We start from the raw sequence: 144179 nt of genomic DNA, 5'->3' as shown, positions 1-144179 counted from the left end.
AAATGCTTGTATTTTATTTAAAAGTCCTCTTTCAAAGGAAAGCAGAAACTAGAAGGGTTTCCAAACCCCTTGTAATTGTTATCTACATTGTAAACTAAGTATGTTATAAAGAAATGCTTTATTCTATTGATTTACCTTTGCAAAGAGAATGTGTATTATTTTTATCAAGTTCCTATAGTTACTAAAATGATATTTGTTGTAATCTTGTCATATAGAAAAATATAAGTTCATTTATTTCCTCATGTAAGTAAACTTATGGAAAATGGGAAAGCATGCACATAGGCCTTTGATGTTAAATACAACTATAAATTTAGTGAAAAAGGTTTTAATATATTTTATTTTAAGTTGTTCATTTAAATGTTTCCTAGACTAATATAGTTGCTGTTATAGTTTATTACCTTCTATCATTTAATTAATTGCAGGAAAATGAAACTAATTAGTGATACATTTCTAAAGTTAGCATCTTAGTTTTGCAAAAGAAAAAAAATATATAAAATAAAGCTTGTTGTTGGTGTGTATTTTAAACATTAGTTTACAGAGTGCTTCTAACACACACAAAAAAGAAAGCAGAATATAAAACTCATAAATTCAGCCTATTAGAAATGAATATTTCACCATTATCATGTTGTAAATGATATTAATAATTTGCTGCATGTACAAAAGATTTATTAAAAAGGGAACTCATAGTTTTTGCTTAAAGGGTGTTATTGTAAAAATATATACCTATATATATATATATATATATATATATATATATATATATATATATATATATATATATATATATATATATATATATATATATATAATCCATAAAATATTTCATCCTGGAAACCTACATGAGAAAAGAAAGAAAACAGATGTACAAATGCTTGGTTATATATATATATTATTTTTATTTAAAAAAAAAAAATATACAAAAAATTAAATAAACAAAAAAAAAAAAATGCTAGAGCAGTTGTGCTTACCCCCCCCCCTTGGCCTTGTAGAATTGCACACAGGCGAGGAGAGGGGAAGCGCCCCCCCCGCGTTGTGGGCGGCGACCCCCAGCGGCGGCCGCAGCCACCTCTGTGGGCCGCAACCCATAGTCGGGGAAGCTTCGGCTCCCCCTATGGGCGGCACCCTGCAGCTGCGACGCAGCCAGGTCTGCAGACCATGTACCATAGCGATAGCCTTGGCTGCCTCTGCGGGCCATGACCCACAGGCACGACTACAGCCATCCCTGCAAGGAGCCCCCACAGGTAGTCGTCGCCTCTTCTCCCCGCTCCCCTCTCCCCTTCCCCTACTGTCTGCTCAACCCTCCACCCTACGTGAAACTCCCTCTGCCCTGTGATGGAATCCGTCACCTCCTCTACCTGCACTTCACACACACACACACAACACATTCAAAAAAAATGTAATAAGATGTAAAAAAAAAAAGAGATAAGAGATTAGGGTTGTTACACCCCAAAAGTATACATGCAACCCTAACCCATTTTGGGTTAGGGTTTGCATAGAGGCTCTTAGATTTAAAAAAAATAAAAAATAGAAATGAAAAGGGGGGAATACCCATTCAAATTTTGAATAGGGTTTTCCCCGTCCAACTTAATAATATATGTTAGTTTTTTTTGTTTTAATATAGAACTTTTCATCTTTCATATATATATATATATATATATGGACAATTAATATCTAATTCTAGATTAATAGATTTACGTTTATATTTATATTTGATGCATTAAATTTAAATTCTTTGGAGATAGACCTTTCGGGAGTTATAGTGATTTTTTTGTAAATCAAGATGGCCCCTTTAATTTGAATTTATTAGGCACATTTTAATTAATGGTAATTTTGCTTAATAGGTTTATTTAATCTAAGAGCTAGGGCAAATTAATTTAGACCCTAGGCAATTAAAGGACTATGTAAGATTTATAATATCTCTTATCAATTAATTAGGCAAATTATTTATTTATTGGAGATATAATAATAATTCTTTTGGAGAATTATTATCCCGCTTTTAACTTAGATTATTTTCACCTAATTGATTTATTTGTTAGACTTACTCAAAACATAGTAAGACTAAACTTGTTTTGCGTTATTTTAGTAAGTTAGTTGTACTGGGTTAAGTATTTTTAAAAAAAATTTATTTCGTTTGTGCCCAAAAGTTTGGGCATGACACCAAACTTCTCTGTACTTGAATCTTTTGGCATCATCAAAAGCTTCTCTGCTAGCTTCATGCATTCATCCTTAGAAACCTCACAAGGTAACATAGTGACCCAAGATACTCTCAGAATCATAGCTTCTAAAAATTAGTTATGTTTATCAACTAGAAACACAAAGTCATTCTAAAACCTTAGGAGGAATTTAATTCCTCAAAATAAAAACACTTCTAAGCTTTTCAAATAAATTTCTACACATCTTAGAACTATCATCCAAACCATCTAAGTAACCTTTGATCTGAGACCCAATGGTCATATCATTTATCCATGCAATATTCTCAATTCTAGGAAAAGTCTTTACAAAATAGGAAACTAAATAGATGATCAAAGAAACAAACCAAAATGGATATGTATCTTTTCATCATCTTTATGTTGTCAAATAATTTCCATCACACAATTTCACTAAAATCATATTTAACATTTTCTCTAACTATTTTTTATACCACATGAACTTTGATAGACACACAAGAAGCTTCTTTGTTCTTGTAATAAATTTTTTAAGATACCCTCATTGTTACATACTTGACGTCTATATCTCTAATAATTTCAATTCTCAACACTTTCATATGATATTACACTAATCAAATTATTCACTTCAATATTCTTAACGGATTTTACCATTAACACTTGTTCTATCACACATAACCCTGACATAATTTGCAACACCTCTTTCAAAATTAAGTATGGTTTATCAAGACATAAGTACTCACCATGAATCCTACTAAGAACAATTATGATAATTTCTTCATCTTCGATCATTGGAAAGCTAGTCCAAGTACTCAAACCCTTGTGCCCTAGCTTACCAAAATCACTTTTCAACCTCTGTGAACTATCGACCAAATTACTCTACCTGAAAGCTCTAATATTTCCATAATCATATTTCTCCAAAACAACATGAACATACTGACAAGAATCTTCCTTATAAATAACTCAATCATCAACTCAACAAAATTCTTCAACAAGATCTTTTTTTGAGAGAATGAAAGGTTTCAACTCATACATAGATCTACGCGCATTATTGATACTTACAATTTTGGCCATTTTGCCAAATCAATGCTCTACAATCTCTATTCCCACACTTTTATTTGAATTCACTCCTCCACTCTCCCTCACTTCTCAAATTTCAAGTGCACATATGACCATAATGGTGGAAATAAATACTTGTACAAATTAGGTCTTCAAAAAGATAATACACTATTTTTTGAACCTCTAAAAATTACATCCAAACTATCAGATGAGCTCAAAAACTTTGTAAAATCATCACACATCACCATTTCATATATCTCACATATACAACTTACTTACATCTCATTCATATGTACATCTTTATCACACACATACATATTTTGTTCAACAAATTACACACACACACACATAGACATATACATATATATATATATATATATATATATATATATATATATAACAAACTAGAATAAAAAAATTCTTATGAAGTGGGCCAAAAGAAGATTGTAATGTGTACAGACATTTCTGACACAAGATATACAATCAAACCAAAATATAAAACATAAAACATAAGTTGGGCCTAAACCAACATCCACCGTGCAACACTGGACCCAAAAAATACTCCTAGAGAAGAATCAATGAACCAAATATACATCACAACCAATTCCAATATTATGTCCTATTGCTTGCAAGAGTTACATTTCAGTAGAAGAGAAAGAGTCCGGACCAGAAACAAGCAATACTTAGTCCATTGAGAACCTGCCTCTAACAGACTTCATCATTAAGAACATGTTGATATCATCCAAATGCAACCTACCTATAACCAAACCTCAAAACCAATAATCAATCAATCTCCAATCCAAAACCATAACAATGTATACTTCACCAACTTCTTATCACTATAGCCAATACAATAGATGTTCGAACAAGAACATATATCGACCTCACTATTTGACATCAATGACAACAAAGTAGATATCTTAAATAAGTATTTATATCTTTGTCCATACCTACTATACTAATAATTTCATTGTTTAATGTTGATATTATTTATGTGCAATGTGGTACAATTGTATAGGGATATAATATTGTTACTAGTTGTCATAATAGTTACTAACAGTTACTATATTGGGACAAATATATTGTTACTAACAACGTAATATAATATTTACATTAACATATAAATGAACTTGAATAGAAATTAGATAAAATAAAATAAATAAAAAGTAATGTTTGATTTTAAATATTAATAACAATAAATAGACTTATTCTCATGGTTGACTAAATTCTTTTATCATTGATTTGATATTTGGCACGTTAAGGTCGAGAAATTGTAAAGAAATGTCACGTGTCAGTCATATTTGCACTCAAAACAATGATAATTGTAACAAGTTGTGTGCTAGATGTGTTGACCTATTTAATTTGGCACTAAAAAAAGCATCTACTTTACACAAATTTTTATATTAATGTTGATCATTGCGACACTAATCTTGTTGGCTTTATTGTATGTTGGTTATATCATTCCAACATTCCTTTTGTATAGATTACATACTTTCAGTATCATTTCAACATTTTTTCTTTGGTCTGTATTTTGTCAACTCTCTTGTATCGAGGTTAGATCAATTAATTTATTGATGCAAGTGATATGGTTTCATATTAATTAGATTATCAAGCGAAGGAGTTATGGTATCATGATAGTTATTAATATACATATATTCTCATTGTCTATAATTTCTACAACTTTATGATTGAGAACAGGATGATAGTTACATCAAGTAAATATATAATCCATTTATTAAATAAGAGGTTATTCAATAACAGATAACATATGATAGAACATTACTAAGTCCTTATTATCCTTCAACTTAAAAAAATACTAGAATAATCTCTCCCAGAGATTTTTTTTACTTTTATCCCTCTGAAATATCTTCCCCAAAGTAATTTTTACGAGTATGTGGGTATTTTATTCTTTCTTTCATGCTACATTGCCATTTGGGCTACAATTTTCAATGTTAAAGGAGAGGATTGAATGCCTTCTTAATGGGATGGATGTCCCCTAGCATACCCACAACATTGCACTATGAAATAAGGCTATTTTCTAGCAATGTTAAAGATGAGCAATTCCCCATCAATGCTATCATTCTCTTCTCTTTTATGTGTTTGTAAAAATGCCAAAAACTTAATTTTTTAATTCTATTTTAAAGTTATTTATAAATACCCATTCTTATGCAGTAGGAGACGTTTAGTGTTTTGACAATTACATTATTTTGTATATTTTTTGAATTATTCACACCTTACTAATTGATCAAGACAAAGCTATCAAATTCTACAACATGTTTATCAACACTTGGTCAATAGAGTTGGGGAATCTACCAGCTCATGTTGCTAATAACTCTTATATACCATCTAACAATAGGTGAGAGGTTTGACCAATTATCATTCTAGATTGAAGTGACTAGCTAGGGTTCAAGGTCATAACTTGCACCTACAATGAAATTTACATTTGGATGATTTATTTAGTTGTGATTTGATCCTAAGAATTTCATGAGATTGTGCTTTATACCAGGGAAAAAATAAACATTTTTTATCTTTCTCTCGTCACCCTGCTTGGTGCAAATTATAATAAATCCTTTTCCCACAATTAAAAATTTTCCATTTTTCCCCATCTTAATCTCAGAATTTACATTTTAATCAATGAAAGAAAATACACTTTCATTACCACTCATGTGGTTATGATAGTTGTTATCCACGAATACCAAACCTTAGGGCCTCCTTATTCACCAATATTGCACAAGATGAACACTATCGACTGATTACTTTCAGCCACATTTGCACTTTGCTTAGACTGATTATTGTGCGTTTTCTAGCACTCACTAGCATAATGAACAAATTTATGACAATAATAGCACACAACATTCCTCTTGTCATGCCTCTAATTTGAACTACTATTCTTCTTGCCTTGTCTAGAGCTAGTTTGAGAGCTACTTTCTCTCTCATGGCTTTGAGATTGTCTTGAGCTATCTCCTCCAACACTTCCTTTCTTAGAGTTACCATGATCTCTACCTCTTCATAATCTGATAACATTGTTTCTTTTCTTGTACCTCTTGCATTGACCTGGGCTTTGAATGCTTTTTGTTGGGAAAATATAAAATATCGATTTAGGTGTTGCTCATGGGTTTAGATAGAATCCATTAATTCATCCATTATCAAATTAGAGAGATCCTTGGCCTCTTTGATGGCAATCATGATTGCATCAAGCTTAGAGGACAAACTGTAGAGGATTTTCTCCATAATTTTTTATTCCTCGATAGTTTCTCCATTTGTCCTCAACTAGTTCAATAAACTAGAGACTCTTGTGTGAAATTTTGAAAGAGACTCACTATCCTTCATTTCTCAAAATATCTTCAAAGCATTAGGAGCTTCACCAATATAACTTTATTAGTCCATTTGTAGCTTGTTTGGAGGCTTTCCCAAGATTCTTTGGCATAGTTAGCTACTACTATTCTGGGAAAAATGGCCTCTATTAAGGTTGCTTCAATCAGACTTAAGGCCTTTGCATCTTTCCCCCTTGTCTCTCTCAACTAGGTCTTTTGGTTGTTTGTGAGGGCGGAAAATTAATTTGGGTTAGTTGTATCAAAAACACATTGACTAGGAGCTCCAACAAATCATTTGCAACCATCACGGTTTTCATTTTCATTTCCCAAACATCACAACTTTGTTCATTAAAAGACAATGGTTGTTGCCATAGCTTTCAATCATTTCCATCCATGTGTCCTACAATAAAACTCAATACCAAGAATAAAAAACGCCCAAACACACAAAGTTTTAAGGCCAAATGACTCTGATACCAATTTGAAAATATGAAATTCCCTAAATGAGCAAACACATATAGAGACTACAGCTCTGATCTCTCAGTTAGCCAGGAATACAAATTTGGAATAAAATTTAAACAAACACTAGAAACATGGAATGATTTTCTTCTTTCATTAAAATCTACAAAATGAAACTACAAAAACAATTACAAACTCAGAAAATAAACTAACTTCTTATGACATTGTAACATTGTGAAGCTACACTGAAACACTTAGCAATCTGGAGTTCTCTTATAAACTACAAAGCTTCTCAAAGCTCTCTCTAACTCGCACATATTTCCCACTTATAACTAGTGATGCCTAGAACAATCATGACTTATCAGCAACCACAAAATGCCTAGAGCAATTACTGCTCTTAGCACAAAGAAACACACAACTGCTATAGCACACTGTGAATCACCTAGAGAACAAAAGAACATTCCTCTCTATTGCTACACAAACTTTTTCACTTGCTGATACTGAGAAGCATTCTTTCCATTTGTCTACGTGGAGGCACTCAACATCCTTGGGAAAACTAGTTAGGTGCTTAATCTCTTTCACAATTCTTTGCAAGCGACTTCTTATAACCTCTTTCACCTCTCTCATTCTTCCACTAATTGAATCCATTTTTCCAATGCCAATAGACTTTTAATTCAAAGTTACTTTGATTAATAATCTTGGTGATGTTTAAGAAGAGTCTGTTATAAATGAAATATTCTACTGGATGTAATGATATTTAATTATGGTAAGTGGTTCTAATTGCATTGTTACAATTATAAATATTTTATTATAGTTTCAAAAATACTGTGACTGATGTACAAGATTTTAGTTTAAATTGTGTATGTTTTTCTACTCGACAATTCAAAAAAGAAATTTGTGATACTCTATATTATGATTATTATTTTTGTTAATGCATATGATGATTTTATAAATATTATTAAAATTGATAATTAGTTTTATGAGCTTCTTTATATAACTGTAAAAATATCAATAATTCTTGTAAATGTTAATTAAATTCTCATGTAAATGTAATCAGAAGATGGAGATTGAAAAATATGTTTTAAAGTAATAGTAAATGTTAGAATACTATTTACATGGTCTCAAGAAACTGAAATTACCATAGTATATGGAAAAAGTTTAGATTATGTCTTACACCTCCCAAGCTTTTTAACATTTTATCTTTCTTTCCAAGGTTAAGTAAAGTTATTTTTAATTGTGCATATATAATTATTTTTATTTACAAATATTAGAAAGAAGTAATATTGAATTATTATTTTTTTTAATTAAAATTATTTATCATTGTGAATTAGGGATGGGATGGCATATTTATGGTAATCGAAAATCATATTATTATTTGAGAATTCTATGCAATCATTTCATTATGTAATTTTTTTATTGTGTGATAATTTTATATATTAATTTAGTATAATAAAATATGCTATAAGAAAAGAAGTTGTATATATATATATAAACAAGAAAGGAAACTTTGAAGGAATATTTTTTTTTTTGAAACGAATGTTATTGTATCCCTAAATCCATAATCCATAGTAAATAATTGTAAATAATTGATAGATTATAAAATCTCATAAAAGTTCTCATTTAATCTTAGAACTTTGCATGGATGTTCTGATAGGTATGTGAGGCACGAACACTTAGGAGAAATAAGTCTTTCCAACATAAACAATGAGGGCAACACCAACATAAGCGATGATGCTTATTTTCTTCATACTAGGGGAATACCTTTTCAACAAGTTTCTTGATTTTATCTTGCGTGCTCACCCAATGCCTCACTATTGCCAATGACTACTAACCTTTCCAACTTAGCCGACTCTTGATATGATCTATCTCTACGTGGAGGCACTCGACTATTAGGATTCCCACAGATACTGAGAGGGGGGGGGTGAATCAGTATCTGACCGGTTAGAGAAATTTCTTAACTTAAAACATGCAGAACATATTAATACTATATACCAGTAAACAGAAAGTAATGCAATAAATAGAGATAACAACAACCACATGAAAAGCACACCATAACACAATATTTTAATGAGGAAACCTGGTGTGGGAAAAACCTTGGTGGGATTTGTAACCCACAATATTCACTTATTGGCCAATAAGAGAATATTACTGCTACAATAGGGGCCTGCACATGCAGGAAGGCCAAGTGCCTAGAGCTCACTGCTCAAATACAAAATAGGAAGGCTCACTGACTTACAAAATGGATTATATAAATCGAGTGTCTTATACTGCTTCAAAATAGCATCTATAATGCCAGATCCAGTACAGGTTTCTACTCTGCTTCTTACATAAACCCTTAACCTATAATTTGCATAATAGGTCTACCTTATTACCTTTTTTCATTCTTTCATAAAATGTTCTACAATGATCTCTTATATATATGAGTCATTTTACAATGTTGCCAGGTTGGCTTAAAATTATTTTACAATAATAAACAAAATATAGTAACAACAAAATTCCTATCGGCTTCTGTGCTGGTATGCTTCCTTTCACTGCCAGTGCCGGTGTAGAATCTAACTTTGCTAGTGCCGATGGATTGCCTTGCCGGTGTCATAGGATTATAAGGTTGCCATCAATGACAAAACCTTCAATCACCTACAATATCTCATTGGAGTGTGCATTTGCCAACATCGACATCCTTGAACAAACTAGTTAGGTCCTTAATCTCTTTCACAATTCTTTGCAAGCGACTTCTTATAACCTCTTTCACCTCTCTCATTCTTCCACTAATTGAATCCATTTTTCCAATGCCAATAGACTCTTCTTCACAAAAGCACTGTTTTATAAGTGTAGATTATAACCAAGCATGTCCTCCTGTGCCTGTCTGAAGATCAGCCATGGATCTTTCTTTTTACATATTTTCTATAGAACCCGACGTTCTCGAATTTCTTGCTTTATGGCATCTCTACTATTGACAATTTCCCCTTCTTTTCTTTTGCAGTCCCGTAACATTCTATGGTTATCGCACATTTTGGTTTAAGTAATCTCTCTTTTCTAGAATTTGTAGAGATACAATCCAAGCATATTTGCTATATTAGTTGTATAGTTTCAGTCTTGCGTTTATCATTATCACGTATTTGTAAAGATGAATTTCACTAGTTGGGTCGTTTAAGAATAGCCTGAAAAGAGGTTATTCTGTGTCACTAGATTTCTTCGAGTAAATTTGGGTTTCTTTGCCTTGAAAAGGATCGTGAAAAGTACATTATTATTCACATATCGAGGTTATTTATATTAGAAGTTTTAATTCAAAGTTAAAAGTGATAAATAATTATTTTATTTTTGTAATTTAAAATTTATCTTTGATTTGATTAATAATCTTGGTGATGTTTAAGAATAGTCAGTTTGAAATGAAATATACTACTGGATATAATGATATTTAATTATGGTAAGTGGTTCTAATTGCATTGTTACAATTATAAATATTTTAGTATAGTTTTGAAAATATTGTGACTGATGTACAAGATTTTAGTTTAAATTATGTATGTTCTTCTATTGGACAATTCAAAAAAGAAATTTTTGATACTCTATATTATGATTATTTTTTTGTTAATGCATATGATGATTTTATTCATATTATTAAAATTGATAATTATGTGTATTTTACGTCAATAATTTGAATCAAGTTTTATGAGCTTGTTTATATAACCATAAAAATATCAATAATTCTTGTAAGTGTTGATTAAATTCTCATGTAAATGTAATCAAAACATTTAGATTGAAAAATAAGTTTTAAAGTAATTAGAATACTATTTACACAGTCTGAAATAGATAGTGAAATTATCATAGTATATGGAAAATGTTTAGATAATGTCTTACACCTCCCAAGCTCTTTTACATTTTATCTTTCTTTGCAAGGTTAAGGAAAGTTATTTTTAATTGTACATATACAATTATTTCTATTTACAAATATCAGAATTAATTAATATTGAATTATCATTTTTAATTAAAATTATTTTATCATTGTGAATTAGGGATGGAATATTTATGGTAATCAAAAATCATATTATTATTAGAGAATGCTATGCAATCATTTTATTATGTAATTTTTTTATTGGGTGATAATTTTATATATTAATTTAATATAATAAAATATGCTATAAGAAAAGAAGTTGTATATATATAAACAAGAAACGAAACTTTGAAGGAAAATTTAACTCTTTTGAAAAGAATGCTATTGTATCCCTAAATCCATTATCCATAGTAAATAATTGATAGATTCTAAAAAACTCGTAAAAGTTCTCATCTAATCTTAGAAATTTGCATGGATGTTCTCAGAGAAAACAAAAACTTTAAAGAGTGTACCCATGCTAAGAAAACATCCCCAATTCAAATATCATTAAAGCGGAGGCCATGATAGATTTCCATCTCAATTATATATATTGTGATGCTTTATATTGGTTATCCTAGTTCAATAGATATTTTAGTTTGTATCAAATTAATAAACAATATAAACTTTATTTCACAATGTTTAAAAAAGTTACTAATCCATTAATTAGGTTTGACAAACATATGTTTTTTCATTGGCCATGAAATAACCTTGTAGATGAGAATACCATATTACTCTCAATGGAAATAATCCTAAGATCAAATTTTACTATATTATCTATGAAGTTAGGAGGTCAATTTTTTTTAAAAGTTAATGAAAAAAAAATACAAAAGATGAAAATAAAAATTTATATTTTTAAACTATGTAAATGACAAAATATTTGCAATAACATAAGATCTTAATGAAGTAAATTTATACTGTTCTAAATTATATATTTTTAAAAAGTTAAATATTAATTTATTGTAACCAAAAATTATATGAAATATTTATAGTCATTGAAATGAAAAAAAATATAAATTATACTCAAAGTTAAATATTTATAAGAAAAAAAACTTACTTGATGTGAATTAGGGAAATATGTTCACTCCTATATAAAGATAAGTATGACCTAACAATCAAGATAAGAATACTTTTTAGAGAAAGGAAAAATAAATAAATGTAAGGAGTATTTATTTTAGTTTTATCTTTGGAAATGAATTCTCTATTTATTGTTCATACCAATTATATTTACCACATTAACCATTCTATCCATTTATTATAAATTAATTAGTATTTAATGTCAATTCCTCGAAAAATAAGAATTTAAGGGAGTTACATTTAAGAAACTAGCAAATATAATATTTATTTTAATACCTAGATAGAAATTTGGTAATTTATATATTACAAAAAATTAATCTTGGTTGCTCACCCTATTAAATTTAAAGGTTAAATAATAATAAATAAATAAACTTAGACGATATTATTATTGTAAGAATAATCATTTTTTGATTACGAAAAAAACTAGTTTCGAACAAACAAAACCCCAAAGAGCTGAGAGATGGAAGATAAAAACATAAAAGACCACCTAGCCCACCTAGGTAGCAAACTACCAACATAGATACAACAGTAGTCGGAGAAAATCAACCCACATTTTTTACAGTCTAAGAAATGTTACCTTCCAGCTGATGCATCTTCTTGGCTGCATTCTTTAGATCCAGAATGTCCTAGGGCACTTTCATAAGTGAGAATAATAAGTTAGCAAAAAAGAAATTAGGTCAAATTTTCATAGAAATTTTTTTAGGCATTACACTTTCATGTTAGCCAGTCTTCAAACCAGATCCCAGGTCTTGTTCCTCTCAATTTGTTCCAATTTTTCTTCGATAGCTTTCATCCAATGTTGATCACTACAAGTATACTTCACTTTTTTTAATTCTATTTCTTCTATAACACCTTTGTTCTTGTTTGCAATATTTTGTTTCTCTAAATGATTCTTCTACACATCTTTTAGATGAACTTAGGAGAAATTTTTGGAGTGTCTTCCCTATCATTTTGTCCCTCTGTTTCTTCAACATTTTTTTCTTCTATTTTTTTGGTAGAGTCATTATATTCATATCCCATTTCTACAACTATATTCTTTGAAGTACCTTCATCAACATTCACATTTGTGCAATTCAAGAGATGTAATGACTAGGAACCAGAGTGGGCGAGCAGGTGGGAGTGGTCAAAATAGGCTTTTAGTGAAGGATGATGATGCAGGTGATGGGGAGGATGGTGGTTATGATGATGGTGTGGAGGTCGATGCTCGATGCCTTGTCTTTCTTGTAGTCTATGCACTATTATAAGCTATTGGGGTCATGTTTGCAGGTGGTGGAAGGGCTCTGTCTCTTTCCCCCAAGGAGTTGTCCATAGCATTCGCTTTCCCGTCTTGTTGGTACCTTCTTAACTATGGGAGCCGCACAAGAGACCGATATGTGGTCCCTTCTATCATCAACATGGATATGAATGTTCTTGGATTGATATTTGGTAGTCTATGGTGGCCTTCCCTATCTTTTTCGTGCACTGATTTACTGGCAGTTGGTGTTTGTGGTTCGAGTTCTCCTTTGTTCATTGTTCATTGCTTCTTTGTCTCATTTCCTTTGGTGTTTTTTGGAGGCCTTTTTAGCATTTCTTTTGGTGGGCTTTAGCTTCCTTTCTCTCTAGGAGTTGTTGGGCCTTTCTTTTTTTTCTATCCTAGGCATCCTTTCTATCTTCCTTTTCAATGGTTTTACATAGCTTAGTCTATTGAGGTGACTCCATATCCTATTGAGGTGGAGATACATTTTGTTATTTTTTCTTTGACTAGGTGCAAGGGGTTGTTGCAGGTAGTTTTTTTGTTTTGGGGATTTTTCTCTTTTCCCTTGGTTCCTGGGGAGTTGATGAGGGTTAAGGCATTTACGTTTGTCTTCTTCTCTCTAGTGTTTGGCATGAGGCTTTATTGTTCTATGTTTGTTATGGTTATGGGAGCCATTCTAAAACCCAGTTCTTGTGGTTTGAGGAACCTCTTCAAACCCCATGTGGTGGTTTATTCTAAGTTTGGTTTCTTTACCTACACCCCTATTTTCTTCTTTCATAGGAAGTATAAGGGAGCCTTTTTAAAACACTTATTTTTTCTATCAATGGGGTCTGGTATTCCTTGTCCATATATTCTGACTCCTGTGCCTCTTTCTCTCTTATTTTTGTCTCAGCACCTTTGGTTTTCCTTGGCTTGGTCTATTGAGGTGGCACCTTCTTCTATCAAGGTGGAGATGGTTTTTTCCAGGGATGATCTCTCTCTTGTTGAGGTGGAGATGCGTGTTGTGTTTGTTCATAGGAGCCCCGGATAGTGGTTGGTGGACTCGCTGTCAGGTTGTGGGAGCCTTGTAATACCTATTATCTTCAAGGTTGAGGGAGCCAGAAAAATTTCTCTATTTTTTTCTCTTCTCAAGACAAGTTGGATACTTGTAGTTTTCTAGGGCCTAGTTTGGCAAGTTTTTGGTTTTGGTTACGACCATGATCTTTTTGTGGCCTGGATTTTATGTTACAAGTTATAGGAGCCTAGAAAACCCTTCTTGTGTTGGTTTTGGGAGCCCTTTGAAAACCCAAAATTTGGTTGGTTGTGGGAGCCAATTCAAAACCCAATTTCGATTGTGGGAGCCATTTAAAACCCATTAATTAGGTTATGGATGTCTGGAAAAATCCTTGGTTTCTATTGAAGGTTAAGGGATCCTTGATAAAATCCTTGAGCTAGTGATAGGCTTTGGCCTCCTCCTCTTTCATCTAGGTTTCGTTGATTTCTCTTTGCTGCTAGGCTAGATTTAGGTTGTTCGTTGTCTTTGATGTATCATTAGTAGCTATATGTTTTGGGTTTCAGATCTTGGTAAGATCTGAGGGTTTCAAGTCCATTCAAAACTTATTGTAAGGGGTTTAGGTTCCCCTCAAAACCTTTTTATCCTAATAAAAATTATTCGCATTTGTGCTTTCAACAATTATTCTTTATCTTTTGTTATAACATCTATACGCTTTTTTTTTCGTACAGTAGCCAAGAAAATACTTTTGTCAACTCTTGTGTCAAACTTTCCCAAATTTTGTTCATCTCTCCTAATATATCATTTGCTTGCAAATACTCTAAAATATATAGAAAGAGTCCTTCCATACCAAAGTTCATAAGATGTCTTCCCATAATTCCTTCTAATTTGTACTCAGTTAACAGTGTAATTGTAATGTGTATTGGTTCATTTCAATATATTTCCAATAAAGGTGATTCATTCATCTTTTTTTTAGTGCCATCTTGAAGTTTTATATTCATCCTTTCAACTAAATCATTTTGTTGTGGCATTTTAAGAGAAAACATGTGTCTTGTTATCCCATGATTCTTAGAAAAGGTACTAGATTCATCAAAAGTAAAGTATCCACCTTTGTTAGACCTCAAGCATTTAATTATTCTATCTATCTCATTTTCATCCATAACCTTGAATTTATCAATATTTAATAGAGCTTTAGACTTTTCTCTTAAGAAGGTAACCCAAGTCGTTCTAGAGTAATCATCAATTAAGAGCATGAAATACTTCTCACCTTTTTGACTTCTAGTTTTGGTTGGACCATAAAGATTAGTGTGCACTAACTCCAATATTTTAGTTAAAGATTGTTCCTTAACTTTTAAAGTTGTCCCTATTTGCTTTCTAAGTTGACAAATTTGTTTGCAAATAGCATTAGCAATTTTTGTGATCTTCAACAAATCTCTCACAACTTGAGTTGAACTAATCCTTACCAAATTTTCAAAATTAATGTGACACATGCTTTGATGCCATAGCCAACTCTTAGTAATATATGGCATTAGGCATTACCTTCCAGCAGTATTTGTTTGATATACATTTACATCTATCCTATTTCATATTGCAATCATAGCTTTGGACTTTTTTCTGATGTCACATTGATCATCCTAAAAAATAAGATTATATCCATTTCAATTCATTTGACCAACACTCAAAAGATTGTGATTAAAGCATTTAACATAGAAAATAACTATTATTGAATATCCTAACGCACAAAATAACTTAGATAATAAGCATTTCAATGCATTTGACCAACTCTAATACTAATTATTGAATATTGTAATGCACAAAATAACTTATAGGGGGGTGAATGAGTTCAATACAATCTTAAATCTATTTCTTAAATCAGATCTACAACAACTTAACTTTAACACATAATACACATAAATATATGAGTATAAAAAACTAGAACATAGAATATACACTATTAGACACCATATTTAATATGGAAAACCATACTAGGAGAGAAACCATAGAGAAGTTATTCTTAATATATGAACACCTATTAACGTGACACCGGTTAAGGTGGATTCTACAAAGAAAATCTCACTTCCCAAGAGAAAGAAATGAGGAGCATTGTCATAGGGCTCACTACTCAAGAGAAATTCAATGCCTCATTATTGAAGGGCTCACTATCAAAATGAAAAATAATAAAAGAGAAAGAATCCACCCCTTATGCACTTCTTCAACTATAAGATCTGTAGATTCCTTTGGCTCACTACTTCTGGTATAGAGCACATGAAAGATCACACTACTCGACACTTTTCACCAACTCAATGCTAGACATCAAAAACTCAGGATGATAGAACCTCTTTCATACACCTTCATTAAATTTAACTTTCTTTCACATACATTACATACAACACCCACAAATCACAAAGACTATATTCACATACTTCTATATATCATCCTCACATATGCCAAGTCTCCCAAGATTGTCTAAGCAACTTAACCGAACACAATTCAAATTAGGATAGTACTAAACATTATTATGGTTAAAAAGAATGTAAATTGGACCACAACACATATTAAATAGGATCAAAATAACCATCAGACACCTTATACATCAATCCATCATTGTGTTGAACACATAGCACCACTGAGAGGGGGGTGAATCAGTGGTTCCTAAACTTTTTGACTTTTAAACCAACTTCACAATACCACCTATAATCTCAAGCACTAAACAATCAAACTGGTAAAGAAAAAAGGAAACCAAAGAGAAAAATATCACAAATGCAACCAACATCGGATATAAGAAGAAAACCCAATATGGGAAAAACCTCGATGAGAAATGTTGTTGGAGAGTACTTCTCAAATCCAGCCTCACAAGTAAAACACTAGATTACACAGATTTAGGGCACCAACCCAAGGAGCACCGACCCCTTTTGATTTAGGGAGCAAACCCAAGGAGCACCAACCCCTACACCAGGCTCCAACTTGGTGATGTATATATTGAAATACAATTTAGATACTGTTAAGGCTTCTTGTTGAAAATGAACTCTACAACTCTTGATCAAATAGCTTATCGTCGATTGACAATCCTTTCTTCTTCTCTAGATCTCACACTATTGGTTATGAGATTAGACTCTCTGATTCTTGGCCTCTATTCTCTCTCTCTCTCTCTATCTCACAACTTACTGTGTCACACTTGGATGTTGTCTCTCTCTACCACACCTTACCAATTTTCTTAACCTGTTGGACCTCCTACAGTTATATCGGTTCTCAATCATAGTCGGTTAAACCCTCTCACTAATTTTCTTTCTTACTCACTCTACAACTTTCTTCGAATAAATCCTAAGGCAAGATGATCCTTCTCTGCACTTAAGCTCTCTTTTCTCCTTTTACTTTCCTATGCCACCCTCCATTAATGGATTTGTTGATTCCTTCACCTAACAGGTATGAAGATCAAATCTTCTTGCAAGATCAGTGTGATTTCTTTTAAAGCTTCCCTTCCTCAAGGCACAATCTTCTAGCATCCTCTGTGACTTGTGAGTTCCTCATAAAAACCGATCTGCCTACAAATTTGTTACCTTGATGCACACTCCACCAACTTGTGCAGTACCTCCACCTGGCATCCAGTTGTCATGCTTGCCGCATCCACCTTTTCTTGAATTCTTATGTCGGTTTGACATACTTTGTCGACCCAAGTTGATTTCTGGTTTTGTTATGATATCGGTATGACCATCAACCTTTTATTTATTTTGTTCACCACTTGTTGTGCCTTCATAATACATAAACAACCTTCATCCCCATTTATGCCTTACTGGTAACCCTTCTTTATCAGTACATGACCTAAGGCATGTGTACCAATAAACTTCATTTTATCTGCTCACTCTCATGTGTATTGCTATCATATTGGTCGCCACTTCTTACTTACTGGTGATCTTTCCAAACCAGTTGACATCAATGGTAACTTAATGCCAAATGCCAACCATCTCCCCCCTTCACACAATCACAAAGGGTATTGTACACTTCCCCTTTGATCCATACCAAGCTCCCCCTTAGATCCATATAAAATCATTTGTTCTTAAGTGCATAAAGTAGATGACACAATTGCCAACTTGTGTCAGAGGTAATCAAAGGTGCTTACCGGTAATGGTTTGGTGAAGATGTCTTCTACTTGTTCTCTAGTAGGGACATAGTCCATCCTTACCTATTGTCCTTCAACCTTCTCTCTGAGAAAATGATACTTGATAGCAATGTGCTTTGTTCTAGAACGCATCACTGGATTCTTTTCTACGTTGATTGCACTCGAATTATCACACCAGTTAAGAATAGAATCAGTCATGTCCACATGTATGTCTTTGAGGGTCGACTTCATCCAAAGCACCTAAGAGCAGCATGTAGCAACAACAATGTATTTTACTTCAGTAGTTGATAGAGAGATTGAGTCCTGCTTCTTGCTATGCCATGAAACCAATCAGTCACCTAAGAAAAATGGACCACCACTTGTGTTTTTTCATTCATCAAAGCAACCTGCCCAATCAACATCAATGTATGCTTCCAAGATGAATTCTGCCTATTTAGGGTACCACAAACCATAACTTAGTGTTCCTTGTAGGTACCGAAAGATTCTACAGATAGAATTCACATGTGACTGCTTAGGTGCAAGTTGAAATCTAGCCACCATGCACACTACTTGTAGAATATTCAGCCTTGAATTAGTTATATACAATAGACTACCTGTCATGGATCTATACAAAGTTTGATCCACCAATGATGATATATCATTCTTGCTTAATTTCCTTTTGGTCAACATGGAGGTACTTATTGGTTTGCAATCCTCTAGTTGAATTTTCTTCAATATATCCTTTGCATTCTTGGTTTGTGAGATCAATATTCCCTTATCTTGCTATAATATCTGCAAACCAAGGAAGTATCTCAATTCACCAAACATTGACATCTCAAATTTTGACTGCATCTGATCAGAAAATTCTTTGCAGAGGGTGTCTTTATTGCCTCCAAAGATAATGTCATCAACATACACAACCACAATGATTATGTGGTTTCTGTCTTTCTTTATGTACATATTGTTGTTAGCACTCCCCTTTTTAAATACTTTCTCCTTCAGGTACTGATATAATCTTGAATACCATGCTCCAAGAGCTTGCTTTAAGCCATACAAGGCCTTCTTCAACGGATGCACAGATGTTTCATCATCATGTAGTAGAAACCCTTCCGGTTGCTCCATGTACACTTCTTCTTCCAAATTTTCATTTAGGAAGGTGGATTTTATATCCATTTCATATACTTTATAACCCTTGTAGGAAGAGAAGGCTAGAAACATTCTAATTGCTTCTAATCTAGCTATCGGTGCAAATGTTTCTTCAAAGTCAGTTCCTTCTACCTTTGAGTATCCTTTGCACACTATTCTAGCCTTATGCCTAACAATTTTACCCTCTTCATTCATCTTCTTCCGATAGACCCATTTAGTGCCAATGATGTTCTTATTTTTTGGTCTAGGGTCTAATTCCAAAGTCTTGTTCTTCTCAATTTGTTGCAATTCTCCTTCTATGACATCCATCCATTTTTTGTCTTTTGCTGGCCTCATTGAATGTGTTAGGTTCCAATTCAGCCATGAGGCAGGAATTGACTTGTTCATCATTTTGGGCAAGTCTTCTTGTAGTTTTTACACCATCACTCTTATTTCCTAGAATATGCTCTTCCGGATGATTCAACTGCACATACCAGTTGGGAGCCTTCTTGGATACTTCTTCTGGTTCATTGTCTAACTGAGATTCCTCACATTCCTCACTGGAATCATCATACGAGGTAACCCATGGTTGACTTCTCTTTTACATGTCTTCATCAAATTTTACCTGCACACTCTCAATGACTCTTTTTAGTCTTTTGTTGTAGCATTTGTAGGCCTTTCTATTAGATGAGTAACCAAGGAAGATTCATTCATGGCTCTTGGTGTCAAAGATACCTAGACCATCCATATCTCTTTTGATAAAACACTTACCTCCAAATACTTTGAAGTATTTGACTGATGGCTTCTAGTCATACCACAACTCATAGGCAATCATTCTGCTATTTGTTCTTAATTGAACCCGATTTAAAGTATATATAGCAGTATGAAAAACTTCCTTCCAGTATGTGTTTGGCAGACTGGCCTCATTTAACATGGTTTTGGCCATCTCCTTAACTATCCTGTTCTTTCTTTCTACCACAACATTTTGCTATGGTGTCCTAGGTGCTGAATATTGCCTTCTAATTCCATATTTTTCACAATAATCTATAAACTCATTTGATGTGAACTCTCCACCCTAGTCTAATCTTAGACATTTTAACTTGCACCCACTTTCTTTCTCCACCATTTTCCTAAAGATCTTGAATCTGTCAAATGCTTGTGACGTATCTTGCAGGAAAGTGACCCGAGTCATTCTTGAGTAGTCATCAATAAAGAGAATAAAATATCTTTCAAGGGCAAGAGATTTTGTCATAGTTGGACCACACAGATTTGTATGCACAATTTCAAGTGGTCTTAGGGTGTTGTGCTTTTTTGTCCTGAAGCTCAGTTTACTCTCCTTTCCTTTCACACAGTCAATACAAAATGTGCTTCTTGGTTTGATGATGAGTGGAATGTTCCTCACACACCCCTTTCTACTCATTGCAACTAAGTTATCAAAGTGTATGTGGCCTAATATTCGGTGCCACAACTAGCTTTCATTAACCTGTCCTATCATACATTGGGACTCATAGAATTCCTTCAGATTATAAACATTTCCATATATTCTCTTTTCTTCTACCACAACTTGACTGATATTGTCTTTCTTTATTTGGCAACTAGTTGAGTCAAAGGTGAATTTATAACCTTTGTCACACATCTGACTTGCAATTAGCAGATTTTGCTTGAGGCCCTCCATATAATATATATCATGTACCTTCAATTTTCCATCGATGCTTAGAGTACCATTTTCCTTTATTTTGATGGATGACTTGTCTCCAAATATTACTGAACCACCATTCCAATCTTCAAGTTTGATAAAACTCTTTTTATCACTAGTCAAGTGATTGGAACAACCACTATCTACAACCCACAAATTTTTCCTTTCAGCATGTAAGGTAGTCTGCACTATTAGACTTGATTCTGCCTTTTCCTTTTATTTCTCAACACATATCTGTTTGGTTTCCTTCTTCTTGTTAGCTTCTATATTGTGTTCAGGTTCAGCTACCGGTTCTTGATCAGGATTTGTCTTCTTTTGCTTGATCTTCCTATTTTTACACAACCTTGCTATGTGTCCAAACTCTTGATAGTTATAGCATTTCAAATTTTCATTTAAAGATAAATCCTTAAAATTATTGTATGGAACCGGAATATTCTTCCTACATTCAAAACTCTTATGACCATATCCATTGCATTGATAACAGACAACATTCATATCCCAGAGTGCATTAAATGGATTTCTACTTTCATATCTCATAGAGGGCTTATTGGTTAATCTACAGTCAGCTATTCTGTGCCCAAATTTGTTACACCGATAACAGTAGCCATGAAAGTTTGAAATGTACTGGTTAGGTTGCCTTGGTCATACAAAGGACTGCCTCACCGGGGGTCTTCCCTTCATGTTGTTGACTCTGGTGAATTCTTCATGGACAACGCTTTCATTTCTCCTTGGATCTGCATGTTGATACAATGAGTGTGGCCTCTGGTTCATTGCTTATATGTACCGGTTTGTGTGGTGATTTCCAACAACATCTACATATGTCTTTTTACTGGTATCCTTGCCTATAGTGAATGTCTTCTTTTCTTCACCTTCATTTGAAGAGGTGAACTTTATTTCTTTATCAGATGTGTTTTTTCTATTTGAACTTTGACCTTATTCAATGCCTGAGCCACCGATATTTTTGGATTGCTTGTATTTGCTCAACATCTTGTCTAAGACTTTGGTGTTGCTTTCATATTTACTTCTTATTTGTATTTCTTCCTTTCTTCAAGCTCCTTTCTGAGCTTCACTATTTCTACTTCAAGATCTTGATGCTCCTTTTATTTCTTCATTAGATCAGAGGATGTAACTTCACATATCCTCTTGGCTTCTTCTAACTGTAGTTTCACGTCAAATATAACTTGATTGGACTCATCCAGGGATTTCTTCAAAAGCCCTTCTTCATCCATTGTTGCATGCTTGACCTTCTTGAGTTCTCTTCTTGTTTTACTCAGTTCCTCAAGAGCACTTATAAGCTCTCCTTTTAAATCCACTTCAGCCTCAATATCCTCTTCTTCCTCATCTTCACCAACTGATTCATCGAGTGCCATAAAGAGTTTAAATTTTATGTCATTCTCATGGTAGTCATATTCTGATGCACTTTGTTCATCTATGGCATCATCTTCAATAGTATAGAGGTTGTTCTAATTTCGGTAGCCCCTCCTTCCTTGCCAATAGACATTTCTTTCTCTATCTTTTCCAGAAGATTTACTAAACACTCTTGAATCATCTCCACTAGTTTCATTCTAGGGACATTTTGCAGTAAAGTGTCGAACCTTAACACAATTGAAACATTTGAGTGGTAGCTTTAATTTATAGTTGTTGTTTCCTCATTTGATCTTTCTGACAAAGTTTGCTACCTCTGCATCAGAGTCTTCACTGGATTCTTTATGAGTAGCTACGTCTTTGCCCTTTTTGGTGGTGTTGAATGTTGCTTCTTTCCTTAAGGAAGTATCACTAGTTGTTCTCATTTCATAGGTTGTCAGTAAGCCAAATAGCTCATCCATTGTGAATGTCTTCAAATCCTTGGCTTCTTCTATGGAAGACACCTTAGTATCATACTTGGGTGTGAGAGATCTAGGGACCTTCTTAATAAGAATCTCATCTGCTATTTCTTCTCCAAGTCCTCTCATGGTGTTCTTGGTTTCATCAAATCTCTAAAGGTAGTCTACAATATTTTCTTCATCCTTCATCTTTATGCCTTCAAATTGGCCCCTTATTTCTTGCAACTTGGCCTCTTTTCCTTTTGAATCTCCTTCAAATAACCTTTGCAATTTATCCCAAGTTTCCTTGGTTGATGCACAATGCATGACTTTGACAAACTCATTATCAGATAACTTGCTTAAGATAGCATGTTTGGCCTTTGCATTGTTCTCATACTCCTCCTTGGCATCTAGGTCAGTGGGAGGAACACTAGGGACAACATACCCATTGTTGACAAAAATCCACACATCAGAACCAAGGGAGGAAATATAGGTGTCCATTGTTCTACTCCAGAAGGCATAGTTGGATCTGTCAAACATGGGAGCTTTTGAGGAAGAAGACTTATATCTTGCCATTGTGTTCTATGTCCGGAATCTACCCAAGGTTTAAAAATAACTAGGAAGCTGTACTCTGATACTAATTTTTGAACACAGAGTACCACTGAGAGGGGGGTGAATCAGTGGTTCCTAAACTTTTTTACTTTTAAACCAACTTCAGATACCAGTTATAGTCTCAACCACTAAACAATCAAATCAGTAAAGAAAAAAGGAAACCAAAGAGAACAATCTCACAAATGCAACCCACAACACAAAATAAATGAGGAAACCCCAATATGGGAAAAACCTCAGTGAGAAATGCTACTGGAGACTGCTGCTCCAATCCAGCCTCACAAGTAAAAAGTTAGATTACACAAATCTAGGGCATCAACGCGAGCACAAACCCCTTATGTTTTAGGGCACCAACCCAAAGAGCACCAACCCTTGCACCAAGATCCAACTTGGTGATGTATATATTGAAATACAATTTAGATGCTATTAAGGCTTCTTGTTGCAAATAAATTTTGCAACTCTTAATCAAATAGCTTACTGTCGGTTCACGGTCCTTTTTTCTCCACTCAATCTCACACTATTGGTTATGAGATCACTCTCTCTGATTCTTGGCCTCTCTTCTCTCTCTCTCTCTCTCAGTCTCACAACTTACTATGCCACACTTGGATTCTCTCTTTCTCTACCACACCTCACTGATTTGCTTAACATGTTGGACTTGCTATAGTTATACCGGTTCTCAATGACTACCAGTTAAACCCTCTCGCCGGTTGCTTGCTTACTAACTCTGCAACTTTCTTCGAATAAATCCTAAGGAAAGATGATCCCTCTCTGCACTTAAGATCTCTTTTCTCCTTTTTCTTTCACTACAAGAATCATCCTGCTTTGTTTCGAGCTCATGTATTTATCTTCATGGTTTCCCGCTAAGAATGCAGTCAAACACTGTCGTGTTAGGTTTTCCTTTACCAACTCAATCCAAATTTTGTTTGATACGATCTTCTTTTCAGGGATATGATCTTTAGGACAACATTAAGTCACCAACTGAACTTCGCATTCTAATGTGCATTTTCTAAATTTGGAGTTTTGCACCCTACTTTTTTTCTTTCCTCTATAACTCGCCATTAATGAATTTGGTTTTTTCTTCACCTAACAGGTACAAAGATCTAATCTTCTTGCGAGATCAGTGTGATTCCTTTTCCAACTTTCCTTCCTCAAGCCACGATCTTCTGGCATCCTTCCTGACTTGTGGGTTCCTCATAAAAGATGACCTACCTATAGATTTGTTACCTCAATGGACACTCTAACAACCTGTGCAGTACCTCCATCATCCAGCTGTCTTACTTGTCGACATCCACCTTTTCTTGAATTCCTATGTCATTTTGACATACTTTTTCAAACTAGGTTGGTTTATGATATCGGTATGACCATCAACCTCTTCTTTGTTCTGTTCACCCGTTGTTGTGCCTTCATAATACACAAATAACCTTCATCCTGGTGAATGCCTTACTGGTAACCCTTCTTTACTGGTACATGACCTAAGGCATGTGTACTAGTAGCCTTGATTCTCTCTATTCACTCTCATGTGTATTGCTATCATATCGGTCAACACTTCTTACTTACCAGTAAACTTGCCAAACCGGTTGACATCCATGACAACTCAATGCCAAATCCCAACACATTAGAGCAACAATATAAAGTGTAACCACCTGAGGCCAGCCAAACCAAGAATTAGAACCATAGAACTTGAAACCATGCTTATGGAATCCAAGAACATGTGCCAACTGAATAGAATGAAGCTAAGGACATTATCAACTTAATTTCTTTTGGTTCCCAAATCAATAGATTGTAAGAATCTAATAGCATACCAAGCTATATTATCAGGCTTCACAACTGATTTGTCAAATGAAAAAGAATCAACTTGAAGGTTGATGTATTCTATTCTTTACGCTCTACTATGCCTTGACAGGTATACCTTTATTACCAAAAATCCTCCACTTCTTTGAATTATAAGAAAGAAAATTAAAAATCTTACAAAATTTATGAGAGTGAATATCTTTAATCATTCAATTACCTCTTTTATTTATTTCATTCTAGCATCAAGATATTGAAATAGGAAACTAAAAAAACAAAATCTCTTCTAGTCCTACTATTGAAATCAAAAGAAAGCAACTCAAAACTCAGTTGAAAGAAATTCTGAGAACATTTAAGATTGGTGTCTTTCCTACAATGCAAAATATTCTAAATTGTATGCATCTATATTCTAACCATAACTCAATTTTTTTGGGCATCTTAAGTGTTCATGCATTGCATAAACATACATAAAGTTAATGTTATTAGGTTCTTTTCAATTCAAGTGATTCTCTCAAATTACTCTGACTTATTAGACCAGTTTTAATTCTGATTTGCAAAAACCAATTGAATAAATAACATAGAGAAAGAAAATTGCTTTGATAAATCAAGAATACCCTCGATATTCGGATTTAAATAATAAGAAAGAAATCAAAATGGAGAAAACCATAGAACATATATCAAATGTAACCATATAAAAAATTGATAAAAGAACAATATCTTATATTAATATTATCACCCTTGTGAAAAAGGAACAAAATTTTTACGAATGTGTTCTTTTATATTAATTCCCTCCAACCCTTTTTTTGGTCATAGTTTCTCCCTTACATACAAAATGGGAGAAGAAACAAGCTTCAAACTATTACAAATTGACTATTCAGTTTCCCCATCCAGAAATGAATGGACATGCCTTTCATTTGTGATAACAAAGAATAATTAAACTAGTTTTAAAATATTTGTAATTTAAAACAATTTTTTTGAAAAAAGTGACAAATAAAATATGAGAAAATCTAGTGAACGCAAATGCAACTCCTTATATTCATAGTCTAAATAGAAACCCACGACTAATGGGTCTGGAAATGTTCTATTTTTAGTTGGAGTGGAATTCATGTCCATTCGCTAACAACAAACTACATCACTCTTCTAAAGGCTTCAAGTACCGGCTTTCCCATTGATAGACAAAATTATCATTAGGCCACTTATAGCTCTATATTTTAGCAGCATTGAGAAAGTGATCTCTCCACCTCTTATCTATAATAGAACACACTTAAAAAATGAACCTTGCGTATCCACTATCTAGTTTAATCCTATCTAGAAAGAGATTAAGACTCTAAATAGTAATCTCTTTTTCTTCTTGCACGTGGCAAATAATCCACTACACCATCTAACTAAATTCACTTTTACAATCACTAAAATCTCTGATATTTTTATCCTTATCCACAATTGAAGTTATTGTCCAATGTGTGTGGAAACAATCAATCCTAGCCTTTACCCTAGGTTCTTCTATACAAACATATTTAAGTTCTTCAATTATAATTTTCACCATTTTTTTAGGGGCTTTGATGGAAGGGGGTGTCCTTGGGTCTCCTTGCAATAATTTACATAGGCTAATTAGAGTGTGGTGCATTGGTTTCCATCTCTTTGAAAATGTCTCCAATATCTAGACCTATTTTATTTCAAATCTTTTAATTCTCCCAATAGTGATTCATACCCTTTTTACACATTCTCTATCTTGTCAATTATATATTTTATCTTATGTGTCAATATATTTTGAAACATACAGAGAGTTTGTTGTAACATCATTTTTTTTCACTCCTCATTTAGTTTCATTAGTTTTCCTATTTCCTTTTCATACCTTATTTTTTCTTCAACTAATTTTTTCAATATCCATACTTTTATCAGATGGCTTTGGTAGTGTATTCTTATGAAGGATAACTTCCTTCCTTTCGCTTGCCTCTCCACCTTTCAATTGGTCTTTCAACCTAAATTTTCAATGTAAAATTTGTTTATCTCCTCGTTCATATAAATTTGAATTTTTTCATACACAACCAACTTTTATTGCATACCTTTGATAGTATCTCTTGTGAACATTGCATAAGGCATAATCATGGCACTAACCAACTCCAAAGAGGAGGTATCTTTGAGATTTTTCAATATAGAAGTTCCTTTGATCTGTTGGACCATGTTAACTAACTTTGGTTTATCTATACTCTTAAATCTTACCAATATTGATAGAGTTTATATTTTGGTGTTATACCCCATTCTACTTGCTCCTTGCTTTGAGTCAAACTCTGTTACTAGCATTAGGTCTTCCTGATGCCTAACCCAATCTAAAAGAAACATCTATTTCATAGTCATCCACTAAATAATAAACATATTGCTTCTTAGCACCATTTCTCTGGCTTCTTCTAGGGTGACATCTATTTCATCAAATCACGATTCTCTTAAAGTCCTCATTGCAATCTCATCTTGCCGAGATTCATCAGCACCAATCATATTCATTTGTTTATTTTATTCAAACTCCTTCATTTTCATCTTTATCCAAAAATCTTTGAATTTCACGGTTTTAATTAATCATCTTCAATAGAACTTAAAGAAATAACCACTCTTTTGTCTTCTTGGTCTTCTATCACTGCGTTCTCATCAACCCTAGCCACATACCCATGTGCTTCTTCTTCATTCCTAAGGGTTGATCCTTGAGGTTGATCTACTCCCTCATCATCCTTCAAATCTCTCAAAGCACTAACAACTTCATCAGTATCTCCTACCTCTTTAGTACCATAATATCGCACTAATGTCACATGATCATCTCTTCTCTATGTCTTTAGTGGAGGGGGGATAGGTAAGTATTCTTGAATGGAAATGACATCTAAAGAATCAAAGATTGCCAACCCTTTGGGTTTATTCATAGGAATTTTTTCCTTCCTGGGTGAGGGATCATCATCAACTAATTTTCCATTTAATTCTTCAAAAAAATTTAAGTACAAGTCAATCATTTTAAGGATGTTTGATTCCTCAGAGTAAAAGTCGGGGAAGCTTCGGTCCTTCTTTCTTTTCTCCTTTTCCAAATCCACCGAAATATTCCTTCCTTTTTTTGAAAAATTTCATCAAAAGTTTCACAACTTCTAGATAATAATATCCCCATCCAATAACACCTCATGGGTGACACCTAGGTTCGTAAGCACTTTTCACTTGACATGATTGATATGAAGCTCAAGATCACACAACCTCTACTTGTCTATTTTTAAAGAGTAATTTGTTTTTGTGTAACCCTACAAATCTTCCAGAACATTAGACCCTATGGAGTGTACTACAGATAAAGCCACATGGGGTAAAAAGGTTTCCTTTTTCTACCTCTACATGATCTCCTTTTCCATCCACATTATTAGCCACATAAACTCCAAGAAAGTAATTGTGTTGGACACAAACACTAGCAGTTGATGGGGGGCCTGTGGGCATCCATATACTTTGATCAAAGTATGACAAAGCATGTAAATCCAATCACAAAAGTTATGGGTGTGTCCTACTCTGGGATTCTTAGCCAAGGGTCTTATAATTTCTATTATATGTGGTGACAATCTATCAAGTTTGTGATTAAATTAATGCAGAATTGGCATAACAAAAATATCATTAAAAAATTTGTAATCACTATTAACACACTTCTTATCCCATATGTGGCACCATAGCTGCAATAGCATCTTGTTCCCTCTATTATCAACAATGCCCAACTTTAGCCTATTTTCTAATACCTATCTATTTTGACATAACATCAAATAACACAATAATCAATAATCGTAAAAGTCACAAGATCCTTTCTTTTCCTTTAAAGCCATAAATTGTATTTGAATACTTCTCTTAAGCTCTAAAGAAAAATTAAACTTCAAGTTTATTTTTGAATTTTGGACTCTCGTAGCCATGTACATCATACTGATTGATATCTTGTTTCTTACATATAAACCTAATACCTAACAAGTATGAAAAAGATTTTTAAAAGATCAAAGAATATTTGATGTTGTTAGATAGTTCAGATAACTGGAAGACAACTAAGAGGGGGGGAGTGAATCGGTTGTCACAGATTACCAAAACATTTAGCAATTAAAACTTTAATACCATAACCCAAAACATTAATACCAGAACGCTTAAACCAAATACTAGAATAACAGTTAAACTAATTTATCATATGCAATAATCACAGAATAAATACCATCCACATGACATCAAGATTTATACGTGAAAAACCCATTAAAGGGAAAAACCACGGTGGGAACCCTACCCATAGTCAGATAATACTTCTGCAGTAAGTATGTGAATTACAATTAAGGGGCCTGCACTTGCAGGAAGGCCAACAACCTAGAGCGCATTGCTCATCATAAAATGAGTCTCATTGACTACATAGAAATCCAGACTACAATCTGGAGAAGTTTTTGAACTACAAAGATAGCATGTCCAATGCTTGAGTATAGTTTCGCTTAAGCTCTATACCAAAGGAATAAATCCTCTTACATAAACCAAATTTGATCTCCAATGATCGATCAAATCCTATGCCTAAATGATATTACATTATTTGCTCATTACATTTCCATATCCCTATCATCATGATCTACAATGAGATCTTACATCATATCTATACAAACCCTGACCATAAACAATCAAGTCGACCAGTAGACAATAAACCAATTACATAATTACATAACATGTCGGCCTTAGACCAAACAAATAATATCCAACACATAAGACATCCAAAAGACACATCGAGAGGTCTAATCCACATGTTACATTAACCCGGTCCATAACCTAGATCAACCGAGGCCCAATATAGGTCCACACGTTCAAGCGATGATCTCCATCTACCAAGTCTCTAACTTGATCAACAACAACATCCTAAATTTCCACCAAAAGCTGTACCAACACCACTTATGCATTTCATCAAAGATCTTCAACAAAAATGTATGTTAGTGAAACCCTCACCGGAATTGCAAGCCAAGCCTCCAAGCAAACAGGATAGCATACAATCACTAGACCAAAACCAAATGACTGAATATGATAATGAGTATCATGAATAAGCCAATTCCATAAGAAAATCATACCGGAGCCTAGTGGATCATGCCAGATCCAAACCAACGAGAAACTGCTGAACCTACTGAGACTAGAAGGGTGCCGATAAAGAATCCAAACAATTAGTGTTGACATCAATGACAAAAAATCAATGCAACACATAATCAACTTGTCCAAATGATCAACAATGTCCCCCTTTGGCATTGATGGCAACACTAGATGTGAAAAACATCTAGGTACCAAGAAATGCCAAACAAGTCTCCCCCAATAGAAGACAATCAACAATCACAGCCAACAATCTCCCACAAAAAGATATAGAAAAAAGACAAAACTCCCCATGTGAATGATATCTCTGTATTACTCTGAATTATACATATATCTCTCCCCCTTATGTATTCAGCTCTAGTTTTCTTTTTTCACATCATTTTCTCTGCCCCTTTGAAATCAATGTCAGAAATATGACATAAATATCAAATCAAAAACATAAACCACTGAATCACAAAGCTGACTACTCCTTAGAGTAGTAGCATCCCCACATCAATGCCAGAATGGAAAATATCTTTGATGATTTATATCGGACTGATGCCAAACCGCATCAATCAAGTCTATATTAGAGGGGCATAAACCCCCAATCTGTCTCTCACGTACTCAAGTGATTCTATAGGCAAAGGTTTAGTGAAAATATTTGCAATCTGTGTTTTAGTTTTCACATAAACCAACCTGACTTCATTTCCTTCCATCTTTTCCTTCAAAAAGTTATACTTGATATATATGTGCTTTGTCTTAGAATGAAATACTGGTTTCTTTTATTTATCAATAGCAACAGAGTTATCACAATGAATACTTATTAGTGCATCACAATCCACCTTTATATCCTTCAACATTTGCTTCATCCATAAAACTTATGTACAATTACTAGCAACAACAACATACTCAACTTCAACTGTAGATAAATTAGTACATAACTATTTCTTACTGATCCATGAAACCAATTTCTTTCCAAGAAAGGAAGCTCCACCAGAAGTACTTTTGTGGTCATCAACATCTCTAGCCTTATCAACATCTGTATATGCACATAAAGTAAAGTCATCATCCTTAGGGTACCACAAACCATATTTTGTTGTACCTTGTAAGTATCTAAAAATCCTTTTCATCGCACTCTTGTGATTTTCTCTAGGATCACTCAGAAATCTTGATACAATAAAAGCAACATTCATTATGTCAGGCCTAGTCTAAATCAAATAAAGTAGACATCCAATCATATATTTCTATCTAGTAGGATTTATCGATGCAGAAACATCTTTTCTTGTTAATTTCTCACTTGTAACCATTCATGGTATGATGAAAGAATACGTATCTGGTAGAATAAAAAGAGAGGGGCTGAATCAGTATATTGAAAAACTGAAACAAAGTTCCCAAACTCAAACTTAGTCAAACAAAGTAAACATACCTTAGTCAAGATCAATATTCACAAGACTGCTTGACATCAATCAGTTTAATTGTTATGACAACTTTAATAGTAAATAACTTAAATCTTGTAAACATCAACAATGCTTAATCATAACTCAACATATTCATCTCTCAATGCTTCTACTTAACATGCCTTATAAAAAAATTAACAAAATCAACAAATAAGATCACAGCCACAAAAGAATTCATCACTTGACATAAATGTTTATACGTGGAAAACCCAAATATGTAAAAACCATGGTGAGATGAGACTTACGAGGATAGCTATCTGAACTCTTTCGAAGTTCACCCTATTAGGAGCCAAGCCTGTTAAAGCTTTACAGTAACTGTTGTTAAGAACAAATTCTGGTTAGGAATCACCCGGTTAAGGGATTTAAAAATATGTCTTGATTAAAAGCACAACACCCTGTTAGGAGTAACCTCGCTGGAGGATTTAATAATCCAAGCTAATGGACCACCTTGTTATAGGATTTAATTAGTAACCAAGCTTGTTAGAGGTTACTCAGTTAAGGGATTTTACTTCTGCTCTAATTGTTAGAAAACAACAAATTTTCTTGATCTGTCTGAGTAACACTACATTTTCCTGATCAAATCCTTTTGTGCTTCAATCTACCTTCACTCAAAGAGCAGATCCATTCACCGCTTAGGCAACTATACACTCAACAGGTTTTCTACCAATATTGCCAACAACCTTTACTACAACTTCATCGACCTTAAATAGAAATCAATTAGGTTGGTAACACAACAAAAACCTAATTCTCATCATCGAGATTACAAACAAGTTGGTACAATCTTTACCATTAGAAATCATGACAATCTCTTCGCATTCTTCAATAAAATTCTAACCACTCCATGATCACTGCCTTATAGGACTTTGTAACTCATCACACATTGTGCATTAAATGCAATCCACTTTGCTCCTTTCCTAGATAAAAACAAACATGCCAAAACAATTTGAACATATCCTCATTCAATGATCACATGTGTCTTCATCATTACCACCCATCATATAATAAACCAACAAACTTGATCGGTCAGGGTTTAACAGCTGATAGGGTTTGCCAGTTACAATGCATATAGGGTTTACTAGTTACAATGCATCAACTCACAAACTTAACATACAAGTTTACACCATCTTCCACAAAGCTCTCTTTACCGGTTACTAGGCAATATAAAAAAAATCAATATCAGCAATAACATAAATACCATTACCAGTTCAATTGACTTCAATGACAACATATCATTAGTGCAATCTCTATGCAAAATACCAACAAATTCAAAATACCAACAATATCCCCGTTGGGCATTGATGGCAATACAAATATCAACGCATCTGATTGCTATTGAGATTGGTGAATAGGAATCCTAGTTTACATTACCAAGTATTCACCTTGCTCTGTTTGTCTTCAGCCTGCCACTGGTTCACCTAATCAGACACTTAATTCTTCTCCTCAATCACATAATTCTTCTCCCCCTTTAACAACAATGCCAAAGTGAGAGTAAAACATGTAATTCTACTCTCAGTGTGATGTTGATGATCTCCCTATGGAATATATCCACTTCTTCATCAATCCATGTAAAATTATGCAAGTAATTCAAGGACTGATGCAATCAACATCATGCTCAAATAAATCCATGAAGAGGGATAGCCCCCAATTGACTTCTAAGATTCTCGAAAGTGGTCTTAGGTAGAGGTTTTGTAAAGATATCTACAAGCTGCTCCTTGGTAGAAACATGCTCCAAGATAACATCTTTACTTTGAACTTTTTCCCTCAAGAAGTGATATTTTAATTCAATGTGCTTAGTCCTTGCATGCAAAAAAGATTTTTAAAAATGTTTATTGCACTTGTATTATCACACAAAATCTTTATTGCGTCTGAGATTTCCATCTTCAAACCTTCCAAAATGTGCCTCATCCACGTAGCTTGTGTGCAATTCATATAAGCTACTACATACTTAGCTTCAGCAGTAGATGGTGAAGTGCAACTCTACTTTTTACTACTCCATAAGACTAGCCTTCCTCCTCAAAAGAATGCTCCACTAGTAGTACTCTTCTGATCATCAATGTTTCCAGCCCAATCAGCATCTGTGTATGCTTTCAAATCAAAATTTCCACCATATAGATACCATAACCCATAGTCAATGGTACCTTTCAGATATCTAAAAACTCTCTTGGTTGCCATTAGATGTGCCTCCTTTGGATTTTTCTAAAATCTAGAAGGAATAAAAACTACATGCGCAATATCCAGTCAACTGTGAACAGCATAGTATAATTTTCCAATCATTGACCTGTATTCCTTTTCATCTACAGAGTTAGATGCATCTTCCTTGGACAATTTACAACCTATAACTATTGGGGTTCCAATTGGTTTACAGTCACTCATATCGAAAGTCTTCAAAACCTCTTTCACATACTTGGATTGAGAAATGAAAATACCATTCTTCATCTTTTGTATCTGTAAGCCTATGAAATTTTTTATTTCCCCTAGTAATGGTATCTGAAATTCATTCTTCATTTTATTTGCAAAATAATTACTCATGTCATCATTACCTCCAAATATAATGACATCTACAAATACTTCACTGACCAGTATATCATCTCCTCCAGACTTGAGATAAATGTTTCTATCATCACTGGTTCTAGTAAAGCTTATCTTCATCAAATGAGTATGAAGCCATTCATACCATTCTCTGGGTGCCTACTTTAATCCATACAAGGCTTTATGCATTTTGCATACCATGTCTTCGTTATTTGTCAATTCATAACCATCAAGTTGCTCTATATAAACCTCTTCTTCCAGTATCCCATTCAAGAATACAAACTTGACATCCATCTGGTATACCTTAAACTTCTTATGAGATTCAAATGCAAGGAGTGTTCTAACACCTTCCAGACTTGCTACTGGTGCAAAAGTTTCTCCATAGTCTTCTCCTTCTTCTTGTGCATATCCTTTGCATACTAATCTTTCCTTATTGTGAATTACAACACCATCTTCATTTAATTTGTTTCTGAACACCCATTTAGTACGTATAACATTCTTGTTTATCGGTTGAGCTACCAGGGTCCAAGTGTTATTCTTCTCAATTTGATTTAACTCCTCCTCTATAGCTTTCACCCAATGATCATCACCAAATGCCTCCTTAGCACTTCTAGGTTCAAAGGTGGAGATCATGCAAGAGTTCTCTCTTATTCTCCTTCTAGTTAGTACTCCAGTATCCTTATCCCCAATTATCTATTCAGGATTGTGATTCAGTCTCACATACCTAGGAGTAACATGATCATTCTCTTCAGGTTCAACTTCTTCATTATCATCTTCCTCTGAATTTATTTGTTCCAATTGAACAAGTACATCAAGATTTTCTTTCCTGGTTTCTGATTTATCAGTTTTAGGTTCCATAAGAAAAATGCAAGGATCTTCATCCTTCTTCTTAGAACTGGTTCCTTCTAAAATTTCAGGACATTCATCTACACGAACATCAGGACTCTCAACAATTTGTTGTGTCTGGTTGTTGAAGCATTTATAGGCCTTACTCTTGGTGGAATAGCCAAGAAATATACCTTCATCAATCTTAGCTTCAAACTTGCTTATGTAATCACCTCTTTTAATAAAACATTTACTTCCAAATATCTTAATATAGCTAACATCAGGTGATCTCCCATACCAGTACTCATATGGGGTCTTGTCCTTACCTCTTTTAACCAGAACTCAGTTCATTTCATACAAAGTTGTACTTACAACTTCTTTACAAAATGTTTTTGATACACCTCCTTGTATCAACATAGTTCTGGCTGCTTCAACAACTGAACGGTTGTTCCTCTCTACTATACCATTTTGTTGTGGTTTCCTTGGTGTAGAAATTTGTTGCTTGATACCATTATCATCACAATATTTAGTGAACTCTGTAGAAGTGAATTCACCACCTTGATATGTTCTTAGGCATTTTATCTTTTTGTCACTCTCTTTCTCAACTAAGGCTCTGAATGCCTTGAATTTGCCAATAGATTCATTCTTATCCTTCAAGAATGTGAACCGTATCATCCTTGAACAATCATCCGTGAAGATCATGAAGTATCTGTCACCTTGAATGCTTCTTGTTCTTATTGGTCCACATAGATTTGTATAAACCAAATCTAACAAGTTCTTTGCTGAGAAGGAATTGCTCTTAAAAGTTGAAGAAGTCATCCTTCCTAGATGACATTCTTTACAAAGAGCATTAACCAATTTGTCTAGTTGAGGTGGACGTCTTACTATCTTAGACTTGCTTACTTTAATAATATTGTCAAAATTTATATGACAAAATCTCATGTGCCAAAGCCAGCTATCATCTTTTTTTGTAATCAAACAATTGCTAACTTTAGGATTGAGATGAAATAGATTACCTCTGGTCTGTTTCCCGGTTGCAATCAATTCACCTTTGTTGTCAAAGATTTTGCACATTCCATTTTTGCTACAGTGGGTATCCTCTATCATTAAGTTATTCCACACTTAATTGATTGTGCTTTAGCCCTTAAACCCAATAGACATCGTCAACACTGCTCTTCCCACTAAGAGAAATAACTCTTTTACCTTTAACCATACAGGGTGAGTCATTGCCAAAACTAACAACATCGCCATCAAATTATTTCAAGGAAAGAAATTTTCTCTAGTCACCGGTCATGTGATGTTAACAACCATTATAAATGATCCAATAATTAGAGTTATCCATTTTGGATACTACTGCCTTCTGATCTAATATTTCTTCATTAATAGCTACAAACACAAAATCTTCACTACCATCATCATCAGATTCTTCATCAGTAATACCACTGTCAATAACTACAAGACAATATCTCTTGCCTTTACCCTTATATTTCTTAAATTTGTCTCTCTTGTATTCATTTTCACTATTAGGGCAATTTTTTGCTATATGACCAATCTTGTGGCATGCAAAACATTTTCAAGGTAGCTTACCTCTATATTTACCAGTGCCTCTAGGCAGTCGTTTTGCCAACAATACTTCAAGTTCCACTAACTTGTCTTCATCTTCAACATCTCTGTTGGATCCATATTCATAGTTATGGTCAGTATCTCTACTTCTTCTCACAAATGGGTTAGAGACAGAAGCTCTAAATGCAAATTTTGATTTTTGTACACTACCATCATAGCCATTTAGTTCAAAAGCAGTAAGTTTGCCAATAATAGAGTCAAGAGTTAGCTTTGTCTTGTCAATGGATTTTAGCTCCTGAATAGCTGCAACTTGGATAGCATAGACCAGTAGCAGGGTTCTCAATACCTTACTGATCACTGTGGCATCTTCCACTTTCCCTCCTGCACTCTTTATCTCACCAACTATCTCTTTAATCCTTTGACTATACTGCTAGATATTCTCACCTTCACACATTCTCAAGTCGTCAAACTTTCCTCTTAAACTCTCCTCTTTGGAAATCTTAACGTGTTCATCACCGCTATAAATCTCTTCTAATTTCTTTCATACTTCATATTAAGTTTCAAGATCATGAACATCTACATATTCAGCATCAGACAGGGAATTGATAATAGCTTCTAATGTCTAGTGATTTTCTTATTGTTCTTTCTTCTTATCATCAGTCAGGGGTCTAGTAGTTGTAGTATACTTATTTTCTATATGATCCCAATACTGACTACCAATACTCTTAATGTAAATCTTCATTCTATCACTCCATATTCTATAATTATCTTTGTTGAACTTCAAACCTTCTTTCTTCATCACGATCTACAAGATCTTTTCCTAGAGTTGTTAGGCTTTTAGATTAAGAGGACTTGAGTCACTCTGATACCAATTGATGGTATGATGAAAGAATAAGTATCTGGTAGAATACTGAGAGGGGGGGTGAATCAGTATATTGAAAAACTTGTACAAAGTTCCCAAACTCAAAAGTAAACATATCTCAGTCAAGATCAATATTCACAAGAATGCTTGATATCAACAGGTTTAACTATTATGACAACTTTAACAGTAAATAAATTTAATCTTATAAACATCAACAATGCTTAATCATAACTCAACATATTAATCTCTCAATGCTTCTACTTAACATGCCTTATCTGAAATTAACTAAATCAACAAATAAGATCACAGCCACAAAAGAACTCATCACTTGACACAAATGTTTATACGTGGAAAACCCAAATAGGTAAAAACCATGGTGATATGTGACTCACAAGGATAGCTATCTACACTCTTTCGAATTTCGCCCTATTAGGAGCAAATCCTGTTAAAGCTTTACAATAAGTCCTATTAAGAACTAATTCCGGTTAGGAATCACCTGGTTAAGGGATTTACAAATATGCCTTGATTAAAAGGTCATTTCCTTGTTAGGAGTAATCTGGCTAGAGGATTTAAGAATCCAAGCTAATGGACCACCTTGTTAGAGGATTTAATGAGTAACCAAGCTTGTTAGAGCTTACTCGGTTAAGTGATTTTACTTCTGTTGTAATTGTTAGAAAACAACAGGTTTTCTTGATCTATCTGAGTAGCACTACATTTGCTTGATCAGGTTCTTGTATGCTTCAATCTGCCTTCACTCAAAGTGCAGATCCATTCACTGGTTAGGCAACTACACACTCAACAGGTTTTATACCAATCTTGCCAACAACCTTTATAACAACTTCATCGACCTTAAATAGAAATCAATTAGGTCAATAACACAACAAATACCTAATTCTCACAATCGAGATTATAAACAAGTCGGTACAATCTTGACTATTAGAAATCACGATAATCTCTTCACATTCTTAAAGAAAATTCCAACCGCTCCATGATTACCACTTCATAGGACTTTGCAACTCATCACACATTGTGCATTAAATGCAATCCACTTTACTCCTTTCCTAGATAAAAACAAATGCGCAAAAACAATTTGAACATATCCTCATTCAATTATCGCACATGTCTTCATCATTACCGCTCATCAGATAATAAACCAACAAACCTGATCGGTTAGAGTTTAATAGCTGATAGGGTTTGTTGGTTACAATGCATGGAAATGTTTAACCCTTTACACTGTTCAACTCACAAACTTAACATATAGGTTTACAACATCTTTGACAAATCTCTCTTTACTGGTTACTAGCCAATATCAAAAACAACAATATTAACAATAACATGAATACCATCACCGATTCAATTGACATCAATGACAACATATTATTAATGCAATCTCTATGCAAAATACCAACAATCTATAGGTGTATGTTGATGTCTTTTTTTGGTGCAGGGTTCTGATTGGTTGATATGTTTTTTGGCAAGCTTGGGAAGCCTTGAGGCTGTGTGCCTCCTCTACAGATTACTCCTCATAATTTTTTTGGGTCATATGGATAATGATATGTATATATTCGAAAAGCCATATAATGGGAGGGTTATCAAAATCAAATATGTAATTGGGTATATGGGGTTTTTTAATGGATAATGATATGTATATCTTTCAAAGCCATGTAATGGGAGGGTGATCAAAATCAGATATGTAATTAGGTATATGGGGTTTTAAATTTTATTTACTTTTTTTGGGCCATAACCAGAGGTTTTCTTGTGGGTTCTTTCCAATTGGTATGCCCTTTGAACCCGTTTGTATTTTCAAAATTCAAAATTAATAAAATATAAGTCTAGTGGCTTGCCCACTTTTATCAAAAAAAAAAAAAAATCCATAGGAGTACTTACCAGTTTAAAATATCTGATACCAAAATTCTTAAAAAATTCCCTATCATACTTAGTTTGATAAATGAAAATACCTTTTTTAGTCTGAGTAATCTGCAAACCTAAGAAAAATTTCATTTCCTCAATCATAGACATTTCAAACTCTTTCTTCATATTGTTAGCAAATTCCTTACACAACTTATCTTCACCTCCAAAAATGATGTCATCAACAAAGACTTTAATAATTAGTATATCATCATCAGTGATCTTATAATATAAATTACTATCAACATTACCCTTAGTAAAACCAAGTTTCAAAAGATATTTATCCAACCTTCCATACCAAGGTTTGGGTGCCTATTTCAATCCATATACAGCTTTCCATAACCAACAAACCATTTTTGTATCATCTGGTAGTGAAAAACCATCATCTTTCTCAATATAAACTTCCTCATAAAGATCCATTCAAAAATGCACACTTAACATCCATTTGATAAACCTTGTAGTTTTAATGGGCAGCATAGGCAAGAAATAATCTTCCAGCTTCAATCCTAGCTATAGGTACAAAAGTCTCTCCATAATCAATTCCTTCCTTCTGAGAATATCCTTTACAAACCAATCTAGCCTTATTCCTAATAACTTGACCATCCTCATTTAATTTATTCCTAAAAACCCATTTAGTTCCAATAACATTCTTATTTTTTAGGTCGGGGAACTAAAGTCAACGCATTATTTTTCTCAGTCTAATCTAATTCTTCTTCCATAGCTTTCAACCAATATTCATCTTTACATGCCTCAATTACTAATACCGGTTCAACTTGTGAAATTAAACATACCTCATTAGTTGTTAGTCTTCTTATTATCACTACTCCATTTTTTTATCCGTTATGATCTAATCTTCTAAATGATTCAAACTCACATACTAAAGAGTTTTCTGACTCTCCGTTCCTCTTCTCGATTCTTCAACTACTATAGAATTTTCTAATACTACTGGAGTAACTGGTTCAACACTTTGTTCCAATAAAGGTGCTACTAGTTCAAATATAATCATTTCCACTGTCGGTTCCTTCTCATAAACTCTGATTTGACTTCTATTCAGCTCATCCACTTTGACATTAACACTCTCCACAATTCTCTGCAATCTCTTGTTATAACATATATATGCCTTTAATTCATTAGAATAACCAAGAAATATGCCTTCATCACATCTAGTCTCAAATGTTCCAATGATATTATCTCTCCTGATATAACATTTATTACCAAAGATTCTGAAATACTTAACTGTAGGTGTATTGCCAAACCATATTTCATAACATGTCTTATTAGTTTCTCCTTTGATATGTACTTTGTTGAATGTATAAACCACTATGATAACTGCTTCTCTCTAGTAGATATAAGTTATAATAGCTTCCATCATCATTGTTCTAGCACCATCCAAGATAGCTTTGTTCTTCCTTTCCACAACTCCATTCTACAGAGGTGTCCTAGGAGCAGAGAATTGTCTTCTTATACCATGCTTCTCACAAAAGTTATTAAACTTACTAGATGTGAATTCTCCACCATGATCTAACCTAAAACATTTAATCTTCAATCATGTCTTAGTTTCCACTTTAGCCTTAAAAGATTTTGAACTTTTTAAATGCTTTAGATTTTTCCCTTAGAAAAGTAACCCACATCATTCTAGAATAATCATGAATGACTAGCATGAAATATCTATCATCTTGAAACCTTTTAACTCTAGCAGGGCCACAAAAATCAATATGAATAAGATCAAGAACATCATTAGATTTATCTTGTATACTCCTAAAAGATGTTATAACTTGTTTACCCATTTGACATTCTTTACGTATCGGATTATAGGGTTTCACAATCTTAGGTATATCTCTAACTGCCTTAGTTGAACTGATCTTCACAATGCAATCAAAATTCACATGACATAGCCTTTTATGCCATAGCCAACTCTCATCAATCTATGTAATCAAATATATCTTCTCTCTGGAATTCAAATGAAATATATTACCTTTTGTCCGTGTACCGATTGCAATCTCCAAACCAAATCTATTAATGATTTTGTAATTTCCATCCTTGAACTGTAATTGAAATCCCTTATCTACCAATTATCCTACATTGAAAAGATTATGCCTTAAACCATCAACATAATAAACATTGTCAGTATTGATCTTACTATCCAATGATATAGTTCCTTTTCCTTTGATCATACATGCTCTGTCATCTCCAAATCTAACCAGACAACCATCAAATTCTTGCAAAGATAGAAACTTCCCTTTATTTCCAGTCATTTAATGTGAACGGGTATGTGCAAGCTAATGAGTCACAAATTCGCGGAAGTCTGTGCATTGGAAAACGTGCTCCACAAAACGGGCCCCCATTTTCAAAAAATGGGGGCTCGTTAATGGTTCAGCCTCCCGAGACGAAATTTCATGGGGTGCCGAAGCTAAATAAAACGGGCCCCTGTTTTATTACAAAATGGGCCCCCATTTATAAACAAAACGAGCCCCCATTTATAAACAAAACGGGGGCCTATTTTTAAAAAACGGGCCCCCGTTTTGAAATTCTATTTTTACCCTTTTTTTGGGCAAATTTTTCATTTTCACCGTGATAGTGAATTGACAAGAAGAGATCAAAAACAGGCCCCCGTGCTGTGGTTTCCACTTCAAGCCTCCACCACTATCCCATGTACACATTCAGTCATCTATTTTCACATTTCATAATTTTCTTGTATATTTTTCTTGTTTTTTTGTGTATTATTTAGTTATTTTTTTATTATTTTAGTTTTTTTTTATAGTAGCATATAAATAAATTATTTTTTATATTTGTAAATTCTTGATTTTGATCTAAAATATTTTTGAACAGTTAACCCTAAACCGTAATCAACAAATTTAGAAATCAAAACCAAACCTAGATAATTAACAAAATGAAATCGACACAAACAAAAAAATGAAAATGAAATTGAAACAAAAACAAAAACGTTCGAAAATGAAATTGAAATAAAACCGAACATATGTACCTAAATTGTTCTTAATCCTCATTAGGCAATACAAAAGTTACAACTAAATTAGTATAACCTTAAAAGTAATTAACATTACTCTTCAAATTTTAGATATCAAAGTTTAGGCTTAGGTTTATGCCATGTCATGGCATAAAGGTCCTATTATGGTCCTATTATGTCATGTGATGGTATAAAAGTATCAATTATGGACACAATTTTAGAGCAAAGCTAGATAAGTTACTAAAATTGGAGTTTGGTTTACATAGGTTCGTAAAGGAAGCTAATATGCCAAATATATAATTCATTAATACAAAATAAAAAATATTCTTGATTTATAATGTTGATCGATAATGAGTTTTCTAAATGGGGTGCTAATTATATAGACATCCGAAAGATTTGAAAAATATAATTCCCAAGAAGTATTTTGAATATCTTTAGAAGTATATTGGTATATCTAGAATGTAATTTATATTATAAAAGATTTGATATATGATTTGAAGTTGGTAGATATTTTGAGGAAGATTTATTAGATTATGTTATGATTAAGCTAATATTAGAAGAATGGTTTTAACAACATCTTTTGGTTTTAAAAGGTGCACAAGGTTTGAAGTTGTAATCATATTCGATTGTATATAATATTAAATTGTTTAGGAGCTTTTTTTTTTAAAATAGTTAATTTAAGATATTAGTTGAAGCTATCTGAGAACGTGAGATAGTCCTAATGAACACACGAATTAAATTAATGAACCTAGGACAATAACAATGAACATATGATAGTCCCAATGAGCCTCAAATGATCCTAATGAATGTAGGGCAGTCTTAATGAACCTAAGAAAGTCCTAATGAGCCTAAGAAAGCCATAATGAACTTGGGACAATCCTAATGAACCTAGGATAGTCCTAATGATTATAGGACAATCCTAATGAACCTAGGATAGTGTAAACGAGCCTAGGCTAGTGTAAGAAAAAATCACTACAAAAAAGACCTCAAACGCGTTAAATGAATTTCCTAATAATGCACTTGTGTTTATCTTTTTTTGGTCATTTGGCTACCTTTTTTTACAACATCTTGGTGTATACGCCCCTAAGAAGACCTTTTCCTCAAAAATTTCTTGGATCATGAACTCCTCATGTGCACCAAACATAAGTTGCCACTTGGAAGCTTCTAATGCACACAATCCTTTCAATCAATCTACTCCATTGATCTCTCAAAACAATCTTAGTCTTTAATCCTCTATCCTTCATGACTATAAATAAATCATTATATGAGCTATTTTCAAGAACTCTTGTAATGCAATGTTATGTTGCCAATTTAAGCACCTTACATCCTATCTTGGTCACAAATCCATCTTGAAGCCATCAACCTTTAGCTACAACAAGAGTTTTCTTTCTGAGATACTATTGTCTTTCATCTTTTATACATTATCCTTTAACTCGATCTAAAGGTGGTACTTATGCATAGCATAATGGTTTGAAATTCATAGTTTAAGTCCTTTATTGATTTTTTATGCTTGCTTGCATACACATATATTGCTAGAATTTACCAATTCTTTATAGCTTCTATTTTAGTTTATTTATGAAAGAGTATAAATGAAGCTATATTTAAAGTCAAAATTGTAAGATCCCCTCAATCATTGAGGTAGAATTCAAAATTGATTTCACCTCTAATTATATGAAAAATTTAATTTGTCTGTACATATCAAAATCTTTCAAAATTTTGCATATTAAACAATAAAATATTGTGATGAACAAGTCTCTAGAGTCTTAAAAACCTTTATTTTCATAAAGTGCCAACACTGCATTTTTTCCCTAAAATATTCTCTTTGATTAATACAAAATTTTAAAATGGTTGCCACTAAAAGTATTGGGTCAACGAAAGGAATTGGGATATTTAAAAATAGGCTTGCATCACTTTTTTAGCTTCATTGAGTTGTAGTTTGTTCATTGACTTGATAATTAAGTGCTTGCAAGTATGATAGTGGACCCCTTTGTGCATGAGAGCATCCCTAAAGCTTTCAATTATTAAAATAAAAAGAATTACGATGTGATGATTTGAAGGAGATGTATCCGTTAAAGAAATATTATGGATGGGTATTAATGAGGATCATATAGTATGTTAGGAATTTTATTTGGAATGTTAGTCAAAATAATATTCTAGTTGATAATTATAAATGCATGTGTAAAATATTGTTGAAATTGATTATTTTAAAAGTAAATATTGCAAGGTCAATTTTGTTGTTAATTGTTGGCATGTTGTGTTGATTTTTATGTAAGAGTTTCATATTATTCAACTTTGTAAGAGAATTTGTGTATGAATTGATATCTTAAATTTTATAGAAAGATTATATATGAAAACAAATGATTGCGGAGTTTTATAATAAATGATTTATAGGAAATAATATTTTTTGAAGGTTTTGTAAATTATAATCTTGTGTAGATTTGATTATGGGAGAAATTTAATGGTGAAATATGCTTAACTCTTCAAAAGTTTTGATGTTTTGTCTTTACATGACAACCACTTAGAATATAATATGTTTTAAGTAGGTCATTTATAGTCATGGGAGATTAGTTTTTTTTTAAGATTGTCTGAAGACTAATCAATGTAATATGAATTGATGGCAATTATCTCAAAACTATGTAATTGGATTCTAATAAATTATCATGTACACTAAAACACTAGAAATATGGAGCATCCAAACACACACATGCATTTTTCTAGATTTATTAATATTATTGTGTTGTATCTCATTATAATTTAGTTTCAAAATAACTTTAAGTTAAAGTTAACAAAATATTATGTTGTCTTAGTAAAATTGTTTCCATGCTATATATTCTTACACTAGAAGGAGGATCATCTTATTTCTCACTTCTTTATTGATCTTATGTATGAAATATTTTATATTGATTTTAATAGTTGATGCATTTTACAAGAAATGAATTTATTAAATTGAATATATAATAGATTTATGATGTTTCATTGAAAGTTTTTATTAAGTTTTGTGCACAAATTTTATATTTCAAGATTCAATAGTATGTACATGTATATTTTTTTAAGTTCAATATTATATTATATATTTCATGTGTATCTCATTCAACAACATAGAAATGTTACTATTTATAATTTTTTTTTTTTTAATTTAGTAAAATAGATTCTTCTTTGACATAGAGTTGTATATAACTCATGTATATCTTTATATATGTAGGAGTTCTTTGTTATCATGGATGTCTTTGACATAGATGAACTATTAGGTGAAAATCCCCCACCACAACCCCCTCCTCCTCGTCCTCCTCCACCTCCACCACCACCACCACCACCACAACAACCCCCTAGATTGGATGAAATTCATTTAAGAGAATGAATTAATGAAAACCTACAAGTGATTGAACAAAACATTGCTGCTATCCAAAAGGAGCAAATCATGCCACCCCATCTTATAGAGTTTGCAAAATCAATGCAAACTATTGTCGAGTCAGTTAGATCTGTTGATTCTCAATTAGATCAATTTCATAGACGACGACAAGAGTTGCATGATTTTTATGCCAATGGTTTAACTTATAGCAAATCACTGATTTGAAAATAACCAAAGCTCATTTATGTCCATATTTTACCAACCCAAAAACAAGAGAACCAATGCAACCTAACCAGAAAAGAATTTCAATTAGGTGGTGTGTGCATCTAGAAATGGCTAGATACTTTTGGGATAGATGGTGGATGGTTTTTGATTATCCACCACATCATAATTATGAGGTCCCTTTTTATTTTTTGAAGAAATTATACTGTGAGTTTGTAATGAACCAAAAACCAAATTATTTTGACATTAAGTCATTCTAGGGTGTTGGTTGTGGAATGCCACAACATAGATTAGGGGCACAGAGTAATAATCCCCTACTAGATCCACCCATAGTTCCACTTGTTGCTCCATTCATTCCTGCAGATGTCCAAAATACATCATTCATTTCGACATTAGATGCTTTGACTTCCCTCATAGGTAACCTGAGTGAGCAAGCTTCTCACATGGCATCTGCTCCTCGATGGATGCCACATATGTGTTCAAGTTGTCATGAGATGTGTGTAGGTCCTACTGCTATTGTAGGATCTACTTTAGTTCCAGCTGAGCATGATGTAGCAGATGATAGTATGATGACATCTTATATGGATTTTCTTTGCTTGGATGTTCATCTTGACCAGGTATAGATATATATACATGTACATGTCAATCTTTTTATACTTCATTAAATATAGGTATAAACTAAGTGCACCTCTTTTTTTATACAATCTAATACTTCATTAAATAAATTTTGTTTATGTAGACAAGGACTACACCTAATATTAGAGAAAATATTGCATCTACTGGAACACAACTCGGCACACCTTATGGGGTATAGTATAAATTTCTATCTAGACATTGTACTATCTTTTTAAGTTAATATGTTATCATCGTATACTATATAAATTTTCATGTTGATACATTGAATGCTTCTTTCTCCAGGATTCAGGTCATGAAGGACCCTCTACATCACATCGAGAAAGAGGGTTTGACTATTGTGACACCATCTATGGTATGTATCTTATAATTCTTAAATTAAATATGAACTCTTACAATATTGTAACTTAACTTGAAATTATTTAGTACACATATATATGTTCACTAAATATGATTTCATTAAATGCATGTATGCAGGTGGACACTACCATTAGGATAGGTTATCCTCATAATTTTTGATCAGAGCCAATTTGAATGCACATCAACATCCTTTGAGGTATTAATATGTAGTACTTAATTTGATCTTATTTTGACTCTTAATTTAAGATTTAATTGGACACTTTGAATTTGACCTTGTACAAGAGTTAGCTAGCACTACATTTGGTGTTGATTCTGCACAAGATACTGCTAGAGCATCTGATGAGCATATGGTAAGTTTGTAACATAATTTATGAATTCTACTATATTTGATAAATGATTCTTTTAATAGTTAATTTCAAGTAATATTTTAATATTATTTTTTTATTGTACAACATGAGACAGGTGGATCTGGACCACATCCCGGGGACAAGAGAGATACTGCTAGAGGATCGGATGAGCATATGGTAAGTTTGTAACTTAATTTACGAATTCTACTATATTTGATAAATGATTCTTTTAATAGTTAATTTTCAAGTAATATTTTAATATTATTTTTTTATCGTACAGCATGAGACAGGTGGATCTAGACCACGTCCTGGGGGCAAGAGAGATACTACTAGAGGATCTGATGAGCATATGGTAAGTTTGTAACTTAATTTACGAATTCTACTATATTTGATAAATGATTCTTTAAATAGTTAATTTCAAGTAATATTTTAATATTATTTTTTTATTGTATAGCATGAGACAGGTGGATCTGGACCACGTCCCGGGGACAAGAGACCACGAGATGTTATTGATGATAGCACTTAGATTTTACTGTTTATTTGGCTTTGATATGTACTTTTTTATGGACTTTACACATTTTTTTACACGTGCACATACTTTATATATATGGATAGTTGCATAATAGGATTAGATCATATATATTTTGTGCATACTTTATATATTTTGTGCACATTAGATATTATGTGGAGTGAACATCATGTTACCATCTAGACATATATATGGATTATGTGGACTTGAAATTTTATTGTTTATTTGGCTCTGATATGTACTATTTTATGGGCTTTACATATTTGTTTACACGTGCACACACATACTTTATATATATGGATAGTTTCATAATAGGATTAGATCATATATATTATGTGCATACTTTATGTGTATTGTGCCCATTAGATATTATGTGGACTTGAAATTATGTGCACATTAGATCATATATATTGACTTGAAATTATGTGGACTTGAAATTTTGTGCATACTTTATATATTATGTGGACTTGAAATTTTATTTATGGAAGTTGTGCTTAAACAAATTTATAGGCATTATGTGGACTTGTAATTTAATTTTTGGAATTTCATTTAAATAGTTCTTGTGATTAGATAAACTAAAGGTGCATACATCATGAACTAAGTATCGAAAAATATCTTATAATTATAACATATTCTAAATTAAAAAGTATCATTTAACAAATATAATGAATAGAACTTGATTAAAACATAATTATCTCATTCATAAATTTGACCAATAGTCTCTCATTTATGTATATTGTACACAAAATGTAATCAAGAAGACATATCTAAAATACAATAAACAGTCTATTTAAATAACTTTGTTTTCATTGATGCCTTCTACTTGTGGTAGACCTAAAACAAAATTTTACTAGATTCATTCCATTATACCATCTGCATCCTCTCTCTTTTTCAAAGCATCTATAATTGTCTTGTGCTCTTCCATAGAGAGAGTCCATAATAGTTTATTAGTAGGTCTGCCACAATATCTATCCAATTTTATATTAGTTGCCACTACCAAATGCGAGTAATGTATAATCTTCTTCTCTAATTCATAATCTTCAAATGCGAGCAATCCATTCTTTCTCGTTAGATATATGCGTAGCCAAGTGCCAACAACAACCACAGATCCTGTTGGATAGTCATAACCATCATCATCTACTCGAGGAGTAGTTAGCTTATGTTTTGGCTCTACACATCGAACCAACCAATACTCTGTCCCCTCTTCATTGTCCTCTGGTGCAACAACAGCATAGACATGTCCTGTGCACAAAACAATTTTATTTTAATATTTAATGAGAAATAAAAATAAAAATATACACAGTAAGATTTCATAAATTTATGTACTATTTAATAAATGAAAACAAATTTCAAAAATAATTTTACCTTGTTGTATAAGATCTGAAATGCGATCATAGTCATTTGATGCAAACATTTGATCCATATCTTCATCAAATCTTTCATGCAGATCATTTGCATCTATGGGTGTCAATGATCTTTGTTGCCATTCTTCAACCCATTCTTTATTCTCACAAAATTTCCAATCTCCAGAAACACAAAACTAACAAAAGCAAGCAAGTTGCCTTGTGAATATAGTCCATGTGTTTGCATTAGAACTCTTAAACGAATGCCATTTAGTTGATCCAATGATGGTATTACAATCATGCCGAATAGGAATACTATCTTCCTCTATCAACCAGAAGAAACGTCGAATTACAGATTTTTCAGTTGATACTTTTGACAACTTTGAATTGCACCAATCTACAACTACATGATCATCTCTGAATTTCACTGCATCCTCGAATTTAAATTGTTCTCTAGCAAGAGCTCTTTTTATACAGGCACCGGCTCCATCGTGTTCCCCCTTACCATGTCCCGCTTCAAAAAAAATCCATAAATGTTGGACATTGGCTATCTTGTGAACTTTGCATAGCCAATAAAACATTCTTGCATTTTTGAATTGTCCAGTGCAGTTATTTGACCATATCATATGTTTTTTCATGTCAATTTCTCTTTCCTTAAGATTATCATAAAATACCCCAAAGCAATGTTGAACAAACTCTGAAGAGTGTAATCGATTATCGCTAACATATTAATGATACTCCCTCAAAAAATTTCTATTATCTTTTGTACTGTCATGGTCATGTCTATATATAATGTGCACAAATATGGCCACTTGCACTGAGTTGTAGTATTGTGATTGAGTTTCCTCTTGTGGTTTTAGAGTATAATTTTCTACAAAATCCACAATTGATACTATTGTTCCAAATGGAAATGTGTTCTTGCATATGCGAAACTGTCCATCAAGCCATCGGGCATGTTGGGAATGTTTCACATATTTTGGAACAATATGAGTTTTAAACTCACTAATAAATGCATTCACACTATTCTATTCTGTAATCAATTCTAAACGTTTCCCCATCTTTCCAACCTTTAGAGGGTATTCTATATTTTTAAATCTCCTAACATCAACCATTTTTTCTCCAAACTCAGATGAAACATGTTCATGCAAACATTCACCTATCGAAGACTAGTTCCCACATAAATTGCAAAGGCCATAAATGCATGAACTAGAAAGAAATAATTGTTCATTAGGTGGTTTACAAAATAAACTTCCAATAAAATCTTTTATAGTTTCAGGTGGAACATAAACACCACAATCCTACACAAGATCATTACCATGAACCATACAACGTATATATCGAAAAACATCATAATAGTAATGAAACTAGACATGAGTTTTACAACAACAAGATATTCTTTGTTTATTGATTTTAACATACCAGGGTTTGCATTTTTCAAATGATCTTTGACTAATTCGTAAATTCATTAACACAGATTCATCACTAAATTTTTTAAAGAATTCAGTTTGAGTCATGTCAAGAAGATGTTTTGGATGAGGATCACGAATTTTTGATCCCACCCTTAACTTTAAAACATCTCTAGCATTTGATGAAACTCTAGTGTTATCATGCCAAAATTTTGCAATTAATTGTTTAGTTTCATCATTTAATTTCATGTCTGACCTTTGAAGTCTACCACTAAAACTCCAACAATGGTTTAGTGGATCAATTTCAATTGTGTCTCTTCTTTTGGCCACTCTTGACAAGGTTCTATGATGTAAGTTCAAATAGCCACTTATATCACTTAACATTCTTTTACTAACAATCATTTTGTCAACTATAGCAGTCATTATAACTCTACGTGTTGCATTCTTATCTTTAGATCGACTTGTTTTTCCTATAGAATCGATGGCACTAGCAACAGTAGATACAACTTGCTTATATGATTCATCTTTTCTTTTCGGTTTTGCATAAATACCTATTTTTTTCATGACTTTACACATTTTTAACATTTTTATTAATTGTAGCATTAATTGACATTGGAATCCTAACTTTTTATTATAGAAAAATTGTTTATATAATCTGTTCGCATGTGTTCTGATTTGTCTCCAAGAAACTAACCCATTAAGATTATCTAGCACATTGCTATCAATAGTAAACAAACTACATTCATTTTCTTTCAGAGAGGGTGGTGTAATATTTTCAATTTTTATTTCTTTTCGTATTGGTGTATGAAATTTATATCCAGCTTCATTTAAATCAGCAATTTGATTGGCATCATAGTCATCAGGATTTAAAAACATACCAGGATTCACATCCACATGAACATTTGCATCAACAGTCATACCCATGTGTGGTTCTACATTTCTTGCATCCATCATGATGTCTTCAATGGTCTCATTTACAATGGGCACTGAACTAGATGCTTCAGAAGTGTTATTCAATTGTCGTTGTTGTGATATTCGATCTCTTTGGCTTTTTGCCTCCTCTCTTTGTGCTTGAATTTCATCCACTGTCATTGTCCTCTTTTTTTTCTTTTGACGTTGCTTAGAACCCATTTTTACAAACTCATCTTCAAAAAATAATATCTTTTTATTGAGTTCTTCAAAAAATCGTGTAAAAAATATTTAAAAGTACTGCCAAATGATGTAAAAAATCTTTGTCAGTACGGATTTCAATGATAGTGTGGTAAATTGATGCAATCTATCTTTTTTTTTATAGTAACGGTTATTTAGAAACGGGGGCCCGTTATTAAATCCAATGGGCAAAAAATGAAATGGGCCCCCGTTATGTAAAATTTGAATTCACAACCCGCCACTTGCCTCGGGATTAGGCCTGAGATAGGCCTTGGATGGCCGCACCTGAGACATGAACCTGCAAATTCAAAGCTCCATGAATGAAAGCACAAATATGATGAAATGAAATAGTTTATGTGCCTCTAATCAGAGAATTTTTATACGAAATTGAAACCCATTTCAGATTATATTGTCTAGATTCTAAATATGTAAATTAATTTAAAAATTCATTATTTTAACTATTTTTCATTTAATTTATACGAAATTAGGTCCATCAATTTGAAATATTAACTAATTTTCTTAATTTAATAACTTTTTTATTTTAATGAATTTTGAAAAAAAAATTATATGTCATCAATCTACACAAAATTCTTCTCAATTTAAAAAACAAAATTCAAAAAATGCTAAGTTTACGTCAAATTATGTGGGTCGTACACGTCAAATTTTTAATAAGATAATTATGGCCATTAAAAAATTAATTTAAAAAAAAATATTTGAAAAACAAATACAAAAAAATATGCTCATCAATCTTCAGTGTGTTACAAACCATTTCCCAAAACGGTTTGAGAAAATAATTTTAATTGTGTCAAAAAGTGTGGGTCATACACATGCATGGTATGGTCCTGAAACATGCATTTTTAAAACATAGTTTTTAGAACTGCATTCAAAAAGTTATTTTTTATTATGTGGGTATTAAAATAAATTGCATATTTGAAAAGTACACTCAAAGAGCTATCTTTTATATACCTGACTTTTTCCAAGATTCAATCTCTAAGTGTTTCAAAATTTAAGCTCAAGTGAGACAAAATCTGAAAAACAGGGAAAATACTTCCACTTTTTGGCCAAAAAGTGGACTCGTCTTCTTGCACTGACCCGAACAACCACTATCAATTACCCATTCATCCTTGTCTTCAATTTTAGTAGCAAGTGCTTTCTCTTGAGGCACATTCACTTCCAATGCTAGAACATCTTCCTTGATAGCCAAGAACACCCATTCCTTCCCATTGCCAGAACCACTAACAGAGTCTTTTGTCGGTTCATCATCAAAATCAGTAATGCCTTCTTCATCTGCTATGTGGCATGACTTGTCTCTATTTTTCTTGTACTTATACTTGTTCTGATATCTAGTGTTAGGCTTAAAAGATCTTCTAACTCTTTCTTCAAATCTTGAATTCCTTTCAGAACATCTAGATGCAAAATGACCAATCTTATTACATACAAAATATTTAAAAGGTACTTTTCCTTCATACTTACTTCCTACTGGTCCTTTAGGTACTCTTCTAGAAAATAGTTCTTCAAGTTGCTCAAACTCATCATCTTCTCTCTTCATATCATCCAATCGCTTTGCATATAAAGATTTCCAATCTTGCTTACTGGTTGCTGATGTCGATGCATGAAAAGAAGGTTCATTCTTCATAGCTCCATAAGGTTCAAATTCTTCAAGCTCAAAAGAAGATAATTTCCCAACCAAGGTATCTCTGTTGACAGATGTATTAGCCATTGTTCTCAGCTCATTAATAGTAGTAGCCTTCATCTTGTAAGCTGGTGTTAGGGCTCTCAAAACTTTAGAAACAATTTCATCTTCACTAAGAGTTCTACTACAACATTGAATTCCCATAACAATCTCATTTACTATTTCCATGAATGTAGCAATCCTTTCATATTCTTCCATCTTTAGGTTTTCATATCCCACCCGGTAACCATCAAGTTTAGCAATCTTTACTATACGGGCACCTTCATTAAGAGTCTCCAACTTATCCCATATAACCTTTCCAGATGATTTGTTAGTTAATCCCATTATTTGTTGATCAGAAAGTGCAAACAAGAGGGCTTCTCTTTCTCTACAATCATTCTCAAGCTCCTTATCGAGGTTTGCTAGAGGAGGATTTCTAGATGTTGGAATATGAGTTGTAACACCATTATATGTGATCTCCCAAATCTCCTTGCCAAGAAATCTCAGATGAGGCTCCATCTGAATCTTCCATTCTATGTAATTTCTTCCATCAAACCTAGAAATGTCTCTCTAAAAGATAGCTCCACATGAGCAGGATGAACTAGAACTATTATTCACCATAGGATCTTCCTCGAGAAGTTAAGCTTTCTGCAGTGAGGCCCAAAGATCTAATACCAATTGTTAGACAATTGAAATAATCGGAAGACAACTAAGAGGTGGGGGGGTGAATTAGTTGTCACAGATTATGAGAACATCTAGCAATTAAAACATTAATAATGGAACCCAAAATATTAGTACCATAATGATTAAACTAAATGTTGGAATAGCAATTAAACCAATTAAGCATAAGAAATAATCACATAATAAATACCATCCACATGATACCAATATTTATACATGGAAAACCCGGTAAAGGTTAAAACCATGGTGAGAAGCCTACCCATAGTCAGATAATACTTCTGCAGTAAGTATGTGAATTACAATTGAGGGGCCTACACTTGCAGGAAGGAAAATAGTCTAGATCATACTGCTCATCACAAAATGAGTCTCATTGACTACAAAGAAATCTAGACTACAATCCGAAGAAGTGTTTGAACTGCAAAGATAGCATCTCCTATGCTTGAGAACAGTTTCGGTTAAGCTGTATACTAAAGGACTAAATCCTCTTACATAAACCCAATTCGATCTCCAATGATCAACCAAAACTTATTCCTAAATGATATTACATTATTCGCTCATTACATATCCATATCGAATAACCTTATCCGTATCATCATGATCTACAATGAGATCTTACATCATATATATTAAACCCTTACCCATAAACAATCAGGTCGACCACCAGACAATAAACCAATTACACATTTACAAAACATGTCAGCCTTAGACCAAACAAATAATATCTAACACATAAGACATCCTGAAAACATATCGAGAGGTCTAATCCATATGTTACATTAACTTGATCCATAACCTACATTAGTTGGGACCCAATATAGGTCCATGCACTGAAGCAGTGATCTCCATCCACCAAGTCTCAAACCTAATCACCAACAACATCCTACATTTCCACCAGAAGTTGTACCAACACCACTTATGAAATTCATAAAATATCTTCAACAAAAGCTCTGTCAGTGAAACCCTCGCCGGAACCGCAAGCCAATCCTCCAAGAAAATTGGATGGCATCTGATCACTAGACCAAAACCAAATGACTGAATATGATCATGAGTATCATGAATAAGACAATTCCATAACCAAATCATACCAGAGCCTACCGGATCATGTCGGATCCAAACCAACCAGAAATTCCTCAACCTACTGGGACCAGAAGGTTGTCGGTAAAGTATCCAAATAGCTAGTGTTTTTTAATATGGGAAAACGGGTTTTGGAGGCCCCCTAAAACCTAGTACATTCAGAAAATCAAAAGATAAACATTACAACACAACAAAAAGACAACAATCAAAGGAAAGACAATTGGGAAACCACACGCCAGCAAACAAGAGAACACAGATTACAGACCAAAAAAGACCGACAAAAGTCTAGGATTACATTAATCTTTGAAGCATCTCCACCACTTCAATCTCCAACTATTCCATATTGTCTGCAACCCGCTTAATCTCCTCAATTTCCTTATTGTAGCTTTACATCCTTTTAGTGTTTTCTCTCATTCTTCTCCCTAGCCTTGTGTCCCTATCATCTAGGTTGTTATCTTTAACATTAATAATGCCTACCGCGACCTTATCCCCTTGGTAGTTCTCCAGCTTGTAGATAAGGGCTTTCATGTTGGTCGATGAAGCCTTCAGAAGCTTGTGGCTTTGCTCCCCTATTTTTTTTAGCATTTTCTCAATACCATCAAGTTTGTTATCCATTTCTCCTGCTCTATTGTCCAAGCCAAGAAAGCTATTGTGGTTAGCATTGATAATCTCCTCAGCATTACCAATCACCTTGGTGAGCTCACTGAGACATTTCGAAAGGGAAATGAACTTTTTGGAGCCTAAGGCTTGTAATGTCTCGATTTTCCCTGCTTCATGAGCTTGCTTGGTTTTGAAGCCTTTGCACCTGTTTGAGGCTTTCCATTCCATTATTGATGTAGAAATCAATATTCAAGTTATGCTCTTCCTGGTTCTTATCACCAGTAGTATTAAGATTAACCTCCATGCCAACCTCCCCATCCTCAGCGCTCTGGGCTTCTTTCATTGCCATGTCCTCCCCCATTAATCCATTTTCCTTTAAGTCAGTCCTGAGAGGCGACTAGTCCTTGGTACCCACCTCCTTTCTTTTAGAAGTTTTCTTTTTCTAATTTAGGCTCAAAAGGGTTTGGACCCCCTCACTTCCAGTGTCCATGTCATTGTCAGTCCTATACTGCTTCTCACAACAGCTATCGTCCTCCCCTCTTTGCTTCTTTTTGGCAAACCATTTGTTATGTTTCCCCTACTCTGTTTTATTATTTCTTCTTCTTGATCCATAAATTTGATGGTCGTCATCTATCTCCTCTTTCGTGTCATAACCATTGCCTTCCTCCTCTTCAGAATCATCAAAATCCTCATCCTATTAAAAAATATCAGCTATATTCAAGTGGACAGTCATGTTCTTGATGTGATTATACAGAATCACCATCAAACCTTCGTGCATTGCATGGTTAATATTGGGGTTGGAAATTGCATCCTTGATCGCCGCATTAAGGGCACAGAAAAGATAATAGGAAAAAGAAATTTTATCTTTATACCTATAATGATTAAGTAAAACAAAGTGGTAGCTCTAAACCCTAGTGTATCTACCATCAAGCGTGTAAACTCCATAAGCAGAACCCTTATCCAAATTAATTTAATTAACTTTGGCAAAAAATAGGTATGGCTGCCCTTCACTAGTGTAGCCCTTTCTGTCACAACCCTCCTTTATCACCTTATGATTTAAATACAAAACTCTATTATATTTGGATAAACTATTGAATGGATATTGTAAGGGAATAAAAATAATAAACCACACACACACATGGAAAATACATATATATTTTTAATTGGTTATTTAATTTCCCCTCACCCAAATGAAGGCACATGTTGTAGGAGGAATAAGAAGCTTCTAGAGGCTTCTCCACCACCTTGCATGTAACTCCTCTCACTAAGCCTAATCAATTTGCATGGAGGCCAAATTGGGAGAGAATCTCTTTTTTTCAATTAATAATTAGGTAATGGGAATTTGAAATTTCTTTTATAAAAGAGGTACAAGTTTCAAAATGAGTGTTGGCTATTCCATAACAAATTCTGCAAGTTAAATTTTCCTTTGTAGTCCATTTTCATTTTCAGCTAAGATTTTGTTGGGAGGACTTCTCTTCAATTTGGAGGATCAAGGAAGACTCTACACCATTTTCAAGCACCCAGGTTCCTTCAAACTTAGTTTGTGCATCTTATTCTTGTGGTAGATTAGATTTGATTAAATTATTTCATGAGAATGAAATTCATTTGTGTTTTGTTAAGAATTAGTTTCAGATTTTGATAAGAAATAGATTAAAATGTTTGATAAAAAGTAGATTAAATTGTTTGATTCATTGTTTCAGATTCTTGATAAAAATTAGTTTTAGATTTTGATAAGAAATAGATTAAAATGTTTGATAAAAAGTAGATTAAATTGTTTGATTCATTGTTTCAGATTCTTGATAAAAATTAGTTTCAGATTTTGACAAGAAGTGGATTAAAAATGTTTGATAAAAAGTAGATTAAATCGTTCGATTCATTGTTTCAGATTTTTGATAAAAAAAAGAATTAGTTTCAGATTCTTGATTAAAAAAAAAAGGGGGGGGTAGATTAAATTTGCTTGATAAGAATTAGATTCACTGTTTAAAAAAAAAATTAGATCCTGATTAAATTGTTTTTCTTCTCTTACTAAATTTTAGATTCATTCTTGCTAAAGTAGAACCATCTTTATCATTTCTCTAGTTATTGTTATCTGAATCTCATCCTCTAAAGAGATTTCGTTGTGATTATCTCCTCTGTATCTGGTTATATAAATTCTCTGGAGAAAAGAAAAGAAATTATTTGAAAGCAAGGATAAATTCCACTATGATTTTTCTCTCTGTAATTATTTAATGATTATTCTTTTTATCTCTGTGAATATTTTTTCTATGACCATTCTAAACTCCCTCCTTGTGATTATTTTTTTTTGAAAACTCTCTGTGGATTGAACAAAGAGCTCACTGTAAATATCAGTTGAATAAATCCTCCTAAACTCTGGGAATAAATCCTGGAAATAAACAATTTTCCTGAGAAGTCTGCGAAATAACTCCCTCCCTGTGATGGCTGGATAAATCTCTCTCCCTCTCTCTCTGTGAATGATAAAAACCTGTTATCTACCCTGCTCTGAGTAATCTTCAATAATTGTAAAAATACAATACTCCTGTATAAAAAAAATAATAATAACAATATTATAAATAAGAACATATATATTAACATGCATACATATATATATATATATATAAATAACCAAAAAAAAAAAGAAATCGTTTCATACTTTAGAAATCTCTTAAACCCCCCCCCCCCGTAACGCATGGTGTTTCCCACAAGATAGTCGTCGGCATGCAAGGACGGTTACGTAGTAACCGTTGTAGGGTACGGAGGGGCCCGTAGGGTCCCCTCATCTCTGCGGACCTGCGCATGCAGGGCCGCAGGGGTGATGGGACCCGTGGTCCCCACCCCGCACCCTAATTACTACCAATCAACAATAAGTTATTTAATAAAAAAAAAGAAAGTTCTTTTCCTTTTTAATTTGTGAGTTGGAATTTTAAAATTGGATTCTTTTTCTTATATGTAAATTAATACACTATGACAGTTACTATTTGTTATATAATTAAATTCTTTTTATTGATAGAAATGGCATTTAAGAAATAAGGAACTTTTTTTTTTGTGTAAGCTTTATGATATCGTATTTCGACTTAGGAAAAAAAAATTTGGGCTAATATGTAGCAAGTTCATAATTAAATTGCCCTTAGTAAGTTTTGAAATTGTAGACTATATCCTTTTAAAAATTAAGTTACTCAACCCATTAAGAATCATTGGGACACTTGATTGGTCCTTAGGGATTAACTTACAATACAAATGCTTAAATTTAATCGTTATTTTGGACTCGTTAAGTCTTCTTACATCATAGATTAATTGCTCTCATTAATGGTTCATAACATGCGAATTATTTGTGGAATAATTATGTCTTTCATGCAATTACTATTATGCAAGTTTCGTGATGGTCATTATTATGCAAATTACACTTCAAGTAGTTATTTCAATTATTACGCTTTCATTTTTTTTTCGTAGTTAGAAAACTAAACAAAGGAAGTTGGAAAACCAAAACTAGCAGCGTTCGGTATATACGGTGCCTCTGGGTCACGCTTACGGGTAATGTTGTCGTGTTGAACTACTGCACTTAACACCTAATAAAGCTGCATTAACGACGTCTGTGGCATCGTCCCTATAAATTGTCGGGGAGTAATAAGGGACATTTGGAAGTTAAAATCCGAGGGGCGGGTAATCCCCCTTGGATCGATAATTTAATAAGATAACTTTTGAATGAATTTCACATCCGTTGAGATAAACCATAGTAAACCCCTCTTAGGGATGGTCAAGTTAAAAGCTCTCATGAAATTTACCTTCTTTATTATTTATTCATCTCGAAGGGATTGGTGATTTGCAATTGGGTGACGCTCGTGATAAGTATTAGGATCTAGATTTCTTGTTTAGGCCACAAGCAATAGGCCATCTTGAGCCTTCGCTTAAGTGCTACCATCGTGGGTAGCAACCGCAGAGAATTTGTCTGGGATACTGACCCTAGAAAGGGTTGCGTACCCACAAATCAGTTTACATCAAACCATAGATTAGATAATAGAACTACATACTTTACGCCTTGATCCCGTGCCGAAGCGGGTATGTAGGCAGTCTTGGGACGGAGTTGTCCCTCGTACTCAGGCATTCATGGGTGGGGTCTAGGCTTGGTTGAGTAAGAATCCTAATTGAAAGATAAGATAATCAAACTTAATTCAATGCATACTCGGAAGGAATCCCGTATGGATTCGCTTGACTTCCCGAGGCTTTAAGCCAAATTCCGAGGCGGAATTCAAGCTTGTATTATTTTTTTAATTACTCCTAAGGACGGAGACCTCGGTGCATTCTTGTTAGAAGAGTGTAGTACTTAGTGAGTGACTCAGGACCCGAATGGTCCCGATGAGTCTAAGTCTCTGGCCAGAGCATCTCCTATCCCGTTTGGATGGATGCCTACCCCGTATGGGTAGATGCCTATCCCGTATTGGATAGATGGAATTTTACGTCCCGTATGGACAATTGCCTAACCCGCATGGTTAGAAGCTCATCCCGAATGGATGAATGCCTAATCCTAATTGGATGGATGCCCAGAGTATGCAATTGAATAAAGCATAATGAAAAAGAAATAATACTCAATTTTTGTTGAATCAATTTTGGTGGGTTATTACATGTGGTATCAGAGCAAAGGTTCAAATCTAGGCCTTGTGCTCACTTCAATTTATTCAACTAGGGAATGTTTTACAATAATAGAAATTAAATTTTATTCTACACAAAAAAAAAAACTAACTACATAATTTAAATTTCAGGTAAAACCTAGAATGGCAAGAGGAAGAGGAAGAGGAAGAGGAAGAGGAAGAGGAAGAGGAAGAGGAAGGGGTAATGGAAGACGTACTAGGAGTCAAAGGGAGGTAAACCATGAGGAAAACCATGAGGAAAACCATAAAGGAAACCATGAGGAAGATCATGAAGAGGTTCGACACAACCCAAGGAATAACGGAGATGGGGTTCAAGCTATAATCGACCTTCTAACCGAACAAAGAGATAAAATCAACTTCCTGGAACAATCACTGCAGGACCTTAGGGAAAGGCAGAATGACTATGAGAATAGAAGTGGTACCGAGAATGGAAACCCTCGTAGCAATCAAGGAAATGTGATGGGTAATGGGAAGGAAAATAACATATTGGAACTCTCCAAGGATTTGAAGAAAATCACCCCTCCTAAGTTCGATGGGAGGCAGATTGGTGAAGGGGCTGAGAATTGGCTAAATGAAATGGAAAAATATTTTGAGCTAAGAGATTTTAGCGAAACAACCAAGGCTTTATGGGGCTCCTATCAACTCACAGGGGAGGCGGCTAGTTGGTGGACCAACACCAAGGAACAAAATGGGTATAACAGGGATACGATCACATGGGATCAATTTGTTCACCATTTTTGAGATAGGTGGCTCCCTCAATTGTTCTTTGATGAGAAAGTGACAGAATTCCATAATCTACGTCAAGGGTCCCTATCCGTTCAACAATATTGGGATAAGTTCGCCAAGTTGCTTAAATATGTGCCTATGTACCAAAAGGATGAAGAAGGCCAAGCAAGGAAATTCATTTTGGGGCTGAATACCAACATAGGGGCAGAGGTTGATATGCATGGACCCAGAAATATGAATGAAGTACTTGAAAAGTCCCTAAGGCAAGAGAGGAAGATTCGAACACTAGCAGGACGGAACTATAATGGGAACCACTCATTTAAAAGGAAGCAAGAATTCAATGGAAACACTAATTTCAACAAGGGTCAAAGGAATAATTCTTCCGAAAGGAGACCACCGCCTAACCAATATCAGAGGAATGGAAATAATGACAACAGGGGCAATAATAACAGGGGCAATGATAACAAGGGCAACTATAACAGGAATGACCAGCAGAACAGGATAACTTATCCACCCAGGGGAAATGAAACAAGGAACGATCCCCCTAAAAATCAAGGTAGGAGAGGTCCTCCAGGCAGATGCTTTATGTGCGGGGAAAATCATTTTTCTAGAGATTGCCCCAGGATGCAAGGACAAATTAGAGCCAATCAACCCCAACAAGGGCCCCAACAGAGGATTCATGCAGCAGTTAGGAACCAAAGAAGAAGATACCAGAATGTTCCCGTGGAAACTACAGGTACACTATTTGAACAACCAATATCAATTCTAATTGACACTGGATCATCTAAATGTTTCATCTCACCTGAATTAGTGAACAAATATGCATTAAAAGTTAATCAAATGGAGTCATCATGGACGGTTCAATATGGGGATAAGGCAACTAGGGAAGTAACTAAGTGTTTACCGAGGGCAAGGGTACAATTCCCTGAGTTTGAAACAAGGGTAGATCTCTATGTGGCACCCTTAGGATTATATGATGTAATTATGGGAATGAGTTGATTAGCAGACCATCAAGCTAATGTAGATTGTTATAGCAAAGTTGTTGAATGTTTGGATGATGGGGGGAAAAGGGTCAAAATCCAAGGAAAGTTTAAACCCATTAATATAGAATCTATCTCAGCAATGCAATTAAAGAAGGAAAGGAGAAGAGGAGGACAAATCTTTATGGTTGAAATTGATGAAGGAAAGGAGGAAAATACACCAACATTTGAAAATACCCCTTTCTTAAAGGAGTTTAAGGATGTTTTTCCAGAAGAATTACCCGGTTTACCCCCTAAGAGAAAGTTTGACTTTTCTATCGAAGTACTCCCAGGAGCTGAACCAGTATCAAAGGCACCTTACCGGATGAACACAACCGAATTACAAGAGCTCAAAATGCAATTAGAGGAACTCTTAGCTAAGGGATTAATAAGGCCAAGTGTATCACCATGGGGAGCGCTAGTTTTATTTGTTAAGAAGAAGGATGGAACCTTAAGGCTATGCATCGACTATAGGATGTTGAACAAAGTCACCATAAAGAATAGGTATCCCTTACCTCACATAGAGGACCTTTTTGACCAAATGAAAGGAGCGACAGTTTTCTCAAAGATAGATCTTCGGTCAGGGTATCATCAACTCAGAACTAAGAAGACATTCTGAAGACAGCTTTCAGGATGAGGTATGGACATTATGAATTCACAGTAGTTCCTTTTGGAGTAACTAATGCCCCAGCTGCATTCATGAACCTAATGAATAGTGTATTCCATGACTACTTGGATAAGTTTGTTTTGGTATTTTTGGATGACATATTGATTTACTCTAGAAATGAAGAGGAACATTTAGTGCACCTACAAATTGTTTTGCAAAGATTGAGAGAACATAAGTTATATGGAAAATTGTCCAAATGTGCCTTCTTTGAGGAAAAGATTCACTATCTTGGGCATATAATATCAAAGGAAGGAATAGCAGTCGACCCAGATAAAATAAAGGCGATAGTAGAATGGCCAATCCCTAAGAATGTTTCAGAGGTAAGAAGCTTTATGGGGCTAGCAGGTTACTATAGGAGGTTTGTGGAAGGATTCTCTAAGATAGCAAACCCCATCACCTCGTTGCAAAGGAAGGGCAAAAGGTTTGTATGGACCGAGCAAAGTGATAAGGTATTTCAAATCTTGAAAGGAAAACTAACTTCAGCACCCATTCTAAAGGTAGCAGATCCAAATGGACACTTCACAGTCATAATAGATGCTTCTATTGAAGGGTTAGGAGGAGTACTTGTCCAAGATGAAGGAGTAGTGGCTTACGAATCTAGGAAGCTAAAGACTCATGAAGTCAATTATGCACCCCACGACTTAGAGTTGGTAGCAATTGTGCATGCCCTGCAAAAGTGGAGACACTTCTTACTAGGGAAGCCCTTTGAGCTTAAGTCGGACAACCAAGGACTAAAATACATCTTTACCCAACCTCACTTAAATGCCAGACAAAGAAGGTGGTTAGAGTTTCTAAGTGAATATGATTTTGAAATTGAATATATTAAGGGAAAAGAAAATAGGGTGGCAGATGCCTTAAGTAGGAGGAGACACTTGATGACTATAGCAACCTTCAAAACCTCTTTCAAAAGGCAAGTAATGGATGAACAAGGACATGACCCATGGTATGAGCAAGTCAAATTAACTATAAGACACAACCCGAACGATCCTAAGATCGAAGGGTATACATTAGATGAAGATGGGTTGCTCAGATACAATAATAGAATCTATATTCCTAATTCAGGGAATTTAAGGGAAGTAGTCTTGTCGGAGGCTCACAATGCCCCTTATTCAGGCCACCCAGGAGTTAACAAACTTTATGCAGATCTAAAGAAATTATACTTTTGGCAAGGGTTGAAGAGCAATATTGTCAAGTACGTAGCTAAATGTTTGGAGTGTCAAAGAGTAAAGGCAGAACATAGACACCCAGCTGGATTGTTACAATTGCACGATGTACCTCAACATAAGTGGCAAGTTATTAGCATGGATTTTGTACAAGGGTTACCCATGTCACCTTCTAGGCATGATGCAATAATGGTGGTAATTGACAAACTCACTAAGGTGGCACACTTTATACCAGGAAATCTGACGGATGATGCGCCCACCTTGGCTAGACGCTTTGTTAAGGAGATAGTTAGGTTGCATGGAATACCAGAGAAAATCATATCAGACAGAGATGCAAGATTCACTTCCAGGTTTTGGACCACTCTTCAATCAGCTCTAGGAACTCAACTAAATTTTAGCACCGCATACCATCCGGAAACCGACGGTCAGACAGAAAGGACAAATTAGATTATGGAAGACCTGCTTCGCATGTACTGCATGGACCAACAGAGGAAATGGGAAGAGTACCTACCTTTGGTAGAGTTTGCCTACAATAATACATATCAAACATCTTTGGGAATGGCACCTTTTGAAGCTTTGTATGGTAGACCATGTCGAACACCTTTGAGTTGGGATAGTCTTGAAGATAGGGTGATTATTGGACCAGATATGCTGAAAGAAATGGAAAGGAAAACTAAGGAAATTAGGCAAAGATTGAAGGAAGCCTCAGATAGGCAGAAAAGTTATGCAGACAAAAACAGAACACCAAGGGAGTTTGAAGTAGGAGAGAAAGTCTTCCTAAGGGTTAGGCCACACAAGAGTTCCATAAGATTTGGGAAAAAGACTAAGCTTGCACCTCGATATGTCGGACCTTTTGAAATATTGGGAAGAATTAATCGAGTTGCTTATCGGTTGGCCTTACCTCCCCAATTGAGCCGAATCCATGATGTCTTCCATGTATCTCTTCTTAAAAAGTATGTACCTGATGAGAAACACATTTTGAATTGGGATGCTTTACAGGTCCAAGAAATGGGGGGAATAATGATAGAGCCATTCAGAATCTTGGAGAGGCGCCAGTGCCAGTTGTGCAACAGAGAGGTTGATCAGTGCAAAGTGCAATGGGACCAGTATGATGAAAAGAATGCCATGTGGGAGGATACTAAGGAGATGCAGCAGCTATTTCCTTTTTTGTTTTGAGCATGAACTATAAACTCTTTTGAATGCGTTTAATAAGTGCATCGGGACGATGCACAGATTAAGGGGGGGAGGATGTCACAACCCTCCTTTATCACCTTATGATTTAAATACAAAACTCTATTATATTTGGATAAACTATTGAATGGATATTGTAAGGGAATAAAAATAATAAACCACAAACACACATGGAAAATACATATATATTTTTAATTGGTTATTTAATTTCCCCTCACCCAAAATAAGGCACATGTTGTAGGAGGAATAAGAAGCTTCTAGAGGCTTCTCCACCACCTTGCATGTAACTCCTCCCACTAAGCCTAATCAATTTGCATGGAGGCCAAATTGGGAGAGAATCTCTTTTTTTCAATTAATAATTAGGTAGTGGGAATTTGAAATTTCTTTTATAAAAGAGGTACAAGTTTCAAAATGAGTGTTGGCTATTCCATAAGAAATTCTGCAAGTTAAATTCTCCTTTGTAGTCCATTTTCATTTTCAGCTAAGATTTTGTTGGGAGGACTTCTCTTCAATTTGGAGGATCAAGGAAGACTCTACACCATTTTCAAGCACCCAGGTTCCTTCAAACTTAGTTTGTGCATCTTATTCTTGTGGTAGATTAGATTTGATTAAATTATTTCATGAGAATGAAATTCATTTGTGTTTTGTTAAGAATTAGTTTCAGATTTTGATAAGAAATAGATTAAAATGTTTGATAAAAAGTAGATTAAATTGTTTGATTCATTGTTTCAGATTCTTGATAAAAATTAGTTTCAGATTTTGATAAGAAATAGATTAAAATGTTTGATAAAAAGTAGATTAAATTGTTTGATTCATTGTTTCAGATTCTTGATAAAAATTAGTTTCAGATTTTGACAAGAAGTGGATTAAAAATGTTTGATAAAAAGTAGATTAAATCGTTCGATTCATTGTTTCAGATTTTTGATAAAAAAAAAAATTAGTTTCAGATTCTTGATTAAAAAAAAAAGGGGGGGGTAGATTAAATTTGTTTGATAAGAATTAGATTCACTGTTTAAAAAAAAAATTAGATCCAGATTAAATTGTTTTTCTTCTCTTACTAAATTTTAGATTGATTCTTGCTAAAGTAGAACCATCTTTATCATTTCTCTGGTTATTGTTATCTGAATCTCATCCTCTAAAGAGATTTCGTTGTGATTATCTCCTCTGTATCTGGTTATATAAATTCTCTGGAGAAAAGAAAAGAAATTATTTGAAAGCAAGGATAAATTCCACTACCATTTTTCTCTCTGTAATTATTTAATGATTATTCTTTTTATCTCTGTGAATATTTTCTCTATGACCATTCTAAACTCCCTCCTTGTGATTATTTTTTTTTGAAAACTCTCTGTGGATTGAACAAAGAGCTCACTGTAAATATCAGTTGAATAAATCCTCCTGAACTCTGGGAATAAATCCTGGAAATAAACAATTTTCCTGAGAAGTCTGGGAAATAACTCCCTCCCTGTGATGGCTGGATAAATCTCTCTCCCTCTCTCTCTATGAATGATAAAAACCTGTTATCTACCCTGCTCTGAGTAATCTTCAATAATTGTAAAAATACAATACTCCTGTATAAAAAAAATAATAATAACAATATTATAAATAAGAACATATATATTAACATGCATACATATATATATATATATATATATATATAAATAACCAAAAAAAAAAGAAATCGTTTCATACTTTAGAAATCTCTTAAAACCCCCCTCGTAACGCATGGCGTTTCCCATAAGATAGTCGTCGGCATGCAAGGACGGTTACGTAGTAACCGTTGCAGGGTACGGAGGGGCCCACAGGGTCCCCTCATCTCTGCGGACTTGCGCATGCAGGGCCGCAGGGGTGATGGGACCCATGGTCCCCACCCCGCACCCTAATTACTACCAATCAACAATAAGTTATTTAACAAAAAAAAAAGAAAGTTCTTTTCCTTTTTAATTTGTGAGTTGGAATTTTAAAATTGGATTCTTTTTCTTATATGTAAATTAATACACTATGACAGTTACTATTTGTTATATAATTAAATTCTTTTTATTGATAGAAATGGCATTTAAGAAATAAGGAACTTTTTTTTTGTGTAAGCTTTATGATATCGTATTTCGACTTAGGAAAAAAAAATTTGGGCTAATATGTAGCAAGTTCATAATTAAATTGCCCTTAGTAAGTTTTGAAATTGTAGACTATATCCTTTTAAAAATTAAGTTACTCAACCCATTAAGAATCATTGGGACACTTGATTGGTCCTTAGGGATTAACTTACAATACAAATGCTTAAATTTAATCGTTATTTTGGACTCGTTAAGTCTTCTTACATCATAGATTAATTGCTCTCATTAATGGTTCATAACATGCGAATTATTTATGGAATAATTATGTCTTTCATGCAATTACTATTATGCAAGTTTCGTGATGGTCATTATTATGCAAATTACACTTCAAGTAGTTATTTCAATTATTACGCTTTCATTTTTGTTTTCGTAGTTAGAAAACTAAACAAAGGAAGTTGGAAAACCAAAACTAGCAGCATTCGGTATATACGGTGCCTCTGGGTCACGCTTACGGGTAATGCCATCGTGTTGAACTACTGCACTTAACGCCTAATAAAGCTGCATTAACGACATCTGTGGCATCGTCCCTATAAATCGTCGGGGAGTAATAAGGGACATTTGGAAGTTAAAATCTGAGGGGCAGGTAAGCCCCCTTGGATCGATAAATTAAGAAGATAACTTTTGAATGAATTTCACATCCATTGAGATAAACCATAGTAAACCCCTCTTAGGGATAGTCAAGTTAAAATCTCTCATGAAATTTACCTTCTTTATTATTTATTCATCTCGAAGGGATATTGGTGATTTGCAATTGGGTGACGCTCGTGATAAGTATTAGGATCTAGATATCTTGTTTAGGCCACAAGCAATAGGCCATCTTGAGCCTTTGCTTAAGTGCTACCATCATGGGTAGCAACCGCAGAGAAAATGTCTGGGATACTGACCCTAGAAAGGGTTGCGTACCCACAAATCAGTTTACATCAAACCATAGATTAGAAAATATAACTACATACTTTACACCTTGATCCCATGCCGAAGCGGGTATGTAGGCAGTCTTGGGACGGAGTTGTCCCTCGTACTCAGGCATTCGTGGGTGGGGTCTAGGCTTGGTTGAGTAAGAATCCTAATTGAAAGATAAGATAATCAAACTTAATTCAATTCATACTCGGAAGGAATCCCGTATGGATTCGCTTGACTTCCCGAGGCTTTAAGCCAAATTCTGAGGCGGAATTCAAGCTTGTATTATTTTTTTAATTACTCCTAAGGACGGTGACCTCGGTGCATTCTTGTTAGAAGAGTGTAGTACTTAGTGAGTGACTCAGGACCCGAATGGTCCCGATGAGTCTAAGTCTCTGGCCAGAGCATCTCCTATCCCGTTTGGATGGATGCCTACCCCGTATGGGTAGATGCCTATCCCGTATTGGATAGATGGAATTTTATGTCCCGTATGGACAATTGCCTAACCCGCATGGTTAGAAGCTCATCCCGAATGGATGAATGCCTAATCCTAATTGGATGGATGCCCAGAGTATGCAATTGAATAAAACATAATGAAAAAAAAATAATACTCAATTTTTGTTGAATCAATTTTGGTGGGTTATTACACTTTCCTCCTCATTCTTCAGAAATTTCTTAATGGTAGTGTTCGAGATCTTTCTGCCCCAGTAAAACTTGATGCCCTCCATTAGAAAACCAGTTGCCTTCGTAATCATGGTTTCAGTCACCTTGACCTTCCTATTTCCAATGGTTAACATCCCTTTGTTCCAACAATTCTTGAATATTCTTGTGATTTCAGGTCGTTTCTCTTGTATATTTTCTATTAAATCTATCATCTTGGCAGCTTGAAGGATAGCCTAGACTTGTCGATGACTCTTTCATTTCAAAATGGTGGTAGCCTCCGTTCTCTTTCATTTACCCCCCATAATCCTGTTGTTACCAATAATCTGCAGCTCCCACTTGATACCTTTCTTCATAACAAACTCTCTGTGATAACCAATTCGTATTCTATAGTAGCTTCTAATGTTATTGTTGAAGAGGGATAAAAATTCCCATAAAGAATGCAAAGTTAACCTATAATGATTGTTGTACTTCCTTCTCAGTAGCCTAGAGAACCAGTGCTTGCTGCCACGACACCTACTTACACTTCAGGAAATGATATCAAATATGTCACTGCTTACCATGCAATCTTTGATAAATTAAGATGGAATGTGCCACACTCAGTATCTCCCCTTCGCCTTTCCTAGTAATAATTATCTTGCTCCGTACTGCCACATTGGTAGCCCAGTTAGCACTCCGGTTAGCCTCTTTGTAGACATTATGATGTGGCATTTTTGAAATCCATGAATCAGCTCTCTGGCTGACTCAATGATGTTCTTGATAGTCCACAAAGTTTAGGTCCAACCAGGAAAGCTAATGTACTGAGAGGGGAGGGGTGAATCAGTACTTCAAAACTTTTCTTTAATAACAACTTTACTGATAAACATAAATTGAATATTGTAGATCTCATAATATATAATGCTGAAACATAATAACATTCATACACATTTCACTCCATAACACAATTATTTTGGTTACGTAGAAACTCTTGGTTAGAGAGAAAAACTGCGATGGGGATGGCACCCACAACTTCACTACTACAATAATAAAGGTTGCTCAGTTAGAGCTACATGTTTAGCTATTTCTGATAGCTTACCCTGTTAGGAGTATCAAGATCTTTAGATCTACCTTGCTAAAGGGTCTCACAACACTTATACAAAATGTTGCAATTGATTAAAGGCTTTACAATTTATAGACTTTGTTAGAGTATTTTACCCTATTAAAGGTTTCTATTACAACTCAAATGATTCAATAAAATCATTACAAAATATCTGCAACTTTACATCTGAAATGTTATAGCAGACTCTATGTGCTCAATATGACATTACCTTGCTCATAGCATACCTCAGTAATTGATAATTCAACTCGATAAACCCTTTGGTTTACTCTATCCCATTAAATATTCTTTGAATACTTTCTCGATGACCATTGAATATCTCTATCATTCGTAGTAGTCATAACTCAATGTGTCGTCTTATGATTTTCCCTTTTTAACTTCTTCTATCACACATGTCTGTCTCTCTTTGATTCTCAAATCACTCTGTATAAATAGATCTCTAGGATGGTGATCTTGTTCATGCTTAGATCTTACAAACAAGATTCATCAAATGAATAATCATAGAAATTATTTCATTGGATAAACTTCCTCAAAATCATACAAAATCTTGAAGTGCAATTCCCTATGTGATAACAGTTCCCTATTCGTCGATTCTTATAACACGTTTCGACACATGTGTCTAGGTTCATTGAATCTAGTAACATGTTTCTACTTGATTCAGATTACTCGGTATACCTTCTTTGTTGCTCGATCGACATAGAATGTTACTCGGTAGACAGCTCGGTGTATACTTAACTCTGTGACTCCTTTCTTCTGTAACCGACTGCATTAGTGCTTACCGACTAAATATTTCAGTAGTGTTAACCGACTAGAGTATATAGGATGACTTTGGACATAAAACTAATGACAACTTAATGAGTAATAACAATCACCCCTTTTGACATTAGTTTGGTATGTTTTACAAAACTCTTTTCAAAGTCATAACTCAAAATCTATATACCTAGAAAATTTGACTCGGATGACAATATATACAATTGTCAATGAATAGTAACATATTCAAATATATACTCCCCTTATCAATAATGCTATAATGCTCGGTATTCCTTGCTCTGTGTTCTATTCCCCTGCTATCAAATTCAACTGTACATTTGGATACTCTATTTTGCTCGATACAGTCCCTCTTATACTCGGTACACTCCCCCTTTTTGACAAACGTCAAAACTAGTTACCATTCGGTGGGGGAAACTGATCAAAAATAGATTTATACTTAGTTCGAGCATCGGTGAGAGCATTGGTAAGTGCACCCTTGGCACTTTCCATTAATGAATTCTAAGCTATAATATCAGCTAACAGTGAAATCAGACCATCTAATGTGCTTCCCTCGTCTTGAGTGGACAACTGTGTAGCTTGGTTAATCTACTCTTGGACTGATGAAAGATGGGGAATAAATAATGTCTGAAGAGTCATGATCTCCATCCTGATTTTGTGCTCTTCATTTCGAAGTTCCAACTATTGAGCCATAAGAGTTTGCAACTTGGTATAGAAATTTTGAATAGAATTTGGCTCGGTGGTCAATTTATTTGAGAGATTTTAAATCTCTTGTTCAATGACTTCGGTCTTATGTTTGATATCCTTCATAAATAGGCTTCTTATCCATAGTAGTTGCAAATAGGATTCTTATCATTTATCTTGTCATTTTTTCCAGCTTTCTTTGATGATCCTCCTCTCTCGGTGGTGTTGATACCTTTCTCGGTGGAGTTGTTTCCTTTGTAACCGAGTCCTGCATCTTTGTTAGGTCTTCTTGTAGTTAGTTGCTCATCCAACATCCTTGATGCTTCACAACTTTTCTTTAGTGTTTTTTTTGACTTCTTTTCTGCTTCAAGTTCATCGATCAATCTTGATAGTTCAAATTTCAATGCTTGATTCTCATTTTCCTTTAGATTTGCTTCATGATGTGCAAAACCCAATTAATCAGACAGATTACTTTGAATTCTAGTCATCCTTGTGATTTGATCATTCTTTTTAGAGACCAATGCTTCTAGCTATTGTTTTTCCCTTTCCATATCTCTTATGTTATCCTCAGTTGTTCTCAATGCATCAAGATTTTTAGTCATCTGTGTGCTGAAATGTTCATGTTCACTTTTCATTTCTTTTAGTTGTTCATTCAGTGTTTTGTTCTTTTCTTTTAGTTCTCCAATTATTTCTTCAGTCTCTTCTGATATACTATTCTAAGATGATGTCTGAATTTGTTCCACCAACTCTTGTGAGTCTTGTAAATCATCAGACAACCTTCTTCTGACTTTCAGTGATCTTTGCATTTGTCTTTGCATGTCTGCAATCACTTCATTAGAATGATCTAGCTTTTCTTGAAGATTCACAATTCTTTGAGATTGTTTGTAGCCTTCCATTGATAAGATCTCTGTCTTTATGTTGTTAAACCCTTTTCCAAGAGAATAGCTTTGATACCAATTGTTAGGTCCAACTAGGAAAGCTAATGTACTGAGAGGGGAGGGGTGAATCAGTACTTCAAAACTTTTCTTTAATAACAACTTTACTGATAAACATAAACTAAATACTGTAGATCTCATAATATATAATGCTGAAAAATAATTACATTCATACATAATTCACTCCATAACACAATTATTTTGGTTATGCAGAAACTCTTGGTTAGAGAGAAAAATTGCGGTGGAGATGACACCCACAACTTCACTAGTGCAATAATAAAGATTGATTGGTTAGAGGTACATGTTTAGCTATTTCTAATAGCTTACCCTGTTAGGAGTATCAAGATCTTTAGATCTACCTTGCTAAAGGGTTTCATAACACTTATACAAAATGTTTCACCTTATTAAAGGCTTTAGAATTTATAGACTTTCTTAGAGTCTTTTACCCCATTACAGGTTTCTATTACAACTCAAATGATTCCATAAAGTCATTACAAAATGTCTACAACTTTACATCTGAAATGTTATAGCAGACTCTATGTTCTCAATATGACATTACCTTGCTCATAGCATACATCGGTAATTGATAAATCAACTCAGTAAACCCTTCTATTTACTCTGTCCCATTAAATATTCTTTGAATACTTTCTCGGTGACCGTTGAATATCTCTGTCAGTCGTAGCAGTCACAACTCAATGTGTCCTCTTATGATTTTCCCTTTTTAATTTCTTCTATCACACATGTTTGTCTCTCTTTGATTCTCAAATCACTCTATATAAATAGATCTTTGGGACAGTGATCTTGTTCATGCTTAGATCTTACAAATAAGATTCATTGAATGAATAATCATAGAAATTATTTCATTAGATAAACTTCCTCAAAATCATATAAAATCTTGAAGTGCAATTCCTCTATGTGATAATGGTTCCTTGTTCCTTGATTCTTGTAACATGTTTCCACGAATATGTCCAGGTTCATTGAATCTAGTAAGACGTTTCTACTTTGTTCAGATTACTCGGTATACCTTCTTTGCTACTCGGTAGACATATAACGTTACTTGGTAGACAGCTCGGTGTATCTTTAACTCTGTGACTCCTTTCTTCTGTAACCGACTGCATTAGTTCTTACTGACTGAATATTTCGGTACTGTTAACCGACTAGAGTATATAGGATGAGTTTGGACATAAAACTAATGACAACTTAATAAGTAATAGCAATCTCCCCTTTTTACATTAGTTTGGTATGTTTGACAAAAATCTTTTCAAAGTCATAACTCAAAATCTACATACTTACAAAATTTGACTCGAATGATAGTATATACAATTGTCAATGAAAAGTAACATATTCAAATATATACCCCCCTTATCAATAATGTTGTAATGCTTGGTGTTTCCTGCAATGTGCTCTGTGCTTGCCCTATCAAATTCAATTGTACATTTGGATACTATGTTCTGCTTGATACACTACCTCTTATACATGGTACACTCCCCCTTTTTGAAAAACATCAAAACTAGTTACCATTCGGCGGGGAAAACTGATCAAAAATAGATTTGTACTTAGTTCGAGCATCGGTGAGAGAATTGGTAAGTGCACCCTTGACACTTTCCATTAAAGAATTATGAGCCATAATATCAACTAATAGTGAAATCAGACCATCTAATGTGCTTCCCTCGTCTTGAGTGGACAACTGTGTAGCTTGGTTAATCTGCTCTTGGACTGATGAAAGATGGGGAATAAATAATGTCTGAAGAGTCATCATCTCCATCCTGATTTTGTGCTCTTCATTCCAAAGTTCCAACTGTTGAGCCATAAGAGTTTGCAGCTTGGTATAGAAATTTTGAATAGAATTTGGTTTGGTGGTCAATTTCTTTGAGGGATTTCAAATCTCCCGTTCAATGACTTTAGTCTTATGTTTGATATCCTTTATAAATAGGCTTTTTATCCTTTATCTTGTCTTTGTTTCTAGCTTGCTTTGATGATCCTCCTCTCTTGGTGGTGTTGATCCCTTTCTCGGTGGAGTTCTTTCCTTTGTAACTAAGTCCTGCATCTTTGTTGGGTCTTCTTGTAGTTATTTGCTCATCCAACATCGTTGATGCTTCATAATTTTTCTTTAGTGCTTCTTTTGACATCTTTTCGGCTTCAAGTTCATCGGTTAATCTTAATAGTTCAAGTTTCAATGCTTGATTCTCATTTCCCTTTAGATTTGCTTCATGATGTACATAATCCAATTGATCAGACAGATTACTTTGAATTCCAATCATCCTTGTGACTTCATCATTCTTTTTAGACACCAATGCTTCTAGCTGTTGTTTTTCCCTTTCCATATCTCTTATGTTATCCTCAGTTGTTCTCAATGCATCAAGATTTTCAGTCATCTATGTGTTGAAATGTTCATGTTCTCTTTTTATTGCTTTTAGCTGTTCATTCAGTGTTTTGTTCTTTTCTTTCAGTTCTCCAATCATTTCTTCAGTCTCTTCTGATATACTGTTCTCAGATGATGTCTCAATTTGTTCCACCAACTCTTGTGAGTCTTGTAAATCATCAGACAACCTTCTTTCGACTTTCAGTGATCTTTACATTTGTCTCTGCATGTCTGCAATCACTTGATTAGAATGATCCAACTCTTCTTGAAGATTCACAATTCTCCGAGATTGTTTGTAGCCTTCCATTGATAAGATCTTCGTCTTTAGGCTGTTAAACCCTTTTCCAAGAGAATAGCTCTAATACCAATTATTAGGTCCAACCAGGAAAGCTAATGTACTAAGAGGGGAGGGGTGAATCAGTACTTCAAAACTTTTCTTTAATAACAATTTTACTGATAAACATAAATTCAATAGTGTAGATCTCATAATATATAATGTTGAAACATAATAACATTCATACACATTTCACTCCATAACACAATTATTTTGGTTATGCATAAACTCTTGGTTAGAGAGAAAAACTACTATGGGGATGACACCCACAACTTCACTACTGCAATAACAAAGGTTGCTCGGTTTGAGCTACATGTTTAGCTATTTCTTATAGCTTACCCTATTAGGAGTATCAAGATCTTTAGATCTACCTTTCTAAAGGGTTTCACAACACTTATACAAAATGTTGCACCTAATTAAAAGCTTTACAATTTATAGAATTTGTTAGAGTCTTTTACCTTGTTAAAGGTTTCTATTACAACTCAAATGATTCAATAAAATCTTTACAAAATATCTACAACTTTACATCTGAAATGTTATAGCAGACTCTATGTGCTCAATATGACATTACCTTGCTTAGAGCATACCTCGGTAATTGATAAATCAACTCAGTAAACCCTTTTGTTTATTGTGTCCCATTAAATGTTCTTTGAATACTTTCTTGGTGACTGTTGAATATCTCTGTGAGTCGTAGGAGTCACAACTCAATGTGTCCTCTTATGATTTTCCCTTTTAAACTTCTTCTATCACACATGTCTTTCTCTCTTTGATTCTCAAATCACTCTGTATAAATAGATCTCTGGGACAGTGATCTTGTTCATGCTTGGATCTTACAAACAAGATTCATCGAATGAATAATCATAGAAATTATTTCATTAGATAAACTTCCTCAAAATCATACAAAATCTTGGAGTGCAATTCCCTATGTGATAATGGTTCCCTGTTCCTCAATTCTTGTAACACATTTCCACACATGTGTCTAGGTTCATTGAATCTGGTAACACATTTCTACTTGGTTTAGATTACTCGGTATACCTTCTTTGCTGCTCGGTAGACATAGAATGTTACTCGGTAGACAACTTGGTGTATACTTAACTCTGTGACTCCTTTCTTCTATAACCGACTGCATTAGTGCGTATCGACTGAATATTTCGGCAGTGTTAACTGACTAGAGTATATAGGATGACTTTGGACATAAAACTAATGACAACTTAATAAGTAATAACAATCTCCCCTTTTGACATTAGTTTGGTATGTTGGACAAAACTCTTTTCAATGTCATAACTCAAAATCTATATACTTACAAAATTTGACTTGAATGACAGTATATACAATTGTCAATGAATAGTAACATATTCAAATATATACTCCCCTTATCAATAATGTTGTAATGCTCGGTGTTCCCTACTCTGTGTTCTATGCTCCCCCTATCAAATTGAACTGTACATTTGGATACTCTGTTCTACTCAATACACTCCCTCTTATACTCGGTACACTCCCCCTTTGTGACAAACATCAAATTTATTTACCATTCGGTGGGGGAAACTGATCAAAAATAGATTTGTACTTAGTTCGAGCATCAACGAAAGTATTGGTAAGTGCACCCTTGACACTTTCCATTAAAGAATTCTGAGCTATAATATCAGCTAACAGTGAAATCAAACCATCTAATGTGCTTCCCTCATCTTGAGTGGACAACTGTGTAGCTTGGTTAATCTGCTCTTGGACTGATGAAAGATGGGGAATAAATAATGTCTGAAGAGTCATGATCTCCATCCTAGTTTTGTGCTCTTCATTCTAAAGTTCCAACTATTGAGCAATAAGAGTTTTCAGCTTGGTATAGAAATTTTGAACAGAATTTGGCTCGGTGGTCAATTTATTTGAGAGATTTTAAATCTCTTGTTCATTGACTTCGGTCTTATGTTTGATATCCTTGATAAATAGGCTTCAAATATACATAATTTCTGGAATAAATAAAGAATGTGCTTGAGTTGAGGTGACAACTCAGCAATGAATCCAACAAGCTTGACTTTATCGATAGCAATGGCTTTTTGCATTTCTTCAATCATTTTGGCAATTAGGTCTTTGGCCTTTAATTTGTTATGGTATTCTGATGCGTCTACTCTCGATGCTTCTAATTTAGTGAGGAGTTCATTCAATTGTATATGGATGGTAGCATCTTTATTCATGGTAGCTTTCGGGAGCATGTTTGTTAATAATGCTTTAACCTTTTGAAGTACTCGGTTCTTCTTTTGAATAGCCATTTATCTTTCTTGCTCTACTTTGGCTTTACATAGTTCTCCAAATTCAATAAGTGCTTGCCCTTTTAGTTTGGAAATGTCAACATTGGGAAACATAATAGGTTTAGACAGATCTACCTTGAAACTATGCTTTTTCATTTTCTTTTCCTTGGATGATGAGGCTTTCACTAGTTGAATGAGTACAATGGCTTTGCAGGCTTGTTCATCCTTTGTAGGTTGCTTGATAGAGATAACACTTTTATCGGTTCCTTTAGCCTCTGATGATTCCTTCGGTGATTCGGTGCTTGGGATCTCAATAGCAATAGTTTCAATGCATGCAAATGCTTGAGAAGTCTATTCCTTGGTGGCCTGAGAAGTAGATTCTCCTTTTGTAGACAGTTGACCCTCTTTGCCTTGATCACTGTCCTGAGGTTGCTCGGTGATCACTTGGTGGGTTACCAGAGCATAGGACTTAACTTGTTCCAAAACTAATTCACTTGATACTAGTTTGGCATAAGCATTTGCTTCTATCATTTCTTGTTTCGCTGCCTTAGTATCCATGACATCCTCATCTTGTTGAATAGTTGAAGCAGGATCTTGCTTTGTAGTGTCAACTATTTCAACTTCACCTTGAGTTTCTTTAGTCTGAATTCGGAAGATTTCTTGCCATTTTTCTTTTGTCTCCTATTCAACTTCAAGATAGAGTCCATTCATCATTTTTCAGGGCTCTTTGCTTCACTTGAAAGTTTGTCTGGTAGTTTTATAAATGTTTTCTTATAACTTCTACCGACACGTCTGGAAAGAGATGTACCAAAACTCTTTCTCTTATTTGCTTCTCTGAGTCCATAGCATATTTCCATCTGTTGTCAATATGAGAATATAATGCATTTGGAAGAAAATTACTTACTTCCAATGGAACTACTCAGAATTTAAGAAGTGTACATACAACTGACTCTTTTATTTGCCTCTTTTCTTCTTATGTCTGAGAGTCATATTTGACATACCTAAATGACCCAAATCCACCATATTGTTTCAAATTGGCAAAGAAGTTGTCAACACTGTGTACATCTTCCTTTGTGCTTTTGACAATCTGAAATTTATTTTTGTCTTCAGATTCTGTGTCACTTGACTCCTTATTCAAAATGAGTCTCCTGGTTGACTTTCTATAAGTCTTAGTAGCCTTAGGCAATTCAACAGTTTTATGCCTCTTACTTGGTGACATAGCAGATGATCTAGTGTTGGGTCTTTTTACTTGTGGAGTCGGTGATACCTTAGGTGTATCATGTTTCTTTCTTTTCAATACTTTGCCCTTTGGCAACTCGGTGCTCAGAGTAATTGCTGCTTCTTGGGCTTCAGATTCTTCCTCTATTGAAAGTAGCTCATCTGTTGACTTAGTAGGTGTGGAGGTAGAACCTTCTCCAAATTTCTTAGTTAAGTCTTTTATCATTTTAGTGGCTTTTCTTGTAGCCTTCGGTACTACTATGCTCATTTTTACCTTCTATTTTACCTCTTCATAAGTACCATATCTGAACTCGGTAGAGTGCCTTGGAAGTGCCAAAAAGGCATCTATCTATTGTTGAGAAATTTCAGAGTAAATCTCATAACCCATAGGTGATAAGGATTGAGTTCTGGGTTCTACTGCATTGACATAGCAGTAGTCGGTGTCTACTTCAAAACATATATCATCCTTATATTTCTCCACTAACTCAGGTGGGATTCTATACCTGTTATGCATCTTTTCTTGAAATTTGCTAGAATAATCATCCATTATATCTTTGAAATTATCACCTAGATTTTTCATAAAATCTTTTATCTGATGGGCAATTGGTTGGTGTAACTCCCAGACACACTAAGAGTGATCCAAACTTTAGTGTGTTAGCCGAGTTATTCTTCTTGGGTTTCCTTATAGTGTTGAGATTTTCAAATAGGTTTTTCAATAACACTTCACATAGATCAATCTTCATGCCTTTCTTCACAATCTTGTAGGCCAAATTTACAGCTACACATCGTACATTGTTCTCTCTTGCTGATTGAAAGAAACAATAACCTACGACTCTAATTGCAAATTTTAGCTCTACATCTGTAACATTATTCAACTGAAGACCTCTGCAATCAGACTCAACTTCAGTTAAAGTTATCAATTCCTTTTGTGAAATCATCTTCTGTGCTCATGCATGATCAAATATAAGATACTCGGTTATTATGTGAATAATCTCCTTGGTGATTTTGAACGGTTGCTCCTCTAACCACATGAAGTCATCATAAAGTCTACTCAAAACAAATTTAACCCATTGGGGTTTGAAAACTCGATGGTAGGTTAGGGCTTTGGTCTATCACTTTACTTTGATATGATCATACTTACTATCTAGGTTTCCATTAGTGCATAGCTCATCAGACATAGCCTTGATTTTGGTATGACCTAGTTCTTCAACACGGCACTTAGTATAGATTATGACATCCTCAACCAATAGAACCCTATCTGAAATGATTGAGAATGCAGCTTTATCGTCGGGTTCAGATGCTACCTGAGGAGGTAAGGAATACTTTACTGACGGCTTCTCAATGGTCTTAACTACAATAGGATTCTGCAACTTAGGAGGCATTTCTAACTTGGATTTATACTAACAAAAGAGCTTAGGGTTTTATCTTGACAGAAAACACTCTTTGACTTAGTAAATATAATGCAGATGTTCACAACTGATATTGCCCGATTAACTGGCTTTGAAAAAGCATTTGAGATTGCTATATAAATACCTTAAAATTCACTCGGGAGGTGTTTGATCACCTTTGAATCGCTTAGCTCTGCTCTTTGATAACTGGTGAGTGTAAAATGACCATGCAAAGGACTTTAAGTACACATTTTACCTTATCAGGCTTTGTGCAATTAGGTAAGAAAGTATTAACTGCACTCGGTTTCACTAAACTGATTACCTTCCTTTTCTGCTATTACCAACTAGACAGGCTTCCTACATTTACCGACTTCTCTCATACTCCAAAAGTCTAGATAGAATTTCAAACTTGCTAATGCATCTTAGCTATGTAGATTTTGAAATTAAGTACATGATTTAAAGAAGAACTTGTTAAGATATAATCTTTGAATGAATGTAGTCCCTTTATACCTTTACTGATTAATTCAAGGTAGATGCACCTAACTCGATAGGTAGGGTGCTTTCTTCATTAGTTGACACATTTTCTTTCTTTTTCCAAAATTTCTGAAATTCGCTTCTTATCTCCTCAGTGTCTCCTCTAGATTGATCTCTGCAATCTTTAACCAAGTGTCCAACTTTGTGACAATGAAAGCATGCCATTCCAGGATTTCTCCATGATCTTCGGTTGTTCATTCCAAACCTTATCATGCAGTTGGCACTTATATGTCCATATCTTCCACAACATTCACACCATATCCTTGTATTGTAATCCCATGGTACTACAGTATACTGTCGGTTGATATCTATGTGAGTTCAGTAACTTCTAGCATTTGCTCAGTGTGAAGACAACATATAGTTTTTCTGCTTAAACCAACACTTCTCGGTACTGTGACCATATCTATTGCAGTTTTTGCAAAACCCCTTGAATTTTGCCTTCTGATAATTGTTAACTGACTTATTCCTACATTGATTAGATGTGTGACCATACTTATTGCAATTGTAACAATAACTATCAGACCTAGTCACATTCGGTTGCTTACCTTTTTTGATCTAGCAAATGTTGGTAGCATGAGCTTGTTTTCCATAGTAGTTGCAAATAGGCTTCTTATCCTTTATCTTGTCTTTATTTCTAGCTTGCTTTGATGATCCTCCTCTCTCGGTGGTTTTGATCCCTTTCTCGGTGGAGTTCTTTCCTTTGTAATCGAGTCCTGCATCTTTGTTGGGTCTTCTTGTAGTTAGTTGCTCATCCAACATCCTTGATGCTACATAACTTTTCTTTACTGTTTCTTTTGACTTCTTTTCTGCTTCAAGTTCATCGGTCAATCTTGATAGTTCAAGTTTCAATGCTTGATTCTCATTTTCCTTTAGATTTGCTTCATGATGTACATAACCTAATTAATCAGACAGATTACTTTGAATTCCAATCATCCTCGTGATTTCATCATTATTTTCATACAACAATGCTTCTAGCTGTTGTTTTTCCCTTTCCATATCTCTTATGTTATCCTTAGCTATTCTCAATGCATCAAGATTTTTAGTCATCTGTGTGCTGAAATGTTCATGTTCTCTTTTCATTGCTTTTAGCTGTTCATTCAGTGTTTTGTTCTTTTCTTTTAGTTCTCCAATCATTTCTTCAGTCTCTTCTAATATACTATTCTCAAATGATGTCTCAATTTGTTCCACCAACTCTTGTGAGTCTTGCAAATCATCAGACAACCTTCTTTTGACTTTCAGTGATCTTTGCATTTGTCTCTGCATGTCTGCAATCACTTGATTAGAATGATCCAGCTCTTCTGGAAGATTCACAATTCTTCGAGATTGTTTGTAGCCTTTCCATTGAAAAGATCTTTGTCTTTATGTTGTTAAACCCTTTTCAAAGAGAATAGCTCTGATACCAATTGTTAGGTCCAACCAAGAAAGCTAATGTACTGAGAGGGGAGCGGTGAATCAGTACTTCAAAAATTTTCTTTAATAGCAACTTTACTGATAAACATAAACTGAATACTATAGATCTCATAATATATAATGCTGAAACATAATAACATTCATACACATTTCAATCCATAACACAATTATTTTGGTTACACAGAAACTCTTGGTTAGAGAGAAAAACTGCGGTGAGGATGACACCCACAACTTCACTACTGCAATAATAAAGGTTGCTCGGTTAGAGCTACATGTTTAGCTATTTCTGATAGCTTACCCTATTAGGAGTATCAAAATCTTTAGATCTACCTTGCTAAAGGGTTTCACAACACTTATACAAAATGTTGCACCTGATTAAAGGCTTTAGAATTTATAGACTTTGTTAGAGTCTTTTACCTTGTTAAAGGTTTCTATTACAACTCAAATGATTCAATAAAATCTTTACAAAATATCTGCAACTTTACATCTGAAATGTTATTGCAGACTCTATGTGATCAATATGACATTACCTTGCTCATAGCATACCTCGGTAATTGATAAATCAACTCGGTAAACCCTTCTGTTTACTCTGTCCCATAAACTGTTCTTTGAATACTTTCTCGGTGACCTCTGAATATCTCTGTCAGTCATAGCAGTCACAACTCAATGTGTCCTCTTAAGATTTTCCATTTTTAACTTCCTCTATCACACATGTCTGTCTCTCTTTGATTCTCAAATTACTTTGTATAAAAAATTCTCTGGGATGGTGATCTTGTTCATGCTTAGATCTTACAAACAAGATTCATCGAATGAATAATCATAGAAATTATTTCATTGGATAAACTTCCTCAAAATCATACAAAATCTTGAAGTGCAATTCCCTATCTGATAAAGGTTCCCTATTTATTGATTCTTGTAACACGTTTCCACACATGTGTCCAGGTTCATTGAATCTAGTAACACGTTTCCACTCGGTTCAGATTACTTGATATACCTTCTTTGCTGCTCGGTAGACATAAAACGTTACTCGGTAGACAGCTCAGTGTATACCTAACTCTGTGACTCCTTTCTTATGTAACTGACTGCATTAGTGCTTACCAACTAAATATTTCGGTAGTGTTAATCGACTAGAGTATATAGGATGACTTTGGACATAAAACTAATGACAACTTAATAAGTAATAAAAATCAGATATGTCACTGCTTACCATGCAATCTTTGATAAATTAAGATGGAACGTGCCACACTTAGTATGTTCTCTTTGCCTTTCTTGGTAATAATTATCTTGCTCTGTACTGCCACATTGGCAGCCCAGTTAGCACTCTCGTTAGCCTCTCTGTAGACATTGTGATGTGGCATTTTTGAAATCCATGAATCGGCTCTCTAGCTGACTCAATGATGTTCTTGATAGTCCACAAAGTTTGATGTTTTTAGAGTCGCCTTCTAACCAAGGCATCAATGGAAAAATATCAATGCAACACATAATCAATTCCTCCAAATGGCCAACAGATGTCACCACTAGTGTAAGTACCTCATACAAATGATAAGCCCTTATTCCTTTATATATAAATATTTACCACAACATTGGTGGCACATTTAGCACAACATGGTTCTAAAGGAAATAAATGTGTCATTCATTATTTTAGTAATACTCTAGTAGGATTTCATCTCAACTACACTCTTATTAAAGAGTGTGGGTCTTGTGGTAGTTTTTTCCTCACATGATTTGTGACATTGCATGCTTACACATCAAACAAATCTCAGTGAAAAGATTGATCCTCTTAAGTACCTTCTAAATAAATCAGATATTATATTATGATTGGCTAAATGGGTCATGATTTCTAGTGAGTTTTACATTAAATATGTGAAAAAAAAAGCAATAAAAGAAATAAGTGGGAAGAAAAGCAATGGAAGATAAATTTGGTGATGCTCCTATGGAAGCCGATCATCCCCTTATCATGGAGTTACCTAATGAATCAATATTTGACATGGAATCTACACACCTTTGGATTTTATTTTTTTGATGACTCTTACACACAACCTGGTTCTAACACTAGAATTCTCTTTGTCACACCCCAATGGGATAATATATCAAAATATTATAAGATAAATTTTCATATACCAAAAACATTGTTGAATATGAAGCATTAATTTCTAGACTCTGTATGACTGTGTAGCACCAAAAAACCTAGAGTTATGTATTATTGTCGACTTTCAACTAGTGACTAGATAGGTTAATTATGATTACAAAATAAATGATGAAAAGATAATTTTGTATTAAAGAAATGGTAAATAAATTTAAAGAATATTTCGCATCAATTACTTTTTTTTAAAATGTAGGGATAATAATAGAGCAGTTGATGCAATGGCTACAATAGTGTCACTTGTATAAATGCTAAGTACTACCATATACTGTGAGTTCTTGGTGGAACTTCTCTTGGAGCCCAAATACAATTTGCCTCAATTTGAGATGATATTTATTAGAGTTGTTGTTGATTCCCAATGGTATGGAGACATCTATGACTATTTACATGACAATACCCTACCATTTGACTTATTTAATAAATTATGTAAAACCAATATACACCAAGATTCCCACTATGTCGTTTTAGTTGATATTATATTGTCAAGTACTTGATGGTACCTTACTTATATGTCTTGAGAAAGACGAGGACAACACTACCTCATGATAAGTGCACACAAGTATATGTGGGGCAGATTCTAGTGGTCTTACCCTACCAAAGAATTTTTTTTGCACTAGTTACTATTGGCCTACTATGGAAAAATATGTCTATTAGTTTGTCAATAAATATGAGCTTCCAAATACATGGAGGATTGATAATTGCACTTGCATGGGAATTACAATCTAGTGTTACTTCCTAGCCCTACTATTAGTGGGGACTCGACTCTATGGACAAAATCCATTCACCTTCATCCAATGATCATAAATTTATCTTCATTGCTACATAGTATTTCACAAAATGGATTGAAGTCAATCATCTAAGCCACAAAACCTATAAATAAATTGCTACATCCATCACCAATTAAATCATATGTCGATATAGTGTTCCCCTTTCTATAATCGTAGATAACAATTATCACTTCAAAAATTAGGTTGTTTTTTAGCTTTCTGATAAGTTACACATTCAACATTGTTTCACCACACCATACTATTCTCAAGGTAATGCCTGATCTAAGGCTTCTAATAAAACTATCCTAAGAATTCTCAAAAGAAAGCCAACAATGTTGGTCATGACTAGTATATTTAGTTGAATCTCATCTTGTTGGCCTATCACACAAGTGTCTGCACTCCCACATGTATCACTGCATATGGATATGTGTAGGATCATGGTTGGCCAAACATGCCCTTAAGTGGCAATGAAAATTAAAAAATAGAGTTTGACAAACTTGATGTAAATATTTGAATAAGTTACCAATATTATTTTAAAAATAGTTTAGAATAGAATCTATAGAAAATTGAATTTAGCTTCTAAGCTACAATTTTTTTCTTAAAAAAATAAATCTATTTGATGAAAATTTGAAATTTCAATGCAGTAGTACAAAAATTTCAAGAAAAAGATAAGAAGCAAGTGTCTTTCTAACCACCCTAACCACAATCAAATCATATTATTTTTTAATAATATTTTAGATATAAGTAGAAGACTCATGTTTGAATGTGACATATATTTTTTTGTATTTCTTTTTTAAATTATAATTAATTATAATTTTTTTATTATATCTTTTTAAAATATAAAAAAATCATATGTTTGACCACCATAATCTGATAAAAACTTTATAAAATTCAATTTTTTTTTTAACCCTATAGTATATGAAGCATAAAATGGGACACATATTTTAGATTCATGAAATGTGATACCATTTGAAAGTTATAGATATTTTTTAATAAATCTATCAATCAGGACTTTACTCAAAATATCACCACTTTTTGGCCGCTCAAGATCCTGCAAATACCCATCTGCCCTTGTCTATGGTCTCAAATCCATCCAAAACATTAAGGTTGAGATACCTTCCTTACGGGTCTCTTTGTAGAATCTGACGAGTGATGAAGACTACAGAGTATCCTGCTTGCAAGAATTAGAAATATTGGATGAAAGAAGATAGACTGCCTATAATCATCTTAGAAAATATCAGCAACACATGCATAGAAGCTACAATCACAAAGCTAAGTTATGCATATTTCAAATTTGCGATCTTGTTCTTAAAAATAATCCTAAGAATTAGAAACATAGGGAGAAAAATGGCATGTTTAAACCTAACTAGCTCGATCGATAAATTATTATTGTTGCATATGGATTGGGAGTGTATCAACAAGCTATGATAAAGGCTAAACCACTTGAAGGTTCAACCAATAGAATTCACCTTGGTAGGTTTCACACTTGAGTATTTAAAGAAATTTCCTTAAAAAGCAATGAAAAGTACAAAAACAATTCATAAAAAAAGGCTTGAAAAAATACAAAAAAATGATTAAAAGTCCTTAAAAATAAATAAAAATAAATAAAAGCCTTGAAATAATACAAAAAATAATTAGAAAAATATAAAAGTAAAAGTAAAAAAATAAAAAAAGTAGGGAGAAATAAATTCTTCCATGTATGAAAACCACTTCGGTGGTGACTTGGACAAGTACTATGGTGAAAACTAGGCAACATGCACCATGTGTAGGGACTATTCTCTTCTCTTTCAACATTCTACTTGGTCATTCCTATACATATTCTTCTTATTGAACCATCATATCCTTTTCACCCTCACCATAGCTTGTGGATTATTTTGCATAACTTACCCACATGCTTCTCCATGCACAATAAGCTAGTATTATCCCTCACTAGGGAATCTCCTCATCTTTTTTTATCACAAATCATAATAAAATTTTACTTGCACCATCAACCATATTGCTTCACCTTTTCTCCACAGTAAAGATATCTAGTTCATGGATGGACTACATTGTTGACAAACATGCAACTCCAAAATTCAACAAAATCATGATACGATGAGACCAAGATTGAGAAAACATAGCAACATCCTATCAAACTATCAATTTAAACACATCAACTATGACATGAATTATTTCATCATGAAGCATAATTTTCTCTTGTTTGGTAGGTTCTTGATTGTTTTTTATTTTATCTTTGATGACATATCTTTTATCTTTTCGAGATGTCTCTCACTAGAGATTTTATCTCCAAGATGTCTTTGACTAGAAAGGTGAGGATGGGGCATGTTCAATTTTTTTTTTCATATGGATTGTAATTTAGTAGTATGATGACTTATCTTAAAACATAATTGTCTAGGATCATTGAGGACACATGGCTCTCATAGGAACTGCATTCTTTAACTTTTGGATGTATCTCCCTACATGGAATTTGTATGTTTATTCATTTGGGTCTAATCCATATCTAGATAAGTTTATCCTTTTGCCACAATATGCTCAATGATAATATAGACACTTAAAAAGAAGAAAAGTTTTCATCATCTTCATACCCTTTTGTCATAATTTATTTATGTCATCTCTTTCAACTCCTTTTCATCATTTTCAATCTTTAACCTTTATCTCTCTAAGATTTTTTTATCCAACTAATACATGTCTCTTAAGTCATATATCAAATCAATCAACCCACTTCTAAGCATTCGATCCCATTCTCCTTGGTTGATCAATCAATCCTTGTGCCAACATATCCTACACTAGCATTAATCTTAATCAACAAATCAATCTAAAACATTATCCTAATCAACTTAATCAATTTATAAACCTAGCTATACTAATCATTTACATCAAATGTTCAATTACGATTATCAGTTGTGTATTGTTATCAAATGTGCATCTCAGCTTAATCATTCACACAATATCAATCATCAAATCTCTTTTCCATGATCTATTAAGAGACTAATATTATCACAATCTTTTTCATCGATCTCTCGAGTGGGCATATCATTTCAATCATCTTCCTTACTAGGATATCTTAGTTAATCAATTTTTCTTTGAAACAATGTGAGAGGCTACATTTTCTCAAAGAGGGGAAAAATGTAGACACATAAAGTTATCCTCATTTAACTAAATAAATATTTTATTTATTTATTTATTTTATTTCCTCTATTAATTAAATAGATATTCTTTTTTTTGATCGATAAAAGGCCGAAGCCAAAATTTTATTATTATTTTATAAAAAGTTTTACATCTCCATTCAGTGTGGGCACCGGTAGGAAAGAATGGAGATAAGAAAACCTCCGGTCTAGCCCAGATCCCTTCTGGGATCAGATAATATAACCAACTGTACAATTTTACAAATCCTCATCAGAGGTAGGAGGCTGACATAATAAGACATTTTAGATTCTTTCTGTACATTAAATCTTTCAGCACTTTCCGGTTGAATCCATCATCCACTCATTGATAAATCCACAAAAGCATCGAGTAATGACTTCTGACCTATTTCCCAAATCTGCAAGACCTTATAGCAACATACTTTGCCAGACTGTTAGAAGCATAGTAAACATAATAAATTGCAGTAACCATATAATGAATAGTTACGTCTTTCTGTTAAGTAAGAGGATTATAGCCTGGATATCCCTTAGCTTGAAACCACTTTAACCTTTTGGGTTTCAATTTAAGAGATTATCCAGGCTACAATTCTACCTACTAATGGAAAGGATCAATTTCTTTCAGATTCATAATTACTTTTAACTCTGCAGATATCAGATTCTCCCAAACATAAGCATTTTCATATGTATCTGTATGTGTATTTAAATGCCAAAATGCAAAAAAACTATCAATGAATCTGCTAGAATCATTAGAATATACAGATGAACCCAGAAATCAATATGCCATGAGAAAGGAGTGAAACAACATAAGGGCAGAGGGTCTGTTCAGATGATTACTTCAATAGAGCTTACTAATTAACTAAAACCATGAAAATTCAGAGTTAACTACTACCCCCCACCACATAACTTCAACAAAAGACCTGCTGACCGTTCATCTATCAATAGAAAGGAACCGAATGGACCCAACATTATATATACCGGGTGTCTCAAACCGAGACCAATCGAATGTTAGGCTGTTCTTAAGGATCCCCTACTTTCCAGCAATCCATGACACAGAGATCAGAAATTACTGTCCCAGTTTAACCACAAGGCATGAATCCAAAAATAGGATAATTATCAACTATAACCGATATGCATAATCTTAAAAAATCGAATCTCAAAAAATCATAAACCAAAGCTCAATGACACAAAGACAGGCAGACCCAGTTCGCCATTGCCATAAGAAAGGAGTGAAACAACATAAGGACAGAGGGTCAATCCTGAAGTTTACATCAATAGAGCTTACAAATTAGCTGAGACCATGAAAATTCAGAGTTAACTACTACCACCCACCACATAACTTCAACAGAAGACCTGTTAACCATACATCTATTGATTGAAAGAAACCGAATGGACCCTACATTATTTATACAGGGTATCTCAAAACGAGATAGATCGAATGTTAAGCTGTTCTTGAAGATCCTCTAATGTCCAGCAAACATGACAATGAAACCAGAAATTACTGTCCCAGTTTGACCACAAGGCATGAATCCAAAATTAGGGTTATTATCAACAATAACCGAAATGCATAATCATAAAAGCTGAATATCTACAAATCATAAACCAAAGCTCAAAGACACAAGACCTATCAGACCTTGAATGCCAATGAAAGAAATGATATACACCTTAATAGAGACTGTACCTTCGCAGCCCAGAATCCACATAATTCATATATCATTCATAGGAGGGATGACCTGCACGAGCCGGTACAGAGAGACCAGACTACTACCAAACACCCTCCTACACTACTAAAACACCCCTTGCACTCACTCATAGTCTTGGTAGTCAAGGGAAAAATTAGATACAAGAATCATATGTGAAGGTTCAAATATGTATATATATAAATATATATATTTATGTATATATATGTACTCATAAATATATAAATTCTGTAATTATATATGTATATATGTGTGTATGCAAATGTGTAATATTCTATTTATTCCCATGCATACCCGCACATATACATATATGTATGAGAATATGGATATATGTATATATATATGATTGTATATATATACACATATCTATATATATGAATATATATATATATGCATATATTTATATATGTGAATACATCATGTAACATAAATCAATCCGATGAATATGGGATTGACTATAAATATATACATATCTATATATGTGAGTACATATATATATATGTATCTATATATATATATATATATCCGAACCTTAGAATGCCAATGTACTGATAAAAGGTGGCTGTGGCCTCCCACCTAGAGCATCTAAATGTGAATAATGGAGAGGACTAGGAGAGGAGTGATTTGAAGGGGGGGCACGGCCAAAACTTAATCCGTGAGACTATCCTTCCTAAAAACATACGAATTACCGTCTGCCCCTAAATTGGCTAACTTGTCAGCTACAGAATTGCCTTCCCTATAAATATGATTAACCGAAGTTTCCTCAAAGTATTTGATCAAATCCAGAATGCTTTTTAATTCCGCCTTCAATTTCCAGTTTGATACATCCCTGGTCCTGACTGCATTTATGGTTAACGACGAATCCCCCTCTATTTCTAAATATTTAATCTGGAGTGACTTGGCTAAAATCAATCCCTCCTACAGAGCAGAAAACTCAGCCACGTTATTCGAAGCCAAGCCAATAGGCTTATTTAAGCTAGCAATCAGAACACCGTTATCTTGATGAAGAGCGCACCCTATACCAGCTAAACCAGGATTCCCACGAGAGGCACCATCGAAGTTTAGCTTGGCCCAGCCCTTTCGGGGGAGAACCCATTTTGTTAGCTTTCTATCTATCTCAGCCTGCTTACCTCCTCTCCCAATAAACGGGGGGATTATCAGACCCCTCCACTTGGCACGAAGAACCTCATCCCATCTGGTTAAATTAATAGACTTTTCCTGTACATGTCTAAGTCTATTATTGATTTTCTCCACAATTGTTGCCTCGATCTTATTTAGAAGGGATTCTACCCTCAATCTTGATTCTTTAAAGATCCTCCTGTTTCTCTCCTTCCAAATTTCCCAAATGAGAATTGCCGGCGCTATTTGCCACACTAAGTGATAAATATCCTTTGAATGGGGAGGTTGCCAACTAATCAGCCATTCTGAAATGTCCCTAGGCCTCGGAGTCGGCCATCCGAGGCTTGAACAAAGCCAATCCCAACATATCTGACTGAAACTACAATTTAGAAGCAAGTGATCCACATTTTCTTCCTCGGATTCGTAAAGAGGGCATCTCGATGGACCCATGAAACCAAATTTTAAGAACCAATCTAATGTAAGAATCCTCTTTTGGGAAGCGGCCCATGAGAAGATACCAGCTTTGGGGAGACCCACGTTATTCCAGCAAAGGCTAATCGGAATAATAGGATTGGTTGCAGCTCTTCTGCAATTCAAAAGTGAGTAACCTTCTTTGACTTTATAAATGCCCGAAGAACTACCTGCCCAAATGATCCTGTCTTTCCCACTATGTAGTGAAAAATGCCTATGCCTCAAATTATTCCAGAGGATTTCCTTGTCAGCATTTGTTAAGTTCAACTCATCAAGGGGTTTCCACTCCCAGCCCAAAGCGGGGTCATCGGAAATAGGCTTGATATAATCCTTAACAAACCTGCCCCTGATCGATTGGCAAAGTTCTATACCTTCATCGCTTATTCCTGACTTGTCTAGGGCTGGATAACCCCCCCACGAGTCTTCCTAGAACAATGCCTCAGATCCTTTCGCAATGTCCCAAGTAAGATAATCTCTGATCACCTCTCTACATTCTATCATAAAATTCCAAACTTTGGATCCCTTTGGCAATATTTCCGTCCTTAGTATACTATCAGGATTGGAATTAGTGAGGTATTTAGCTTTGAGGATCCTTACCCATTTAAGATCTGGTTCCGAGAACATTTTCCAGACTAACTTCGCCCCCAGAGCCATGTTTTGAATCCTCAAATCTTTGATGCCACCTCCCCCTCTATCGATTGGTTGGCAAATTTTATCCCACGAGATTAACGCAAATTTCTTTTTGTCTGAGTTCATATTCCAAAATAACTTCCTCATCTTTCTAACCAATTCTAAACGAGCACCTTTGGGTAGTTGCTAACATGACATTTGGAATATCGGTATAGCCGCCATAACAGCTTTTAGTAATGTAATTCTCCCAGCCGAAGATAGACATTTGTTTTTCCAAGATACCAACCTAAGATCCATCTTTTCAAGGATTCCTTTCCATAATGCTTTAATATTATTTCCCTTATCCATCGGAATCCCAAGATATTTACAAGGAAGTTTTCCTTTATCGAACCCTAATATATTACAAATATCTGTCTCTACGTTCTGCGAGGTGTTAAAGAAGAAGATTTCTGATTTATTCTTGTTCACTTCCTGACCAGAAGCTAATGTGTAAATGTCAAGAATCCTTTTGAAAGCCATGGCTTCAGACCTATTCGCACATCCCATCAGCATTGTGTCGTCAGCAAACTGCTGGTGGGTTATGGCCTCCATTCCATTAGTAATTTTAATGCCTTTGATAATTTGATTTATCCGAGCACTAGATATGATTCTCCCAAGGCCCTCTGCCATTATGATAAATAAGAAAGGGGATAAAGGATCTCCTTGTCTTATCCCTCTAGATATCTGGAAGAAGCCAGCAGGGGATCCATTTATAAGAAGCGATACCCTGGGAGATGAGATGCATTCGAAGATTAAATTGATCCATTGTTTCGAAAAACCAAAGGATTCTAAGCATTTGCACAGAAATCTCCAATCGACTCTATCGTAAGCCTTCTTAATGTCTAGTTTGATCATCATAGCCGCTGATCGATTCTGTTGTAACGAGTGCATGACTTCTTGAGCAATAATGATGCCATCAAAGATAGATCTACCTGGTATGAAACCTGTCTGTTCCTCAGAAATTATGCACGGAAGGATGCCTTTCAGTCTATTCGCTAAAATTTTAGTAAAAAGTTTGTAAATAGTGTTGCATAAGGAGATAGGTCAAAAGTCTTCAAAATTACTTGATTCCTCCTTCTTTGGAATCAAGGTAATGAAAGTGTTGTTGATCTCTCTTAAAATACTCCCTGAGTTTCTAACCGCTTCCAATGCTTCCACAACCTCCTTGCCAATAATGTGCCAGCATTTTTGAAAAAAGCAAGCGGGAAAGCCATCCGGGCCGGGAGCTTTATCAGGATTAAGCTGCCCCAATGCTAATTTAACTTCTGATTCAGAGAATTTGTTGTTGAGCGCTTTGTTTTGGTTTTTAGTTATAATCTTAGGAATATTCCTAAGCAAAGTTAAATTGGCATCTTTAGGAGACGATTCCGAACTGAACAGGGTTCTGAAATGATTTACCGCTTCAGTAGTTATATCCTTTTGATCTTCCAGAATTGTACCATTATTGCTCATGATCTTGAGGATGCTGTTCGTGTTCCTCCTTATTTTTGTACTGTTGTGGAAGAACTTAGTGTTCCTATCCCCATTTTGAAGCCAATTCTCCCTAGACTTCTGTTTCCAAAATACTTCTTCTTTTGTTAACGTATCCTCATATTTCCCGAGAAGCTCCTTTTCTTTGAGGAAGCTATCCTGATCCATTCCAAGTCTAAACACTTTTTCATTGAGATCAGCAATTTCTTTTTCTAATGATATTTTGGTTTCAAAAATGTTTCCGAAAACTTCATTATTCCATTTCAATAACTTACTCTTGAGATGTTTCAGCTTATTTACCAGGCAAAACATCTTTGATCCCTGGAAGCTTACCTCAGACCATCACTTGGAGACGAGATCATAGAACTCTGGATTTTGCATCCACATTTTTTCAAACTTAAAAGGGCAACATCGCGGTGTAGCCTCTCCCTCAATATTAAGAATAACAGGATAGTGGTCAGATCCTGAAGATGGGAGAAGCGAAGCTAATAGATTGACCACTAAATCACTCAAGTTCCCCCTAAAAAGGAATCTGTCTAATCTCTCAGCGATTTGTGTAAATCCTGATCGTCTATTGTACCAGGTATACACACCATTACTAGTTTCTATATCCATCAGGTTGTTATGAGCAACCCACTCTCTAAAGTCCTTTAAGGACTGCGGTTCCCTACGAATGCCACCCTTTTTTTCTGATAAATTCAGGATGGCATTGAAGTCCCCTCCTAAAATAACAGGGGATGAGATATCTAGCCCCATCATAAACGAGATTTCTGACCATACCCTTCGCTTTCCGACATCCGGGATAGGGCCATAAATGTTTATTAGGGTGAATGTGAGATTACTATGCTTGCTAGTAACCTTCCCTAATAGCCAATTTCTATTACCTGCTAAGGGAAGGAAATTAATATTCTGTGGATTCCAAATTATTCCAATACCACCAAAAGCACCCCTGGCTTCCACAAATTCACAGCAAAGAAGACCTAATTTCCTTTTAAAAGCCTCAGCTTCAACCTGGGCTAATTTAGTTTCTTGTAAGAGAACGATATCATGTTTCCATTTTGTAATGTTGCGTCTTATTAGACGCTGTTTGTTAGGGGCATTCATGCCCCTAACATTCCATGAAGAGATTTTCATGGGGCCGTGGGAAGGCCCTTCCCCTTCCCAGCATCAAAGAAGGTAGTTAACTTGCCTTGGTCTTTTGCATTTCCATCCTGCAGTCTTAGTTCGTTCAAAGATTTCCTGCCTCTACTTTTCGCTTCTCTAGCGCAGTCAGGAAGGTTTTTCCCGTCATAAATATTTTTTATCCCTAAGGTTTTCTAGGAGACTATCACTCCATCTCCATTATCCTCTCCCAATTGGGGCTGAGCATCTATGAATTCATTGCCAGGAATAGGTGTAGTATCTCCTACCCTATTCTCACTATTTTCTACCTCTTCCATGGAAGACAAGAGTTCCTGAATTAGGAACCTCTTCTCAACTTCCTCTTCTGGGGAAAGATTTTCAACAACGTTATTGTCGAATGCCTCAAGAACAGCAGCCATTCTCGAGGTCATTTCATCTTGCTCTGCCTCATTATCTTGTCCCAGATTTTCTACTGTCTTTGATTCAGATGGAAGTTTTAATGAATCCACCGAATCGAAGATTCTTTTTGTCATCTCCATTAAGGCATCATTTTTTATAGAATTTGCCTCATCTATAATTTTATCCAGATCACTAATGTTACTGGAATTATTGTTATTTTTTACCTCTGTGTTAACCACAGGAGGGCAATTAGCATGTGTGGGTGACGCTTTTGAAGTGATATTATTATACTGTTCTGGAAGAGGGTTTTCCGTATGTTCGATACTATTAATCAGAACTAGGCATGTTAACAGTCTTATATCAGCTTCATTTATAACCCCATCATAGAAGGTGGGATGAATGCTCCATTCCCCTCTGCTCGATACTAGCATGGTGGGTTCTAAGACCGTGGTTTTAATGTCAGTTTCAACTAATATTTTAATATTCTTGTTTGAAACCTCATTTCCTAGCCCTTCACAGCCCAGAAAAGATCCAAACTGTTCCCCGATATATTCTAAGATTTTAAAATCCAAATATTCAACTGGTAAAGGACCCAAATTAATCCATCTAGGGCATTTTTTAACATTCTGAGATTGTGGGTCAAAATTTGGTTCCCATTCACATCTAAAAAATCCATATCCTTTGTACAGTTTTACCTTACCATGGAGAATATCATTTTTTGTGTTTTTATTATCACACAAGATTGAAAGAAAATTATTTTCCAAGATAGAGATACTTACCTATTCAGGGTATTGGGCCGTCCACCACTCAATAAGTTTTCCTGCATCTTCTCCTATACCAGCCCATTTAGCAAAAACCCCACATTCGCTATATAATTTGAATTGGGGTTCCATTAACTCATCCGGGATATTACAAATCCGCCTCAGACTTAATCTGGGTTTTGGCACAAAATTTCTTACTTTTTCGAGCGGCACCATGTTTGCCCCAATTGCCGGATGCTGGTTCGAGGTTGTGGTTTTATGCCTATCGAAGTTTGAAGACAACTTTCTATTTACGCCCATCTTCTTCTTGGCAACTTTTGGCCGAGCGACTTGCCAAATTCCGTCAGAGGGAAGTGACAAGACTTCGGGTTTTTTTGCCCTAATTTCATCGAATTTCCCAAATGCGCCCGTTCTGTAAACCGAACGCCTTTCATTTGTTGCAGAAAGACCCTTACATGGCGGACTGAAGATCGTGATGCTTCTCGGGCACGTGGCGAAGACTTGCCTGCAACCCCCCGCCGGAAACCTAGCCAAGTTCGCTGTATTTTGTTTTCGCATTTTGCCAAATAGCAGAGCAGAGCAGATAAAATAGAAGTTATATTAAAATAGCTTATTATGATGACTTGATAATTAAATAGATATTCTTATTTATTTCATTGATATAAAAATATTTTCTCCTATTATTTAAATAAATTTACATATGTATTTATCTAGTTCATTAAACTCTTTCTATCCCCTTTGTTAAATCCTTTTTTAAATAAATTCGTAATCTCCACCATTTCATAAATTCATTTAGTTTATCCCCTCGAACCTCAACCAATCACATTTATTCAACAAATGTGGGATAGATAGAACTTATCTCTTTATCTCACTCTTTTTTCTCACATCCTTACCCAAACTTGGATTTTCCATGAGGACTTCTATAAAGTCATTCTCTTTCTCACTTTTGAGTCTCTCTCCCTTCTTTGAATGTTGAATTCCTTAATGCCCTTTTTAAAATTATTCAAGGTTTATGCAATAAGAGAAGTTTAGATTTTTGACAATCAGAATATTTTGTACACTTTTAAAATTATTCATACATTAGCAATTGATCAAGAGAAAGGTGTGCATTTCTACCAAAAATTTAATAATACTTGGTCAATAGGGTTGGATAATTCACCAATTTATTTGTAATATCTCTTATATAATAGCTAAGAAGAGTTGAGAAGTTTAAGCAATTATCATTCTAGATTGAAATGGTTAGCTAAGATTCAAGGTCACAACTTTCATCTATTAGGAAATTGACATTTGGATGATTTATCTAGTTGTGATTTGATCCTAAGCATTTAGAAATATACAGTAAAGTTAGATCAATATCATTCTTCAAATATAATTGCTAAATCTACCTTGTTGTATCCATGGCACCTATAAACCCTCTCTCTCTCTCTCTCTCTCTCTCTCTCTCTCTCTCTCTCTCTCTCTCTCTCTCTCTCTCTCTCTCTCTCTCTCTCTCTCACACACACACACACACACACACACACACACACACACACACACACACACACACACACATAGATAAGAGTGTTGAATGCATCTTCCTTTCTTTCTCCAAATATTAATGAGATGGTAAATTACTAATGAGAGATATTACACTTTCGAATGAAAATTCATTTGAAAATATCAAACAAAAGACTAAATAAAATCAACTATGTATATCTTTTTCTCTACCTACTATGCTAAGATTTTTATTCTTTACAATAATTGAATTTCTTCTTCAAATTAAACTTCATTGTCTATTTTTTTTTTCATTTACCTTTATTTCTCTACTAAAGATCTATTATTTCATTCCTCTACTTGCTTGATCTAGGTCATCTATGTGGTGGAATGGATAGTGGGGTTGGAATGTTTTCCACAATTCTCATTTTCTTTCTAAAAATAGTAGACAAGAATTGTAATTTGAATTGCCATTTTTGTGAGTTATTTGCATCAAAAGTATGTATCGATCTTGCTGATATGTGCAACTCAAATGTCTTTTGCTTTACATGCATTTCTCTTGTTGCAATATGTACATGGAGATTGTATTATTTATTGTAGAATACATGACAATTATATTGTTTATTATGGTGTTCCTTCAATATTTCTTTATTAAATAATATAAATGACCACAATATTTTTACATCATAAAAGCTTAACATCAATTTTTTTTTTAAAGATTACGAACAATATTAATTAGAAAATTCACCAAAGTAATTAATAACTCCTTAAAATTAATATCTATTATAGAAACACTTACAAATTATTATAAATATAATAGTTTCATCATTTAAAAATAATGTATCACAAAAATTATAATATATAACTTTATATTCTTGAATATTAGTGTAAAAGAAGAAGTGTCTTTGTTTATTTTTGTTTATTTCACTTATCATGGCACCGACGGAAAATAGTCTCTAAAGTAAATCGAATTCAATCTCTACTTTGAAGACTAAATAAAATCAACTATTTATATCTTTGTCTCTACCTACTATGCTAAGATTTTCATTCTTTACAATGCTTGAATTTTTTCTTCAAATTCAACTTCATTGTCTATATTTTTTTCATTTATCTTTATTTCTCTATTGAAGACCTATTATTTCCTTCCTCTACTTGCATGATCTAGGTCATTTATGCGGTGGAATGGATAGTGGGGCTGGCATTTTTTCTACAATTCTCATTTTCTCTCTAAAAATACTAGACAAGAATTATTATTTGAATTGTCATTTTTGTGAAGTATTTGCATCAAAATTATGTATCGATCTTGCTAATATGTGCAACTCAAATATCTTTTCCTTTACATGCATTTCTCACATGGACAATGTACTATTTATTGTAGAATACATGGCAATTATATTGTTTATTATAGAGTTCCCTCAATATTTCTTTATTAAATAGTACAAAATGACCACAATATTTTTACATCATAAAAACCCAACATCCCATCTTTTTCTAAAAATTACAAACAATGTTAATTAGAAAATTCACCAAAATAATTAATTACTCCTTAAAATTAATATCACCATGGACGATTCCAGGAAAGGACTGAACCATTGACATCTTCTCCATCATCTCACCACGAAAATCAGTAAATTAAATCATGTAAAAGGCCGTGTCGAGGTGTAAAACATTGCATTTAATTTAAGCGAATCAGATCGACGTTCCTATAGCTACAGCTTGAGGGCGTTCCTTTAAAGAAGTGGCTTATAATAAAAGTCCCACAACATCACGTGAAAGGAAGGCTTTACAATAATGAATGTCTCTTAAGTGGCTTTACAATAATGAATGTCTCTTAAGTACAAAACATTTAGAAGTAAAACGAATAACATATTTGCTTTGGACAATGGGAGAATCGCTTACAGATATTTTGATTTTCTCAATGAAAAAGTAAATCTTTATTCAGTCTATATAGTGGAATACATTATGTTATATATGTCTCCGGACTATTCTTTATTTATCATGCAATCTTGAAATAGTGGTTTGATATTTTGAAAATTGTTGAAAGAGAATTCATTAGATAAAATGTTTTTGGCTACGTAAATTTAAGGTTTGTTTTTATAAGATATTTTTTTATTACATTCGAAGAGGAACACATGTCAATGGATCTTTAGTTCGTTGGTGAAGTCGAATGGTTGTGAATGAGTCCACCAAGGCTAAGATCATGCCTCAAGAAATTTTGGTGGAATAGCAATGGGATCATGACCCAGAATCACCACAAGAGGAGGATATAGATGCAAGAAATATTTTTTCTCTAAATTACAACACTGATTTGAAAGTAGATGTAATTGATGGTACCTAAATGGAAGCCTTGATAGGGGTTCAAAGAATTGTAGACTGAAATGTCCCTTGGAAAATAGTTATTAGATCCAAGAACCCTTTTGAATCTTGTTCATTAAAATTTACAAACAATAGAAATTTTACAAACTTGGAATAGAAATTAATTCTAAAAACACCACAAACTTTAGAAAAATTTTATGGAACTGACTTCTAATTTTTATAGTAGATTTACATCATGAAAATAAATCATTTTTATGTCATAAATTATGCTAAGAATAAATTACATCTACTGCAACTTCTCACAAAATAGGAAGCAAAATGAAACCCGAACACACACTGAACTTTACCCAACTTCCAAGGAAACTCTCAAAATTCCATATCAAGGTTTATTATGATAAAATAACATAAAATACAAAGAAATATCAATAAAAACACATCCATAAAGCTTACATAAACATCTATGAATAATAGAGTACTCAAATCCCGAACTACCACTACAAACCCTCTCTTGCAAGCCAAAACTCTAAAACTATTGAAACTATCAAATTCTTAACCACAATGATAATCTCTGAATGAGATTATTCTATGGTAATCCTTGACTCCCATCTTAGACAACTTGGTAATCCTCTAACTCTCATCCTTAGACCACTTAGAAAACTTCAAACATCTTGTTCTATAGTCTCTTCTCCATTGGTTTATTAGTCATTGAAGAAACAAGCATAAGATTTGATAAATTCCTCAACATGAATAATTCCAAATAGACCCAAATCCATGCATATACTGAATCATTTTCAAAACTTAAATTTGGTGCCCAAAACCTTCTCTTGGAATCGAGGAAACTTGCAGGAAATGGAAATAATCAATTTTGGCAACTTACATAATAATCCATTACAAACAAATTAGTTGCCAAATTACCCAAAGATGCTAAGGAAAATTTTAAAAAACATGCACTAGTAGCCAACTTTCTAAAGCCAACAAGTTGCTTCTAAAATCAAAGCCTGAAATAAGAAGTTACTAATTTTACATTGTATGTTGTAAGAAATATGAATTTGCAACAACAAACAAATCTTAAATTAATAGTATTTCCCAAACTATCATATGATCCTTATTTACTATTTTGGGATGGTTGGGCTATTTTTGGAAGAAAAAAATTTGAAAAGGGACATGACAAGTCCTCCCTTCCTAAAATTGCTTGTCATCAAGAAATTGCACATATGTAACTTGAAATTTTGATGCCAAAATGACTTGTCATGACAAATTGCATACCAAACCTTCATTATACATATAAAAAATGTTCCATATTCTTTCCATGCATCGTAAAGAGACTTTGCGAGGTGTAACCTTGTTGATTTGATTGATTGTAGCTATATTCAATAAATATTCAAAGTTATCCTATAATGAGTTCCCAAGATTGACTTCCAAATTGAATTCATGCAGAAACATTGCGCAACATGTAGTAGAGGCTCCTGATTCTTTTCGTGATGTTGTGGATGTGATTTTTTCTACCTTTAGGACTATTATAGCATTTACCATAACCACTACTACTACAACCAATATAGTTTTTGGAAAAAAATCTTTCATTCACCTTTACATTGATGAGATACATATCTCAAGAATACACAATATTTAACCCATACATTAGCTCAAACAAATTGATTGTGTTTCCATATTTATGGACTAATATGTAATAGAAAATGGGAATCATTGGAGTAGTGATTAGTATCACAAAAAAACAATATTTGTTAAAAAACATTCTAGTTGCCTGAATTGCAAATGATATCTTGTCCTGATGGAGAATGATGCATCTTCTATAATCATCCATCCATATATGTTTGACATTATCAATGATTGAAATATTATGATTTATCCATAACATTATCCTCTTCATCTTTAGTTTTGGAAAGAGACACACATTCTCCATATGAAAAATGAACTCATTTCCTTTCATATGATAACCATCTTGAAGCCTTTGCCAAAAATCATCATAGAAAATATTCTGTGCATCACCCAAATGTACATCATATCCTCCAATGGAGACTCCTATCATGAGTATCCTCCAAAACAATATTATGTTTGTTAAATTATTTTTCACCAAAAATGATAACCTTCTTTGCAATGAAACCATGTCCAAGTGCAACAAACTATAGCTATTGAAAACTAGAATTACCAAAATCAACAATAAATCAATGATTCAATAATTGCAAGAGTGACCAACCTAGATAGTAAACCAAAATATCTTCCTTGTAATATGGGTAATCAACCATGTAAGGGATGAAATATATCCACAAGTAGCTACAAAATTCATTCATTCATTCCAAAGCCTAAAATTTCCATTGTAACAAAATTTACAATTGTCATGAAAGTGTTCATGTCAGCTCTTATGCAAGTGTGAAAGATTGCAATAATCCATACAATGATTTCACATTCTTCCAGTAATATATGCACACTACTAAGACCAATCAAAATTAGCAACCATTTGAAAACCATTACATTAGAATTATACAATATTATTATGTCATTTTGGACACCTCCTTGAAGCATCCTTGTGGTAGAAATTGTTTCCTCATAAAGAAAAAAATTCTTCCTATTTCTCCTTCCTACAACATCACATTTCTGAGTGTTAATATCTTGACCCATGTGTGAATTGTCAATGTCTAATGAAGATATCTTAGCAAAGAGCTCTTGTTGATGAAATAAATCTATAGGTATGTTTCAACACTCCCAAAAATATTTCCAAAACTTATTTGAGATAGAAATAGCATCAACATAAATGCAAGCAAAATTTCTCACTTGATTCAACATGAATTGGAAAACCAACGGGTAAGGAAATAACTTATACTTCATGTGCTTCTTGCAAATGTGTGACTGAGAATAACATGGTTTCAAAAAAAAATTTGAGACTAGATCAATGTCTTTATAACCCATGGCCTGCTAAAATTTCCTCTCTAAAGATAATCATAGAAACACATATATGAACATTCTCCTTTGTTAATTTTGATGTAGTAAAATTATAGGATAAGGTCTATGATTCTCATTGGCGAATATCACAACTTGCATGATCTTCAAAACCAAAAAAAATTCTACCCAATTAGATTTTCCTGCATTACTAGACTTTTCTGCACATGTATGAGAGAAATTAGAAATAAGAATTGTAGAGCATGTGTTGATCACCTCCTTGGGCTTCTCAAATATCTTCATCCATTTAAAAAACATAACCATTGCAACTCTTGGATCTAAGATATTGGAATATTTACATATATATTTTCACATGTTATGTTCACCCAAAATAATATCAAATCTTCTTACATTCAAGAAACTATGGCCTGTACATCCTTCATATTTTCTTCAAGTTGCTTGCAATTAGATATCAAAAATATCATAAATAAGTTAGTCATAAAATATTGATCATCAAAATTATATCACTTTTTGTTACCATGGTATATAATCAAACATCCCAAATTGAATGTTTCCATTTGTCCATCTCTTGTAATATGGTCTTCAAATGTGATACTTAATTCCCATGAGTGATCTATGAACCATGAAGATTTTCTCATCACAAAGTGGTTAGAATGCTCAACAAACCCTATGTGACACCTCATAAATTTAAACTCTTTCCAAATGGATGACTCAATAGTTTCAATAATGATTTTTTCTAATTTGATCCTTAGAAGATCAATCTAGCCCCATATTCTAGAAAAAATTAAAACATGAATCCAAGAGCCCACATCTTCCAAACTAAATTTTTTTCCACTTACTCTATTACCTATTTTTGCACTCCTTTCTTGTTGACAAAATTTATGTATTGGCATGGGAAGAAGAAACAAATCTAAAAATTGACACCTATTTCCATACCATATGTTGCTCACTAAGATTTCATTATCCTTTTTGCAATTGGTAGTTGTGAAGAGACCATCATGATTCCATTGTGCTACTATGGCGCTGAAATCAACATATTATCCACCTTACCTTGAACGATATTTTTTGAGATGTTCTCAACACTTTCTTTCATATTAAATTTGATCACTAGCACAATATTTAAATGCATAGAGGAAAGTCAAGTTCTCCTCATATAAGCTCCTCATATCTATCTTCAAACTACATAATTTTTTTTTGTCTAATTCACCTAGACCCCAGAACATTGTTAATGAGATATTTACGAGTTGAGAAAAATGCTTGCCTTTCCACCCTGTATCACTTATTACTGATTTGTATTTCGTTGAAAAATATACTATAATTCTATCATGTTCAAAATAAGATATATCAATAGAAAATGGTTCATCTACAAGATCCTTCAAGAATTCATGCACGCCAATATGGCTTCCTCGCAAACTTTCCTTAGAAAACACTGGATCCCATTTCAAACATAATTTTTCAAGGAAAAAGTTGATTCCTCATTAATTTCGTTGCTCCAATTATTCTCCTCAAGTATTATCTTAGTACTACTGCATCCTTGCCGACCGAGAGAAAACAGTCTGTAAAGTAAATCGAATCCAATCTCTACTTTGAATATTTGAAGGAAAGGACCGAACCCACCTTATTCTTTGTACAGCTAATTCTGAAGAATTTTCATAATTCACCATGGATGAGTCCAGGAAGGGACATCTTCTCCATCATCTCACCACGAAAATTAATGATTCGATGGGAATAAAATTGATTAAATCGTGTAAAAAGCCATGTCGAGGTGTAAAAAATTGCATTCAATTTAAGCCAATCAGATCGACGTTCCTATAACATCACGTGTAATATGGATGCTTTGATGGCTCTGCAATATGCTACACAACATTTAGAAGTAATACGAATAACATATTTGCTTTTACTAATTATTAACTATAAAATTAGTGCTGGTCCATGCCGCTTTCTCCACTTGTGCGCTCATCTTTGAAACCGAAAGAATGTGATCAGCTCTTCAAAACAAGTGGGTAAGGTATAATTGATGTCCACTCGATTCGAAATTCAATTTAAGCCAATTTATGAATTCCTCTTCAAAATTTGCAACGTTTGAGCATCTGCTTTGGACAATGGGAGAATCGCTTACAGCTATTTTGATTTTCTCAATGAAAAGGTAAATCTTTATTCAGTCAATATAGTGGAATACATTATGTTATAAATGTCTCCGGAGTATTCTTTATTTATCATGCAATCTTGAAAGAGTTGTTTGATATTTTGAAAATTTATTAGAGAAAATGTTTCTAGCTACATCAATTTAAGGTTTGTTTTTATAACATATTTTTTTATCACATTAGAAGAGGAACACATGCCAATGGATCTTTAGTTGGTTGGTGAAGCTGAATGGTTGTGAATGAATCCACCAAGGCTACAATCACATCTCAAGTTATTTTGGTGGAATGGAAACTCCCGAGTCCTTGGCTCTTTGCCAAAGAGATTCAGCCCTTGGCTCTTGTGTTAGATAGCTAAACAAATATGGATTTGATATAAAACCTTCAAACACAAAAAAAAGGGGAACATCTTTTTTGTAAGAGAGGAGAGAGGACTATATTTTAAATATATTTTTATTGTGAATTTCAAAATTGTTGAAGGAGATTGGAATAATGGGAAATCTAGTTGTTTTTAAGGTCTTGATAAGTGACCTTGAATAGCTAAACATTAGTTGTGAAGTTTTGTAATCTACAATAATACAATTACATATCCTACCAAAAATCAAACAAGCCTTACGCTGTCAAAATTTTTATGAAAGTGATTAAAAATAAGGTTTATATATTTTAATAAATTTATTTTACTAACTTTTTTTTTAAATTTTAGGAAAGTGAATTATAGTTAAAAATAAGGTTTATATATTTTAATTGATGTATTTTACTAAATTATTAATGTTGCTTCCAGTGTAGATGGTTTGGGTAGTTATGTTTTGATAGATTTTTATCAAAATCATATTGTGGTGAATGGGTAATCATCTCAAATAATTTATTATATAGTGTTCTTGGTTGTATTGTTAGGATGACTTGTATCTTACATCATTCTACTCCATTATTTATCAACATGGTACTAGAGGATGTAATGGTTATGTTCATGCAAATGTGAAATCTAGTTAATTGAGTTGTAGGACGTGATCAAATTTCCAAGGCAATGGGATGTAATTTGAAAATAGATTTCAAATAGAGTATCATGACACAAAATCACCACAAGAGGAGGATATAGATGCAACAATTTTTTATTCTCAAAATTACAACAGTGATTTGAAAATAGATGTAATTGATGCCACCTAAATGGAAGCACTGATAGGGGCTCAAATAATTGTAGTAAAAAAATATATTGTTGGTAGACTAAAATGTCCCTTGGAAAATAGTTATTAGATCTAAGAACCCCTTTGAAACTCCTTTATTAAAATTTACAAACAATAGAAATTTTACAAACTTTGAATAGAAATGAATTCTATAAACACCACAAACTTTAGAAAACTTTCATGGAACTAATATCTAATTTTTATAGTATATTTATATCATGAAAATAAATCATTTTTATGTCATAAATTTTGCTAATAATAAATTACATCTACTCCAACTTCTCACAAAATAGGAAGCAAAATGAAACCCGAACACAAACTGAACTTTACCCAACTTCCAAGGAAACTCTCTAAATTCCACATCAAGCTTTATTATGATAAAATAACACCAAATACAAATAAATTACAGTAAAAACACATTCTTAAATCTTACATAAACATCTATGATAAATGAAGTACTCAAATCCGGAACTACCACTTCAAACCCTCTCTTGCAAGCCAAAACTATTGAAACTGTCAAATTGTTAACCACAATGATGATCTCTGAGTGAGATTATTCTATGGTAATCATTGATTCCCATCTTAGACCACCTAGTAATCATCTAACTCTTATCCTTAGATCACTTGGAAACCTTCAAACATCTTGTTCTAGAGTCTCCTTCTCCACTAGTTTATTAGCCACTGAAGAAACAAGCATAAGCTTTGATAAAATCGGCAACATGAATAAATCCAAATAGACCCAAATCCATGCATATATTGAGCCACTTTCAGAACTTAAATTTGGTTCCCAAAACCACCTCTTGGAATGGAGGAAACTTGCAGGAAATGGAAATAATCATTTTTGGCAACTTACATAAGAATCCATTACAAAAAAATTAGTTGCCAAACTGCCCAAAGATGCCAAGGCAATTTTTTGAAAACATGCACTAATAGCTAACTTTCTAAAGCCAACAAGTTGCTTCTAAAATCAAAGCCCAAAAATAAGATGTCACTAATTTAACATTGTATGTTGTAAGAAATATGAATTTGCAACAACAAATGAATCTTAAATTAATAATATTTTTCAAACTAGCATATGATCCTTATTTACTATTTTGGGATGGCTCGGCTATTTTTAGAATGTTTTTTTTCAAAAGGGACATGACAAGTCCTCCATTCCTAAAATTCCTTTTCCTCAAGCAATTGCAAACATGTAACTTTTAAATTTTGATACCAAAGCTACTTGTCATGATAAATTGCATACCAAACCTTCATTCTACATATATAAAATGTTCCATATGCTTCCCATGCATCCTACAGAGACTTTATGAGGTGTAACCATGTTGATTTGAGTGGTTGTAGCTATATTAAATGAATAACAAAAGTGCCCCTATAATGAGTTTCAATTTTCATCCCATTAAAAACTTATGTTCCCAAGCTTGACTTCCAAATTGAATTGATACACAAACATTGAGCAACATGTACTAAAGGCTCCTAATTATTTTTGCGATGTTGTGGATATGATTTTTTCTACTTTTGGGACTATTATACGATTCACCATAGCCACTACTACAACCAATACACTTTTTGGAAAGAAATATTTCATTCACCTTTACATTGATGAGATACATATCTCAAGAATACACAATATTTAACCCATACATTAGCTCGAACAAATTGACTCTATTTCCATCTTTATGGACTATTATGAAATAGAAAATGGGCATCATTGGAGTAGCCATTAGTATCACAAAAAAAAAAAATTCATTAAACAACATTCTAGGCGCCTAAATCGCAAATGACATCTTGTCTTGATGGAAAATGATGCATCTTCTATAATCATCCATCCATATATGTTTGACATTATTGATGAATGAAATATTATGATCTACCCTTAACATTCTCCTCTTCATCTTTATTTTTGGAAAGAGACACTCATTCTCCATATGAAAAATGAAGTCATTTCCCTTCATGTGATTATCATCTTGAAGCCTTTGCCAAAACTCATCATAGAAAATATTGTGTGCATCACCCGCATGTATATCATATCCTCCAAAAACAAAATTTTGTTTGTTATATTATTTTTCACCAACAATGATAAAGTTCTTTGCAATGAAACTATGTCCGAGTGCAACAAACTCTAGCCATTTAAAACAAGAGTTACCAAAATCAACAATAAATCAATGATGCAATAATTGCATGAGTGACCAACCTAAATAGTAAACCAAAATATCTTCCTTGTAATATGGGTGATCAACCATGTAAGGGATGCAATATATCCACAAGTAGCTACAAAATAAAAATCATTCCTTCCAAAGCCTAAAATTTCCATTGCAAAAAAAGTTACAATTCTCATGAAAGTGTTCATGTCATCTCTTATGCAAGTGTGCAAGATTGCAATAATCCATACAATGATTTCACATCCTTCCAATAATATCTACACACTACTAAGACCAATCAAAATTAGCAACCATTTGAAAATCATTACATAAGAACTATATAATATTATTATGTCATGTTGGACACCTCCTTGAAGCATCCTTGATGTATAAATTATTCTCTCATAAACAAAAAATTTCTTTCTATTTCTCCTTCCTACAACATCACATTTTTGAGTGCTAATATCTTAACCCATGTGTGTATTGTCAATGTCTAATGAAGATATCTTAGCAAAGAGCTCTTGTTGCTGAAATATATCTATAGCTATATTCCAACACTCCCAAAAATCTTTCCAAAAATTATTTGAGATAGAAATAACATTAACATAAATGCAATCAAAAGTTTTCACCTGATTCAGCATGAATTGGAAAATCAACAGGTAAGGAAATAACTCATACTTCATGTGCTTCTTGTAAATGTGTGACTGAGAATAACATGATTCCAAATAAAAATTGGAGACTAGGTCAATGTCTTTATAACCCATGGCCTACTAAAACGTCCTCTCTAAAGATGATCCTAGAAACACATATATGAACATTCTCCTTTGCTGATTTTGAGGTAGTAAAATGATAGGATAAGGTCTACGATTCTCATTGATGAATATCACAACTTGCAGGATCTTCAAAACCAAAAAAAAATCTACCCACTTAGATTTTCCTACAATACCATACTCTTGTACACATGTATGAGAGAAATCAAAAATAAGATTGTAGAGCATGAGTTGATTACCAACTTAGGCTTCTCAAATATCTTCACCCATTTAAAAACCATAACCATTGCAGCTCTTGGAACTGAGATATTGAAATATTTGCATATATATTTTCATATCTTATGTTCACCCAAAATAATATCAAATCTTCTTAAATTCAAGAAACTAGTGGCTTGTACATCCTTCATGTTTTCTTCAAGTTGATTGCAATTAGATATCAAAACTATCATAAAACAGTTAGTCATAAAATATTGATCATCAAAATGATATCACTTTTTCTTACCATGGTATAGAGTCAAACATCTCAAATTGAATGTTTCCACTTGTCCATCTCTTGTAATCTGGTCTTCAAATGTGGTACTTAATTCCCTTTAGTGATCTATGAACCATGAAAATTGTCTCATCACAAAGTGGTAATAATGCTCAACACACCCTATGTGACACCTCATAAATTTAATCTCTTTCCAAATGGATGGCTCAATAGTTTCAATAATATTTTTTTCTAATTTGATGCTTAGAAGATTAGTCTGGCCCCATATTCTAGAAAAAATTAAAACATGAATCCAAGAGCCCACATCGTCCAAACTAAAAAAAATTCCACTTACTCTATTACTTATTTTTGGATGCCTTTCTTGTTGACAAAATTTCTGAATTGGCATGGAAAGAGGAAACAAATATGAAAATTGAGACCTTTTCCCATACCTTAGGTTGCTCACTAAGATTTCATTATCCTTTTTGCAATTGGTAGTTGCGGAGACACCATCATGATTCCATTGTGCTACTATGGGGCTGAAATCAACATACTATCCACCTTTGCCTTGAACGATTCTTTTGAGATGTTCTCAACACTTTCTTTCATATTAAATTTGATCACTAGCACAGTCTTTGAATGAATAGAGTCAAGTCAATATCTCCTCATATAAGGTCCTCATATCTAGCTTCAAACTACATAATAGTTTTGTCTAATTAATATAAGGTCCTCATTGTTGATTTGTATTTCCTTGAAAAATATACTATAATTCTATCATGTTCAAAATAAGATATATCAATAGAAAATGATTCATCTACAACATCCTTCAAGAAATCATGCACGCCAATATGGCTTTCTCGTAGACATTCTAAAAAAATAGTGCATCCCATTTCAAACATACTTTTTTAAGTAAAAAGTTGATTCCTCATTAATTTCCTTGTTCCAACTATTCTCAAGTATTATCTTAGTAGGAAAAACCAATATATTCATTGAGGAATCTTTACTATAGATATCCAATGTGATTTTTTTCTCCTTTATTAGAGTTGATATAAGTTCCTTTTCCGTATTTTGTTGAAAATTGATTTCCTCATCTTTATCTTCATCAATATTAGAGAAACAAATTATTTTTAATAAAAAAATTTTCAAAAAAAAATATTTTTACCTTCTATTTGATGGATGCAATTTTTTTGTTCTTTCTCCTTGTTTAGCCCAAATTTATCTTGAATCTCAACCTTTATCTATTCTTCTTGATTTTTAGTATTTTTAGACTTTTCCATCTTATCACCCTCCTTTCTTGTTCTCATGAAGTAGTCTTCAAATGACACTTCAAATTTTCCCTCTGAAAGTTACTCATCAGAAGCTATGAAAACCTCTCCTTCTTGAGGTATATGCTTCTTGGTGAACTTTTCATATTCATAAAATGTTAGGGCTTCCTTTGAAATGTGATCCTTATTTATTATTAATAGTATTTTCAAAGTATCATATGATCCTTATTTGCTATTTTGTGATCGTTGGGCTTACTATTTTTGGATTATTTTTTTGAAAAAGGGACATGACATAGACTAACATAAGTCACAACTTGCGCTAATAGGAGTTGAAAGTGCTATAGTCTAAAATAATATTGCTAGACTAATATAAGTTATGAATTTACAGTAATGCCCACTTTTGAGATTTACTTAACTGAGTCCTAAGAAAATAATTATAACTTAATGTGAGAGTTGTAATATATTAATAACTACAATTTGATCAATTTAGAAAATATTTCATTATAACATTTAACTTGTTTTCATTATAATATTTAATTTAAGATTCTAAGACTAATTTGGAAGATAGAACTTATCTTGATAACTTTCTTTGATTTTACAATGGAATATATGGTACAAGTGACTTCTTAATGTTAATAGTTGTTTTTGATATGGCAATATTAATTTTTTATAAATCTTCCCTTTATATTTTTAAAGTTGTTCTAGCTAAGGTAATAGTAATATGCTCTATATGTCTCTCCTCAATCTCTTATAGCCTTGATTGTTCAGTAAACAACTTCTGAATTTGATTGTGTACAAGTTTTTAATCATCAACATTTTGAATCACACTTCATGGTCCATCATGAGGATCAACTTTTCATCTCCTTGAACTCTCTTTCATCGTGATGATGGATCACAGAATGTGATCTGAAATGTTGATGATTAAAAACTTGAACACAATCAAATCCAAAAGTTGTTTACTTTATTATTATAGACTGTGGAAATCCAATAGAATTGGTAGTTTGTTGTCTTTTATTATCTCTAATTATATGCCATTGTTTCTATGCCAATTAGACAACTACCCTTGAAGCGTGATCAAATATGAGTAAATAAATATAATAAAATGATCTGATAAATCTCTTGGAGGAGTGGCGGAGGTCCCTTAAATAAGTCTAGATGTGTCATGAATGTAGAGGTTGCAACCCAAAGTCAAATCAAACTTCCTCCGTAATTAATGACAACATTAATTTATTGGCCAATAGGCTATCCCCCCACCACCGAAAAATTGTGTCACATTCCTACCAGTGGGTTGCCTCACATCGTAAACAGAAAGAAATTGTTTGTCGGTATTCCTACACTGTCGCGATTCCCAAAAACTATAAAATAAAATAACTTTGGCTTTCTCACTTCACTTTCGGAAAAAAAATACTCGCTCGTATTACTTGACTTTCACGATTTCTGAAAAGGTTTATTCAATACTACAAAATTACTTTGGCTTCCAAAAAAACACGCATTGTACAGTTGGATACAATCCTTTCACATAAACAACTAAGCACAATCTTATTGATGGAAACAAAATGAAAGATGAAATTAAAATTCTTCGGGCAATAATTTACAAAACAACAATTTCTATTCATACTAAAAGCTAAAGCATGGCAATCCAAAATTTATTTCATTGCCCTCTCCCAGTGTATTTCATGTCATCAGATGAGATTCTACCAGAGTTATGAAATTTACGGGGGATTAATTGAAAGAAATCAATGAAATTTACGGGGGATTAATTGAAAGAAATCAACCCCAAAGCTAAGAAAATGATGTTACAAATAAGAATGAAGTTAGGGTTTTCATATTATTTAGGGTTCAGAGAATGAAATAAAAAAACAAAGAAAGTTGGGTAATCTTAGACTTAGATTAGAGTTATAAATATAGTTTGAGTTAGGCTTAGGCTTATATAGTAGCATTGTGAAATTTTAATTTTGTCCTACATTTTTCTAATACAATAATTATGTTGTTCTATCTTATAATCATTATAAAAGGGCAAACTCAAAACCGAATCCAGCTATTAGCTTCCTGTAATGAAAAAAATATGAAAAAACCAAAAAGCTCAAGTAGATTAGGCTCCCCATAAATATTCCTTTGCTAGTTGAAATTTTTTTTTGAAATTTATTACACTTTGGAAAATAAATTAGTGTGATTATCCATTTATAGTGGATAACAGCCTATCCAACAAGGGAGAATCCACATATCACACGTAATCCAAACCATACTAGCATATTAGCTTTGAAAAAACCTAGAATATAATCATGGTACCTGTACAACAATATGGCTTTGAGAAAGAAGAATACGACACAAAGAATGACTACCATGCAACTTTCCATGGCCCAAGTTAATAATATATTTCTAAAATTCCTTCAAAGCTTTGAAGAGATATTTTATTATCTAGCAATGATGAATATGAAAGTTTTCATGCCCCAAGTTCATAAATATTGCCAATCATGCTTGAAAAATTGGGTTCTCCTTGTAACCATAAGATTATTGGTGTGTGTGCAAGGGATGTAGTAGGTTGTGTAGCTTCATAAAATTCATAGAACATTTTTTCTTCGGAAGATGCATCAATATTTAGACATCTTCACTATATGTTAACATTTATGTGGCCAGATTTTAAATGAAGATGAAATAAAAGGGGCAATAATAGTTCATTTTTGCATGATGTGTAGCTTGTTCCTTACATATAGAAGGAAATCACTGTATAGAATGAGAAAACATTTTCCACAAAATACACACTTCAAAATTGATGTAATCAAGATCATACCACATTCATAATTTTCTACAGTATAAGCTAAAGATCTATAGGTTGTATAAATTATGAGCATATTTAAAGGATTATCTTCTCCATATCTTAGATGTGTCATAGGATTTGAATTAAGATTTGGGAATTTAATTTGTAGGAAGATTCACAACACAAGCCTAAAAGCAGACATGACAACATTGTAAGTATAATCAATCCATTCTATTTTATTCATCTCAGGGCTTGCACAAACATTCATTTTCTTATTTTCAAGTTAAATTTACGATCAATCAACACTAAGCATTAGTCATATAAAAGACCTATTAAGGATGAAAGACATTGATGACTATGAGCGTACCTTACAACATTGACAATAGACAATCAACATTTATCTTTTGACAGGGTTGTATCATTTGTTCCCCTTTGTCCATTTACTATTCTAGTCCACTGTTATGATTGATTTTAAGTGTCATGCATCTCATATTTTACTAACTTTGTCCTCTTTTCTATATGCATAGCTTCCTATCATTTTTCAGATCTTTGAATATGTTGTTATAGTCTTGATCTCTACCCTATGAATCATGCTTCATCACCAAACCTTGTGTTGGCTTCTTGTAGACTGCATCTTCATTGCATAAAACAATCACTTGTACTGTCTTTTGGCTTAGTGACTTTATCCAATCAACCATTTGACTTTGTATTTCTCTTTAGTAATATACAATCCAGAATGATAAAATAAATACTCTAAAAGTAATTGTAAAGCCGCAATGATAATAGAATTGAATATTATGAAGGGCTTCAATCACAAGGGTTTTGTCACTCATAACTATGCAATACCTCTCATACTACTCTATCCACTATGTGCTTAAAATGCTCCTTTTTCCTTTCTTGCATGATCTCTATCTTTAAGCAAATTTTACACACTCATTTCTTTTATTTGACAGTGTTGTAGATTGTATTCATTGTTATTAACCCTTCAAATAGTGACTATAATATGAGTAATTTTGCTACCCTTAAGAGTATTATGAAGTTAATTTCTTCTCAAACCCATGGTAGCTCATTGAAACAAGGTATTTTTACCAAACTGTATATTATATGCCATTTAGTTCTTTATTAAAAAGAGATAGTGATGAAATAATTTATATGATACTTGTCTCTAAATATTATAATATAGTTTAATGCATCAAGCTTTACTTTTTTCTATTTATTTATTATTGGAGTTTTAACCAAACTATATATTATATGCCATCTTTTAGAAATATTATTATTTTTGATAGAAATCTACAATGATTAGAAGAAGGAAATGTCAATAATCAATATGAAATGGGCATCTAATTATTTTGTTTAATTTTTTTTAAAATATTTTATCAGTATTCATTATTTGGTAAGATCAAGGCTCTAACTCCGTTGTAATTTGTCCTTTTAAAAAATTTATAAATCCTATAATTTTTGTGATTTCCTTTCTATGCAATAATAAGGCAATAATGAATATGGAATAACAATAACTACCATTGATTATTAAAACTCTTTGTTGTTGGTAGCAATGCAACAAACAGAGGGGGCGGGGTGAATCAGTTTGCACCAAAACACACTACAACTTAAACCACAAAACATGTCTAATAATTAATAGTTAAAGAAAGGAACAACACCACATCAATAACACATAACACCAAGATTTTTGACCTGGAAAACCCAGTTGAGGGAAAAACCATGTTGGGAAACTACTCACAATAAGAAAATATCCTATTAGAAGTAGATGTCAATATTACAATGGGAATGCACATGCATTCACGAACACTGCCTAGATCTCATTTCTGAAAATAAGAAACCTAGAAAGGCTACAATATTAAGGGAAGGCTCATTGCCTTACACAATGTCTTACTCACTTACAAAGACATTCAAACTACAATACATATCATATGAATGATAAAAATAGCATCTCCATATGCTTGAGTACAGTTCTAGTTAGGCACACAGTCTACTATGTAACACTTCTCTTCTTCACACTTCTAAAGATTAAATCACTTGTTTGCACATCCAACTTGATCATACACTCACATATACAATGCAAACACTCGTAGACATACATCTTACATGATTATTTCATATATTTATATGAAACATCAACCTATATTTTAAGGTCGGCAAAACCCTCAATACAAATTACAAAATAATATCCTCACATGCTACAACAATACATGTAGACCCTCACATTGACATGTTTCAACAGGATTTAGAAATCACTAGTCTAAATAACTTAAACTGGGATATCTCTATTCAGACTGCCAAGATAAGGTAACCCAAAAGTAATGTTATTCAGATCCCTCTACCTAGCAGATGGGTTAAAATTAACATTGATGGAGCATCCAAGGGTAACCCTAGTCCGGCTGGTTGTGGGGGAGTTGCTAGGGATCATAATGGTAAGCTTGCCTCAACGGTGGCACTCCCATTAGGCACCGAAACAAACCACTACTCTGAGGCTTACACAACTTACATTGGTTTGCAAATGGTGGTTAGAGAAGGGATCAACCATGTTTGGCTAGAGAGTGATTCGATGAACACAATCAAATTCATTAATAGACACCAACAACCAAGTTGGACAATCAAGCATTTGATCAAAGATTGTCATCCTATGATTGCCAATCTGGATGATTTAAAATCTTCTCACACGTATCGAGAAGGAAATGCCCCTGTTGATTATATGGCAAATATTAGGGTGGATTATGTGGAGGTTAAATGGTGGATGGAAATGGAAAGTTTCCCAAGAAACCAGTGCGAGTTGACTAGAAAGGACACAGAATTAATCGGCCACTCATTACCAATTCATAATGACATAACGCAGTTGGGATAATATCTCTTTGTGGAAGTTTTTCATGCCTCCCAATTCTAACTATTCTAGAGGCTTCACTTGTTTCTTGTCAGGTTTGCTGCTATGTGTTCTGGATGTGTTCTCTGCCACTTTCAAAATTGTGCATTTCTTGGGGGTGACAAGAATAGGATGGAACCTACCTCTTTTGAAAACTAGAAAAGGAATAGTGAGGTTTGGAATGAGATTTCAGACAGGGCCTGGTTTTGTAAATGAAAAGGTTGAAGGGGAATTCACCGAGTGCCACTGAAGATTTTGTGAGAGGCTGGGATAATGGTATCCTAAAGGTGTATGCTACTGAGTTTAGGATTGATGAATATTTTATCACTAAAATTACTAGTATGCAGACGAAGGGAAGGAATTTTTATACAAAACGAAAATCTGCTGAAGAGGCTATCTCCACTTTCTTTGACAAGCAGAAGGAGAGGAATAGGGTTCAGAAGATGTCTAATGGTGGCTACAATCGGAAGGATCTTCAAATGCCTTTGGACGATGTGGCAGAGTTTATCATGAGATACATCGATCTTGATAGCCGGTATGCGAGCATTTTTTCCTACCATTCTGTCATTTTGACTCACTTTAGGGACAATAGAAAAATTTCCATTCTATTTTATTTTCTATCTTCCTTAAGGCATAGTCTAAAGAAACATGCAGAGAATATGGATAATTTGGTCTTCCATGAGAGACTTTTTCATCTTATTATGGATTATGTCAAAGCCCGTGAAGTCAAGTTGTCCCCTATTTTGAAAACCTGTGTTTCTTCTTTCAAGCTAGAGGTTGAGGTGGTTTTTGACATGGCTTTGGAAGGGGAAGATAGCGAGCTTCCCAAGGACTGCTAGGATCAAGACTTGTCTGATGACCCTAAGTATTGTTCACCTATTGGTGAGGGTTCCATTCAGAATATAACCCCTGGGATAGGTAGTAGTAGGCGCAACAAGCACCCTATGTGGGCTGCTAGCAAATATTAAAATCTAGGTACCAGGTCTACTGATTTTATTTCTTCCAAATGTAAGAAGCCCAAATCTTGAAAGGGGGGGGGGGGGTAATAAAGATAGTGAATAGGAGATTGAAATCAAAATCCCCATAGACATTGATCTTGGGAAATAGGGGAGGGTTGTCATTGACTTGGATTTGGATAAATGCATTTCCTTTATGGCCATTAGTTAGTTGAATTATCTCTAGAAGATGGGCATGGAGTTTGAAGTGTTAAAAGAGGGTATAAAGGGTATTGTGGATACTTTTACGGACAACCTTAGACCCAGTAATATGGAGAAACTCCTCTAGTTGACCTAGAAAGTTAGTGAGGATGTGAACAAGATGAAATCAAATCATGAAAGAAGAATATGTAATCTAGAGGTTAGCTTGGAAGAAATTAAAGGAAGTTTGGAAAATCTGGTAGAGATCGGCAACGCCACCATCAATAATAGTTATGAAGGATTGATGACGGTCAATAATATGATTGTGGACTACAGGGTTGATCCCATTTCCAATGTGATTCCTTTGGATTCCAAGAAGAAAAAGAAAGTGCAGGATGCACGTGGTCAGATTTCTCATTCCCATACTATGATAGGTCCATGTACCCATACCAGGAGCAAGAACCAGGAGCAAGGCAACTCTAGATTTATCATGCATGAGTTGGAGGCTATCAACAAGAAAGTTATTCAGAAGAATGCAGATTTGTTGCATTCTTATCAATAGGTCTTTGTTTCTTCTGGTTTCGGTCTATTTTGTGTTTTAGGAAGTTTTGCGGGCTTGGTCGAAGATGGTTTATCTTTTTCTATCGGTTTTTTGCTTTGATGCTTATTCTCTAGTTTGTTGTAAAAATTTTGGGTTTCGGGTCCCTATAAACCCATTTACCTTAATAAAAAACAATACATGCATACCTAAGTAATGTCAGCTAAGACATAATCAGGACCCAAATCAATACCAAAAATATGAAACAACTCCAATAATTATGTTTCGATCATCTGCAACATGCTACAGTCACCAAGAATTTTGTATAATACGAAGAACATCACCGGACAAGGAAAATATTCAACAACATGCACAATAATCAATGTGGACCACCAAATGCATAGAACACAATCTAGAGACATTCACAGGCAATGTGAATTGCATGACAACAACCAGAACAACTTGGATTACCAAAATCATCATCATTTCTTTACCGGAGCACAAGAACATCAACATAATTGACTGTTAACTTGAAATATTTTCTTAAGGACCTCCAAATGATGAACCACTCGAACTAAAGACACATATCAACATCCAAAACACATCTCAAACATTTGCAACAAAAGATATAGCAATTCTCCAGCAATACAAAGCATAAACCACAATCCCGAATAACATGAACAACTGCATAACATCCTCAATACCAGATGTCATAACTCAATCAAATCATCATGCAGACCTTTATAAATGGGAAAGAACCATCTACAAACAACATACCAAAAACTGTTTAAACTGCATCAACTCATCTGCAACCCACAAGGTAAACCAACTCATCCAATCAAATTACAACACTGGAATACATTGAAAACTATCTAACAATCTCCTCATCAATAATCTCCACATATGTTGACATCAATGAAAACACATCAATTAGAGCATATCAACCAATATCCAACAATCTCCCCCTTTGACAAATAACTCAAAATTCTTTAGGGTTTTTCACATGCTTCTCTCCCCCTTTAACGACAAAGGTTCAAAAATCATGCTTCTTTCCCCACAATTTTGAACATCTAAACCACTAACATTGACTACTCCCCCTGAGTAGCACCCTCACTCACTGATCTAGAGAATAAAATACTTCTGTGAAGTTCACCAAACTAATGCAATTCCATGCACCTTAGTTCTCACCAGGAGAGGCAATTACTCCTAACTTTTCTCTGAGATACTCAAAAGTATCTTTAGGCAAAGGCTTCGTAAATATATTTGTAATCTCCTCCTTTATATATACATACTCCAATCTAACTTCTTTCTCACTCACCTTTTCTCTTAAGAAATTAAACTTGATTGATATATGCTTTGTCTTGGAATGCAACACCAGATTCTTTGAAATATTGATAACACTTGAATTGTCACAATAGATAGAAATAGCCTCATCGTAAATAACTCCTATATCCTTCAACATCTGTTTCATCCAAATTACCTAACTATAATTGCTAGTAGTAGAAATGTATTGAACTTCTACAGTAGATAAGGAAATAGCATTCTTCTTCTTACTTGCCCAAGAAATAAACTTCTTTCCAAAAAAGAATGCACCACCTGTAGTACTCTTCATGTCATCAAAATCACCTGCCCAATCAGTATCTTTATTGAATCCAATATTCATCAAATACTTATCCAATCTGGCATACCAGGCTCTATGGGCCTGCTTCAATCCATACAATGCTTTGTTCAACCAGAAAACCATGTAATTTTCATCTGTCAACAAAAATCCATCTGGTTGGTCAATGCAGACTTCTTACAATTCTCCATCAAGAAAATTTTATTTGACAATCATTTGATAAACCTTGAAATCTTTGTGAGCAACATAGGCAAGAAATAATCTAACATCTTCAATTCTAGCTATCAAAGCAAAGGTCTCCTCACAGTCAATTCTTTCAATCTATGAATAACCTTTACAAACAAGTCTAGCTTTATTTTGGACAACTTCACCCTGTTCATTCAACTTATTTTGGAGTACCCATTTAGTTCCAATTACATTTTTATTCTTAGGTGTAGGAACAAGAATCCATGTATTATTTTTCTCAATCTGATACAGTTATTCTGCCATATCTTTAATCTAATTTTCATCTTTGTAGGCTTCATCAACATTCTTAGGCTCAATCTTAGAAATCAAAAAAAATTCTTCAGCAAATTTTCTTCTAGTCATCACACCTTTATTCTTGTCACCAATAATCTGATTTTCTAAATGATTCAATCTCACATACCTAGGAGTTTTAGGATTTTCTTGAATTTCAATTTCTTGAACTCTTTCTTTTGCATTAGTATTTGAAACTTCTCCTTTATTCTTTGACTTTTTCGGATCAACCTGAACATGATTTTGCACTGGCTTTCCTTTATCTGAACTAGCATCCCTGTCATCAAAATCATATCTGCAAGATCTAATCTATCTCACATTTCCTTCATCAGCCTTCACAATAGAATTCTCAACCATCTTTCTCAATCTTTTAATATAACACCAGTAAGCCTTACTTTTAGTTGAATAACCAAGAAAGATTTCTTTATCACATCTAGTATCAAACTTTCCAAGATCTTGATTTCTTTTGATATAGAATTTACTACCAAAAATTTTGAAATATCTAACAATAGGAGCATGACCAAACCATAACTCATAATGAGTCTTACTAGTATCACCTTTGCCATTTACCCAATTAAGAGTGTATACTATGGTATTCATAGCTTCTCTCCAAAGTACATGCAGAAAATTTCCTTCAATCATCATGGTTCTAGCAGCTTCTTTAACTTCTCTATTCTTTGTCTATACAAAGCCATTCTATTGTGGAGTCCTAGGAGTAGATAACTATCTCTCAACTCCATTTTCTTCACAATATGCATTAAAATCACCAGAAGTGAATTCACCATTCTATCGGATATCATACACTTCAACTTCATTCTGTCAGCAAGAGACACTGTTCGGGTGAAGATTGATGTATGAGAGATATTTAGGGGTTGTTAAAGATGGAAACTCAATTTAGGAATCATATCTGGTATATGTAAATTTGATTTACCAAAGGCATAAGTTTGGAAGGTGGAACATAGTATCCAACTATGTATTCGTACAATGTGTAGATCTTGATTTTGGTTTCATAACTTTGGTTGTGATGATAGAGCTAGATGATTCAAGGTTCAAGGAAGTTTACTTTGTAATCCTAAATATCTTGTGTTGATTCATGAGTGAGATTGAAGGTTTGGTATTCGCTAATTCAGGAAGAATAGAGTTATTTTGGTGTAACGTGTGATGCGGAATCGTTGGGGTGATTTCAGTGGTTGTTTTTGAGTTTGAGGTAATTGGGCTGACATGTGTGAATCTTGTTATCATTTTTTTTAGGTCCGCATATGGTTCTATGGACAAAATGAGCTGACTACTTGGTGCATGTTTCATGTTGCGTGTTATGCAGTTTTTGGAAGTCGTTGTTGTAATTTATCTATTTTGTTCGTACAGATATATAAGAACTATTCATTTGAACATTTTATGATATGTTTTAAGTGTGTGAATATTTTATGTGTGATTGTTTGAAGTTTTATAAGTGTAATTGCAGATTTCGTGCTCCAGTATATGACTGTGCAGAAGAACATAGCAGATAAGTAGAACAGTTGTAGAAGTCAAACTGAGCCTAACTGAAACTACTATTTGGCATATGTAGATGCTATTATTTAGTTCAGTTATACTTGTAATTGATTATAATCATTTGTAATCCAGTGAACCTTCCTTCGGATTGTAGCCCTCTTTTGTATTTGAGCAATGAGCGCTAGGCAATATGCCTGAATGCAAGTGCATTCCCCTTTTGTAATATTATCATACTCCTAATCAAACTACAATAATATTGTGGGTTCACATCCCACCATGGTTTTTCTTTTTCCAGGTTTCTACATAAAAATTTAAGTGTTATGGTATTGTGGTTGATTGGTTTATGTTTCTGCACTTTAATATTTTTCTTAATCGTCTGGTGGTTTAAGAATCAATTAAATAAATTTGTGAATTGCAAAACACTAATTAACCCCCCCCTCTTAGTGTTTATTGATTCCAACAATTGGCATCAGATCTTAGTTCCTCAGAAAAAGCCTAACAACTTGAGGAAGATCCAGAAGATTGACTCAATGGACTCCAGTTTCGAGAAGAAAGAATCAAATTATTATTCCACTTGAAGATCTTGATGCATCAATGAAATAAAAGAGTAGTTTGAGGAGAATTTTGGATGTTGCTGAGAATTTCATTGAATCTCTGAAAGAAGAAGTGAACACATCCAAAGAGAAGAAAGGAACTGATGGATAAAATGAGGGAAAAGGGAGACAAAAGCATTGACAATCAAGCCCTACAAGAAAAACAAATGAGTGTGAGAAGATTGCTAGAGATAATGTATCCTTGAAGAATGAGATGCAATCTATTATGATGAAGATGACAAGGGGGATTGAAGATAGGAAGAAGAATGAAGAAAATATGACTTAGTTATTTAAGGATAGATCTAATGAATGTTGTACATTGAACTATGAGAATGATCAATTGAAACTTGAAAGGCAGATTATAATTCTTAGAGATGAACTTTCCATTGCTAATGAGTACAAATAAAAATCCAAATCTAGCTTAGCTAGGCTAGGTGAGATGCATGAAGGTCAAATAAATGGAAAATAAATGTGAGGACTTGGCTATGAGAAAGGAGAATCCTTCAGTTCTGGACAAAGCAATCATCAAAAGAACAAGAGACAACCGGTAAGACAACCTAATGCTTATAAATTCAATGGTAAATGTTTTGTTTGTAACAAATTTGGTTATATAGCAAGTCAATGTAGAAATAAGATGATGAATAATGTGATGAATAGTAGTTCTATCTTTATCGATCAATGTTTCATATGCAACAACTTTGGTCATAAGTCAAACATGTGCAAAACAATGATGAATAATTTCCAAATTAAGAGATGATATTCTTGCATAATGTTTGGACACATTTCTAACCAATGCAGGATGAGACCAAATCAGATGAACTTCAGGCCTATGCAAGGAAATGTTGTTTCCCATGCATGCAACGAATCCCATCACATTGTAAAATACTACAGAAGCAATAATGTGAGCAAAAATGCTCAGGTAGACAAGAACAAATCAAATGAAAAGGGCAAAGAGAAAGTTGAAGAATTCTGAGAGAGGCATAAGAAGAAATATTTAAATACATTGAATGGATCAACACCTGATTTTGATGTTGGAACCTCATCCAGTAACTAAGGCATTTGGGCCTTAGGGCGACATTTTTGATGCAAATCCTTAAAACCCCCTTTTGAATATTTGTCACTGGCTATGGAAGGTTGTAGAAGATTGAGATTAGTTGTGCATTTTATATATGAAATATTTCACGCCTATTTGAGAATCTGGTGATGAATTTTTGGAAGCAGGTTATCCAGGAAGCCCTTAGGGTTGTGCATTTATTACAACATAAGGTTATGTTTTCAATTGATAAAAAGGAATTCTCTCATTCATTCTTCACATTGCGAATGAAGAGAAAGAGAAAGAGAGTGAGGCAAAGAGATTGAGTAATGAAAATAGAGCTTGAATCGATCCGACAGTGATTCCTAGCACTCAATTGAAATTAAAAAGGTATTTATCCATGTTTGAGTTGTTTTTCATACCTTATTTTCAAAATACCATCATCTGGTGTAGCTACTCCATTAGTAGTAGAGATCATAGATAGGGCAAGACTAGTATTTAAGAGACACCCATTCAAATTAGTAGAAGATGATCTGAATGGAGCATTTTCCTCTGTGTCGTATGGAGTGTTGCATAATGAGGATATTTGGGCATACATTCACTACAATATCGAAGAGCTTGGGAATGCAAACATGCTATCATTATACACTAAAAATATGATGGATGAGATGGGAAATTTGGATCTCGATTTCAAATCATTGCAAGATAAGGGTTTTATCTAGTTTTTTCACTTTCTGGTATTTGATGAACCCGAATGGGTCAGATATGTCTTGAGCAGAATTCATGATAAGTTTATATGGCTAGATAGAGCTCATAACATCACAAAGAAATCCATTCAAGCGGTAACCTATTTAAATGCAACTAGTGAGATCCCCAGTCTGAGACATGTCAAGAACACAACATTAACAAAGGTTACCGGATCCCAGGCTGATAACCGGTCGATGACAATAAGTGATATAGTTGAACATGATGTGATATTTGCTTCAATGTTGACAGTATATAAGGTGTACCAGTATAGCAGATAAAATTCAATATCCGGTAACACAATATATGTATCCTATCAAATACTCAAGGAGGAAAAGAAATATGATTTGTGTGGAGTACTTCTCAGTGAGATTTTTAGCAACATGAAGAAGATTAAATTAAATAAGAAACATGTTCTCAATTTTTCTTCTTTGATTTTTTGTTTGGCACTTTACTTTTTAAATTAAATCCCTAGTGTAGGAAAAGTACAATGGGCTTATGATAAACTAGTGGGAGTTCAAATTAAAGAAGGTTTGCAAGGATTGGGTTATGTAGTAAAACAAAAAAAAAATTTGTGGGGTTACTTCAAATCAATAACAAGCAATGATGCAAAGCAGAGAAAGGATTCCAAAGGACATAGTTGAAAAATATAAAGATAACATATGTTTCATGGTAGATAAAGATCAATATCATATGGAGGTAGATGAACCTGGAATGGTTTGGATCATGCCCATGGGGTATGAAGTGAATGGAAACACTCTTGATGCTTATGCACAAAATCTTCTAAGTAAACTGATAGATGAGAAGTAAGAAAGGTTCGGTAGTTATAAGGAGAAAGTATAGATCAAAAAAATAATTTCACTAAGGCTGAAAGGAAGAGAAAAGTCATAAAAGAAGTTGAAGAGCTTGCGAAACAAATGGGAATAACCAAGGAAGTTGTACAAAGGGTGAGAGAGAAAAACATACTAAACGAGGACATGGTAAAGCCTAAAAAGACAAAATAGGTCTCTACTCCCCCCAAGAAAACTAACCCAAGGCAAACCAAGTAAGCACCTTCCTTGGGTGCTCAAAAGCCTATTCCTCCACCCAAGCCACAATCTAAGTCAACTGGTGGAATAAAGAAGATAAAGAAGGAGAAGCCTAAAAGGGTATATGTTGCAGCCATTGCTAAAAATGTCAAGATAGAGTCTAATGAAGTAGTGTGAGAGGTGAAGAAGATTTCTACCTTTACTAGGGTGGTAAAGAAGCCTCAATCTGATGGAGCCCAGCTGACCAAGATTCCAAGAACAGAAGATGAGCCATCTGGTAGACCTAGATCCGACAAGAAGCCTAAGTTTGAGGTTGATGAAGCTCTAAAGTCTAGAAAATTAGAAAGTACAGACATTGTTGTGCCCCCAATGTCATTAAGTGAAATAATTGATGAAGTGCTAAAGGAAGGTAATTTGAAGAATGTGCCTGTATATTATGAGAATTGTGATGATAATGACCAAAGAGAACTAGAGGAAGACATTGTATAGTATATGAATGTATATAGAAAAGCCTTGACAGAGTTGTCATCTATGATTCCAAAGGGATTGTATGATATTTTGGATACCAGGAAGCATATGACCAACATAGAGGATGAGAGGATAAAAGAATATGTGTTAGTTAATTTGTGTTTTGTCATTTCTAAGGATGAAGTTGATAGAGTGCTAAATATTGCAAAAGACATATTCCAAAGTAAAAAGAGAGTTAATAAGATTTTTCTCAGGAAGATAAATAAAGTTGTTAGAGAGACCGAAACAATTATAAAATAATTCTTGCAAGAGTATAGATATGAAGTAAATCCAATGAAATACACCCAATCGGAAGGGAAGTCACATGATACATCCATTCTGGAAGTACAGACAGACGTTCCTGATCAACCAACTAATAAAGCCATTCCAGAACACCAGACTAATGAGCAAGCAACAAATAATGTCGATGATCAAAATGTTGGTCTTCGATGAAGCTAAACAAGACCCTCTAGTGGTAGAGGTTGACTCTAAGAAGGAAATTGAGGAGTGTAGCGTCCTAAAATTGTGACAGTTGCAATTTCGATTGCATTTGGGTCTTCACATTGGCGATGCAACATGGAACCTGAATGGAGACCCTGAAACTTGTTCATGACATCAAAAAATGCATTTTTCAGCACCCTGGCCTGATCCCCCTTGCACCCTGCTGTCCCGAGAGGTGGGACCATGGCGCCCAGTGCCCTGGTCCCTGGCCCTATTTTGGGCCCGGTCTCTTTTGGGGCTTCGGGTCTTTAAGTTTGCAAATTGGAAAATAATGTTTCCTGGTCGGCCTAAGGTCGAGAAAATCAGTCTATCAGCCCTAATTGACAAGTATATAAACTACATTTCCTCTCCCATTTTGGTAGATGGAAAAAAGAGGCGAAAGCAATATTCAAACATTCAAGCATTCAAGCATTCAAGCATTCCTTCAAGAAATTGATCATTCTAAGTCTCCATTCAAGGCTAAGTGTTGCATTCAAGACAAGGATTCAACCATTGAAGAGGAGATCACATACAACATAAAACATACTACATACATTACACCTTCGCATGTAAGAATACAAACATTCTTACAACAAGGTATCAGTACTTGTTTACATTACAAACATTTACATTTACAGCATTCTCATTTCTTGGTTAATTCCAAAACCGGGGTTTGACCTAAAGGCAAACCCCTCATCCCTAACCCCCCAATCGTCCTCTCTTTTCTGTGTGTAGGTTGCAGGTACGCGGCTGTAATTGAAGATCTAGAGTCCTTGTACAGAGACGAACAGATCCCCCTTCGTTTCGTAGATTTTTCGGAGGACCGTGTGCATGCTGGGTGCCATCGTCCCATCAACTTTTTCTCAAATTTGTAGAACAGCACCATCTCGACATTTTACTGCTAATTCTAGGTCCGCAGCTTCATCCCATATCCCTATCTCTTTTTATAAGCGGATCTTTCCTACTTTACATGCATTCCTAGTTCAATCTTTCTATCTACATTCTTTACAAAAGAGGGTATCCTTGATGTCATAACCCTTGAAACTCATTTAGAATTCAATCTTGCATTGCGTGGGATTGGATCTTGTGGGTTTCAACCCCTCTTTTGAATGTAAAGTCTCTCTTAAGTGAAAACCATCAACCCTAGTGACTCTCCCTTCTCTCTCCTTGGAGTTGGGGAGGGGAGAACAACTAGGGTTCGATTTTTCCGCTTTACATTTTGGTGAACCTGACGTGAACATCCTCATTCTGATTATTCATGGTTAGATCTGAAAATTTTGCTTTCCTAAATTTCCATGTTTGATCTTTTGCAAATTTTAGAGGCTAATTGCATAAAAAAAAAAAACCCTAAAATTTTCTTTTTAGTAATTAAACTTGTGGAATGTTTAATTGTTAATGCTTGTTTCAGATCTACCCTTCTATTGCAAATTGTCAATTCATATTTGTGCTTTAATTCTAAAAATTAAGTGGTTAAATGTCAAAACCCTAATTTTTAAAAAACCTCCTTGATTCAACCTTTGACTGATAATTTCACTGATCAAAACACCTCCAAATCGGCTGTAACTTTGGATTCCGCAATAAAATCACAATATCTTTCATCCCTGAAAATTTGGAAAAAAGTTGCGAGGACTCTGTGCACCCCAAGGGCCATCGTCCCCGACATTTTTCCCGAAATTTCGGGAGCTAGATCTTTCTATATTTTTCTACTAAAATCTAGAATCTTGGCTGATTTTATCAATTTTTAACACTTTCAAAATTAAAGTCAAAGTTGGTCTAGCGATTGCTTGGATTGAGGCTTCTAATCATTCAAAAAATTGTTGAAATTGAAATTCATATCAAAATTGTGTTTCCTACAGTCCTAAATCTGAAAAGTGTGTTGGCATTCATTCAAAATTTCAATGCTTTATTCAAATTTTTACAATTTGTGACTTTTGAAATTAAGTGTTTAATTGCAACAACTTTGATTTCCACTTTCAAATTTGAATTTTGCATAAAATTGAGTCAATTTTTAAATTTCAAAGCCTGCATTGCTTTCAGCATTCCCTCTAAAATCATAAAATTCAAAATTTCAGTTTCCCTCTCTTTTTCAAAATTCAAATTTTACATTTTTCAACAATCTTGGTAGGGTTCAATTTTGAGATTGCAACTTTAATTTGGCCTATCTACAAATCATAAAATCACTCAATTTTTTCAGATTAGCTTTAAAATCATCATAAATTTCATCCCTGAAAATTTCGAAAAAATTTGCGAGGACCGTGTGCACTCCGTTCGCCACGGTCCCGGACATTTTTTTCGAAATTTCGGGGGATTGTCCTGATTGCATTTAACAGCTTAAATCTAGGAGATTGGCTGATTTTATTGAAATTTGCTACCTCTAAATTTCAAAATCTTCTCTCTCTCTTTAGTGCATGAGTTTTACAACAATAAGCCCTACTTACACTATTCCCGTTAGACGAAGCCTTAGAATTAAGTCTTTCCAAGGTGTAATTACTGAGGAGATGGAACCTAATTTGAATGGCCTTTTTAACGAGGACATGGGTAATTCCTCTAATCCTCTTAATGATGAAGAAGCTCTCCATGAGGTTTCTGTAGAACAACTTTCAAAATTGGATAACCAATTTGATGATTTTCGACAATGGATGTCTCAAGAATACCCCGATAGTCAAGCTCTTTCATTAATTGAGGGTCTAAAACGTATGGTTCAAAGTGATAAGAATGGAATTGATATTTTGCGTGGTATTGCACACATTGTGGATTTGAATGTGATGCCTATAGAAAGTTGTGCCGAAACCTTAGGTTATACACAAGCTCCTACTCAAGTCAATCATTCTATTCCTTTGACAACTTCTATTGCTAGCATACCTACTTTTACATCAAACATAATGACTACTTCAACACAAGACATTCCTCCTATGATCACTAGTCATTGGGGCAATCCTTCTTCTGCAATCAACCCTCTTCCTTCATTCAATCCAACTTCTTCATTCATTCCTTCAATAAGTGTTCCTATTATATCACCACAACTGAACATGATGCAAGGGGGCAATTCGTTTAATCATTCCATTCCTCGTTGTAGTGTTCCTCCTGTCCAATCATCTCCTATGACTAACTATCATACTGTCCCGCCACCTTACTCTCTACCTTCTTTCAATAACATAATACCTCCATCACAATCTAACACGTCTAATATGAACTCTTCGACTGAAGCGACCATTAACAATCTTGCACAAACTATCTCTTCTTTACAGCAACAAATTGCCTCTATGAATCAATCTAAGTTTAGTGTGCCCACATTTGATGTTGCGAGCCCACTTTCTCTTGACATTGTTCGAGCTATCCCCCCTAAACTTGTTGAAATTCCGCATTTGGAGCTTTATAATGGTAAGGGTGATCCTCTAACACATGTTAAGACGTTTCAAACAATATGTACTGATTTTGCTTATGACCAAAGGTTGCTTGCAAAACTGTTTACTAGAACATTAAGAGATAAAGCCCTACAATGGTATTGCTCGTTGCCTTCCTATTCTATTACTTCTTTCGAACAACTTGCAAATGCTTTCATTCAACAATTTCAAAACAATATAAGTCCTAAAGTTACTTTGATTGATTTAATGCATTGTAAACAAGGTGTTAAAGAAAAATTGACTGATTTCATTGGTAGATATAAGCATTTGTATGCTCAAATTTCTTTTCCAGTACCTGACAATGATATTCAAAGAATCTTTATTTCTAATTTACAAAAAGACATTAGAGAAAAACTCCTATTTTCTGAGTTTACTTCTTTCCAACAGTTGTGCGCAACTCTTCACAATTATCAACTGACTGTGAGTCAAATGGAACAAGCAAATCCTATGGCTCCGAGTGATAAGGGTGATAGTAGTCAACAACCATTTGGTAAGTTTAAACCGAACAGAGAGTCCATTAAATTCAATGAAAACATCATCAACAACAATGTGAATGCGGCATCAGGTGTGCCTCCTATTTCTAAGTTTTTCAAGAAAGAAAGAAAGTTTACTCCTTTGAATGAATCATTGCATAGTATTATGAATAAGTTATTGGAACAAAATGTGCTTACCCTTCCTCCTATAAGGCAAATAGATCTTGCAAAGATTAATTCACCCTATTTTGATAACAAATCTTTTTGTCAATTTCATCGTCATCCTAGGCATGATACTAAAAAATGTTTTGCTTTAAAGGGTAAAATTCAAGATTTCATTGATAATAATACTATCTCTATTTCTAGAGTGAATGATAAAGGCAACACATTTGTAGCTCCTCCTAACCAAAATCTTTGGAGTTTTACTGATCCATTGCCTTCTCATACCTCTAATGCGATTGATACTACTGATTCCTCTATCTCACCTGATGATCTTGTGTCCATGACTCCGAATGTGATTAACTTTGTAGAGCAGCAGAAAATCCCTGAAGAACCTTCCATTACCTTTGATTCTAGTGAAACTATCAGGGCACCTGATGGTCCTTTATATATAGTTGCAAAAGTCAAGAATACACCTTGCCGTGGAGTGCTTATTGATCCTTCTTGTATGGTTAATGTCATTACTGAAGAATTTCTTTTTACTTTGCAATTGAATCAAGTGATCTATGACGAAACAAATGTGGTTGTGAAACTATTTGATGCATTTTCTTCTCCTGCAATTGGTTCTATTACATTACCTATTGAGGTCCATAACAAATCCCTTGATGTGGACTTTGCTATTATTCCATCATCCGAACAATTTTGTGTGAAGCTAGGCTATCCTTGGCTATCTTCCATGCAATTCACAAGTGTTTGAAATTTCCCCATAATGGCGAAGTTGTTACTGTCAATCATAGTCTCTTTAAACCAGCTGAAAGAACTCCTAGCGTTCCTATTGATTACTTTTGGCCTAAACAATTCCAATCTCTTCCTCTGCGAAGTGATCATCTTTTCAAATCTTATCAAAAGTGGAAAAAAGATATGATCCTATCTCTAAGTGAACCTAGAACACCCAAACTTGATATTCCTATCGTTCTTGAGAAGGAAGTTCTTCCTTTGAAAGATAAAACCAATGTCTTTCCTCAAGAAGATTCCCAACCCATCCCTATGGATGTAACTATGCCTATATCTAATAAACTTCCTAAAGGTAGACCTATACCTCCTCGTCATGATGGACTTGGTCTCCTTCCTAAACCAAATATTCCTCCTTTATATGGAGCAGTTCCTCCTCCTTCCTCTTATGGAGAGAAGAGACCTTCCTCTTCTCCTATTATTCAACCTAAGAGACCACAACCTAAACACCCAAGTGATAAGGATGAGAACATTCCTCCTCCTCAATCTTCGCAACTTCCTACTAAGACTAGACGAAATCGTTCTGCACGTGAACGCCGATGAAAGCGTCATCTTAGAGCTCAGGCAGCTGCTTCTCAAACTTTGCAATCCCCAAAAACACCTTCAGTCAATATTATTCCATTTTCTCCTAAGCCAACGATTGAGCCGAAATCTCCTAAACATAAGATGCATGATGGTCTTGATCCTATGCGAGTTAAAGATCCTATTTTTATAAATCTTGATGATGATATAGATGAAAATGTTATTCATGATGAAAATGTTACTCCCGTTCATTCTGATAGTGAATATGAATATGTTGATGTTGATAACCATTTATCTAACGAATTTTCTAAAGCACTTATCCTAGCTCCTAGACAAGAACAATGTGGCTCGGAACATGAACATAGCCCTTGTTTGGATCTTGTGATAGCTCCATCTGCTGTGTTGAATGTTCCTCCTCTAGCATGTTTCCTGCCTTCCCAAAATATTGATCAGCAAGATTGGGGGGTAGATGACGTGCTAGACTAGTTCATTAGCATAGCAGATTCTCTCCTCCTCTCTTGATTTTTTGTTACTTCTTCTATGTGTTATCCTCATTCTTCTATTTGTTGTCCTTAGTGTTGTCTACTTGAGGATGATGCAAAGCATTGAGATCTCTTTTGGTCTCTCTCATGTTGACTCAAAAGACACATGCGTTCCCTTCTTCCAGGTGACCTTCCTTGATTGGGGAATGAAGAACAATTATGCATACATACAAATGATATACATGAATTATCATATAGCATACTGACCTCGAGGAAAGTGAAGTCACCTTGTGCTTTGTGTTCTGTGTCTATTATCCTTGGGCTTATCTCACACTTGGGGGCTAAATCCTTGTGATAACGTGCTCCTTTCTCATTTCTTATATGTATCACTACCTTAAAGCAATCACCCCCAGTGAGGCGTGTGCGATCGCTTTAACATAGGGGGGCATCCATCCCGTCCATATCTTTTCAAGATACTTGAAAATTTCTTGACAAACTTAGCTTTGCCTTGAAAATTTTTGATATCTTTCTTACATGACTCATAGTGAGGGAACCTTACTACTGACAGTCATGGTTCTCCCTTGTGATCTTCCCTTTTACTTTGTCAATCAAAGTCGTAAGATCCTTAGTCCACTGGGGGCTTGGTGTATCTTGCCTCCTTGATGTGGTGAAAGTTTTTCAATGTTGTTTCCTTGTACTTTACCGAAAGTATGAGTGTACGCTTATACTCCCGCTAAAGTGGGGGCTAAATGTAGCGTCCTAAAATTGCGACACTTGCAATTTCGACTGCATTTGGGTCTTCACGTTGGCGATGCAACACGGAACCTGAATGGAGACCCTAAAACTTGTTCATGACATCAAAAACTACATTTTTCAGCACCCTGGCCTGATCCTCCTTGCACCCTGCTGTCCCGGGAGGTGGGACCATGGCGCCCAGCGCCTTGGTCCTTCAGGACTAGGGCGCTTAGTGCCCTAGTCCCCCAAGACCATGGCGCCTAGCACCCTAGTCCCTGGCCCTATTTTTGGCCCGGTCTCTTTTGGGGCTTCGGGTCTTTAAGTTTGCAAATTGGAAAATAATGTTTCTTGGTCGGCCTAAGGTCGGGAAAATCAGTCTATCAGCCCTAATTGACAAGTATATAAACTACATTTCCTCTCCCATTTTGGTAGATGGAAAAAAGAGGCGAAAGCAATATTCAAACATTCAAGCATTCAAGCATTCAAGCATTCCTTCAAGCAATTGATCATTCTAAGTCTCCATTCAAGGCTAAGTGTTGCATTCAAGACAAGGAGTCAACCATTGAAGAGGAGATCACATACAACATACAACATACTACATACATTACACCTTCGCATGTAAGAATACAAACATTCTTACAACAAGGTATCAGTACTTGTTTACATTACAAACATTTAGATTTACAGCATTCTCATTTCTTGGTTAATTCCAAAACCGGGGTTTGACCTAAAGGCAAACCCCTCATCCGTAACCCCCCAATCTTCCTCTCTTTTCTATGTGTAGGTTGCAGGTATGCAGCTATAATTGAACATCTGGAGTCCTTGTGCAGAGATGAACAAATCCCCCTTCGTTTCGCGGATTTTTCGGAGGACCGTGTGCACACCGGGCGCCATCGTCCCGTCAACTTTCGCTCAAATTTGCAGAACAGCACCGTCTCGACATTTTACTACTAATTCCAAGTCCACAACTTCATCCCATATCCCTATCTCTGTTTATAAGCGAATCTTTCCTACTTTACATGCATTCCTAGTTCAATCTTTCTATCTACATTCTTTACAAAAGAGGGTATCCTTGATGTCATAACCCTTGAAACTCATTGAGAATCCAATCTTGCATTGCATGGGATTGGATCTTGTGGGTTTCAACCCCTCTTTTGAATGTAAAGTCTCTCCTAAGTGAAAACCATCAACCCTAGTGACTCTCCCTTCTCTCTCCTTGGAGTTGGGGAGGGGAGAACAACTAGGGTTCAATTTTTCCGCTTTACAAGGAGAAAGTAGATGAGGAAAAGGGAGAGGTTGATGTTGAGAAGAGTGTAGATGCTGAGAAAGATGCATATGTAGAAGTAGAAGAGAAGGAGAAAGAAGAAGTGAAGGATGATCTGGCTCTAGTGATAGTGGCAAGAGACACTGTAGCTAACAAGGGTAAACAAATTGTCACTAACTCATATGATTTCACTTAAGGATTGATAGATCTAAGCTCGTTATCTCGCATCTCAACACTGAAGCTAGCAACTCTTGCATAAGAAAAAGCTACTAAGGACTTACTCAAGTCTCACACCATAGACAAAGAGTTGATAACTTTGGCCACGAATGTATTGGAGAAAATTCTCCAACATTTAAGAAAGATTCAGGTGATACTCCCTTCGGTAAGCTTAGAAGCATGCTTATTGTAGTAGATTCTCATTTTGTGTCTTTGGAGAGAGCAACAAATCTTAAAGTTTTGAATCAATTTAATGCTATGAGAATGAGGACAATTTTAAAGATGATTGTAGGAGATAGGGTTATTTTGATAACTACTATCAAGAGCATACAAGATGCATTAGATGAAGGCAATGAAATATATATCATGTCTAATTTTGCCTAAGTTTATTATTAACATTGACAAGAAAATCAAAGAGTGTGAAGAGTAGTTAGCTAGCATATCTCAATCCTATGCACCTTAGTTAGTCTTTTCTATCAATTTTGAATGTCGGGTTATGGGTATACTTGAGAGGATTAGAAGCTTAACTTAGAAGAAGGACAAAATTTTGTGCAGAGTAAGAGAATTAATAAGCCTTATCACTCCCTAGAGATTCTTTGATTAGTAATAAGCTATATGCACTGAATGCTTTTCATAAGAGTATTATGTAGGATCATAGAGGAAAAGAAATGCATGCTTACTTGTTCAGGGCTCTGATCAATATTTTGGAGAATTTGTGTAAAGCGGAAAATCGAACCCTAGGTGTTCCCCCACTCCATGGAGAGAGAAAGGAGGTCACTAGGATTGACGGTTTTCACTTAGGAGAGACTTTACATTCAAAAGAGGGGTTGAAACTCACAAGATCCAATCCCACACAATGCCAGATTGAATTCTAAATGAGTTTCAAGGGTTGAGACATCAAGGATACCCTCATTTGTAAAGAATGTAGATAGGAGGATTGAACTAGGAATGCATGTAAAAGTAAGAAAGATTCACTTATAAACGGAGATAGGGACACGAGATGAAGCTACGAACCTGAAATTAGCAATAAAATGTCGAGACGACGCTGTCCTGCAAGTTTGAGTGAAAGTTGACGGGGCGATGGCGTCCGGAGTGCACACGGTCCTCCGAAAAATCCGCGAAACGAAGGGGGATCTGTTCGTCTCTGCACAAGGATTCCAGATCTTCAATTATAGCCACGTACCTGCAACCTACACATAGAAAAGAGAGGACGATTGGGTGGCTAGGGATTAGGGGTTTGCCTTTAGGTCAAACCCTGGTTTTGGAATTAACCAAGAAATGAGAATGTTGTAGATGTAAATGTTTGTAATGTAATCAAGTACTGATACCTTGTTGTAAGAATGTTTGTATTCTTACATGCAAAGGTGTAATGATGTTGTATGTTGTATGTTGTAGGTGATCTCCTCTTCAATGGTTGAATCCTTGTCTTGAATGCAACACCTAGCCTTGAATGGAGACTTAGAATGCTCAATTGCTTGAAGGAATGCTTGAATGCTTGAATGTTTGAATGTTTTCCTATCGCTTCCGCGTCTTGCACACATATATGTTTCCTCCCTTTTTCGGGGAGGGGAAATGTAGTTTATATACTTGTCAATTAGGGTTAGGAGACTGATTTTTCTGACCTTAGGCCGACCTAGGAACATTATTTTCCAAATTGCAAACTTAAAGACCTGATGCCCAACAAGAGACCGGGCCCAAAATAGGGCCAGGGACCAAGGCGTTGGGCGCCATGGTCCTAAGGTGCAAAAAGATGCATTTTTTGATGTCGCAAGTAGGTTTCGAGGTCTCCATTCAGGTTCAACATTGCGCCACCATTGTGAAGACCCAAATGCAGTTGAAATTGCAAGTGTCACAATTTTAGGACGCTACATTTAGCCCCCACTTTAGCGGGAGTATAAGTGTACGCCCATACTTCCGGTAAAGTACAAGGAAACAACATTGAAAGACTTTCACCATGTCAAGGAGGCAAGATACACCAAGCCTCCAGTGGACTAAGGATCTTATGACTTCGATTGACAAATTAAAAGGGAAGATCACGAGGGAGAACCATGACTATCAATAGTAAGGTTCCCTCACTATGAGTCATGCAAGGAAAATACCAAAAATCTTCAAGACAAAGCTAAGTTCGCCAAGAAATTTTTGAGAATCTTGAAGAGATATGGACAGAGCGTATGCCCCCCTACGTTAAAGCGATCACACACGCCTCATCAGGGGTGATTTCTTTAAGGTTAGTGATACACATAAGAAATGAGAAGGTAAAGGAGCATGTTATCACAAAGATTTAGCCCTCAAGTGTGAGATAAACCCAAGGATAATAGACACAAAAAACAAAGCACGAGGTGACTTCGCTTTCCTTGGGGTCAGTATACTATATGATAATTCATGTATATCATATGTATGTATGCATAATTGTTCTTCATTCCCCAATCAAGGAAGGTCACCTAGAAGAAGGGAACACATGTGTCTTTTGAGTCAACATGAGAGAGACCAAAAGAGATCTCAATTCTTTGCATCATCCTCAAGTAGACAACACTAAGGAAAACAAATAGAAGAATGAGAATAACACATAGAAGAAGTAACAAAAGAGATAAAGAGAGGAGGAGAGAGTCTGCTATGCTAATGAACTAGTCTAGCACGTCATCCACCCCCCGATCTTACTAATCAATATTTCGGGAAGGCAGGAAACACGCTAGAGGAGGAACATCCAACACAGCAGATGGAGCTATCCAAAGATCCAAACAAGGGCTATGTTCATGTTCCAAGCCACATTGTTCTTGTCTAGGAGCTAGGATAAGTGCTTTAGAAAATGCGTTAGATAAATGGTTATCAACATCAACATATTCATATTCACTATCAGAAGAAAGAGAAGTAACATTTTCATCTATATCATCATCAAGATTTATAAAAATAGGATCTTTAACTCGCACAGGATCAAAACCATCATGCATCTTATGTTTAGTAGATTTTGGCTCAATTTTCGGCTGAGGTTAAAATGGAATAATACTAGCTGAAGGTGTCTTTGGGGATTGCAAATTTTGAGAAGCTGCTGCACGAGCTCTAAGACGACGCTTTCGTCAGCATTCACGCGCAGAATGATTTCGTCTAGTCTTAGTAGGGAGTTGAGAAGATTGAGGAGGAGGAATGTTCTCATCCTTATCACTTGGGTGTTTAGGTTGTGGTCTCTTAGGTTGACTAATAGGAGAAGAGGAAGGTCTCTTCTCTCTATAAGAGGAAGGAGGAGGAACTGCTCCATATAAAGGAGGAATATCTGGTTTAGGAAGGAGACCAATTCCATCATGACGAGGAGGTATAGGTCTACCTTTAGAAAGTTTATTAGACATAGATGTAGTTACATCCATACGGATGGGTTGGGAATCTTCTTGAGGAAAGACATTAGTTTTATCTTTCAAAGGAAGAACTTCCTTCTCAAGAATGACAGGAATATAAAGTTTGGGTGTTCTAGGTTCACTTAGAGATAGGATCATATCTTTTTTCCACATTTGATAAGATTTCAAAAGATGATCACTTCGCGATGGAAGAGATTGAAATTGTTTAGGCCAAAAATAATCAATAGGAACGCTAGAAGTTCTTTCAGCTGGTTTAAAGAGGCTATGGTTGACTGTAACAACTTCACCATTATGGGGAAATTTCAAACACTTGTGAATAGGAGAAGCAATAGCTTTCATGGAAGATAGCCAAGGATAGCCTAGCTTCACACGAAATTGTTCGGATGATGGAATAATAGCAAAGCTCACATTAAGGGATTTGTTATGGACCTCAATAGGTAATGTAATAGAACCAATTGCAGGAGAAGAAAATGCATTAAATAATTTCACAACCACATTTTTTTTGTCATAGATCACTTGATTCAATTGCAAAGTAAAAAGAAATTCTTCAGTAATGACATTAACCATACAAGAAGGATCAATAAGCACTCCACGGCAAGGTGTATTCTTGACTTTTGCAACTATATATAAAGGACCATCAGGTGCCCTGATAGTTTCACTAGAATCAAATGTGATAGAAGGTGCTTTAGGGATTTTCTGCTGCTCCACAAAGTTAATCACATTCAGAGTCATAGACACAAGACCATCAGGTGAGAAAGAGGAATCATTAGTCTCAATCACATTAGAGGTATGAGAAGGTAATGGATCAGTAAAAATCTTAAGATTTTGGTTAGGAGGAGCTACAGACATGTTGCCTTTATCATTCACACCAGAAACAGACATAGTATTATTATCAATCAAATCTTGAATTTTACCCTTTAAAGCAAAACATTTTTCAGTATCATGCCCAGGTTGATGATGAAATTGACAAAAAGATTTGTTATCAAAATAGGGTGAATTAATCTTTGCAGGATCTATTTGCTTTATAGGAGGGAGAATAAGCACATTTTGTTCCAATAACTTATTCATAATACTATGCAATGATTCATTCAAAGGAGTAAACTTTCTTTCTTTCTTGAAAAACTTAGAAATAGGAGGCACACCTGATGCTGCATTCACATTGTTGTTGATGATGTTTTCATTGAACTTAATGAACTCTCTGTTCGGTTTAAACTTCCCAAATGGTTGTTGACTACTATCACCCTTATCACTCAGAGCCATAGGATTTGCTTGTTCCATTTGACTCATAGTCAGTTGATAATTGTGAAGAGTTGCACACAACTGTTGGAAAGAAGTAAACTCAGCAAACAGAAGTTTTTCTCTAATATCTTTTTGTAAATTAGAAATAAAGATTCTTTGAATATCATTGTCAGGTACTGGAAAAGAAATTTGAGCAGATAAATGCTTATATCTACCAATGAAATCAGTCACTTTTTCTTTAACACCTTGTTTACAATGCATTAAATCAATCAAAGTAACTTTAGGACTTATATTGTTTTGAAATTGTTGAATAAAAGCATTTGCAAGTTGTTGGAAAGAAGTAATAGAATAGGAAGGCAACGAGCAATACCATTGTAGAGCTTTATCTCTTAATGTTCTAGTAAACAGTTTTGCAAGCAGCCTTTGGTCATGAGCAAAATCGGTACATATTGTTTGAAAGGTCTTAACATGTGTTAGAGGATCACATTTACCATTATAAAGCTCCAATTGCGGGATTTCAACATGCTTAGGGGGGATAGCTCGAACAATGTCAAGAGAAAGTGGGCTCACAACATCAAATGTGGGCACACTAAACTTAGATTGATTCATAGAGGCAATTTGTTGCTGTAAAGAAGAGATAGTCTGTGCAAGATTGTTAATGGTCACTTCAATCGAAGAGTTCATATTAGACGTGTTAGATTGTGATGGAGGTATTATGTTATTGAAAGAAGGTATTGATTGAGAGTAAGCTGGCGGGACACTATGATAGTTAGTTATAGGAGATGATTGGAAAGGAGGAACACTACAAGGAGGAATGGAATGGTTAAATGAATTTCCCCCTTGCGTCATGTTCATTTGTGGAGATGTAATAGGGACATTCATTGAAGGAATGAATGAGGAAGTCGGATTGAATGAAGGGAGAGGGTTGATTGAAGAAGAGGGATTGCCCCCATGACTGGTGATCATAGGTGGAATGTTTTGTATTGAAGTAGTCATTATGTTTGATGTAAAAGTAGGTATACTAGCAATAGAAGTTGTCAAAGGGGTAGAATGATTGACCTGAGTAGGAGGTTGTGTATAGCCTAAAGTTTCAGCACAACTTTTCATAGGCATCACATTCGAATCCACGATGTGTGTAATACTATGCAGAATATCAATTCCATTCTTATCACTTTGAACCATACGTTTTAGACCGTCAATTAATGAAAGAGCTTGACTATCGGGGTATTCTTGAGACATCCATCACTGAAAATCATCAAATTGGTTATCCAATTTTGAAAGTTGTTCTACAGGAACCTCATGGAGAGCTTCTTCATCATTAAGAGGATTAGAGGAATTACCCATGTCCTCGTTAAAAAGGCTATTCAAATTAGGTTCCATCTCCTCGGTAATTAAACCTTGGAAAGACTTAATTCTAAGGCTTCGTCTAACGGGAATAGTGTAAGTAGGGCTTATTGTTGTAAAACTCATGCACTAAAGAGAGAGAGAAGATTTTGAATTTATTTTCAAATTTAGAGGTAGAAAATTTCAATAAAATCAGCCAATCTCCTAGATTTAAGCTGTTAAATGCAATCATAACAATCTCCCGAAGTTTCAGAAAAAATGTCGGGGACTGTAGCAAACGGAGTGCACACGGCCCTCGCAACTTTTTTCAAAATTTTCAGAGATGAAAGTTATGGTGATTTTAAAGCTAATCAGAAAAAATTGAGTGATTTTACGATCTGTAGATAGGCCAAATTAAAGTTGCAATCTCAAAATTGAACCCTGCCAAGATTGTTGAAAAATGCAAAATTTGAATTTTGAAAAAGAGAGGGAAACTGAAATTTTGAATTTTATGATTTTAGAGGGAATACTAAAAGCAGTGCAAGCTTTGAAATTTAAAAGTTGACTCAATTTCACGCAAAATTCAATTTTGAAAGTTTAAATCAAGGTTGTTGCAATTAAACACTTAATTTCAAAAGTCACAAACTGCAAAAATTTGAATAAAGCACTGAAATTTCGAATGAATGCCGACACACTTTTCAGATTTAGGACTGTAAGAAACACAATTTTAACACAAAATTTCAATTTCAACAATTTTTGAATGATTATAAGCCTTAATTCAAACAATCACTAGACCAATTTTGACTTTAATTTTGAAAGTGTTAGAATTGATGAAATCAGCGAAGATTCTGGATTCTAGCAGAAAAATACAGTAAGATCTAGCTCCCGAAATTTCAGAAAAAATGTCGGGGATGATGGCGCTCGGGGTGCATACGGTCCTCGCAACTTTTTTCAAAATTTTCAGGGATGAGAGATATTATGATTTTGTTGCGGAATCCAAAGTTACAGCCGATTTGGAGGTGTTTTGATTAGTGAAATCATTGGTCAAAGGTTGAATCAAGAGGGTTTTAAAAATTAGCGTTTTAACACTTAACCACTTAATTTTCAGAATTAAAGCACAAATATGAATTGACAATTTGCAATAGAAGGGTAGATCTGAAACAAGCATTAACATTTAAACATTTCACAAGCTCAATTACTAAAAAGAAAATTTAGGGTTTTTTATGAGATTAACCTCTAAAATTTGCAAAAGATCAAACATGGAAATGTAATTAAGGAAGCTAATTTTTCAGATCTAACCATGAATAATCAGAATTAGGATGTTCACATCAGGTTCACCAAAATGTAAAGCAGAAAATTGAACCCTAGGTGTTCCCCCACTCCATGTAGAGAGAAAGGAGGTCACTAGGATTGACGGTTTTCACTTAGGAGAGACTTTACATTCAAAAGAGGGGTTGAAACTCACAAAATCCAATCCCACACAATGCCAGATTTGTTCATCTCTGCACAAGGATTCCAGATCTTCAATTACAGCCGCGTACCTGCAACCTACACACAGAAAAGAGAGGACGATTGGGGGGTTAGGGATTAGGGGTTTGCCTTTAGGTGAAACCCCAGTTTTGGAATTAACCAAGAAATGAGAATGCTGTAGATGTAAATGTTTGTAATGTAATCAAGTACTAATACCTTGTTGTAAGAATGTTTGTATTCTTACATGCGAAGGTGTAATGATGCTGTATGTTGTATGTTGTAGGTGATCTCCTCTTCAATCGTTGTTTGCTTGTCTTGAATGCAACACCTAGCCTTGAATGGAGACTTAGAATGCTCAATTGCTTGAAGGAATGCTTGAATGGTTGAATGTTTGAATGTTTACCTATCGCTTCCGCGTCTTGCACACATATATCTTTCCTTCCTTTTTCAGGGAGGGGAAATGTAGTTTATATACTTGTCAATTAGGGTTAGGAGACTAATTTTTCTGACCTTAGGCTGACCTAGGAACATTATTTTCCAAATTGCAAACTTAAAGACTGGATGCCCAACAAGAGACCAGGCCCAAAATAGGGCCAGGGACCAGGGCGCTGGGCGCCATGGTCCCACCTCTCAGGACAGCAGGGTGCAAGGAGGATCAGGCCAAGGTACAAAAAGATGCAGTTTTTGATGTCGCAAGTAGGTTTTGGGGTCTCCATTCAGGTTCAACATTGCGCCGCCATCATGAAGACCCAAATGCAGTCGAAATTGCAAGTGTCGCAATTTTAGGATGCTACAATTTGAAGGAAGGTTGGGATATGAACCTGAAATCCTTGAAGACAATTTATGATGATATTTTCAAACTTTTGTAAGTCACTGTATATATCTCTATATATAATTTTTGGTAGATTCCTATCTTTGGGATTTTTGTCAAAGGGGGAGAGAGAGAGGTGAAAAATGATGTATATTCTTAGGGGGAGTTTATTGATTCTTGAAGATTTCTGAGTTTTGGGTGTATAGTGTCATTTTGCATAGTGTTGCCATCAATGAAAAAGGGGGAGATTGTTGGGAAGAGACATTGTCCCGATGAATATTGATGCATGGGATATGTTTAGGGGTTGTAATTTATGGAAACTCAGTTTAGAAATCATATCTGATATATGTAAATTTGATTTATTGGAAGGCATAAGTCTGGAAGGTGGAATAGAGTATCTGCCAGAGTATGAGTACAATGTGTAGATGTTGATTTTGGTTGCAGTGATAGAGGCAAATGATTCAATGTTCGAAGAAGCTTACTTTGTAATCCTGAGTATCTAGTGTTGATTCATGAGAGAGATTGAAGGTCTAGTATCCGGTAATTTAGGAAGAACAAAGCTATTTTGGTGTAACGTGTGATGTGAAATCCTTGAGGTGATTTTGATGGTTATTGTTGACTTCGCGGTGATTGGGCTGACATTTTTGAAGCTTGTTATCATTTTTTTTAGGTCCACATATGGTTCTATGGATAAATTAAGCTGACTTGTTGGTGCATGTTTCATGTTGCATGTTATGCGGTTTTTGGAATCCAACGTGGTAATTGATCTATTTTTGTAGGGTGTATATATAAGAACTATTTATTTGAACATTTTATGATATTGTGTGAGTGTCCAAATATTGTATGTGTGATTGTGCAAAGTTTTTTAAGTGTGATTGTAGATTTAGTCCTCTAGTATATGATAGTGCAGAAGGACAAAGCAAATAAGCATAATAGTTGCATAAGTCAAACTGAGCCTAACCAAAACTACTATTTGGCATAGTTATACTTGTAATCAATTGTAAACATTTATAAGCCAGTGAGATTTCCTCTGGGTTGTAGCCCTCTTTTGTATTTGAGTACTGAACTCTAGGCAGTGTGCCTGAATGCAAGTGCATTCCACTTTTGTAATATTATCGTACTCCTAATCAAAGTATAATAATATTGTGGGTTCAAATCCCATGGTGGTATTTTCCTTTCTGGGCTTCCATGTAAAAATTATGGTGTTATAGTATTGTGACTGATTCATTTATGTTTATGCACTTTACTTTCATTCTTATGCATCTTGTGGTTTAAGAATTAGTTAAATAAATTCATGAATTGCGAAACACTGATTCACCCCCCTCTCTCAGTGTTCATTGATTCCAACACATTCTAGTCTCAATTTCAACTCTAGGCTTGAAAATATTGAACTTCTCCAACACTTCAGACTTCTCCCTTAAGAAGGTAAACCACATCATCCTTGAATAGTCATCAATCAGTAGCATGAAATACTTGTCAGCCTACAAGCTTATCACTCCAGAAGGACCACATAGATCATAATGGACAAGCTCCAACAATCAATTAGAATTATATTATTTTCTCTTATAAGTAACTCTTGTCTACTTCCCTAATTGACATTCCTTACATACCAAATTAGAAGGCTTTATTAACTACAATAGATCTCTCACTACCTGAGTAGAACTTATCTTAACCATGCAATCAAAATTTACGAGACACATCCTTTTATGCCATAACAAAATTTCATCAATCTGAGAAATCAAACAACTTTTACTACCAGCATTCAAGTGAAAGATATTGCCTTTAGTCTTTATCCCTAATGCAATCTTAGTTCCAGAGCTACTCAAGATCTCACATTTGTCATTCTTGAATTGCAAGTTATATCCCCTATCAACCATATGGCTAACACTCAAAAGATTATTCTTTAAACCTTCAAATTACAACGCATCACCAATATTATGTTTACCATCAAAAGAAATAGAACCTCTACCACAGACTACACAAGCCTTTTTATCACCAAATCTTACTATACCACCATCACACCTTTCCAATTTCACAAATTTACTCTTATCACCTACCATATAATGAGAGCAACCAATTTAAATTACCCATTCATCTTTCTCCTCAACTTTAGCATATAAAGGTTTCTCTTCATTAGTGCATCTTGTAGAGTCTGTATCTATAGGATCATCTTCCTTGATAGCAATGAACACAAATTCATCTCTTGAATTACCCTTATCTGACTCATCATATGTCACACCTTCATCATTAACATAATAACACTTCTTCTGATATTTAGGCTTATATGGCTTAAATGGCTTCTTAGCATTTCTATCTCTT

This window comes from Cryptomeria japonica, chromosome 4, assembly GCF_030272615.1.
Source record: "Cryptomeria japonica chromosome 4, Sugi_1.0, whole genome shotgun sequence".
NCBI lineage: Eukaryota > Viridiplantae > Streptophyta > Pinopsida > Cupressales > Cupressaceae > Cryptomeria > Cryptomeria japonica.
This window is presented reverse-complemented; position numbering follows the sequence as displayed.